At 41.5% G+C, this 144,179-nt stretch overlaps 5 protein-coding genes across 8 annotated transcripts; all 5 read right to left on the bottom strand.

Moving 5' to 3' along the window:
- Window positions 1-3,297: 3,297 nt before the first annotated feature.
- LOC124111909 lies at window positions 3,298-11,909 on the bottom strand. Its single transcript, XM_046471815.2, has 2 exons — window positions 11,861-11,909; window positions 3,298-4,862 (listed from the first exon to the last, which is right to left on the bottom strand). The coding sequence occupies exon 2, from the start codon at window positions 4,839-4,841 to the stop codon at window positions 4,098-4,100; it is 744 nt and encodes a 247-aa protein (XP_046327771.1). The 5' UTR covers window positions 4,842-4,862; window positions 11,861-11,909; the 3' UTR covers window positions 3,298-4,097.
- Window positions 11,910-24,958: 13,049 nt separating this feature from the next.
- On the bottom strand, window positions 24,959-85,419 carry LOC124117604. 4 transcript variants are annotated; one of them, XM_046479578.2, is made up of 2 exons: window positions 85,301-85,419; window positions 24,959-25,917 (listed from the first exon to the last, which is right to left on the bottom strand). In XM_046479578.2, the coding sequence occupies exon 2, from the start codon at window positions 25,894-25,896 to the stop codon at window positions 25,258-25,260; it is 639 nt and encodes a 212-aa protein (XP_046335534.1). In that variant the 5' UTR covers window positions 25,897-25,917; window positions 85,301-85,419; the 3' UTR covers window positions 24,959-25,257. The 4 variants fall into 4 exon arrangements, with proteins under 4 accessions (XP_046335534.1, XP_048249514.1, XP_046335527.1 ...); XM_048393557.1 differs by lacking the exon at window positions 85,301-85,419 and adding an exon at window positions 61,568-61,625; XM_046479571.1 differs by lacking the exon at window positions 85,301-85,419 and adding an exon at window positions 30,025-30,087.
- LOC125378284 lies at window positions 42,377-54,636 on the bottom strand. Its single transcript, XM_048393742.1, has 2 exons — window positions 54,110-54,636; window positions 42,377-42,713 (listed from the first exon to the last, which is right to left on the bottom strand). The coding sequence occupies exons 1-2, from the start codon at window positions 54,634-54,636 to the stop codon at window positions 42,377-42,379; spliced, it is 864 nt and encodes a 287-aa protein (XP_048249699.1).
- An 18,672-nt stretch (window positions 85,420-104,091) lies between the features above and the next one.
- On the bottom strand, window positions 104,092-109,879 carry LOC124117597. Its single transcript, XM_046479559.2, has 2 exons — window positions 109,832-109,879; window positions 104,092-105,762 (listed from the first exon to the last, which is right to left on the bottom strand). The coding sequence occupies exon 2, from the start codon at window positions 105,733-105,735 to the stop codon at window positions 104,932-104,934; it is 804 nt and encodes a 267-aa protein (XP_046335515.1). The 5' UTR covers window positions 105,736-105,762; window positions 109,832-109,879; the 3' UTR covers window positions 104,092-104,931.
- A 28,682-nt stretch (window positions 109,880-138,561) lies between these two features.
- Window positions 138,562-143,689, bottom strand: LOC125378246. The gene is made up of 2 exons (XM_048393555.1): window positions 143,627-143,689; window positions 138,562-139,520 (listed from the first exon to the last, which is right to left on the bottom strand). Exon 2 carries the CDS (start codon window positions 139,497-139,499, stop codon window positions 138,861-138,863), a length of 639 nt encoding a protein of 212 aa, XP_048249512.1. The 5' UTR covers window positions 139,500-139,520; window positions 143,627-143,689; the 3' UTR covers window positions 138,562-138,860.
- Between the last annotated feature and the right edge of the window lie 490 nt (window positions 143,690-144,179).

The raw sequence follows: 144,179 nt of genomic DNA, 5'->3' as shown, positions 1-144,179 counted from the left end.
AAACAGCTATTCCATAAGATGAATGAATGAATGAAATCTATATTTCCTCCAGAATAAAAATCCGATGATTTGCAATATCTCTGAGATTCTCAGAGCCAATGAGTGAGTGAGTGAGTGAGTTGGGTTCAACGCCGCTTTTAACAGCATTCCAGTTATATCACAGCGTGTCAGCTGAATGTGGGAGGAAAGCCCAAAGTGATGCAGGTCTCAGACGTTTACCACTTCGGTAAAACCCACGAGCACAGGTATGGTGCTGACAAACCTAGAAACATAATCGGGGCGAACCGGGATTAGAACCCACAACCATAGGTTTCTGGCGTGCCCAAGGGACGCAACCCGGGACAGCAAATCGAGATACCATGTTAACATGAATACCCCTCCCAGACACGACTCCGAGCCGAACAGTCCTTGTTTTAGCCCCTTAATGCCGAGAGTCAGGCAGGGTAACAACAAGTATTATCTTTTAACGTCTTTTGATATGACGCGGCCGGGGATTGAACCACCTACATGTTCCGCTCTCCGGGCGGACTCTCTACCACTAGAATGCGGTGGCGGTCGGTATGGATGTCGATGTTTCGTTGAGTAACAGTAAACGGTATCAACCTAACGGTAGTTTACATAGTGTAGTACTGCAGGCGTGTCTCCCTGTAGAAGAAAGTGGCAAAATATGTCCCCAGTACTGCATGCTTGTATCACTGTGGGAAGCCGTGGCAAAATATGTCCCCAGTACTGCATGCTTCCCCTGTAGAAGAAAGTGGCAAAATATGTCACCAGTAGTGCATGCTTGTATCACTTTTGGAAGCCGTGGCAAAATATGTCCCGAGGACTGCAGGCGTGTCTCCCTGTAGAAATGAGTGGCAAAATATGTCCCCAGTACTGCATGCTTGTATCACTGTGGGAACCCGTGGCAAAATATGTCCCCAGTACTGCATGCTTGTCTCCCTGTAGAAGTAAATGGCAAAATATGTTACCAGTACTGTATGCTTGTCTCACTGTGGGAGGCCGTGGCAAAATGTGTCACCAGTAGTGCATGCTTGTATCACTTTTGGAAGCCGTGGCAAAATATGTCCCGAGGACTGCAGGCGTGTCTCCCTGTAGAAGTGAGTGGCAAAATATGTCCTCAGTACTGCATGCTTATCTCACTGTGGGAACCCGTGGCAAAATATGTCCCCAGTACTGCATGCTTGTCTCCCTGTAGAAGTAAGTGGCAAAATATGTTACCAGTACTGCATGCTTGTCTCACTGTGGGAGACCGTGGCAAAATATGTCACCAGTAGTGCATGCTTGTATCACTGTGGGAAGCCGTGGCAAAATATGTTACCAGTACTGCATGCTTGTATCACTGTGGGAACCCGTGGCAAAATATGTCCCCAGTAATGCAGGCGTGTCTCCCTGTAGAAGTAAGTGGCAAAATATGTCCCCAGTACTGCATGCTTGTCTCAATGTGGGAAGCCGTGGCAAAATATGTCCCCAGTACTGCATGCTTGTCTCCCTGTAGAGGAAAGTGGCAAAATATGTCACCAGTGCTGCATGCTTGTCTCCCTGTGGGAAGCCGTGGCAAAATATGTCCCCAGTACTGCATGCTTGTCTCCAGGTAGAAGTAAGTGGCAAAATATGTCACCAGTACTTCATGCTTGTCTCCCTGTAGAAGAAAGTAGCAAAATATGTTACCAGTACTGCATGCTTGTCTCCCTGAAGAAGTAAGTGGCAAAATGTTTCTCAAGTAGTGCATGCTTGTCTCCCTGTAGAAGTAAGTGGCAAAATGTTTCCCAAGTAGTGCATGCTTGTCTCCCTGTCGGAGTCATTTGTGGTTATGCGGACGTCATAAAAACTCAACCTGCGAAGATCCGGGGTAGAATAAGTCTTCAGCAAACCATGCTTGCCGTAAAAGGCGACTATGCTTGTCGTAAGAGGCGACTAACGGGGTCGGGTGGTCAGGCTCGCTGACTTGGTTGATGCATGTCATTGTATCCCAATTGCGTGGATGGATGCTCATGATGTCAATCACTGGACTTTCTGGTCCAGACTCGATTATTTACAGACCGCCGTCATATAGCTGGAATATTGCTGAGTGCGGCGTTAAACAACAAACAAACAAACAAGCAAGCAAACCACAGAACCTCATGTGCCATAAGCATCTTTGACATAATTTTAAGATACAATACCATACAATCTCACTCCAAAATGGCGAAAAATTTCTTTCCAATTCTATGATATGAGACCGAGTTCTTTCACATAAAAGATTAGGCAATTCCGAAAACTTACACGGTGTGTATTCAACTCAGAAAAAAAGATGGATTATCTTTGAAATAAATGAAATAGTATCTACATTTGGGAAACAAGACGATGGAATATTGCTATTTAATTGATTTTATTTCCAAGCATATTAAATAACCACAAGTATATTATAAAGCAAATAAATATTAAGATAAGCACTACGCACAAAATATATTCAATAATGCAGGACGTTGTGTAGACAAATTGCAAAACTTATGTTCGATCCATTTCCATCTTATAAATTGTAAACATTCAGAATCAGAAAGCGACAGTCAGCTTTTTCAGGACATACATCAATAATAAATAACCCACACCATGTTTGCATACTTAATGAAAATACATAATCTATATGATCTATCTAAATGATCTAAATGACATTGTTGGTGGAATCAGCGCTCACTTTAACAATAGTTCAATTATATTACATGTTTAAAAAGTAACATTAAACGTTAAAAAGCATTTGTGATCGATACAACAATGAAAATGTCAGGTTTATAATAAAAGATAACTACATACATAAAAGCGACAAAACCATTTCCATATTCATAAGAAATCTTTGCTAGTAGCATAGTCCAGTGTGTGATTCTGACTATATCATGAGTATGTTTTCACTGTTTTTACTTTTTTTATGCAAACTGTGTGAGTGGCGGATGCTACCACTACGGCAGGATATGTTAACCCTTTTGAGCGAACACTTGGTGATTGAGTGTTGTTTTATGCCACTGTTAGCAATTTTCCAGCAAAACTAAAACGGGTGACACCAGAATTGGGCTTCACACGTTGTACTTAAGTTGATAATCCAACCTTTGCTTTTAGCTTTAACCACCCGACTACTAGGCTCTCTATGTGACCCCAACGTCATCCAATAGAACGGTAAATTGTTTCACTTACTTGTTTAATTTAAATTATGTGAGTGTCGGGTGATATCGGTAGAGCAGGACATGCCTACTTTTTTTCGCGAACACATGGTGTCATTTATTTTCAGTGATCTATTCACATAATTTAATCGCCCCTATTATGCCTTTTGTGCTCAAAGAAATCTGCGGGTAATTGAGACTGATTATTCCCTGGCTTTGACTTTTATAGTTTATTAATCACTATCAAATAGTGCTGATACTAGGTGAACATGTTCTACCCAACCGACTGCACTCGTCACAAATACATGCAAATGCAAGTTAATTGTTTACTGATAAACAAACAATACATGGAACATATGGTACAAGTCAATATAGTGAATTGCATGGAACATCCTTGTGGTCACTGATGCGTCAAGTTTTGAAATGTCTTCCGTCGTTGAAAGCTTCGTAGAAAGAGCATGTTCTATTATACCTTAAAAAGGTGTGAAATGTAGACACCAAAGGCTGTAACTGATTGAATATTGCTCGACATAAAGGGAATGTTAAATATTGGAAAGTTGAAGCTACCCACCCCCACCCCTGGCATACAATCTTGTGGAGAATGGTACTCACAGTTCTATTTTAGTTTGTTATTAGCCTTTGACTCAAATTCATAATATTCCGGGTTAGCATTAGACCACATCACACTGCTGCTTGCCGTAAGAGGCGAGAAATTTGGATAGAGTGGCTTGGTATTACCCAGCTTTAATATCTATCATTCTTATGTCTGGAACATATTACATTAAGGACACACAACATGCCGTCACAGATAATATGCGAATAAAAAAGAAACAAAAAGATTAAGATTTACTCTTGTCTTACTGACGTGTTGGTACATCAGTTGCCTTCAAAGCATAAAGTAGTTTTAAAAAACAGTGGGGAAAGCATTTGCTGCAAAAATGTGGCAGGTTAAATAGAGTAACATCAGTTATCTCCAGGTTCTTCGGAGGAGGAATCCGACTCTTCAAGTTCAGCTCGAATATGTGCGACGACATCTCTCTTGTTATTATATCGCTTCACTACGATACTGGGAAAACCTTCATTGAACTTTTTGTAGATGCCCCTCTCTGGTTTTGACAGACGGCATATATCTCCCCGTTGTTTTATACACTCCTTTGTGAATTGTTCGTACTTATCTCTGTTGTCTGTGTCCTCAGTAGTAGCAAGGAAGTGACGGATGTTTAACTCTAGTTCCTGCCATCCGGCGCCTGTCTTGTTGAAGAGCTCCTGCTTCTCCTCAAACTTTTTATAAAGAAACATGCTGCCAGCTTTGAAGGTGCCGCTTGTGGTAGTGATAAATCCTATGGTCATCTTAGATATAAAAGGGATCCTTCCCTTCCCTATAGGGATGTACTGGGATAAACCTCCTGCAGCCAGGCCCATTAGTACACTAGTTGCTATAAGCAACCAGAACGCCCAGTTACCGTATTTGTCTGCCTGGTCGTACATCATATAAGACCCTATCATGCTGCGAATTCTAAGCTCCGTTAACAACTCTCTATATGCTGTAATGACCGTCCCTGAACATTGAGCTTCAGCTTGAACTTCAGCTTGAGTCTCAGCTACCATTTCGTTGGAGATAGGAACTTGAGGTTGATCAGGGTCTGACTCTTGAAGCAGAGCCCGAGTCTCATCTTCCCCCTGAGCTTCACCTTCGGTTGTTGACATTTCGTTGGAGATAGGAAGTCTCTGGAAAGGATATTTAAAATATCAAATTTAATTAAAACTAACGACACCCACTTCCAACGTCAGTGAGAAAGTAAATCTTCAATTTTGCGTTCAAGTACTGTATCATGTATTTCACTCTAATTATTTCGCTGAAAATAAAACTTTTCTACACTGTCTCAAGTTTTAAGATGTACTTTGTGCCTTGTGTCTACCTCTGTAAAATGAAGGTAATAGTTAACTGCTTGATTGGTATACAGTGAAACACCGTTAATCAAGAACCCTTTTATTCGGAAACTGCGGTTTTTTTATGATTACTCCTGGGAGGGTATATCATTACTTCATACCCCAGATTTATTAACCCGGAAATGTGTAAGTCCGGACGATTTCACCGGGAAGGTAATCCTGATTAACAAGGTTTCACTTTACATCATAAAGTTTGATTGCGCACAAACGCTAATTGGGTTATATATGACATCACATCAATCACTGGATTGTCTGGTCCATACTCGGTACAGGTCGTCGTCATTTAGATGGAATATGTGCTCCGAGCAGGGTTGAACATGTTGAACAAGAAGCAAACATTGATGTAATAAGTTAATATGCATACATTATAACATTATGGATAGTATAATCAACGCCGAATGCTTTGGGATAATAAGGGGGCACGGGTGGCAGAGTTGCGTCCCTTGGGCTCGCCAGAAACCTATGATTGTGGCTTCGAATCCCGGGTCGCCCAGATTATGTTGTCAGCACCATACCATGCCAGTTCTCTTGGTTTTCACCAAAGTGGTAAACGTCTGAAGCCTGCATTCACTTCGGGCTTTCAGACATATTAATTAATTACGCCGTGTTGTAATTGGAATACTCTTCAAAGCGGCGTGTAACCCAACTCACTCAGTTTACTTGTTCATAACACTAGAGGTTTCATATCACAGAAAAAAAGGGCAAACACAGATTGAAATAGCAAGAGGACAATATATTGATGTCCATGAAACATGAAGTCATCATGACAGTGTCCACACATGTCCTCTCCCAACGTCATCTCAGGGGCGGTCGGGTAGCCTAGTGGTTAAAGCGTTTGCTCGCCACGCCGAAGACCCGGGTTCGATTCCCGACATGGGTACAATGTATGAAGCCCATTTCTGGTGTCCCCCGCCCTGATATTGCTGGGATATTGCTAAAAGCGGCGTAAAACCATACTCACTCAACGTCATCTCAGACTGAAAGGGGCATGGGGCAATTGTCAGTTCACAAGTCAGCATCAGGTATGACCACCATCAGCATTGACAGCGGCGGTACTATTCCTGTTTGGCACGGTTGCCGGACACAAATGCAGTGTAATGTTTGGATATTTAATCGTAGGCACCATGAACATTTCAGCGATCAACTTTTAAGGTCTTCCCGAGAATACAAACGACAAATCCTACCAAGACGCTCAGCTTAATCGAAGCATTTGCAACGTTTGTTGACTTCGCATCCCGGCGGTATTCTGTGTTAGAATTGGTCCCCAGTAACCTATACTTGTCAAAACAGGCGACATCGGTGACATGGTTGAAAACACAACGTGTCGTTGTACTCCGACTGCGTGAATGTTTGCTCATGATAAAAATACTAATCACTGGTTTGTCTGGTCCACACACGAGTATATTTCTCAACAGACAGCCGTTACGTAGTAAAGGTTAAGGTGAGAGAACGAGGTCTTGATGCGTGTAGAAAGACCTCGGGTGTGTTGGGTGGGACAGATACACCTCGGGTGTGTTGGTTAGGACAGAAAGACCTCGTGTGTGTTGGGTAGGACAGATACACCTCGGGTGTGTTGGGTAGGACAGATAGACCTCGTGTGTGTTGGGTAGGACAGTTACACCTCGTATGTGTTGGGTAGGACAGATACACCTCGTATGTGTTGGGTAGGACAGATACACCTCGGGTGTGTTGGGGAGGACAGAGACACCTCGGTTGTGTTGGGTAGGACAGATACACCTCGGGTGTTTTGGGTAGGACAGATAGACCTCGGGTGTGTTGGGTAGGACAGAGACACCTCGGATGTGTTGGGTAGGACAGATACATCTCGGGTGTGTTGGGTAGGACAGATACACCTCGGGTGTTTTGGGTAGGACAGATACACCTCGGGTGTTTTGGGTAGGACAGATACACCTCGGGTGTGTTGGGTAGGACAGATACACCTCGGGTGTGTTTGGTAGGACAGATACACCTCGTATGTGTTGGGTAGGACAGATAGACCTCGGGTGTGTTGAGTAGGACAGATAAACCTCGGGTGTGTTGGGTAGGACAGAAGTCTTATCCAATTCCATGATATGTTCTTTGACATAAAGGATTCGGCAATTGGCAAAACTTACATGATGTGTATTCAACTGAGAAAAAAGATGGATTTTGTTTGAAATAAATGAAATAGTATCTACATAAAAAATAATCCTGTCAGGGTATTCACACGAAGAATCACGTCAGACAACAGATCCCACCACCCCCGCTCTTAGTTCAATAGCTCATATTTACCAATTATAATGGACATGGTTTAATTAATGTGTAGGCTTTTCGTGATAGAATTGTATTGTGCACTTCTGTACACGTTTATTTGTCTGATGATTCTCATGTAAAGCATGTCAAGACTCATTGTGAAAACAAGGCATTCCACAGTTTTCTTAAACGAGCCAAGGATGTGGGACATAATATCAATGCCAATGTTAATTATGTTGATGTTTCTGTACTGCTGGACAGTACAGAAATGAGTGTCAACCAAGCGAAGTGCCATATCAAATCGGCCAAGACTTTTTTCAGGGACAGGCTATTTGAACGACCACTGCATCGCGTTTATGTGTTGTCTGTTGAGAAAATCAGCAACCCTGCAGAGTCCTTCGCTTGGATAAAGTCGCCTGGCCTGAAAAATGAAACAGAAGGCTTTCTGTTTGCTGCTCAAGACCCGTCACTTCACACACGAATCTTTCAATGTGGGATTTTGCATCAAAATGTAAATATGAAATGTAGATTATGTACGGTGGCCCATAAAGGACATGGAATCTGTTTTTCAATATTTTGATATTTCACTAACACACATCGGAACCTTTTGCAAATTAACACAATTTGTCATACAAATATGTGATAGATCATGTAAAAAAACAACCGAAAACATGGAAAAAGTACTTTTAAGTAGCTATTGAATGTTGAAATGTGAAGCGAAAATGTCAAAAACTAAAATGAAAGTACAGAAAACTATTTCCACTGCGGCATAAATATTATCACCGCGGTGTTAATAGTTTTCTGTATTTTAATTTTAGTTTTTGGCATTTTCATTTTAGTTTTTGACATTTTCGTTTTTGTTATTGACATTTTCATTTTTTAGTTTTCACATTTTCGCTTCACTTTTCAGCGATTCAATATCTTCATTATACATGATTTATCACATATGTGTATGACAAATCGTGTTAATTTGCAAAAGGTTACGATAACAGTAAGTGAAATATCAAAATATTGAAAAACAGACTCCATGTCCCTTATGGGCCACCGTAGATTATGCAATGAATTTAATGAAGCTGTCCAACACATTGTCAATGGATGCTCAGCCTTAGCACAAACACAGTATCATAAACGACATGATGAAGTGGCGCGATCACTTTATTGCCGTCTTCTCCATGCTTGTGTTTTTTGACACAAAGGTCCATCTGTGGTACGACCAAGAATATGTAGAGGGCGTCATGGTAAATGATAAATACAAAATTCTTTGAAATAGGCCCACATACAGCCTAAGGCGTATCCAGACTAACAAACCTGTTCTTGTCCTTTTTAATAAATCAAATTAAATCATTTCTATTACTGAATTTATTGTTCCTTTTGACACTAATGTGATTGGCAAGATTCAGGAAAAACATGGCAAATATTGCAGACCTCGATTTTGAAATGTCACGCGTTCATTCCAAGTACCAAGTTGTCCTCATTGTTCTTGGTGCCTTAAGTTTGGTACCGCTTTCTTGGGAGAAGTCCTATTCGATGTCTGGGCTGCGTGTGGAAGGGGCAAGGGCCCTGAGCTGACGATGAGCCTAACCAACCTGACTGTGCCAGGATCACCCAAACCCTCTTTGCTGCCCTTTTTTAAACCGGTAAATATCAAGTAGAGATTGCTGCAGTGCATCAATTGTTCCCCGCCATATAATGTCATACGCAGAGGAAAAAGTGTGTGAGTATGGTTTTACGCCGCTTTTAGCAATATTCAAACAATATCACGGTGGAAAAAATTCAGTCCAAATGTAAAAATATGTTCACGCATTCATTAAGGGATTCCTATTTACCCAAAAGCAAGTTAAGAACATACATGTAGGTCAAGACATCTATAGATATTAAGAATTATCTAACATATTTTAAAACAAAGTACATAGGTCACTTTTATCAACTAAAAATTGAAACTGGTGGACATAAAAAAACACCAACCCCATTGGAACAACATGTGAAACATGTGATGTCTTAGAAAATGAGCAACACTATGCACTGTCTTGTATAAAATATAACCAAGAAGAGAATCACAAATAATCCTCAATCATTATAAGGAATTTGGTACACTCTGTTAAAAAGAACCATTCTTAATATTTTTTAAAAACAGTTATCCAGAAACAATTTTCAAGATCTGTTATCATATCTATAATTATAAACAAATTCCTTGTATGTACAACATAACAATAGTGTTGTTCAATTCTCACATTGTTTCCATATCACTACAATACACTTGTTTTAAAATAAAATTGTTATAATGTACCTCCTTTGTATGTTGAATGTACCTGTATGTTTTGCACTTATTCTACCTATATTTTGTAGGATGTGATAGTGGAATAGTGCCACTGTTTCTTCATGGAATGTTAAGCAATACAAATCTCATCTAAAACATCTTTGTTGTATGATAGTTTGTTACAGTTTTGTACGGGAGCACGGTTGACCCAATCGCCTAAGTGGCCGCAACCCGCTATGCAAAGCTGTGTTAAACCCAACTTACTCACTCACTCATTACTCTTGTGTACGGTTCCGTTTTGTTTAACTGGGTTTGTGTTTAGATTTGAAATATGTTTAGAAGAATGTGACTACATCATGCAACCGTATTATCCTTTTGGAAAATAATTGCAAACTACAGACAAACCTATTGATTGCCTATGTGTCCAAAAACAAAGAACATATACGAGTTTATAATCTCTGCCGGAAGTTAAGAAAAACTGTTAAAACAATAATCCATGCAGTGCCGTAAGCCGATTGAACCGGAATGAATCATCACACATTACACACAGTGAACTACTTGAAACAATACTGTGCTCAACCATGCACAGCAAGCGCCATACATGTGATTATGAAGACAACTAATTACAGATTTCTAGTATCAAACACGTTGTTTTACATGTGATGTCTATTGAACAAAGTCATAAGTTATAGAAACCTGGTATATAATCGTGTTGAACAATAAGTTGCAATAACAGTGTGAAAGGAGAACGACTGAGTGCACGATACATATGCACTCACTCTCAGTGATGCAGCTTGAAAAAGAAACGATGTACAGCATTGCAAGGTCAGTGCGTGATAAAGCTCGATACTACGCCTATAGCTGAAAGAGGTAATCGCTCAACAACACATAGGCCGGTTTACTTTAACGAAAGGCGATATATTTCCCCTGAACAATTTTAACTCTTTTACATTACGAAACACAGATTGTGACAGGCGACTGGTTAAAACATGTCCAGATTAACTAGATCTCATTTCATTTAAAAACTTTCGTCAAAACCAAACTAACCCTTCTGATAATCATCATCATCATCATGCAGCAATGGCGGGCTCCAAGTAACACTGCGCACAAATGTCCATGTTCGAATCCTCATCGGGCTTGCTTGTGCTAACGCTATGAAATGTAAGCACCGTTTGCGGACATCGCCGTTACGACATTTGCATATGCCGGGGTGTCCAAGGGTGTTCTAAACCAATCCTCGACCTCGAATCCTCATGTTTGAATCATCAAAGGGTTTGCTTGTACCAACGCCGTCAAACTTCGTTTGCAGGACGTCACAGCTACGAAATTTGCTACCTTTCAATAGTTCTGTGGAGAACCTTACAAGATATGATCTTTAAAGTAAAATTCGGGTAAAAAATAAACAAAATAAAAAATCCAATAACTCAAAAAGATATCCAAAATCGGCTAACAAGGTTTGATGTGTTATGTATAGAGACAATTCTCAGAAAGTTTGAAAGCATTTCATTCCGTGGACTCGGAGTTGTTTGAAGACACTGTGAAAAATGTGAATCTAATACGGCTGCAAATCACGTGACCAATGACCAAAGTCAAAGAACAAAACATGTCAAGCAACTCAAGCAGAAGATACATGCAAGGTTTGAAAGTAATCGAACAAGCGGTTGGGGAGCAATAGGGCGAAAGATATCCTCAAAAGTACTTGTTTTTCCGTTATCTACCCTTGGTCATTGGGCCTACGACCTTGGGATTTTGGCGGGCACTAGTATTCATCGTCTACATACACATGCGAAATTTGAAAAAATCGAACCAGTGGTTATTTTTGCTAGGTCTGGTACAAAAACTCGGCGGAATAATAGATAATACTTTATAAGGATAATAATAATAATAAATCGAACGATTACAATATGGCTATACAGCCTTTCAGCTTGGAGCCCTGATGATATAAACTAATATAAAGAACATTTCCATAATAGAAGTATGAATTCAAGCACTATATAACAATAGATTGTTGTAATATAAATCAACGTACCACCATAGCAATAGAATAGAGAATGAATAGAGAACCACAACATCATGTTTACATTCGAATTCCTAAATGAAATGTTGACGGTGGTAAGTATAATCAAGTCTTTTTAAGGATTGACGGTGTATTTTTTTCGGTTCATCGAGGTATGAATCGGAAAACCGATGTGCAAACTGTATTAATCCGAGACCAAGACTGACTGATCTTCAGACAACTGTGATATAGCAGTAACATTGCCGATAGAGGAGTAACAATGTTACTCACGTATAACTTCTGGATGTCAGCTCCACTCCTGGCTGTCCTGTCGTGTGTATATACTGACTACTACAACATATTTATTACCAATATAAATTATACCAAATATGGTTATCAAACATATGATCAACCAATGACGTTTGACTTGTTTTTTCACCTTCTGTAGGACGTGTGTTTTCCTCGTATTCTGTTATCAGTTTTCCACGTTATACGTTTTCCTTATTTTATATTACATTTCCCCATGTGACCTATAAATCCTTGTTATCAAGTGATATTATCTTTTCTATGCAACATTTTTACGTGTTACCCGTTTATCATGTTCATTCAGAGATATTGAGGTATTTATTAAAGCCCTATGAACATTCCGTGGCGGATTATGTCCCCAGCACCCGAGTTCGTCTCCTCGAAGCGATTTCGTGGAAAATTAGGACCCAACCTCATGCTTGTCTCCTCGTAGGGATTTCCTGACAAACTTGGTTCCCAGCACAGCATGCATGTCAGCTCGTAGAGATTCCGTGACAAAATAGATCACCAGCACTGCATGCATGTCTCCTTATAGAGTTTGAATGACGAAACAGGACCCCACCTCAAGCTTGTCTCCGTGTACGGATTCCGTGGCAAAATAGGTTCCAAGCACAGCATGCATAACTCCTCGTAGAGATTCCCGGACAAAATAGTACCCCACCTCATGCTTGTCTCCCTGTACGGATTCTGTGGCAAAATAGGTTCCCAGCACTGCATGCATGTCTCCTCGTAGAGTTTGAATGACAAAATAGGATCCCACCGCATGCTTGTCTTCTCGAAGAGATTCCCGGACAAAATAGTACCGAACCTCATGCTTGTCTCCTAGTAGAGATTCCATGACAAAATAGGACCCCACCTCATGCTTGTCTCCTTGTACGGATTCCATTACAAAATAGGTTCCCAGCACTGCATGCATGTCTCCTCGAAGGGATTCCGTTACAAAATATGACCTCACATCATTCTTATATCCCCATGGGGATTCCCTTTCAATAATAGTTCGTAGGGATTGCGTGAGAAAATAGGACCCCACCTAATGCTCGTTTCCGCATAGGAATTCCATGGCAAAATAGGTCCCTAGCGCCGCATTCGTGTCTCTAGGATGGATACCGTGGCCAAATATGTCCCCAGTACCGCATTCTTGTATCCAGTGTGATTCCGTGGCAGAATAGGTCAACAGCACCACGTTCTTGTCTCCAGGATGGAAACCGTGGCCAAAATTGTCCTCAGCATGCTTGTATCGTGTGGGATTCCGTGACCTCCGTCTCTGAGGTTTGGTGGATTGAGTGTCTGCGGAGAGCGCAAGGTTGGATTCGATTACCTGACGCCAAATAAATCCCACTTTACCTCACGTCACCTACTATTTACTTGCCTAAATTGACGAGAACAAAAGACAGCCGTCCAATCAAATAAATCTGTGCTTAGTTAGATATAGGAGCAGTCGTGGCGGTGACGTCACTTCCGAAACGAAATGGAACTGAGATTTCATACTCTAGACTATTGAGGATGCTGGAAATGGTATTTGTCGTTTCCATTTTGTTTCGTTCCTTTGTTATTGACTCTAATAGTAAACTATTATAGTAGACTATATCCGTGTATGTGCACATAGCTCTATATCGTTAATACGTTATCCGTTAATTATGTATGAACAAAGAACAAAGTGAGCACCGTTGACCCGGTTGTTTAAGTTGTTTTACTAACAGGATCTGCTATTCGCGGGTTCGAACCCCAGATTTGCCTCAGTTGCTCAGAGGAAGAGCAACAGCGGTTGTTTTGTTCGACTGCAGTATGTTGCTAAATGCCGTACGCTGAACAACAGGTACAGTTTTTACCCTGCAAAAGCTGGAGAATTTCATTTTCAGAAAATCAGTGGAACATTTTCTTTCGTTTAACTAAAGGAAGACGCTTCTGCATAATATTTTCTGGAATAGATAATTGTTTGTCCCCACCTCCTTAAACCAGATGGCCGGTTTTTAACTACTATATAAATAAAGAAATAATAGACGACTTGGTAAAAGATCACAGTTTTATTATTTATCAGATGTATATAGTCAACGAGAGACAATCTAAAGTGGATGGACTCCAATTGTCACAAGCAAAGATCACTGACGAATGAACAATGAACGATGTGCAAGCGCGTTAACTACGGACGCGAAAACCAGCTATTCCATAAGATGAATGAATAAATGAATGAACGAACGAACGGACGAACGGACGAACGAACGAACGAACGAATGAATGAATGAATGAAATCTTTATTTCCTCCAGAATTTACATCCGAAGATTTGCAATATCTCTGATATTCTCGGAGCCAATGCATGGGGCTAGTATTTACAGAAGATATATGAATATATATTCATCAACTACCTGCACAAGCGAGAACTAGTCCGATACAGCAGATGTAAATTGGGTATAATCTAATACATTTTTCAACTTTAAGATATATTGACAGAATATTAATGATATGCTTCCCAAGTACGGTGGTTCATTATTCCACGTGGTAATTTTACAAGCCAGAGAATAGTGCGAGCACATCATTCTCTTCCAGAAGTTCAATTTAAACATAACTTTCAACATCCAGTTTGTCAAGTAGGGTGGAGAAGAATTCGTTTCGATCATTTATAAAATAGTAACAGTGTTAAAGCAGAGATCTGTCATAATCAAGGCATGTCTGCAACATTAAGAACATTCTCTTGATGTAATGGGCATAAAAGCTGTATTAAGAGAGTATTGGATGCAATACCAAAGATGAGGATAAGTTAGTGCTAGTTTCCATAACACATGTAGTTTAAGATTTGAGGGATTTGACCTGTATTGGACAAGATCCTCTCTCAATGACAGTCTGAGTTTCTTCCGATCTTCATCATATAAGGACATTGCATCACATACAATTCTTCTCCATTTTATTTTGCAAGGAAATATCAAGTACAATGTGACATTTGTAAGGTTATTTTTACAAGCTGTAAATATCGTTGTGCCACAAATGCTATTGCCAGTTTTGATATTATGAGCATCGTCTAAGGCTAAGTTTACACATGTAATATGTTTCCAAGCAGAGAAGCATGCGTTTGTACACAGTCTTCCAGGGAGAAGTAGCCTGCATTGTCTATGTATCTTGTTAGTGTCCACATTCCTAGATGAGTGAGTGGATTTAACGCCGCTTTTAACAGTATTCCAGTTATATCACGGCGTGTCAGCTTAATGTGGGAGGAAAGCCCGATGTGATGCAGGTCTCAGACGTTTACCACTTCTGTGAAACCCACAAGCACGAGTATGGTGCTGACAAACCTAGAAACATTATCGGGGCGAACCGGGATCCGAACCCACAATGATAGGTCACTGGCGTGCCCAAGGGACGCAACTCTACACAGCGAATTGCGTCGCCTTAGACGACTGGGCCACCCGTGCCCCTTTTTACCTCGGCCTTGAATGACTCTGGCAAAGTATCGTTGAGTATTCTCTATCTGGATAGTATTTGACCACGCATACCGCTTAGCAGCTCACAGGCACAGAAGCTAGTAGAGAGAGCCACTCGGTGCCATATTGTAGCACATACAACAGGGTGGAGATCACAACTATTCAATCCTAAAGACTTGAGTGAGCTTACTGTGCGTCTTGCGTTTCGTCAACATCGCACTTTCATATTTGTACATGTACGTTTAGTGTTAAGAATGACTCCCCCATATGTTACTCTATATGATGTTCCATTAGGAACACTACCAAGATGAAATGGGAAGGTATTATGTTGGGAATTCAATCTACTGAATATAACAATTTGGCTTTTAGTGGCATTGTAAGGAAATCTCCAGTCATATGCAAACTGTGTAACAGTGTTAAGAGCGACTTGCGGGTATTGCGCTGACTAATATAGTCTCATCAGCGAGCATAACAACTGAAATTGTAGTCCATATACAAAAAAACACCACATTCCTTTCCTCTTAGTTCATAAATTAGATCATTAATATAAACAGAAAGAGCCACGAATAAAGTATGCGTCCTTGCCTGACACCCTGCTCAACAGAAAACGTATGTGATGTGTCACCACAGTAGTTGACGTATGCACTACAACTGATGCTGTAACTTTGATAGAGAAGAGCCGTATCTTCCCCTTAATGCCTACGTTATAAAGTTGTTGTTTTTAAGATAGACCAGCATGGCTAATACTATCAAAGTCCTTTTCATTGTCCAGGAAGGCTGAATAGACGGGTGATTTCCTGGATAAATAAAAATTTACACTTTCATGTAATGTAAAGACAAACATTACGGCACCATGCTTTTTTCGAAATCCGATATGTACGTGGTATTTTAATGAAATACTTCAAATAAATGATAAATACATAGAGAATATGACTCTACACACCAAACAGGAAACTTCTATCAAATGATTCAAGGAAAGTTGTGCAATAGTTTTTGGAGGAAGTAAACCCCACATCGGTGTACAGAGCTTACTAAAATTAGTTCCTGCTTAGTGAACTTATTAGCATGTTTATCGGATCGTGATACCACGAATTGGTTTATTGCCTGGACAACACTATCCATTATGTGATGATAGTGCTTATTGATCCCTATCACGATAATAACATTAATTTATTGATTACACATCCCACTAATCAGAAACTTATAATAATGATGATGATGATGATGATGATGATGATAATAATAATAATAATAATAACAACAACAACAACAACAACAACAAGTTTACGATGGAGACTGGTAAACAAGCCGAACAACCCAGTTACATATCTTCTTCCTCCTCACAATCAAGTCTTTGTCCTATGTGCGCAATGAGTAACTGCTTTTTCCGATACTTGTCGATCGTTAGATAATATTTTTCATAAGTATGTCCATCTGGTTTTGACTTCGAGCATATATTGTGCCGTTCCTGTATACATTCACTTATAAACTTTCGTAAACTTTCGTTCGATGTTGTGTTGATTGAGTTTAGAAATAGACGAATGTCCAACTCAAGCTTCTGCAAACCTGCCGCTGTTTCGTTATCTAGTTTCTCTTTCTTTTCAAAGTATTCAAGAAGAAAGATTCTTCCAGTTTGAAATGTAGTTGCAGATCCAGAGACCCCTCCTATGAATATCTTAGATAATGAAACCAATGGGTTGTCAGCATCACCCACGGGGATGAACGCTAATAGAATAGGGGCAGTCGCACCTATAAGAACCCTAGTTCCCATCAGTGCCCAAAATTGGAATCTTCCTTTTTGGGCTGATTGTTCGTACATCATGAAAGAAGCAATTAAACTGCGAATTCTCAATTCTTTTAACATCTCCAGATTCGCATCTCTTTCGTTTTGAGCCATTTAGTTTCGTTTAGAAGAGGTAACTGGTCTGAAGGAGAAAATGCAGTGAATTATCATGCAATGAAACAATCACGTGCACAGCAAAGTACGGTTATAACGAACACGCTTATACCGAAATGAAGGATATAACGAACTTTTTTGTGGTCCTGTCTATTTTCTGTATATATTCCGTACATTTGCTTATAGCGAACTACGGTTACGACGAATAAAAATCAGTGGTCCCTTTGAGTTCGTTATAACCGTAGTTCACTCTGTGTGTGTGTGGTTTTTTGTTGTTGTTTTTTTATTGTTGTTGGTTTTTTTAGGGGGTGGGGGGATGGCTGCTTCTACCAGTCCGGAGTTATGCCGATTTTATAGTGCTAGACCACTGAGTTACCATGTTAACATGAATACCCCTCCCAGACACGACTCCGAACCGAACAGTCCTTGTTTTAGCCACTTAATGCCGAGAGCCAGGCAGGGTAACAACAAGTATTATCTTTTAACGTCTTTTCATATGACGCGGCCGGGGATTGAACCGCCTACCTTCCACTCTCCGGGCGGACGCTCTACCACTAGAATGCGGTGGCGGTCGGTATGGATGTCGATGTTTCGTTGAGTAACAGTAAACGGTATCAACCTAACGGTAGTTTACATAGTGAGTACTGCAGGCGTGTCTCCCTGTAGAAGTAAGTGGCAAAATATGTCCCCAGTACTGCATGCTTCTCTCCCTGTAGAAGAAAGTGGCAAAATATGTCCCCAGTACTGCATGTTTGTATCACTGTGGGAAGCCGTGGCAAAATATGTCCCCAGTACTGCAGGCGTGTCTCCCTGTAGAAGTAACTGGCAAAATATGTCCCGAATACTACATGCTCGCTCCCTGTAGAAGTAGGTGGCAAAATATGTCCCGAATACTGCATGCTTGTATCTCTGTGTGAAGCCGTGGCAAAATATGTCCCCCGTACTGCATGCTTGTCTCCCTTTAGAAGTAAGTGGCAAAATATGTCCCCAGTACTGCATGCTTGTCTCCCTGTAGAAGAAAGTGGCAACATATGTCACCAGTACTGCATCTTTGTATCACTGTGGGAGGCCGTGGCAAAATATGTCCCCAGTACTGCAGGCGTGTCTCCCTGTAGAAGTAAGTGGCAAAATATGTCCCGAATACTGCATGCTTGTCTCCCTGTAGAAGAAAGTGGCAAAATATGTCCCCAGTACCGCATGCTATTATCACTGTGGGAGGCCGTGGCAAAATATGTCCGAAGTACTGCATGCTTGTCTCACTGTGGGAAGGCGTGGCAAAATATGTCCCCAGTACTGCATGCTTGTCTACCTGTAGAAGAAAGTGGCAAAATATGTCACCAGTACTGCATGCTTGTATCACAGTGGGAAGCCGTGGCAAAATATGTCCCGAGTACTGCAGGCGGGTCTCCCTGTAGAACTAATTGGCAAAATATGTCCCGAATACTGCATGCTTGTCTCCCTGTAGAAGAAAGTGGCAAAATATGTCCCCAGTACTGCAGGCGTGTCTCCCTGTAGAAGTAGGTGGCAAAATATGTCCCCAGTGCTGCATGCTTGTCTCCCTGTAGAAGTAAGTGGCAAAATATGTCCCAAGTACTGCATGCTTGTAGCACTGTAGGAAGCCGTGGCAAAATATGTCCCCAGTACTGCAGGCGTGTCTCCCTGTAGAAGTAAGTGGCAAAATATGTCCCGACTACTGCATGCTTGTCTCACTGTAGAAGAAAGTGGCAAAATATGTCCCCAGTACTGCATGCTTGTTTCCCTTTAGAAGATAGTGGCAAAATATGTCACAAGTACTGCATGCTTGTATCACTGTGGGAAGCCGTGGCAAAATATGTCCCCAGTACTGCATGCTTGTCTCCCTGTAGAAGTAAGTGGCAAAATATGTCCCCAGTACTGCATGCTTCTCTCCCTGTAGAAGTAAGTGGCAAAATATGTCCCCAGTACTGCATGCTTGTATCACTGTTGGAAGCCGTGGCAAAATATGTCCCCAGTACTGCAGGCGTGTCTCCCTGTAGAAGTAAGTGGCAAAATATGCCCCGAATACTGCATGCTTGTCTCCCTGTAGAAGAAAGTGGCAAAATATGTCCCCAGTACTGCATGCTTTTATCACTGTTGGAGGCCGTGGCAAAATATGTCCCCAGTACTGTATGCTTGTCTCACTGTGGAAAGCCATGGCAAAATATGTCCCCAGTACTGCAAGCTTGTCTCCCTGTAGAAGAAAGTGGCAAAATTTGTCACAAGTACTGCATGCTTGTATCACTGTGGGAGACCGTAGCAAAATATGTCCCAAGTACTGCAGGCGTGTCTCCCTGTAGAACTAATTGGCAAAATATGTCCCGAATACTGCATGCTTGTCTCCCTGTAGAAGAAAGTGGCAAAATATGTCCCCAGTACTGCAGGCGTGTCTCCCTGTAGAAGTAAGTGGCAAAATATGTCCCCAGTACTGCATGCTTGTCTCCCTGTAGAAGTAAGTGGCAAAATATGTCCCAAGTACTGCATGCTTGTAGCACTGTAGGAAGCCGTGGCAAAATATGTCCCCAGTACTGCAGGCGTGTCTCCCTGTAGAAGTAAGTGGCAAAATATGTCCCGACTACTGCATGCTTGTCTCACTGTAGAAGAAAGTGGCAAAATATGTCCCCAGTACTGCATGCTTGTCTCCCTTTAGAAGATAGTGGCAAAATATGTCACAAGTACTGCATGCTATTATCACTGTGGGAGGCCGTGGCAAAATATGTCCGAAGTACTGCATGCTTGTCTCACTGTGGGAAGGCGTGGCAAAATATGTCCCCAGTACTGCATGCTTGTCTACCTGTAGAAGAAAGTGGCAAAATATGTCACCAGTACTGCATGCTTGTATCACAGTGGGAAGCCGTGGCAAAATATGTCCCGAGTACTGCAGGCGGGTCTCCCTGTAGAACTAATTGGCAAAATATGTCCCGAATACTGCATGCTTGTCTCCCTGTAGAAGAAAGTGGCAAAATATGTCCCCAGTACTGCAGGCGTGTCTCCCTGTAGAAGTAAGTGGCAAAATATGTCCCCAGTGCTGCATGCTTGTCTCCCTGTAGAAGTAAGTGGCAAAATATGTCCCAAGTACTGCATGCTTGTAGCACTGTAGGAAGCCGTGGCAAAATATGTCCCCAGTACTGCAGGCGTGTCTCCCTGTAGAAGTAAGTGGCAAAATATGTCCCGACTACTGCATGCTTGTCTCACTGTAGAAGAAAGTGGCAAAATATGTCCCCAGTACTGCATGCTTGTCTCCCTTTAGAAGATAGTGGCAAAATATGTCACAAGTACTGCATGCTTGTATCACTGTGGGAAGCCGTGGCAAAATATGTCCCCAGTACTGCATGCTTGTCTCCCTGTAGAAGTAAGTGGCAAAATATGTCCCCAGTACTGCATGCTTCTCTCCCTGTAGAAGTAAGTGGCAAAATATGTCCCCAGTACTGCATGCTTGTATCACTGTTGGAAGCCGTGGCAAAATATGTCCCCAGTACTGCAGGCGTGTCTCCCTGTAGAAGTAAGTGGCAAAATATGCCCCGAATACTGCATGCTTGTCTCCCTGTAGAAGAAAGTGGCAAAATATGTCCCCAGTACTGCATGCTTTTATCACTGTTGGAGGCCGTGGCAAAATATGTCCCCAGTACTGTATGCTTGTCTCACTGTGGAAAGCCATGGCAAAATATGTCCCCAGTACTGCAAGCTTGTCTCCCTGTAGAAGAAAGTGGCAAAATTTGTCACAAGTACTGCATGCTTGTATCACTGTGGGAGACCGTAGCAAAATATGTCCCAAGTACTGCAGGCGTGTCTCCCTGTAGAACTAATTGGCAAAATATGTCCCGAATACTGCATGCTTGTCTCCCTGTAGAAGAAAGTGGCAAAATATGTCCCCAGTACTGCAGGCGTGTCTCCCTGTAGAAGTAAGTGGCAAAATATGTCCCCAGTACTGCAGGCGTGTCTCCCTGTAGAAGTAAGTGGCAAAATATGTCCCCAGTACTGCATGCTTGTCTCCCTGTAGAAGAAAGTGGCAACATATGTCACCAGTACTGCATCTTTGTATCACTGTGGGAGGCCGTGGCAAAATATGTCCCCAGTACTGCAGGCGTGTCTCCCTGTAGAAGTAAGTGGCAAAATATGTCCCGAATACTGCATGCTTGTCTCCCTGTAGAAGAAAGTGGCAAAATATGTCCCCAGTACCGCATGCTATTATCACTGTGGGAGGCCGTGGCAAAATATGTCCGAAGTACTGCATGCTTGTCTCACTGTGGGAAGGCGTGGCAAAATATGTCCCCAGTACTGCATGCTTGTCTACCTGTAGAAGAAAGTGGCAAAATATGTCACCAGTACTGCATGCTTGTATCACAGTGGGAAGCCGTGGCAAAATATGTCCCGAGTACTGCAGGCGGGTCTCCCTGTAGAACTAATTGGCAAAATATGTCCCGAATACTGCATGCTTGTCTCCCTGTAGAAGAAAGTGGCAAAATATGTCCCCAGTACTGCAGGCGTGTCTCCCTGTAGAAGTAAGTGGCAAAATATGTCCCCAGTACTGCATGCTTGTCTCCCTGTAGAAGTAAGTGGCAAAATATGTCCCAAGTACTGCATGCTTGTAGCACTGTAGGAAGCCGTGGCAAAATATGTCCCCAGTACTGCAGGCGTGTCTCCCTGTAGAAGTAAGTGGCAAAATATGTCCCGACTACTGCATGCTTGTCTCACTGTAGAAGAAAGTGGCAAAATATGTCCCCAGTCCTGCATGCTTGTCTCCCTTTAGAAGATAGTGGCAAAATATGTCACAAGTACTGCATGCTTGTATCACTGTGGGAAGCCGTGGCAAAATATGTCCCCAGTACTGCATGCTTGTCTCCCTGTAGAAGTAAGTGGCAAAATATGTCCCCAGTACTGCATGCTTCTCTCCCTGTAGAAGTAAGTGGCAAAATATGTCCCCAGTACTGCATGCTTGTATCACTGTTGGAAGCCGTGGCAAAATATGTCCCCAGTACTGCAGGCGTGTCTCCCTGTAGAAGTAAGTGGCAAAATATGCCCCGAATACTGCATGCTTGTCTCCCTGTAGAAGAAAGTGGCAAAATATGTCCCCAGTACTGCATGCTTTTATCACTGTTGGAGGCCGTGGCAAAATATGTCCCCAGTACTGTATGCTTGTCTCACTGTGGAAAGCCATGGCAAAATATGTCCCCAGTACTGCAAGCTTGTCTCCCTGTAGAAGAAAGTGGCAAAATTTGTCACAAGTACTGCATGCTTGTATCACTGTGGGAGACCGTAGCAAAATATGTCCCAAGTACTGCAGGCGTGTCTCCCTGTAGAAGTAATTGGCAAAATATGTCCCCAGTACTGCATGCTTGTCTCCCTGTAGAAGTAATTTGCAAAATATGTCCCCAGTACTGCAGGCGTGTCTCCCTGTAGAAGTAAGTGGCAAAATATGTCCCCAGTACTGCAGGCGTGTCTCCCTGTAGAAGTAAGTGGCAAAATATGTCCCCATTAATGCAGGCGTGTCTCCCTGTAGAAGTAAGTGGCAAAATATGTCCCCAGTACTGCATGCTTGTCTCACTGTCAGAGTCAGGGGCAAAATATGTCTATAGTACTGCATGCTCGTCTCACCGTGGGAGGCCGTGGCAAAATATGTCACCAGTAATTCATGCTTGTCTCCCTGTAGAAGTAAGTGGCAAAAAAAAGTCACCAGTACTGCATGCTTGTCTCCCTGTAGAAGTAAGTGGCAAAATATGTCCCAAGTACTGCATGCTTGTCTCCCTGTCGGAGTCATTTGTGGTTATGCGGACGTCGCGGAGATCCGGGCTAGAATAAGTTTTCATCAACCCATGCCTGCCGTAAAAGGCGACTATGCTTGTCGTAAGAGGCAACTAACGGGATCGGGTGGTCAGGCTCGCTGACTTGGTTGATGCATGTCATTGTATCCCAATTGCGTGGATGGATGCTCATGGTGTCAATCACTGGACTGTCTGGCCCAGACTCGATTATTTACAGACCTATGTCATATAGCTGGAATATTGCTGAGTGCGGCGTTAAACAACAAACAAACCAACAAGCAAGCAATTTAATTGATTTTATTTCCAAGCATATTTAATAACTACAAGTATATTATAAAGCAAATAAATATTAAGATAAGCACTATGCACAAAATATTTTTTAATAATGCAGGACGTTTTGTAGACAAATTGCAAAACTTATGTTCGATCCATTTCCATCTTATAAATTGTAAACATTCAGAATCAGAAAGCGACAGTAAGCTTTTTCAGGACGTACATTAATAATAAAAAACCCACACCATGTTTGCATACAAAAGGAAAATACATAATCTATACTGTCTGTCTAATTGATCTATATAACATTGTTGGTGGAATCAGCACGCACCTTAAAAAGAGTTAAATTATATTACATGTTTAAAAAGAAACATTAAACGTTAAAAAGCATTTGTGATCAATACAACAATGAAAATATCAGATTTATAATAAAAGATAACTACATACATAAAAGCGACAAAACCATTTCCATATTCATAAGAAATCTTTGCTAGTAGCAGAGTCCAGTGTGTGATTCCGACTATATCATGAGCATGTTTTTACTTTTTTTTATGCAAACTGTGTGAGTGGCGGATGCTACCACTACGGCAGGATATGTTAACCCTTTTGAGCGAACATTGGGTGATTGAGTGTTGTTTTATGCCACTGTTAGCAATTTTCCAGCAAAACTAAACCGGGTGACACCAGAATTGGGCTTCACACGTTGTACTTAAGTTGATAATCCAACCTTGGCTTTTAGTTTTAACCACTTGACTACTAGGCTATCTATGTGACCCCGGCGTCTACCATTACGTCATCCAATAGAACGGTAAATTGTTTCACTTACTTTTTTAATACAAATTCTGTGAGTGTCGGGTGATATCGGTAGAGCAGGACAAGCTTACCTTTTTCGCGAACACATGGTGTCATTGATTTTCAGTGATCTATTCACATATTTTAATCGCCCCCATTATGCCTTTTGAAATCTGCGGATAATCGAGACTGATTATTCCCTGGCTTTGACTTTTATAGTTTATTAATCACTATCAAATAGTGCTGATACTAGGTGAACATATTCTGCCCCACCGATTGCACTCGTCACAAATACATGCACACGCAAGTCAATTGTTTATCTGATAAACAAAACAATACATGGAACATATGGTACAAGTCAATATAGTGACCGGACATCCTTGTGGTCATTGATGCGTCAAGTTTTGACATTTCTTCCGTCGAAAGACGCTTTCTGGGAGATTCGTAGAAAGAGCATGTTCTATTATACCTCAAAAAGGTGTGGAATGTAGACACCAAAGGCTGTAACTGATTGAATAGTGCTCGACATAAAGGGAATGTTAAATATTGGAAAGTTGAAGCCACCCCCAAACCCCCAACAACTTGTTTTTATACTCCGAGTGTTATCTATGTGCATGACATGGGAAATAACTTTGTTATAGCATCAGGATGGTTATCCAACTCTTTCGAAAGAACGTTTTAACGGGACTGTAAACAGACATCATCAGGATAATGTCCACAAAGTATTTAAGATAAAACCGGTTCTTATCATGAAGTGTCTTCCAGTTTGTATCCTATGACAATTAAAAGTTACGCGAATTTTCAAAAAGCTAAGATTTTAGAGTTACATTATCGTCATATTTGTTCGGCTTTGACAAGTTTTTGTATTCACAGTTCTATTTTAGTTTGTTACTTGCCTTTGACTCCAATTCATAATATTCCGTGGTAGAATTAGATCACATTACACTTCTGCTTGACGTAAGAGGCGAGTACATTTGGATAGAGTGGTCAGGTATTACTTATAACATCAATCATTCGTATTTCTGGTGTTTATTACATTAAGGAAAAACAACATGCAGTCACAGATAATTCGTATTACCCGAGTAAACAAGAAACAAAAACATTAAGATTTACTCAGGCGTGTAGGTATATGATGCCCTGAAAGCATAAAGTAGTTTCATGAAACAGCGGGAAAGCATTTGTTGCAAAAAGTGGCAGGTTAAATAGTTAAAACATCTCTAGGTTCTTCTTCACAGGATGCCTTCTCTTTTAAGTTCAGCTCGAATACCTGCGACGGCTTGTCTCTTTTTCTTATACCGATCCACAACGTGACCTTTGAAGTTTTCATTGTACTCTTTGTAGATGGGCTTCTCTGGTTTTGCCATACGACATATCTCTCTCCGTTGTTTTATACAATTCTCAGTGAATTGTTGGTACTTATCTCTGCTGTCTGTGTCCTCAGTAGTATCAAGGAAGTGACGGATGTTCAACTCTAGTTCCTGCCATCCGGCGCCTGTCTCGTTGAAGAGCTTCTGCTTCTCCTCAAACTTTTCATGAAGAAGCTTGCTGCCAACTTTGAAGGTGCCGCCTGTGCCAGTGATCATCCCTATGGTTATCTTAGATATAAAAGGGATCCATCCCTTCCCTCCAGGGATGTACTGGGATAAACCTCCTGCAGCCACGCCAAGTATTCCACTAGCTGCTATGAGCATCCAGAACGCCCAATTACCGTATTGGTCTGACTGGTCGTACATCATATAAGACCCTATCATGCTGCGAATTCTTAGCTCCATTAACAACTCTCTATATGCTTTAATGGCCCTCGTTGAACATTGAGCTTCAGTTTGAGTCTCAGCTGCCCTTTGAGCTTGACCTCTGGTTGTTGACATTTCGTTGGAGATAGGAAGTCTCTGTAAAGGATATTTAAAATATCAAATTTAATTAAAACTAACGACACCAACTTTCAACGTCAGTGAGAAAGTAAATCTTCAATGTATTATGTATTTCACTCTAAATATTTCGGTTAAAATAAAACTTTTCTACACTGTCTCAAGTTGTAAGATGTAATTTGTGCCTTGTGTCTACCTCTGTAAAATGAAGGTAATAGTTAACTGCTTGATTGGTATACAGTGAAACCCCGTTTATCCAGAACCCGTTTATTCGGAAACTGCGGTTTTGGGATGATAACTGCTGAGAGCGTATATCATTACTACATACCCCAGATGTATTAACCCGGAAACGTGTTAGTCCGGACGATTTCACCGGGAAGGTAACATCCTGATTAACAAGGTTTCACTTTACATCATAAAGTTTGATTGCGCACAAATGGTAATTGGGTTATATATGACATCATATCAATCACTGGATTGTCTGGTACATACTCGGTACAGGTCATCGTCATTAGATGGAATATTTGCTCAGAGCAGTGTTGAACATGTTGAACAAGCAGCAAACATGGATGTAAAAAGTAATTAGGTATACATTATAACATTATGGATAGTATAATCAACGCCGAATGCTTTGGGATAATAAGGGGGCACGGGTGGCAGAGTTGCGTCCCTTGGGCTCGCCAGAAACCTATGATTGTGGCTTCGAATCCCGGGTCGCCCAGATTATGTTGTCAGCACCTTACCAGTTCTCTTGGGTTTCACCAAAGTGGTAAACGTCTGAAGCCTGCATTCACTTCGGGCTTTCTGCCACATTAATTGGATACGCTGTGTTGTAATTGGAATACTCTTCAAAGCGGCGTGTAACCAAACTCATTCAGTTGTTTATTTGTTCATAACACTAGAGGTTTCATGTCACACAAGATAAGCGCAAACACAGATCGAATTAACAAGAGGACAACATATTGATGTCCATGAAACATGAAGTCATCATGACAGTGTCCACACATGTCCTCTCTCAACGTCATCTCAGACTGAAAGGGGCATGGGGCAATTGTCAGTTCACAAGTCAGTATCGGGTGTGACTACCATCAGCATTGACAGCGGCGGTACTATTCGTGTTTGGCACGGTTGCCGGACACAAATACAGTGACATTTAATCGTAGGCACAATGATAATTTCAGCGATCAACTTTTAGGTCCTACTTGGCACAACGGTTACCAAAGAGTTCTACATACAAGTGAGTGGGTGAGTATGGTTTTACGCCGCTTTTAGCAATATTCCAGAATATCACGACGGGGGACACCAGAAATGGGTTTCACACATTGTACCCATGTTGAGAATCGCACCCGGGTCTTCGTCGTGACGAGCGAACACTTTAACCACTAGGCTACCCGACCGCCCTCTACATACAAATGCAGTTAAGTTTTGGATATCTAATCACAGGTACAATGACCATCTTATCCTTCAGCGCTCAATTCTTTCAGGATATACAAACCTATCATACTTAGACGCGGCGACACGGTAGCTTTATCGTCGCATTTGAAACGTTTACTGGCTTCGAAACCCGTGGGGATTCCGGGCTAGAATTGATCCCCAGCAACCTTTGCTTGTCGAAACAGGCGACTTATAAAAACGCGTGGCCAGGGCTTGGTGACTTGGTAGATAACACATCGTGTCATCGTACCCCGTGCATGGGACAACCCGTTTCAACATGCATTGAATTCTTGCATAATCCGATGTAACTTGATAATAATAATAGCATTTATTGTTAAATCATGTGAAAATACTATTTAACTCTGTCAATGCCGAACTAAATATATGCCACTGAATAACTTCATTACTGAATAATATCATTACTACTATATATATTATTTAATTGTCAACCAATCTAAACCTGATTATTCTTTCGGGGTATATTGGTGTGGGTTGGCGATGTAGATGAGAGGAGACGTAAGTAAACGATTGACTCAAGGAAATGTATACCTCCATCCCCTACCAAATACCATGATCAACTGCGATATTGGGAATAAACTCGACATTCACAAATGAATTTGTCATTTTGCAATGAAGTTGTTAGACGTCCTTAGTATTTATATGCGCATGTCATTGATAACTTGTTCACAGTCACTGCAAGTATCTTGTTTGATCAAGGTTCGACATTTAAGGCCTTAGTAAAGCCTTCAAAAGGTTTTTATGATAGACATGTGGAGGACATTTCCAAATTTTACGCATCAGTGACAAAAATGATGTCCGATGCTATTCTCTATTTTGACTTGAACCATATGTCCCGTGGTTTTTTTTAGGTGAACAATTGACTTGCCTTTGCGTGTGTTTGTGACTGGTGCCACTGATTGGGCAGGTTACGCCCACCTTGTATCATCACTATTTGATAGTATTATGATAGTGTTTCATAACACATGCTCATGACATAGCCAGAATCGTACTATCCATCTCTATTGTATATGGAAAGGGTTTTGTCGCCGATAATGACCTTACATGATCATGGAGACTCATTAATTCTTATTTGAGTTCACTCTCCAATTATATCCACTGTGTGAGCTATTGACATGCCCCTGTGCTTAATAATAACCTTTAATACCTTACCTTATAAGATACGATAATACGGTCTTCATTTGGACGGTAATGTACTTATTAACAGGGTCCTGAGATCTAGATTAGTTCTTATCTAATCACGTTATCATCATGATAAATCAGTGTCACCGTTGTCGTTTTCCTGGAGATATTTGTGAATTTCCTTTCATAAATTCAGGATTTGATTTGTAATAGTGTCTCGGATGAAATGAATTTAGGTCCTAGTTTGAGCTCCAATGCTTGTTTTTAGACTAAAAGTTGATCGGGTGGTCACAATGGCTATTCACTGGGAGAATATTAACTGAATGGATGAAGAACGTCAGACTGATTAGACTCTGACGTGTGACCAACCTGTGGATCGGATGGCCGTAGGTTGAAATCACAGTTTCGCCCCGATTATGTATCTAGGTTTGCCCCTACTAGTAAAATGTTTTCTTATGAAGGTTCTCTATTCCGGTTGTCTGCCATGAGCTATTCCTGTTTGTCACCAAAGCAACGACCCACGATTACCAGATAGTTTTACATACAGTGCACGTTGCTGAATGCGGAGTTAAACAAAACACAGAAACACACAGTCACACACACAAGGATACACATACCCTACACTGACAGAAATATACACAGACATACATGGACACACACCGACAGACAGACAGACACACACACATACCCTACACTGACAGAAATACACACAGACACACATGGACACACACCGACAGACACACACATGCACACACACACCCTGACAGCCACACACAAACACATTCACACACATACCCTACACTGACAGAATCACACGAATACACACACACAAACACTGACACACAGACACACTCATACACACACACACTGACAGACACACTCACATAAACATTGACAGACACACTCACACACATACACACCGACAGACACACACAGACACTCTGACAGACACACACAGACACTGACAGTCAAACACAGACTCTCTGACAGACACACACAGACACTCTGACAGACGCACTCACACACACACACAGACGGACACTGACAGACGCACTCACACACAGACACCCACAGACACTCTGACAGGCACACTCACACACTGACGGACACACACAGACACTCTGACAGACACACTCACATAAACATTGACAGACACACACAGACACTCTGACAGACACACTCACACACTGACAGACACACACAGACACTCTGACAGACACACTCACACACTGACAGATACACACAGACACTCTGACAGACACACTCACACACTGACAGACACACACAGACACTCTGACAGACACACTCACAAACTGACGGACACACACAGACGCTCTGACAGACACACTCACACACTGACAGACACACACAGACACTCTGACAGACACACTCACACACTGACAGACACATACAGACACTCTAACAGACACACTCACACACTGACAGACACACACACAGACACTCTGACAGACACACTCAAATCGTAGTTTAGTTACCTCAAATATAATATAATATTATGAACTTTGATATATACACTTTTTGTATCTGACTTACCTACAGGTTTGGGATACAATGCTTCTGCTTCGGAAAATTTGTCTGGACTGTACTGGTGTGCAGATTACATCATTATAGCATGTTACGACATGACATGATCTGTTTATAATATACGTTCAGTCTTGTCTTAATGTCACCATATGTTGGGGGTTGGGGGAGTGGGGTGGGGGTGCGGGGGGGGGGGGGGGGGTGACAATGCGTTAACTGACAATTTGGACACGTTATTTACAGCCTGGTTACACGGATATACACAGTTCATGAGTTCATGAGTGCATGTTACTTTCTGGTTCTGGGTCTGACATGTAAGTTTGTAATCAACAGGGGTATACTCTACATTTTATCGTACCTATTTACAATGCTAGCATTTTACTGCACCTGGCTCTACCAGTGCAACTAAATCTACCTAACACTAACTCCCACGACAGCCTTCATTGATTTTGTTTCAACGGTTTGACGTGTACTCATTGTATTGTAAGTTTTGACCCCGATAAAACGGATACCGGGCTATTACGGAGAATAGTGTGTACATTAGGAGTGAAGCCCTATTATTTAAAACCAAGTGATATTCAACGAATCATTGCTGTTGAGAACTGTTCTTTTGCACATGTAAATGCATACATATGTTGACGCCTCAAACAGTAGTCGCTCCGAAGACGCAGCTTCTGGGTTAAAGAGGTTTCACAGAATAAAAAGACACATTTTCCATAAAATGAGGTGAAATGGGGTGTAACGTCGCGTCCAAGATTATTGCACTTATATAGCGGCGAGCATACATGTGTCGGTGCCTGCTTGTAATAGTCCGGACGATTTTATAGTGCTATCCTACTGAGAAGTCATGTTGCAGTTTATCATGAATAAACTCTGACGTGTTACTTACCTGTGTATCGGTTGGTCACAATGACTGTTGATGATAGGATATTATAATTAGCAAAATAGATGAACAACGGAGAGGATCAACACTGACGTGTTACTTACCTGTGTAGCAGTTGGTCACAATGACTGTTGATGATAGTATATCAGCAAAATGGATGAACAACGGAGAGGATCAACTCTGACGTGTTACTTACCTGTGTATCGGTTGGTCACAATGACAGTTGATGATGGAATATCAACAAAATGGATGAACAACGGAGAGGATCAACTCTGACGTGTTACATACCTGTGTATCAGTTGGTCACACTGACAGTTGATGATAGGATATCAGCAAAATGGATGAACAACGGAGAGGATCAACTCTGGCGTATTACTTACCTGTGTATCGGTTGGTCACAACGACAGTTGATGACAGGATATCAGCAAAACGGATGAACAACGGAGAGGATAAACTCTGACGTGTTACTTACCTGTGTATCAGTTGGTCACAATGACTGTTGATGATAGGATATTAGCAAAATGGATGAAAAACGTAGAGGATCAACTCTGATGTGTTACTTACCTGTGTATCGGTTGGTCACAATGACTGTTGATGATAGGATATTAGCAAAATAGATGAACAACGGAGAGGATCAACTCTGACGTGTTACTTACCTGTGTATCAGTTGGTAACAATGACTGTTGATGATAGGATATCAGCAAAATAGATGAACAACGGAGAGGATCAACTCTGACGTGTTACTTACCTGTGTATCGGTTGGTCACAATGACTGTTGATGATAGGATATTAACAAAATGGATGAACAACGGAGAGGATCAACTCTGACGTGTTACATACCTGTGTATCGGTTGGTAACAATGACTGTTGATGATAGAATATGAGCAAAATGGTTGAACAACGGAGAGGATCAACTCTGACGTGTTACTTACCCGTGTATAAGTTGGTTACAATGACTGTTGATGATAGGATATCAGCAACATGGATGAACAACGGAGAAGATCAACTCTGACGTGTTACTTACCCGTGTATAAGTTGGTTACAATGACTGTTGATGATAGGATTAAAATATAAGAAAAAGGAGCAAAGAGACTCTCTTCATTTTCAGACTTGCAAAATATCATAGGCTTGCATAGGCTGTATTGGATATATTTTTTCAGGAGCAAACAAATACTAGCTGCAGAAAAAGAAACGCATTGACTATTCCTATATCACAACAAGGTCTATCCTCTGGCTGTGTCATACCCAAAGACGTTGAAAGATGGTACTTGTTGTTACCCTGTCTGGCGCTCGGCATTAAGGGGCTAAAAAAAGGACTGGTCGGCTCGGAGTCAGTATACTGTGTCTGAGTGGGGTATACATGTTTAACTGCGGCATGGTATCTCAGTGTGCTAGCACTATAAACGGCATCAATCCGGACTAGTAGATGCATGTGAGTGGAGTTGCAAAGATCGACTCAAGGAATGTGTACCGACATGCGATATGCGTTAATCAGGAGGGACGGGGATTGATCATACATACATGTATGCTTCCTTGTAGCACACAGATCATACGGATTATACATTCGGAAAACTTGTTAAGTACTAAATGTAACAACAATAAGACGAACTCAATTATTTATTTATTATTTAACGATTATTGAACACGTATTGATAAACAAGCTGACGGTCGTCAATTATTTAGTCTGTGTTTGAGTTAACTCGGTCCCACGTGTACTGCGTATGTGTGACGAATTTCGTATTTATGTAAATTTATGCAAGCAATGACCGAGATTCCCTTAACAATAAAATGGCAAGCTAATGTTTTGTGGGTGCCTGCCTGGGGCTATTCCTGTTTGTCACGAAAGCAACACGGTTGCCAGAGAGTTCTACACACAAATGCAGTGGAATGTTTGGATATTCAATTGAAAGTACAATGACCATTTCAGCTTTTAAGACTTTCAGAACATTCAAACCAACACACTCAGCTTTCAATTGTCAAAGCATCTTCAACGTTTCTTGACTTTGAAGCCTACCTGGATTATGTGTTAGAAGTGGTCCCCAGCAATCTATACAGGCGACCTCGGTGACATGGTTCATAACACCGAACGGCATGAAACGTTGATTATGATAAAATAACTAATCATTGGATTGTCGGTTAAATAGTAAAGGTTAAGGTACGAGGACGAGATCGGATGCGTGTAGAAAGACCGCGGATGTGTTGGGTAGGACAGATAAACCTCGGGGTTCGTCTGTCGCAAAGATAATCTAAACAGCAAGATTTAAAAAAATCTAACCCATTACCAGAAATAAACTCGGCTTACAATGATGATGCGTTTAGTTACATGTCACTTTATATTTGTAATGAATTAATCTCTAAAATACCGGGGTAGTGTTTTATCTGGCTTATAAGCCGCCTAAATGCAAGAAATAACAGAAAAATCATAAAACATCGAGAAAAACTTATAGTGAAACAATACAGTGTGTCGCGATGAAAAGGGAATGAGATCAAAGCGCGCGAGAGAAAAAAACCAAGTGCAGCAATAACTAAGTCTCATCACATGCCTTGGTTGCTGAGTGGGAAAACAGTGGGTTTCAAAACTTAACACTATATGTGAGGTTGCAGGTTCGATTCCATGATGAAAAGGTTTCATTTCCTATCTCCGATTTTAGAACATTGTACGTTTGAAACACGAGTCCAAATTTCATCTGTTTCCCAACTCATCAGGTCTCTCTTCTAAAACGTAAAATCTTATACCCGGGCGTAGAAAAGCAAGTATGTTTGATTGGTTTAAATGCAGTTGGCATAGGTCTATCAGTAACTCCAAAATGACATCATATGAGGTCTCTAAATTCCAGATAGACCTAATGATCTCAAACTTGATATCGCGGAGGTATTACTTACAGGTTATGGTATTGTGCTTAACAATAGGATGACGTCATTAGAGGTTTATAAGCTTGAATATTGCTGAGTACGGCGTTAAACGTACACACGTGCACATACACACACATCTTCCCGAGGCAAGGGAGTTAACTGACTATACAAGCCCAGTTTCCATCCTTGCCGAACTAGGCTAGTATTATGGAGTTACATTTTGGCTGGACTAACGAGTCTATGCATAGTCTAATTAAAATTGCGCACCGAAATCGAAATCCGGTTTGTACACTGTCGTACAGATTTCGATTGCAGGATTTGCAAAGCATGTTCACTGCCAACTCGTTGTCAGCAGATATTTTCCAAATGTTTTCATGTTTTTAATCAAGGTGATCACGTGATTTGATGCATTTCGCGATGTCAGACCCGATTTATCAGAAAATAGATCTTGATTGTCGATCAGATCTAACTGACCGGGCGCCACCATTTTGTGTGAAGCAAACGCAAGTGATACGAGAGGTGAAATCTGATTGGTCCATAGAAGAGGCTTAGAAGGGACATGACTGGTAATAGCCACTGGTGGCGCTACGATCGAGCCCAGTAATTCCAGCCTAGTTCGGCAAGGGTGGAAACTGGACTTTTAATGTCAGTTAACTCTCTTGCCTCGGGAAGATGATACACAAACTGATTGTGGGGTGGTCAAATCTTACGTGGATCCCAAGTGGCTACATACTTGAATATGTACAAACTTTGACTTACCTGTATGTAATAGCTTTTTCGGGTGTGCCTTCAGTAACCCGTTTCTACTGTAACTGCACAGTTCAGATCTATAAAATTGAATCGACTGCACACGAGCAACACGCACCACATGGTATGACATGTATTGAATGTTTGTATTTGTGTTGATACTGTTTTTTGGAATCGCTCCTTTCAACAGACATTGGTGTACGTAGCTGGGCATGTTAACCTCTTTGGGCATGTGCACAAAGCGTCTGACTTTGGATCAGAAGGTCCGTGGTTCGAATCACATCACGGGACTAGGAAATTTTATGGCCGCTACATTGGGTGGATGTGGGGGTTGGTTAACCTACTGATCACACCAAAGTCCCAACGGAGTCCGCGGTAACGTGGTTTCACTGTTTGGTGGGATTTGTCAATACCAGATTTAATATACGCTATCGAATTTACCATGTTATTTTATCAAGTTATCTAATTCGGACCACTGTCTTCAGCAACCCATACTTGCCGTAAAAGGCGACTTTGCTTGTCGTCAGAGTCGACTGAAGGTATCGGGTGGTCAGGCTCGCTGACTTGGTTGATGCATGTCATCGTATCCCTATTGCGTGGATCGATGTTCATGATGGCAATCACTGGATTGTCTGGTCCAGACCTCGATTATGAACAGACCGCCTTGATATAGCTGGAATATTGCTGAGTGCGGCGTTAAACAACACACAAACAAAAAGTCTATATCGGGTAAATCCTTCGGAGCCACACAAGTCCGATTTAGACAGAGTGCACTGCGTATATATATTATGTGAACAGAATCGTATAGATCAACGTCAGGACATGAACACCTACGTGCAATCATACGCGGATCCAGAGAGGCGGTGATTGAGGATGTGCAGTGGTGTTGCTATTAACTTGTGCAGCCCAGTCTTTAAGTTTATACATGTTTGTGGGGTTTTTTTATTTTTGGAATCAAAATTTATTAGTCATGCGTTGTATTTTGTATTCATATCAATTTGTTGTACTTAATGGACCATGGTCCAGTGCCCATTTCTAGTCTCGATGTTGTAATGTCTGCCTTGTGTGTACCACAGACGTTCTCTCTGTGTAATTATTGTGAAAGTTCACTGCAAGACTAATATTGGTAAACATAATATAATTCGTCATAATCTAAACTTGATTTTGAGTTTAGTCAAGGCCACCGGTCCACATTCAGAAATTACCTACCTGCCCATATCACTTTTGATATCCTGTTTCAGGGTATGCACGTCGATGTTCCGTTGAGTAACAGTACATGGCATAAACCTAACTATAGTTTGCATAGTGTAGTGTCCTCATTCAGCGAGGATGTCCAAGTACGTCTGAGGCGCCGTATGTCATGTCTGCGCCGTAACGACAATCGCTGAATCCCCAAGTGACAAAGGAACAGATATTTAATATACAATTTACCTTTCTATGAGATGAGGGTAATGGTAGACGTTGAAGGTACATAGATAGCATGGTAGTGTAGTGGTTAAAGCCCCGGGTCCGAGTTCCACAGAGTGAGTGATTGAGTGAGTGAGTGTGTTTGTGAGTGAGTGAGTGAGTGAGTGAGTGAGTGAGTGAGTGAGTGAGTGAGTGAGTGAGTGAGTGAGTGAGTGAGTGAGTGAGTGTGTGAGTGTTGACTTACATCACAATGAACAGTTTTGTTTTGTCACGACCTGTTCTTCCATGACAGATGTCATCAAGGTTAAGGTGTCGATGAATACAACGTTCACAACAACAGGTGGTGAATAAACTATATGGGCAACTTGTCGCCTTTGGCCTTTCAAAGCGACAGGTTGATATTTTCCTTCACTTAGCAGTTGTTCACATCAAGAGTTTGCATGAAATTTTGTAAGTTTTAATTTGAGGTTAACTTTCTAAAAGGAGGGAAGATCCGAAAGAGACATCACAGAGCTACCACCACAATGATAGTCACAACCACCAACACCACCAACACCAACACCATCACACAACTACCACCACAATGATAGTCACGACCACCAACACCACCAACACCAACACCATCACACAACTACCACCACAATGATAGTCACGACCACCAACACCACCAACACCAACACCATCACACAACTACCACCACAATGATAGTCACGACCACCAACACCAGCAACACCAACACCATCACACAACTACCACCACAATCATAGTCGCCACCACCAACAACACCAACAATCCTCCCCATCACACCACCATCACCAACCACTCTTGGTCACCATCACCAACAACACCAACACAAACTCCATCACACAACTACCACCACAATCATAGTCACCATCACCAACAACATCAACCCCAACACCATCACTCCACTACCACTACAACCATAGTCACCACCACCAACACCGACAAAACCATCACACTACTACCACCACACTCTTGGTCGCCATCACCAACAACACCAACACCAACACCAACACCAACACCAACACCATCACACCACTACCACCACAACCACAGTCACCACCAACAACACCAACAATACCAACACCAACACCAACACACTCAAAAACACCATCACAAACAACACCAACACCATCACACCAATGTCACCACAATCATAGTCACCTTCACCAACAACACCACAACCAACAGTCAACTACCACCACAATCATAGTCACCATCACCAACAACACCAACACCAACAGTCAACTACCACCACAATCATAGTCACCATCACCAACAACACCAACACCAACAGTCAACTACCACCACAAATATAGTCACCATCACCAACAACACCAACACCAACAGTCAACTACTACTACAATCATAGTCACCATCACCAACAACACCACAACCAACAGTCAACTACCACCACAATCATAGTCTCCATCACCAACAACACCAACACCAACAGTCAACTACCACAACAATCATAGTCTCCATCACCAACAACACCACAACCAACAGTCAACTACCACCACAGTCATAGTCACCATCACCAACAACACCAACACCATTACACAACAACCACCACAACCACCAACACCAACACCATCACTCAACTAACACCACAATCATAGTCACCATCACCAACAACACCAACACCAACAGTCAACTACCACCATAATCATAGTCACCATCACCAACAACACCAACACCAACAGTCAACTACCACCACAAATATAGTCACCATCACCAACAACACCAACACCAACAGTCAACTACTACTACAATCATAGTCACCATCACCAACAACACCACAACCAACAGTCAACTACCACCACAATCATAGTCTCCATCACCAACAACACCAACACCAACAGTCAACTACCACAACAATCATAGTCTCCATCACCAACAACACCACAACCAACAGTCAACTACCACCACAGTCATAGTCACCATCACCAACAACACCAACACCATTACACAACAACCACCACAACCACCAACACCAACACCATCACTCAACTAACACCACAATCATAGTCACCATCACCAACAACACCACAACCAACAGTCAACTACCACCACAATCATAGTCACCATCACCAACAACACCAACACCAACAGTCAACTACCACCACAAATATAGTCACCATCACCAACAACACCAACACCAACAGTCAACTACTACTACAATCATAGTCACCATCACCAACAACACCACAACCAACAGTCAACTACCACCACAATCATAGTCTCCATCACCAACAACACCAACACCAACAGTCAACTACCACAACAATCATAGTCTCCATCACCAACAACACCACAACCAACAGTCAACTACCACCACAGTCATAGTCACCATCACCAACAACACCAACACCATTACACAACAACCACCACAACCACCAACACCAACACCATCACTCAACTAACACCACAATCATAGTCACCATCACCAACAACACCACAACCAACAGTCAACTACCACCACAATCATAGTCACCATCACCAACAACACCAACACCATCACACAGCAACCACCACAACCACCACACCAACACCATCACGCAAGTACCACCACACTCATAGTCACCATCACCAACAACACCAACACCATCACACAACTACCACCACAATCATAGTCACCATCACCAACAACACCAACACCAACAGTCAACTACCACCACAATCATAGTCACCATCACCAACAACACCAACACCATTACACAACAACCACCACAACCACCAACACCATCACTCAACTACCACCACTCTAGGTCACCATCACCAACAACACCACAACCAACAGTCAACTACCACGACAATCATAGTCACCATCACCAACAACATCAACACCATTACACAACAACCACCACAACCACCACAACCACCAACACCAACACCATCACTCAACTACCACCACAATCACAGTCACCATCACCAACAACACCACAACCAACAGTCAACTACCACCACAATCATAGTCACCATCACCAACAACACCAACAGTCAACTACCACCACAATCATAGTCACCATCACCAACAACACCAACACCAACAGTCAACTACCACCACTCTTGGTCACCATCACCAACAACACCAACACCATCACTCAACTACCACCACTCTTGGTCACCATCACCAACAACACCAACACCAACAGTTTACTACCACCACAATCATAGTCACCATCACCAACAACACCAACACCATTACACAACAACCACCAACACCAACACCATCACTCAACTACCACCACTCTTGGTCACCATCACCAACAACACCACAACCAACAGTCAACTACCACCACAATCATAGTCACCATCACCAACAACACCAACACCAACAGTCAACTACCCCCACAATCATAGTCACCATCACCAACAACACCAACACCATTACACAACAACCACCACAACCACCAACACCAACACCATCACTCAACTACCACCACTCTTGGTCACCATCACCAACAACACCACAACCAACAGTCAACTACCACCACACTCATAGTCACCATCACCAACAACACCAACACCATCACACAACAACCACCACAACCACCACACCAACACCATCACGCGAGTACCACCACACTCATAATCACCATCACCAACAACACCAACACAATCACACAACTACCGCCACAACCACCAACACCAACACCAACACCATCGCACAGCTACCACCACACTCAAAGTCACCATCACCAACAACACCAACACCATCACACAACAACCACCACAACCATAGCCACAAACACCAACACCATCACACAACTACCACCACAACCACCAACACCAACACCATCACTCAACTACCACCACTCTTGGTCACCATCACCAACAACACCACAACCAACAGTCAACTACCACCACACTCATAGTCACCATCACCAACAACACCAACACCATCACACAACAACCACCACAACCACCACACCAACACCATCACGCAAGTACCACCACACTCATAATCACCATCACCAACAACACCAACACAATCACACAACTACCGCCACAACCACCAACACCAACACCAACACCAACACCATCGCACAGCTACCACCACACTCAAAGTCACCATCACCAACAACACCTAAAAAATCACACAACAACCCCCACAACCATAGCCACAAACACCAACACCATCACACAACTACCACCACAATCATAGTCACAATCACCACCAACACCATTCTGTCCCTTCCATCACATACCTTCCACCATAATTTTCCGCCGCAACTCGTCTAAACTCTCCCATAATTTGCTGGACAGGAGACACGATTCAGTTATTAGATAAAACATTTTGTCGAACATTGCATGCTTTATGTCATTTCCTGATGTGATGAATTACATGGAACCAACTACTTCCCTTCCAGAAACCTTCACTTCACGATCGACATCAACATCAACACCATCACCATCACACAACTACCACCACAATCATAGTCACCATCATCATCACCATCACCAACAATACCAACACCAACACTCAACTACCACCACACTCATAGTCACCATCACCAACAACACCAACACCATCACACAACTACCATCACAACCATGGCCACCATCACCATCACCAACAATTACAACACCAACACTCAACTGCCACCACACTCATAGTCACCATCACCAACAACATTTAGAATATATTATTGTTGAAATTGTCTAGGAGATATCTCTTCATGTGTATATGCAGCGAATAGGTATTATTCCGAGTTTTGTATAAACCAAAATTGAGCAATGAATCATGCAGATGGCTGTTTTGTAATACTTTCCACAGCTGAGATGACAGGTCCTGTTTGTAAAGAGCACTGAGTTGATATCCATGTACCGGTAATAATCAAGTCCTTTTAATACAGCATTAACGGTACACATATGTATCTCAATAAAACTCACACATAAATATTAATATGATTATTTATTTGAAAACAACATTGGCACTTTTGTGGACAGCTATTTGTATCTGCTTGTGAATATGTTAACATCAGGAACAACAGGCAGCAAAAACATAAATAAAGCAAATGGTTTGATTTGTGAAATAGCTTTGATGAAGACCTAATTCGTTATATAGTAACCTTCGTGTACCAATATGACATGTGGAAAAAGTTATTAACTATCCAAGTACGTGGATTTACCGATCACCTGTCTCGAGAGAGTAAATGGTGAGACTCCGAGCCTTTGTTGAAGGCCATACACCATTCATTCTAGAGGGACAGAAAATCCATAAAAAGAAAACAAACAAAATTGACTTTTGTCCTCGATATGCGTGTAGGTGAATCTGCATGGTTATCCGACTCTTTCGTAAAAACGTTATAACGGGACTGTAAACAGACACTATCAGGAGAACGTCAACAAAGTATTTAAGATAAAACCGGTACTTATCATGAAGTGTATTTCTTTCTTTATCCTATGACAATAATTGCGATTTCTCAACTGTGTATAGTTACACGAACTTTCAAATAGCTAAGAATTTATAGTTAAATTATCTTCATATTAGTTCCGCTTTAACCATTTTCTGGGTTCATAGGTCTTTTTTATTTTGACTCCAATTCATAATATTCCGGGTTAGAATTAGACCACATCAAGATGCTGCTTGACGTAGGAGGCGAGAAGTTTGCTATTGGATAGGGTCTTCAGGAAGTACTCATTATATCAATCATTCGTATGTCTGGTACACATTACATTAAGGAAATACAATATGCCGTCACAGATAATTCGTAATTATTAAGATTTACTCTTGTATTACAGGCGTGTAGGTTCATCAGTTGCCTTTAAAGCATAAATTAGTTTCGTAAAGCAGTGGGAAAGCATTTAAAGCAAATACGTGTCAGGTTAGAAAGATAAATCAGTCATCTCCAGGTGCTTCTCGGGAGGATTTCTCCTTGACAAGTTCTTCTCGAATTTGTGCCACTACGGATTTCTTTTTCATATATGGCCTCAAAATGTGACCGGATTCTTCGTTGTACTTTCTGTATATGGCCTTCTCTGGTTTTGCCAGACAGCATATCTCCCTCCGTTGTCGTATACAATCCCTTGTGAATTGTTTGTACATCTCGTTGGTGACTGTGTCGTCAGCAGAGTCAAGAAACAGACGGATGTCCAACTCTAGTTCCTGCCATCCGGCGCCTGTCTTGTTGGCGAGCTCTTGCTTCTTCTCAAACTTTTCTAGAAGAAACATGCTTCCAACTTTGAAGGTGCAGGTCGCTACAGTGATTACTCCGATGATGATCTTAGATATTGCAGGGAGCAGTCCGTCTCCCACGGGGATGTACTGGGATAGATTCGCTGTAGCTACGCCCATAAGTAGGCTAGCTACAATGAGCGCCCAGAACGACAAGTTAGCGTACTTGTCTGACTGTTCGTACATCATATAAGACCCTATCATGCTGCGAATTCTTAGTTCGGATAACAAGACTTCACATGCTTCAATGACCTTGCTTTTTGCTTCAGTTAGAGACTGAGGCTGGGGTTGAGGTTGGGGCTGAGGCTGAGATTTATGCTTCTCTTGACCCTGAAGTTCAGGTTGAGTTTGAGGCTCGTGTTGAGGATGGGTTTGAGAATGAAGTTGAGGTTCGTGTTGAGCCTGGGGTTGAGGCTGGGTTTCCGGTTGGGGTTGAGGCTGCGGTTGCGGTTGAGGTTCAGGTTCAAACTCGAGTTGAGGCTGGGTTTGAGGCTGAGGTTGAGCCTGAGCTTGAGGCTGGGGTTCAGATTGAGGTTGAGGGTGTGTCTCATCTGCCCCTTGAGGTTGACTTCTGGTTGTTGACATTTTGTTGGTGATAGCAAGTCACTGAAAAAATGGAAGATATTAAGAATATGAAAATTACGTCTCATTCCACTACGTCGCCAAACTTTATTACTTTATACATTGGATTTATGTGTTGTATTCGTATCTTTTCCTCCACTTAAAGAGGGCCACAATTCTATTATCGATTTTGTAATGTGTAATGGGTGCCATGTGTATACCTAAGACACCGTCTCTATGTTAACACAGCAATAGTTAACTGCTATATTGATATACACAATGCACTTTAAGTTCACAATAACCTAAGGGGCGGTCTGGTAGCCTAGTGGTTAAAACGTCCGCTCGTCACGCCGAAGACCCAGGTTCGATTCCCGACATGGGTACCATGTGTGAAGCCCCTTTCGGTTCTCCCCCGCCGTGGTATTGCTGGAATATTGCTAAAAGCGACGTAAAACCATTCATTCACTTACATTATTCTTAAGTGGGTTCTCAGTCGTGTCCCTTTAAGGAAGTTACCTATCTGTAAAAACACTTTTGATTTCCTGGGTATGCATTTTCAGGGTATGCATGTCAATTCGATAAGGTGAGGTGAAATGGGTTTAACGTCGCTTCAAGGTTATTTCACTTACTAGTATATAGTGACGAGCATGCACGTGCGTGCGTGCGTGCGTGCGTGCGTGCGTGCGTGCGTGCGTGCGTGCGTGCGTGCGTGCGTGTGGCTGCTTGTACCAGTCCGGACTAATGCCGATTTTATATAGTGCTAGACCACTGAGATACCCCGCCCAGACACGACTCCGAGCCGACAAGTCATTGTTTTAGCCCCTTAATGCCGAGCGCCAGGCAAGGTAACAACAAGTATTATCTTTTAACGTCTTTTGGTATGACGCGTCCGGGGATTGAAGCACCCACCTTCCGCTCTCCGGGCAGACGCTCTACCACTAGACCGCGTCGGCGATCGGTATGGATGTCGATGTTCCGTTGAGTAACAGTAAACGGTATCAACCTAACGGTAGTTTACAAAGTGTAGTTTCCTCATTCGGCGAGGAGGTAGTTGAGGCCAAGTCGTCTGAGGTTACGTAATGTCCTGTGCAGAGTAACGTCCCTTTGGTGTGCCATTACATCTAATTACAAATTAGCCCCGATTATGTTTCTAGGTTTGTTTGCACCATACCCGAGGCTTCACATAAGTTTTAAACTTAGACGATTTGCATCACTTCGGACTTTCCTCCCTCTGTAATTCGACACGCCGTGATATGACTGAAATACCGTCCAAACCGGCTTTAAACCCAGCTCACTCACTCACTCACTCACTCAACCTATCAAACACTGGCTTCCCTGTCTTAGGTTTCGCTCACAACGATCTCAGACGACAGCCGTAAGTCTAATTAGAAGCATAGGAGCACTAAGATCGCTTCGTTGGGGGCATACCTAGACTAGCCCATCTGCAGACAACTAGTGATATAGCATTGCCGACTGAGGAGTCACATTGCACAACGTTACTCACGTATAACTCCTGGCTGTCGGCTTCACTCCTGGATGTCCTGTCGCGTGCATATACTGTACAGTTCTTCAGCTTGTCATATCAGTCACGTGGTAGACTACTACAAATATGAAGTACAGATATGACACCAAATAAGTTTATCAGTCGTATCAACCATTGACATTTGACTAATCTGTTTGTTTTCCTTCTGTAGGGCGTGTGTGTTTCCCTGTGTTATCCATTTTCCTTATGAAGGTTTCATATTTGCTTAATGACCCATAAGTCCTTGTTTAGTCTGTCTTACAGACCCTGATACGAATATATGAATTACAGCCCATGCAAGTCTATAATGTTTGGCAAGTCTAGATTACTGCAGTATCAGAATCTGTATCAGTATCTGAAAATGAAGACAGTCTCTGGGCTCCTTTTTATTATATTTTATTAAGATAATTGTTTGTTTTTTCTGTACCATATGTTTATTTCAGAGACTAGATGTTAGTTTAGTCCTTGTTATCAGGAGAAAGTATTTTTCCTTAGTCAATTATTTTTAAATGTTCTATATCATGCTTTCACGCTTATATATTAATTTGTGTTGTCCTAATAACTGCGTGGAGATACTGAGGGTAGGATATGTACCCAGTACCAGTTTCCTGTTGCAAGGACATAAATGGGGATCCATTGGTCACAATGGCTAGTGAGAATTACAACTGATCACCAAAAATGACCAACACAACGTTGATCTTAAAAATGACGTGCCGTTTACCCGATACTCATTTATCCAGAGATGTGTGTATTAATGAGCTATGGGTATTCCGAAGCAGAACGAAAAGGTCCCCAGCTCTCCATGCTTGTCACCGCGTAGGATTTCCGTGGCAAATGTGAACCAAGTACTGATGGATTGTCCCTTCGAAGGGATTCCGTGGCAAAACAGGCCACAGTACCGCGTGCTTGTCTCCTCGTGGGATTCCGTGCCAAAATAGGTTCCCAGTACCGCGTGCTTGTCTCCTCGTGGGATTCCGTGCCAAAATAGGTTCCCAGTACCGCATGCTTGTCTCCTCATGGGATTCCGTGGCAAAATAGGTTCCCAGTACCGCATGCTTGTCTCCTCGTGGGATTCCGTGCCAAAATAGGTTCCCAGTACAGCATACTTGTCTCCTCGTGGGATCCGTGCCTAAATAGGTTCCAAGTACCGCATGCTTGTCTCCTCGTGGGATTCCGTGACAAAATAGGTTCCCAGTACCGCATGCTTGTCTTCTCGTGGGATTCCGTGCCTAAATAAGTTCCCAGTACCGCATTCTTGTCTTCTCGTGGGATTCCGTGCCTAAATAGGTTCCCAGTACCGCATTCTTGTCTCCTCGTGGGATTCCGTGCCTAAATAGGTTTCCAGTACCGCATGCTTGTCTCCTCGTGGGATTCCGTGCCTTAATAGGTTTCCAGTACCGCATTCTTGTCTCCTCGTGGGATTCCGTGCCTTAATAGGTTTCCAGTACCGCATTCTTGTCTCCTCGTAGGATTTCCGTGGCAAAACAGGCCACAGTACCGCATTCTTGTCTCCTCGTGGGATTACGTGCCTAAATAGATTCCCAGTACCGCATTCTTGTCTCCTCGTGGGATTCCGTGCCTAAATAGGTTCCCAGTACCGCATGCTTGTCTCCTCATGGGATTCCGTGCCTAAATAGGTTCCCAGTACCGCGTGCTTGCATAAAGCACAACTCCTCTTGCTTCTCCCTATAAAACATTTGTAATTGGGAGTTATAATAACCAGACGTTTCCTAATATGAAGGCATATATGTTGTCATATAACTAAATTTCAATCTCAAACAAATAACTAAACCTTCGTAAAACCCAGGAGGTCTAAGCCTAATTGAACACCACTACACCTAAAAGTTTCAAGGAAAATAAAAAAGACTTCTGAGGTGAGGTGGTGAGGTGAAATGAAGCTTAACGCCGCGTTCTAGATAATTGCACGTATGTGACGTGCATCCACGTGTATTTGTGACCTGGGGTAAAATAGGTCTTTAGCTACTCATGCTTGCTGTAGATATGCAACTATGCTTTTCGTACGAGGCGACTAACGTGATCTGGTAGTCATGCTCGCTGACTTAGTTGATGTATGTCATCGTATCCCAATTGCGTGGATTGATGCTCATGATGGATTATCCGGTCCAGACTCGATTATTTTTACGACCGCCGTCATATAGCTGGAATATTGCTGAGTGCGGCGTTAAACAACAATCAAACGAAACGTTGTTGTTTTGTTTATTGTTGTTGTTTTTGTTTGTTTTGTTTTTGTACGTGTGTGCGTGCGTGCGTGCATGCGCGTGTGTGTGTGTGTGTGTGTGTAAATTTCATAGTGGTAGCCCACTGAGACGCAGTACACTCCGAGCCGTCCAGTCGTAGCTTTAACCCCTTAATGCCGAGCGCCTGGCAGGGTAACAAAAAGTACCATCTTTTGACGTCTTTTGGTATGACGAGGCCGGGGATCGAACACCGGACCTTCCGCTCTCCGGGCATTAACTCGACAATGCTCTTATTGAAGCGAGGCACAATCTTCCCTTGGCAACGTTGGCAACCATTATTAAGAGCATTAGTCCGATGTGCCAAATACGCGATACTGAGAGCTTTTTTGGACAATATAAAATATATTATGTGTAAAATTCATTATCTGCATCAAGTGTAGTATATCTTCAAAACAACGGAAATGAAACATACCCTGGAAAGTATATTTTATGCTGTTGTCTACATAAGGTATTCGAGCTGATTTGTTTTTCTGTCAAGTCGTGTCCCACGCCCAACGATGACCCCGGCTTTATTGGTGTTGACAAAGGAGAACATATCGAAATACTTGTGAATTTCACTCTTTGAAATGTAACATGTTTACAACTTTACACATGCTAATACCATTCAACAGATACATAATAGCGGATAAAAGTGAAACTTTTTAATTTCATTCTTTTGATCATTGGTTTCAAAGAATCACTGTTTACATGTTGTGTTGTGGCAACACCAACCAATTCAAACACCGTAGTTGTAGGTTTATGTTTGAACATGACCAGGAACATTCGTTCAATAAAAACAAATCCTTTATCGTCTTGTACATGACGAGAATAGTGAAAGTGGGTTCACAGTAATGCATGCTTGTCTCTCTCTGGGAGGCCGAGTCAGGGGCAAAATATGTCACAAGTACTACATGCTTGTCTCACTGTGGGAGGCCGTGGCAAAATATGTCACATGTAGTACATGCTTGTCTCCCTGTCAGAGTCGGGGGCAAAATATGTCACATGTAGTGCATGCTTGTCTCACTGTGGGAGGCCGTGGCAAAATATGTTACCAGTATTACATGCTTGTCTCCCTGTCCGAGTCAGGGGCAAAATATGTCACAAGTACTACATGCTTGTCTCCCTGTGGGAGGCCGTTGCAAAATATGTCACCACTAGTGCATGCTTGTCTCCCTGTAGAAGTAAGTGGCAAAATAAGTCACATGTAGTGCATGCTTGTCTCCCTGTCAGAGTCAGGGGCAAAATATGTCCATAGTACTGCTTGCTTGTCTCCCCGGGGGAGGCCGTGGCAAAATATGTCCCCAGTACTTCATGCTTGATGTGTATTCAACTGAGAAAAAAGATGGATTATCTTTGAAATAAATGAAATAGTATCTACATTTGGGAAACAAGACGATGGAATATTGTTATTTATATGATTTTATTTTCAAGCTTATTAAATAACTACAAATTTATTATAAAGCAAATAAATATTAAGATGAGCACTACGCTCAAAATATATTCAATAATGCAGGACGTTGTGTAGACAAATTGCAAAACGTATGTTCGATCCATTTCCATCTTATAAATGGTTAACATTCAGAATCAGAAAGCGACAGTAAACATTTTCAGGACGTACATTAACAATAAAGAATTCAAACCATGTTTGCATACTAAATGAAAAAACACAAAGTGATCTTTATAACATTGTTGGTGGAATCAGCGCTCACCTTAAAAAGAGTTAAATTATATTACATGTTTAAAAAGTAACATTAAACGTTAAAAAGCATTTGTGATCGATATGTGAAAATGTCAGGTTTATAATAAAAGATAACTACATACATAAAAGCGACAAAACCATTTCCATATTCATAAGAAATCTTTGCTAGAAGCAGAGTCAAGTGTGTGATTCTGACTATATCATGAATATTGTTTTTACTGTTTTTACTTTTTTATGCAAACTGTGTGAGTGGCGGATGCTACCACTACAGCAGGATATGTTAACCCTTTTGAGCGAACACTGGATGATTGAGTGTTGTTTTATGCCACTGTTGGCATTTTCCTGTATAAGAAAAAAGGATGACACCAGATTTGGGCTTCACACGTTGTACCTAAGTTGTTAATCGAACCTGGGTTTTCTATGTGACCCCGCCGTCTACAATTAGAGACGGTATAGCAGGACATGCTTACCTTTTTTTGCGAATCCATGACGTCATTGATTTTCAGTGATCTATTTACATAATGTTTCCGCCACTATTTTGCCTTTTGCCTGACGTCAGCTCAGGTTTAAAGTGGCGTGGGACAATTGTCAGTTCAAAAGTCAGTATCGGTGCTCAAAAGAATCTGTTCGGCGGATAATTGAGACTGATTATTCCCTGGCTTTGACTTTTATAGTTTATTAATCGCTATCAAATAGTGCTGATGCTAGGTGAACATATTCTGCCCCACCGATTGCGCTCGTCACAAATACATGCAGATGCAAGTCAACTGTTTATCTGATAAACAAAACAATACATGGAACAGATTGTACAAGTCACAATAGTGAATTGCATCGGACATCCTTGTGGTCAGTGGTGCGTCAGGTTTTGAAATGTCTTCCGTCGAAAGACGCTTTTTGAAAGCTTCGTACCTCAAAAAGGTGTGGAAAGTAGACGCCAAAGGCTGTAACTGATTGAAAATTGCTCGACATAAAGGGAATGTTAGATATTGGAAAGTTGAATACGTGTCAGGTTGGAAAGATAAATCAGTCATCTCAAAGTGCTTCTCGAGAGGATTTCTCCCTGTCAAGTTCTTCTCGAATTTGTGCGACTACGGATTTCTTTTTTATATATGACCTCAAAATGTGACCGGATTCATCGTTATACTTTCTGTATATGTCCTTCTCTGTTTTTGCCAGACAGCATATCTCTCTCCGTTGTTGGGTAGAACAGTTAGAACTAAGGTGTGTTGGGTAGGACAGATAGACCTCAGGTGTGTTGGGTAGGACAGAAAAATCTCGGGTGTGTTGGGTAGGAGAGATAGATCTTGTGTGTGTTGGGTAGGACAGATAGACCTCTGGTTTGTTGGGCAGGACAGATAGATCTCGAGTGTGTTGGGTAGGGCAAATAGATCTCTGGTGTGTTGGGTAGGGCAGATAGACCTCTGGTGTGTTCGGTAGGACAGAAAGACCTCGGGTGTGTTGGGTAGGACAGAAAGACCTCGTATGTGTTGGGTAGGACAGATAGACCTCGTATGTGTTGGGTAGGACAGATATACCTCGTATGTGTTGGGAAGGACAGATAGACCTCTGGTGTGTTGGGTAGGACAGATAGATCTCGTATGTGTTGGGTGGGACAGATAGACCTCTGGTGTGTTGGGTAGGACAGATATACCTCGTATGTGTTGGGTAGGGCAGATAGACCTCGTATGTGTTGGGTAGGACAGGTAGACCTCTGGTGTGTTCGGTAGGACAGAAAGACCTCGTATGTGTTGGGTGGGACAGATAGACCTCGTATGTGTTGGGTAGGACAGATAGACCTCCGGTGTGTTGGGTAGGACAGATAGACCCCTGGTTTGATGGGTAGGACAGAAAGACCTCGGGTGTGTTGGGTAGGGCAGATAGACCTCGTATGTGTTGGGTAGGGCAGATAGACCTCGTATGTGTTGGGTAGGGCAGATAGACCTCGTATGTGTTGGGTAGGACAGATAGACCTCGTATGTGTTGGGTAGGACAGATAGACCTCGTATGTGTTGGGTAGGACAGATAGACCTCGTATGTGTTGGGTAGGGCAGATAGACCTCGTATGTGTTGGGTAGGGCAGATAGACCTCGTATGTGTTGGGTAGGGCAGATAGACCTCGTATGTGTTGGGTAGGACAGATAGACCTCGTATGTGTTGGGTAGGGCAGATAGACCTCGTATGTGTTGGGTAGGGCAGATAGACCTCGTATGTGTTGGGTAGGGCAGATAGACCTCGTATGTGTTGGGTAGGACAGATAGACCTCGGGTGTGTTGGTAGGACACATAGACCTCGTATGTCTGACTGACTGACTGAGTATGGTTTTACGCCGCTTTTAGCAATATTCCAGCAATATCACGGCGGGGGACACCAGAAATGGGCTTCACAGACCTCGTATGTGTTGGGTAGGACAGATAGACCTCTGGTGTGTTGGGTAGGACAGATAGACCCCTGGTGTGTTGGGTAGGACAGATAGACCTCGGGTGTGTTGGGTAGGGGAGATAGACCTCGGATGTGTTGGGTAGAATAGATAGACCTCGTATGTGTTGGGTAGGACAGATACATCTCGTATGTGTTGGGTAGGACAATAGACCTCGTATGTGTTGGGTGGGACAGATAGACCTCGGATGTGTTGGGTAGGACAGATAGACCTCGTATGTTTTGGGTAGGACAGAAAGACCTCGTATGTGTTTGGTAGGACAGATAGACCTCTGGTGTGTTGGGTAGGACAGAAAGACCTCAGGTGTGTTGGGTAGGACAGAAAGACCTCGTATGTGTTGGGTTGGACAGATAGACCTCGTATGTGTTGGGTAGGACAGATAGACATCTGGTGTGTTGGGTAGGACAGATAGACCCCTGGTGTGATGGGTAGGGCAGAAAGACCTCTGGTGTGTTGGGTAGGGCAGATAGACCTCGGATGTGTTGGGTAGGACAGAAAGACCTCGTATGTGTTGGGTGTGACCGATAGACCTCTGGTGTGTTGGGTAGGACATATAGACCTCTGGTGTGTTGGGTAGGGCAGATAGACCTCGGTGTGTTGGGTAGGGCAGATAGACCTCGGATGTGTTGGGTAGGACAGAAAGACCTCGTATGTGTTGGGTAGAACAGATAGACCTCGGGTGTGTTGGGTAGGAGAGATAGACCTCGGGTGTTTTGGGTAGTACAGATAGACCTCGGGTGTGTTTGGTAGGACAGATAGATTTCGGGTGTGTTGGGTAGGACAGATAGATCTCGTGTGTGGTGGGTAGGACAGATAGATATCGGGTGTGTTGGGTAGGACAGATAGATCTCGGGTGTGTTGGGTAAGACAGATAGATCTCGGGTGTGTTGGGTAGGACAGATAGATTTTGTGTTTGTTTGGTAGGACAGATTGACCTCGGGTGTGTTTTGGTAGGACAGATAGATTTCGGGTGTGTTGGGTAGGACAGATAGATCTCGTGTGTGTTGGTTAGGACAGAAAGACCTCGTATGTGTTGGGTAGGACAGATATACCTCGTATGTGTTGGGTAGGACAGATGGACCTCGGGTGTGCTGGGTAGGACAGATAGACCTCGTATGTGTTGGGAAGGACAGATAGACCTCGCATGTGTTGGGTAGGACAGATAGATCTCGTGTGTGTTGGGTAGGACAGATAGACCTCGTATGTGTTGGGTAGGACAGATAGACCTTTGGTGTGTTGGGTAGGACAGATAGACCTCGTATGTGTTGGGTAGGACAGATAGACCTCGTATGTGTTTGGTAGGACAGAGAGACCTCTGGTGTGTTGGGTAGGACGGATAGTGTTCGGGTGTGTTGGGTAGGACAGATAGATCTCGGGTGTGTTGGGTAGGACAGATAGATCTCGGGTGTGTTGGGTAGGACAGATAGATCTCGGGTGTGTTGGGTAGGACAGATAGATCTTGTGTGTTGGGTAGGACAGATAGACCTCGGGTGTGTTGGGTAGGAAAGATAGATCTCGGGTGTATTGGGTAGGATAGATAGATCTTGTGTGTCTTGTGTAGGACAGATAGACCTCGGGTGTGTTGGGTAGGACAGATAGATCACGGGTGTGTTGGGTAGGACAGATAGATCTCGTATGTGTTGGGTAGAACAGATAGATCTCGGGTGTGTTGGGTAGGACAGATATACCTCGTATGTGTTGGGTAGGACAGATAGACCTCGTATGTGTTGGGTAGGACAGATAGATCTCGTATGTGTTGGGTAGGACAGATAGACCTCGTATGTGTTGGGTAGGACAGATAGACCTCGTTTGTGTTGGGTAGGACAGATAGACCTCGTGTGTGTTGGGTAGGACAGATAGATCTCGTGTGTGTTGGGTAGGACAGATAGATCTCGGGTGTGTTGGGTAGAACAGAGCAATAGGGCGAATGATATCCTCAGAAAGTATTTGATTTTCCGTTATCTACCCTTGGTCATTGGGCCTACGACCTTGGGATTTTGGATGGCACTAGTACTCATCGTCTACATACACATACAAAAGGTGAAAAAATAGAGCCAGTGGTTGTTTTCCTAGGTCTGGTACAACAATTGGCGGAATAATAAATAATAATAAAAACAAATAATAATAAAAATAATAATAATAATAATAATAAATCGAACGATTAAAATAGAACTCTACAGCCTTTCGGCTTGGAGCTCTAATAATATATGAAGAACATTTCCATAATAAAAGTATGAATTCAAGCACTATATATAACAATAGATTGTTATAATCTAAATCAATGTACCATAGCAATGAACATCCTGTTTACATTCGAATTCTTAAATGAAATGTTGACGGTGGTAAGTATAATCAAGTCTTTTAAAGGATTGACGTATATTTTTTTTCGGTTCATCGGAATCCAAAAACCGATGTGCAAACTGTAAGAATCTTACGAAAGTTTGCACATCGGTTTTTCAATTCATACTGCAATGAACCAAAAAAAACCACAGGTAATATAATGCTTAGAATTAAATTCGACAACGAAATCAACTTTTATCTACAATAGTTTAACAAAAAACAGTTTTTATATATAAAAGCAGACAAAATGATGAGATTGATAAGCATTACAGATGTAGGAATACATACTGAGGCTTTACATGAATCAGGTGATTGTTTACTTTATGCACATAACTTGACACGCCTACAAAGTCAGTAGCCAATCAACGGACAGGAAGATCAAAACAAACTTCATAGGACCTGAGGCAAGAGGCGATAAAGACTGCAAAGTCAGACTTAACGAACTTGACATGGTCAGTTCACGCCAGATTCAAACATTAGTTGCCTGAGAACTGGCAGACACATTTTGAAATGTGCTCAAGCTCAATGGAACTCAAGCTAGCGGACAAAAAACAGGCGAGCGAGCTTGCACGTTACTGTTTCATTCCTCCTCGGCCTTCAGTCTCAAAGGGTAGTTTGGACAATGAAAAAGCATTAAATGTCCTGAACATGACGATACACGTGAGTAGAAATAAAGGAATTCACTCGTCTGTAAATTTGGATTCCCGAACATTCTGTAGTAATAAAAGTAGTCCGCTTCGATGGTCATTTGGAAATGAATGCAATATCACGTGACCACTTCAGCTAATCAGAATGTAGGAATTATAATGAACACAAAGAAAATTTTATTATTGTCCAATGAACGCAATGACAGACTTTTTCCGGCACTGCTTCATCGTTCGATCGGGGTGATCATGGTATTTTTCATGAGTTTGCTTCTCTTGTTTTGACTTAGAGCACATGTTATTCCGCTCCTGTGTACAATAGCCAGGACTTGAAACCACAACATCTTGTTTACAATCTTAAACCACATGTACACGGTGATACGTACATCGATTGTTTTCGAAAGACGACATAAAGTATCTGATCACTGTAAACAGATTGTGCCAATACACACCATACGGAAAACAAGCCCAACAATCCATGACCAGTACATCATCCTGAATATCTTTTGGTTGTTCGTTATGAACTTCCTTAAGTCTTTTTCCAATGCGCTTAATGACTAACTGCTTCTTCCGATACTGCTCGATCGTTACAAGGGGGTGATCATGATAATGTTGATACATATCTCCCTCTGGTTTTGACTTAGAGCATACATTATCCCGCTCCTGTATACATTTACTTGTAAACTCTCTAATATCTTCGTCCGTGGCTGTGTCGATATAGTTCAGAAATAGACGAATGTCCAACTCCAGTTTTTGCCAACCTGCTGCTGTCTCGTTATAGAGTTTCTCTTTCTTTTCAAAGTATTCAAGAAGAAATATCTTGCCAGTTTGAATGGTAGCTGAAAATCCAGAGACCAATCCTATGACCATCTTAGAGACGGAAACCCAATCTTCATCATCACCCACGGGGATGTAGTCAAATATATTAGCAGCAGCCACACCCATCAGCATGGCAACTAAAATCAGTGTCCGAAATGCATAGTTTCCGTATTTGGTTGACCTATCGAACATCATGTAAGAGGCCATTAAACTGCGAATTTTCAAGTCTTCTAACATCTCCACATTCCTTGTTCTTGCGTTTTGAGCCATTCAGATATGTAAGAAGATATGTTAACACGCCTGAAGGAGAAAATGCAGTGAATTACTGACATATAGTGTTTGATCATAGTGAAAAATCACTACAAAATTGGTTATATTATTTAATCATGTATATATCTAATTAGATGCCGCGGTTTAAGACGTAAAGATCGACTCAATGCAAGGAAATGTATATATACATCCAATATGCATGATAGACAAGGCTGCGACCACCACGATTGTTGGGAACAGACTCGGCATTTACAAATGAATTTGCCATTTTGGAATGGAATTGATAGACGTCCCCATGCTTTATATGCGCATCTCATTGATTACTTGTTAACAGGTCTCAGCAAGTGTCTTAATTATTGCATACTTACATTTCATGGCTTACCTGTCCTGGGTTACGCCCACAAAGCGAGCTTAGACCTACAACTGCCATAAGTTTGTTTGTGTGTTTGTTTGTTGTTTAACGCCACACTCAGCAATATTCCAGCGATATGACGGCGGTCTGTAAATAATCGAGTCTGGACTAGACAATCCAGTTATTGACATCATGAGCATCGATCCACGCAATTGGCATGCGATGACTACCACAAGTATCATTCAAAGCGTGGGAACTACAATCGTCAGTCACTAAAATCGATTTGTGGAGCGAGACCAAGACTGACTGATCTACAGACAACTGTGATATAGCAGTAACATTGCCGACCGAGGAGTAACAATGATAATCACGTATGACTTCTGGATGTCAGCTCCACTCCTGGCTGTCCTGTCGTGTGTATTTACTGACTACTACAAACTATTTATTGCCAATATAAATTATACCAAATAAGGTTATCCGACATATAATCAACCAATGACATTTGACTTGTATTATTCCCCTTCTGTAGGACCTGTGTTTTCCGCGTCTTATCAAGTTTGATTATTTTATTATCAATTTTCCTTATTTTATTATCAATTTTCCGTATTTTGTAATACGTTTTCCTTATTTTATATTACATTTCCCTATGTGACCCATAAATCCTTGTTATCAAGTGATATAATCTTTTTTCTATGCAACATTTTTACATGTTACCCGTTTATCATGTTTATTCAGAGATATTGAGGTATGTATTAAAACCCTAATATGAACATTCCGTGGCGGATTATGTCCCCAGATTCGTCTCCTCGAAGCGATAGCATGGAAAATTAGGACCCAACCTCATGCTTGTCTCCTCGTAGAGATTCCGTGACAAACTTGTTCCCAGCACAGCATGCATGTCTGCTCGTAGAGATTCCGTGACAAAATAGATCACCAGCACTGCATGCATGTCTCCTTATAGAGTTTGAATGACGAAACAGGACCCCGCCTCAAGCTTGTCTTCGTGTACGGATTCTGTGGCAAAATAGGTTCCCAATACAGCATGCATGTCTCCTTGTAGAGTTTCAATGACAAAATAGGACCTCACATCATTCTTATATCCTCGTGGGGATTCCCTTTCAATAAAAGGTCCTAGCACCGCATGCATGATTGTCACCTCGTAGTGATTGCGTGAGAAAAAATGTTCCCAGCACTGAATGCATGTCTCCTCGAAGGGATTCCGTTACAAAATAGGACCTCACATCATTCTTATATCCCCATGGGGATTCCCTTTCAATAATAGGTCCTAGCACCGCGTGCTTGTCACCTCGTAGGGATTGCGTGAGAAAATAGGACCCCACCTAATGCTCGTTTCCGCGTAGGGATTCCGGGGCAAAATAGGTCCCAAGCACCGCATGCTTGTCTCCGCATAGAGATTGCATGACAAAATAGGTCCCCACCTCATGCTCGTCTCCTCGCAGGGATTCCGTGGCAAAATAGGATCCCAGCGCCGCATTCATGTCTCTCGTATGGAAACTGGCCAAATATGTCCACAGCACCATGCCCACATTCTTGTCTCCAGTGTGATTCCGTGGCAGAATAGGTCCACAGCACCACATTCTTGTATCCAGTGTGATTCCGTGGAAGAATAGGTCCACAGCACCACATTCTTGTCTCCAGTGTGATTCCGTGGCAGAATAGGTCCACAGCACCACATTCTTGTCTCCAGTGTGATTCCATGTCAGAATAGGTCCACAGTACCACATACTTGTCTCCAGGATGGAAACCGTGGCCTAATATGTCCTTAGCATGTTTGTATCGAGTGGAATTCCGTGACCTCCGCCTCTGTGGTTTGGTGGATTGAGCGTCTGCGGAGAGCGCAAGGTTGGATTCGTTTACCTGACGCCAAATAAACCCCACTTTACCTCACCTCACCTACTATTTACTTGCCTAAATTGACGAGAACAAAAGACAGCCGTCCAATCAAATAAATATGTGCTTAGTCAGATGTAGGATCAGCAATGGCGGTGACCTCACTTCAGAAACGACATGGAACGGAGATTTCATACCCTTGACTATTGAGGATGCTGGAAATGGTATTTCCTTAAATGATTGACCAAACCACATCATATACTTCTTTTTATGTTTATATGTGGCTCTAATTGGCGAATATATCGGTTGTGCAATGTGAAGAGGATAGTTACGTATCTTATGTATTTGTCATTGACTGTAATGGTATAATATTATTGTAGACTATATCCGTGTATGTGCACATTATTTCCGTTAATAATGTATGGAGAACAAAGTGAACACCGTTGGCCCATTTGTTAAAAGTACATTGAAGGAGTCACGTAACTAACATGATCTGCTACTCGCGGGTTCGAAACCGAGATTTGCCTCAGTCATAACCGTTAATTAGTCAGCGTAATATCCATGCTTTACTTAGGGAGGGGATGGGGGGGGGGGGGGGGGGGCAGGGGGGTTTAAATGCTTGATTGGTATACAGTTTAACCCCGTCAATCAGGAACCCGTATATTCGGAAACTGTGGTTTTTGGATGATAATTGCTTGGAGTGTTATTCATTACTACATACCCCAGATTTATTAACCCGGAAATGTGTTAGTCCGGACGATTTCACCGGGAAGGTAACATCCTGATTAACAAGGATTCACTTTACATCATAAAGTTTGATTGCGCACAAACGCTAATTGGGTTATATATGACATCACATCAATCACTGGATTGTCTAGTCCATACTCGGGACAGGTCATCGAGCAGGGTTGAACATGTTGAACAAGAAGCAAACATGGATGTAACAAGGTAATAGGTTTCCATTATAACATTATGGATACTATAATGAACGCCGAATACTTTGGGATAATACGGGGGCACGGGTGGCAGAGTTGCGTCCCTTGGGCTCGCCAGAAACCTATGATTGTGGCTTCGAATCCCGGGTCGCCCAGATTATGTTGTCAGCACCTTACCAATTCTCTTGGGTTTGGCACAAGTGGTAAACGTCTGAAGCCTACATTCACTTCGGGCTTTCTGCCACATTAATTGGATACGCCGTGTTGTAATTGGAATACTCTTCAAAGCGGCGTGTAACCCAACTCACTCAGTTGTTTATTTGTTCATTGTTTCATGTCACACAAGATAAGCGCAAACACAGATCGAAATAGCAAGAGGACAACATATTGATGTCCATGAAACATGAAGTCATCATGACAGTGTCCACACATGTCCTCTCTCAACGTCATCTCAGACTGAATGGGGCATGGGGCATTTGTCAGTTCACAAGTCAGTATCAGGTATGACCACCATCAGCATTGACAGCGGCGGTACTATTCCTGTTTGGCACGGTTGCCGGACACAAATGCAGTGACATTTAATCGTAAGCACAATGATAATTTCAGCGATCAACTTTTAGGTCCTACTTGGCACAACGGTTACCGGGAGTTCTACATACAAGTGAGAGGGTGAGTATGGTTTTACGCCGCATTTAGCAATATTCCAGCAATATCACGGCGGGTGACACCAGAAATGGGTTTCACACATTGTACCTATGTTGGGAATCGAACCCGGGTCTTCGGCGTGACAGAAATGGGCGTCACACATTGTACCCATGTTGGGAATCGCACCCGGGTCTTCGGCGTGACGAGCGAACACTTTAACCACTAGGCTACCCGACCGCCCTCTACATACAAATGCAGTTAAGTTTTGGATATCTAATCACAGGTACAATGACCATCTTATCCTTCAGCGCTCAATTCTCTCAGGATATACAAACCTATCATACTAAGACGCTGCGACACGGTAGCTTTATCGACGCATTTGAAACGTTTACTGGCTTCGAAACCCGTGGGGATTCCGGGCTAGAATTGATCCCCAGCAACCTATGTTTGTCGAAACAGGCGACATAAAAGAACGCGTCGTCAGGGCTTGGTGACTTGGTAGATAACACATCGTGTCATCGTACCCCGTGCTTGGGACAGCCCGTTTCAATATGCATTGAACTCTTGCATAACCTCGATGTAACTTGATATAGCATTTAGTGTTAAATCATGTGAAAATACTATTTAACTCTGTCAATGCCGAACTAAATATATGCTACTGAATAACTTCTTTACTGAATATATCATTACTACTATATATATTATTTAAATGTCAACCAATCTAAACCTGATTATTCTTTCGGGGTATATTGGTGTGGGTTGGCGATGTAGATGAGAGGAGACGTAAGTAAACGATTGACTCAAGGAAATGTATACCTCCATCCCCTACCGAATACCATGATAAACTGCGATATTGGGAATAAACTCGACATTCACAAATGCATTTGTCATTTTGCAATGAAGTTGTTAGACGTCCTCAGTATTTATATGCGCATGTCATTGATAACTTGTGCACAGGTCACTGCAAGTGTCTTGTTTGATCAAGGTTACACCATTTAAGGCCTTAATAAAGTCTTCAAAAGGTTTTTTTTATGATAGACATGTGGAGGACATTTCCAAATTTTACGTATCAGTGACAAAAATGATGTCCGATGTCCGTGTTTTGTCGCCGATTATGAAGAAGTAAACAAACCTTACATGATCATGGAGACTCATTAATCCTTATTTGAGTTTACTCACTAATTATATCCACTGTGTGAGCTATCAACATGCCCCTGTGCTTAAACACAATAACCTTTAATACCTTGCAGTGTGGTTGCAAAGTGAGGTTACTATATATATGTAACATATTTTCATAACAAGATACGATAATACGGTCTTCATTTGGACGGTAATGTCCTTATTAACAGGGTCCTGAGATCTAGATTTTAGTGCTTATCTCATCAAGTGATCATCATGATAAATCATTGTCACCGTTGCCGTTTTCCTGGAGATATTTGTGAATTTCCTTTCATAAATTCAGGATTTGATTAATTTTGTAATAGTGTCTTGGATGAAATGAATTTAGGTCCTAGTTTGAGGTCCAATGCTTGTTGTTGGACTAAAATTTGATCGGGTGGTCACAATGACTATTCATTGGGAGAATATTAACTGAATGGACGCAGAACGTCTGACTGATTCAACTCTGACGTGTGACCAGCCTGTGGATCGGGTGGCCGTAGGATGAAATCACAGTTTCGCCCCGATTATGTATCTAGGTTTGCCCCTACTAGTAAAATGTTTTGTTCTGAAGGTTCTCTATTCAGGTTGACTGCCATGAGCTATTCCTGTTTGTCACCAAAGCAACGACTCACGATTACCAGATAGTTTTACATACAGTGCACGTTGCTGAATGCGGAGTTAAACAAAACACAGAAACACACAGTCACACACACAAGGATACACACACATACCCTACACTGACAGAAATACACACAGACATACATAGACACACACCGACAGACAGACACACACACATACCCTACACTGACAGAAATACACACAGACATACATGGACACACACCGACAGGCAGACACACACACACACACACATACCCTACACTGACAGAAATACACACAGACACACATGGACACACACCGACAGGCAGACACACACACATACCCTACACTGACAGAAATACACACAGACATACATGGACACACACCGACAGACAGACACACACACACACATACCCTACACTGACAGAAATACACACAGACACACATTGACACACACCGACAGACACACACATGCACACAGACACACACACATACACAGAGACACTGACAGCCACACACAGCCACACACACATACACACTGACAGAATCACACATATACACACACAAGGATACACACACACACCCTACACTGACAGAAATACACACAGACACACATGGACACACACCGACAGACACACACATGCACACAGACACACACACATACACAGAGACACTGACAGCCACACACAGCCACACACACATACACACTGACAGAATCACACATATACACACACAAACACCGACACACACACATACACACTGACAGACACACTCACATTAACATTGACAGACACACTCACACACATACACACTGACAGAAACACACAGACACTGACAGACACACTCACACACACACACAGACGGACAGTGACAGACACACTCTGACAGACGCACTCACACACACACAGACGGACACTGACAGACGCACTCGAAGACTGACAGACACACACAGACACTCTGACAGACTCACTCACATTAACATTGACAGACACACTCACACACATACACACTGACAGAAACACGCAGACACTCTGACAGACACACTCGCACACACAGACGGACACTGACAGACAGACTCACACACACACACAGACGGACAGTGACAGACACACACAGACACTCTGACAGACGCACTCACACACACACAGACGGACACTGACAGACGCCACTCGAAGACTGACAGACACACACAGACACTCTGACAGACAAACTCACACACTGACAGACACACACAAACACTCTGACAGACACACTCGCACACACAGACGGACACTGACAGACAGACTCACACACATAAACAGACACTGAATTTGTGTGGTCAAATCGTAGTTTAGTTACCTCAAATATAATAATATCACTTTGATATACACACGTTTTGTATCTGACTTACCTACAGGTTTGGGCTACAAAGCTTCTGCTTCGGTAAATTTGTCTGGAGTGCACTGGTGTGCAGATTACATCATTATACCATGTTGCGACATGACATGATCTGTTTATGATAATATGTTCAGTCTTGTCTTAAAGTCACCATATGTTGGGGGTTGGGGGGGTGAGGGTGCGGCGGGGGGAGTTGGTGACAATGCGTTAATTGACAATTGGGACACGTTATTTACAGCCTGCTTGCACTCGTGAGTGCATGTTAGTTTCTGGTTCTAGGTCTGACATGTAGGTTTGTAATCAATAGGGGTATACTACATTTTATCGTAGCTATTTACAATGCTAACATTTTACTGCACCTGGCTCTACCAGTGCAACTAAATCTACCTAACACTAACTCCCGCGACAGCCTTGATTGATTTTGTTTCAACGGTTTGACGTGTACTCATTGTATTGTAAGTTTTGACCCCGATAAAACGGATACCAGGCTATTACGGAGAAGAGTATGTACATTAGGAGTGAAGCCCTATTATTTAAAACCAAGTGATATTCAACGAATCATTGCTGTTGAGAACTGTTCTTTTGCACATGTAAATGCATTTCTATTACATATGTTGACGCCTCAAACAGTAGTCGCTCCGAAGACGGTGCTTCTGGGTTCAAGAGGTTTCACAGAATAAAAAGACACATTTTCCATAAAATGAGGTGAAATGGGGTTTAACGACGCGTCCAAGATTATTGCACTTATATAGCGAGGAGGTTGCACTTGTCGGTGCCTGCTTGTAATAGTCCGGACGATTTTATAGTGCTGAATAAACTCTGACGTGTAACTTACCTGTGTATCAGTTGGTCACAATGACTGTTGATGATAGGATATTAGCAAAATGGATGAACAACGGAGAGGATCAACTCTGACGTGTTACTTACCTGTGTATCGGTTGGTCACAATGACTGTTGATGATAGGATATTAGCAAAATGGACGAACAACGGAGAAGATCAACTCTGACGTGTTACTTACCTGTGTATCGGTTGGTCACAATGACTGTTGATGATAGGATATTAGCAAAATGGATGAACAACGGAGAGGATCAACTCTGACGTGTTACTTACCTGTGTATCGGTTGGTCACAATGACTGTTGATGATAGAATATTAGCAAAATGGATGAACAACGGAGAGGATCAACTCTGACGTGTTACTTCCCTGTGTATCGGTTGGTCACAATGACTGTTGATGATAGGATATCAGCAAAATAGATGAACAACGGAGAGGATCAACTCTTACGTGTTACTTACCTGTGTATCAGTTGGTAACAATGACTTTTGATGATAGGATATCAGCAAAATAGATGAACAACGGAGAGGATCAACTCTGACGTGTTACTTACCTGTGTATCGGTTGGTCACAATGACTGTTGATGATACTTAGGATATTAGCAAAATGGATGAACAACGGAGAGGATCAACTCTGACGTGTTACTTACCTGTGTATCGGTTGGTAACAATGACTGTTGATGATAGAATATGAGCAAAATGGTTGAACAACGGAGAGGATCAACTCTGACGTGTTACTTACCTGTGTATCGGTTGGTCACAATGACTGTTGATGATAGGATATCAGCAACATGGATGAACAACGGAGAAGATCAACTCTGACGTGTTACTTACCCGTGTATCAGTTGGTTACAATGACTGTTGATGATAGGATAAAAATATAAGAAAAAGGAGCAAAGAGACTCTCTTCATTTTCAGACTTGCAAAATATCATAGGCTTGCATTGGCTGTATTGGATATTTTTTTTCAGGAGCAAACAAATACTAGCTGCAGAAAAAGAAACGCATTGACTATTCCTATATCACAACAAGGTCTATCATCTGGCTGTGTCATACCCAAAGACGTTGAAAGATGGTACTTGTTGTTACCCTGTCTGGCGCTCGGCATTAAGGGGCTAAAACAAGAACTGGTCGGCTCGGAGTCAGTATACTGTGTCTGAGTGGGGTATACATGTTAAACTGCGGCATGGTATCTCAGTGTGCTAGCACTATAAACGGCATCAATCCGGACTAGTAGATGCATGTGAGTGGAGTTGCAAAGATCGACTCAAGGAATGTGTACCGACATGCGATATGCGTTAATCAGGAGGGACGGGGATTGATCATACATACATGTATGCTTCCTTGTAGCACACAGATCATACGGATTATAAATTCGGAAAACATGTTAAGTAGTTAATACTAAATGTAACAACAATAAGACGAACTCAATTATTTATTTATCATTTAACGATTATTGAACACGTATTGATAAACAAGCTGACGGTCGTCAATTATTTACTCTGTGTTTGAGTTAACTCGGTCCCACGTGTACTGTGTATGTGTGACGAATTTCGTATTTATGTAAATTTATGCAAGCAATGACCGAGATTCCCCTTAACAATAAAATGGCAAGCTAATGTTTTGTCGGTGTCTGCCTGGGGCTATTCCTGTTTGTCACGAAAGCAACACGGTTGCCAGAGAGTTCTACACACAAATGCAGTGGAATGTTTGGATATTCAATTGAAAGTACAATGACCATTTCAGCTTTTAAGACTTTCAGAACATTCAAACCAACACACTCAGCTTTCAATTGTCAAAGCATCTTCAACGTTTCTTGACTTTGAAGCCTACCTGGATTATGTGTTAGAATTGGTCCCCAGCAATCTATACAGGCGACCTCGGTGACATGGTTCATAACACCGAACGGCATGAAACGTTGATTATGATAAAATAACTAATCATTGGATTGTCGGTTAAATAGTAAAGGTTAAGGTACGAGGACGAGATCGGATGCGTGTAGAAAGACCGCGGATGTGTTGGGTAGGACAGATAAACCTCGGGGTTCGTCTGTCGCAAAGATAATCTAAACAGCAAGATTTAAAAAAATCTAACCCATTACTAGAAATAAACTCGGCTTACAATGATGATGCGTTTAGTTACATGTCACTTTATATTTGTAATGAATTAATCTCTAAAATACCGGGGTTAGTGTTTTATCTGGCTTATAAGCCGCCTAAATGCAAGAAATAACAGAAAAATAAGAAAACATCGAGAAAAACTTATAGTGAAACAATACAGTGTGTCGCGATGAAAAGGGAATGAGATCAAAGCGCGCGAGAGAAAAAAACCAAGTGCAGCAATAACTAAGTCTCATCACATGCCTTGGTTGCTGGGTGGGAAAACAGTGGGTTTCAAAACTTAACACTATATGTGAGGTTGCAGGTTCGATTCCATGATGAAAAGGTTTCATTTCCTATCTCCGATTTTAGAACATTGTACGTTTGAAACACGAGTCCAAATTTCATCTGTTTCCCAACTCATCAGATCTTTCTTCTTAAACGTAATATCTTATACCCGGGCGTAGAAAAGCAAGTATGTTTGATTGGTTTAAATGCAGTTGGCATAGGTCTATCAGTAACTCCAAATGACATCATATGAGGTCTCTAAATTCTAGATAGACCTAATGATCTCAAACTTGATATCGCGGAGGTATTACTTACAGGTTATGGTATTGTGCTTAACAATAGGATGACGTCATTAGAGGTTTATAAGCTTGAATATTGCTGAGTACGGCGTTAAACGTACACACGTGCACATACACACACATCTTCCCGAGGCAAGGGAGTTAACTGACTATAAAAGTCCAGTTTCCATCCTTGCCGAACTAGGCTAGTATTATGGAGTTACATTTTGGCTGGACTAACGAGTCTATGCATAGTCCAATTAAAATCGAGCACCGAAATCGAAATCCGGTTTGTACACTGTCGTACAGATTTCGATTGCAGGATTTGCAAAGCATGTTCACTGCCAACTCGTTGTCAGCAGATATTTTCCAAATGTTTTCATGTTTTTAATCAAGGTGATCACGTGATTTGATGCATTTCGCGATGTCAGACCCGATTTATCAGAAAATAGATCTTGATTGTCGATCAGATCTAACTGACCGGGCGCCACCATTTTGTGTGAAGCAAACGCAAGTGATACGAGAGGTGAAATCTGATTGGTCCATAGAAGAGGCTTAGAAGGGACATGACTGGTAATAGCCACTGGTGGCGCTACGATCGAGCCCAGTAATTCCAGCCTAGTTCGGCAAGGGTGGAAACTGGACTTTTAATGTCAGTTAACTCTCTTGCCTCGGGAAGATGATACACAAACTGATTGTGGGGTGGTCAAATCTTACGTGGATCCCAAGTGGCTACATACTTGAATATGTACAAACTTTGACTTACCTGTATGTAATAGCTTTTTCGGGTGTGCCTTCAGTAACCCGTTTCTACTGTAACTGCACAGTTCAGATCTATAAAATTGAATCGACTGCACACGAGCAACACGCACCACATGGTATGACATGTATTGAATGTTTGTATTTGTGTTGATACTGTTTTTTGGAATCGCTCCTTTCAACAGACATTGGTGTACGTAGCTGGGCATGTTAACCTCTTTGGGCATGTGCACAAAGCGTCTGACTTTGGATCAGAAGATCCGTGGTTCGAATCACATCACGGGACTAGGAAATTTTATGGCCGCTACATTGGGTGGATGTGGGGGTTGGTTAACCTACTGATCACACCAAAGTCCCAACGGAGTCCGCGGTAACGTGGTTTCACTGTTTGGTGGGATTTGTCAATACCAGATTTAATATACGCTATCGAATTTACCATGTTATTTTATCAAGTTATCTAATTCGGACCACTGTCTTCAGCAACCCATACTTGCCGTAAAAGGCGACTTTGCTTGTCGTCAGAGTCGACTGAAGGTATCGGGTGGTCAGGCTCGCTGACTTGGTTGATGCATGTCATCGTATCCCTATTGCGTGGATCGATGTTCATGATGGCAATCACTGGATTGTCTGGTCCAGACCTCGATTATGAACAGACCGCCGTGATATAGCTGGAATATTGCTGAGTGCGGCGTTAAACAACACACAAACAAAAAGTCTATATCGGGTAAATCCTTCGGAGCCACACAAGTCCGATTTAGACAGAGTGCACTGCGTATATATATTATGTGAACAGAATCGTATAGATCAACGTCAGGACATGAACACCTACGTGCAATCATACGCGGATCCAGAGAGGCGGTGATTGAGGATGTGCAGTGGTGTTACTATTAACTTGTGCAGCCCTGTCTTTAAGTTTATACATGTTTGTGGGGGTTTTTTATTTTCGGAATCAAAATTTATTAGTCATGCGTTGTATTTTGTATTCATATCAATTTGTTGTACTTAATGGACCATGGTCCAGTGCCCATTTCTAGTCTCGATGTTGTAATGTCTGCCTTGTGTGTACCACAGACGTTCTCTCTGTGTAATTATTGTGAAAGTTCACTGCAAGACTAATATTGGTGACCATAATATAATTCGTCATAATCTAAACTTGATTTTGAGTTTAGTCAAGGCCACCGGTCCACATTCAGAAATTACCTATCTTCCCATATCACTTTTGATATCCTGTTTCAGGGTATGCACGTCGATGTTTCGTTGAGTAACAGTACATGGCATAAACCTAACGGTAATTTACATAGTGTAGTGTCCTCATTCAGCGAGGATGTCCAAGTACGTCTGAGGCGCCGTATGTCATGTCTGTGCCGTAACGACAATCGCTGAATCCCCAAGTGACAAAAGAACAGATATTTAATATACAATTTACCTTTCTATGAGATGAGGGTAATGGTAGACGTTGAGGGTACATAGATATCATGGTAGTGTAGTGGTTAAAGCCGTGGGTCCGAGTTCCACAGAGTGAGTGAGTGAGTGAGTGAGTGAGTGAGTGAGTGAGTGAGTGAGTGTTGACTTACATCACAATGAACAGTTTTGTTTTGTCACGACCTGTTCTTCCATGACAGATGTCATCAAGGTTAAGGTGTCGATGAATACAACGTTCACAACAACAGGTGGTGAATAAACTATATGGGCAACTTGTCGCCTTTGGCCTTTCAAAGCGACAGGTTGATATTTTCCTTCACTTAGCAGTTGTTCACATCAAGAGTTTGCATGAAATTTTGCAAGTTTTAATTTGAGGTTAACTTTCTAAAAGGAGGGAAGATCCGAAAAAGACATCACAGAGCTACCACCACAATGATAGTCACAACCACCAACACCACCAACACCAACACCATCACACAACTACCACCACAATGATAGTCACGACCACCAACACCACCAACACCAACACCATCACACAACTACCACCACAATGATAGTCACGACCACCAACACCACCAACACCAACACCATCACACAACTACCACCACAATGATAGTCACGACCACCAACACCACCAACACCAACACCATCACACAACTACCACCACAATGATAGTCACGACCACCAACACCAGCAACACCAACACCATCACACAACTACCACCACAATCATAGTCGCCACCACCAACAACACCAACAATCCTCCCCATCACACCACCATCACCAACCACTCTTGGTCACCATCACCAACAACACCAACACAAACTCCATCACACAACTACCACCACAATCATAGTCACCATCACCAACAACATCAACCCCAACACCATCACTCCACTACCACTACAACCATAGTCACCACCACCAACACCGACAAAACCATCACACTACTACCACCACACTCTTGGTCACCATCACCAACAACACCAACACCAACACCAACACCATCACACCACTACCACCACAACCACAGTCACCACCAACAACACCAACAACACCAACACCAACACCAACACACTCAAAAACACCATCACAAACAACACCAACACCATCACACCAATGTCACCACAATCATAGTCACCTTCACCAACAACACCACAACCAACAGTCAACTACCACCACAATCATAGTCACCATCACCAACAACACCAACACCAACAGTCAACTACCACCACAATCATAGTCACCATCACCAACAACACCAACACCAACAGTCAACTACCACCACAAATATAGCTACCATCACCAACAACACCAACACCAACAGTCAACTACTACTACAATCATAGTCACCATCACCAACAACACCACAACCAACAGTCAACTACCACCACAATCGTAGTCTCCATCACCAACAACACCAACACCAACAGTCAACTACCACCACAATCATAGTCTCCATCACCAACAACACCACAACCAACAGTCAACTACCACCACAGTCATAGTCACCATCACCAACAACACCAACACCATTACACAACAACCACCACAACCACCAACACCAACACCATCACTCAACTAACACCACAATCATAGTCACCATCACCAATAACACCACAACCAACAGTCAACTACCACCACAATCATAGTCACCATCACCAACAACACCAACACCATCACACAACAACCACCACAACCACCACACCAACACCATCACGCAAGTACCACCACACTCATAGTCACCATCACCAACAACACCAACACCATCACACAACTACCACCACAATCATAGTCACCATCACCAACAACACCAACACCAACAGTCAACTACCACCACAATCATAGTCACCATCACCAACAACACCAACACCATTACACAACAACCACCACAACCACCAACACCATCACTCAACTACCACCACTCTTGGTCACCATCACCAACAACACCACAACCAACAGTCAACTACCACCACAATCATAGTCACCATCACCAACAACACCAACACCATTACACAACAACCACCACAACCACCAACACCAACACGATCACTCAACTACCACCACAATCATAGTCACCATCACCAACAACACCAACAGTCAACTACCACCACAATCATAGTCACCATCACCAACAACACCAACACCAACAGTCAACTACCACCACTCTTGGTCACCATCACCAACAACACCAACACCAACACCATCACTCAACTACCACCACTCTTGGTCACCATCACCAACAACACCAACACCAACAGTTTACTACAACCACAATTATAGTCACCATCACCAACAACACCAACACCATTACACAACAACCACCAACACCAACACCATCACTCAACTACCACCACTCTTGGTCACCATCACCAACAACACCACAACCAACAGTCAACTACCACCACAATCATAGTCACCATCACCAACAACACCAACACCATTACACAACAACCACCAAAACCACCAACACCAACACCATCACTCAACTACCACCACTCTTGGTCACCATCACCAACAACACCACAACCAACAGTCAACTACCACCACACTCATAGTCACCATCACCAACAACACCAACACCATCACACAACAACCACCACAACCACCACACCAACACCATCACGCAAGTACCACCACACTCATAATCACCATCACCAACAACACCAACACAATCACACAACTACCGCCACAACCACCAACACCAACACCAACACCATCGCAAAGCTACCACCACACTCAAAGTCACCATCACCAACAACACCAACACCATCACACAACAACCACCACAACCATAGCCACAAACACCAACACCATCACACAACTACCACCACAACCACCAACACCAACACCATTCAACTACCACCACTCTTGGTCACCATCACCAACAACACCACAACCAACAGTCAACTACCACCACACTCATAGTCACCATCACCAACAACACCAACACCATCACACAACAACCACCACAACCACCACACCAACACCATCACGCAAGTACCACCACACTCATAGTCACCATCACCAACAACACCAACACAATCACACAACTACCGCCACAACCACCAACACCAACACCATCGCACACACTCAAAGTCACCATCACCAAGAACACCAACACCATCACACAACAACCACCACAACCATAGCCACAAACACCAACACCATCACACAACTACCACCACAATCATAGTCACCACCACCACCAACACAATTCTGTCCCTTCCATCACATACCTTCCACCATAATTTTCCACCGCAACTCGTCTAAACTCTCCCATAATTTGCTGGACAGGAGACACGATTCAGTTATTAGATAAAACATTTTGTCGAACATTGCATCCTTTATGTCATTTCCTGAGGTGATGAATTACATGGAACCATCTACTTCCCTTCCAGAAACCTTCACTTCACGATCGACATCAACATCAACACCATCACCATCACACAACTACCACCACAATCATAGTCACCATCATCATCACCATCACCAACAATACATACACCAACACTCAACTACCACCACACTCATAGTCACCATCACCAACAACACCAACACCATCACACAACTACCATCACAACCATGGCCACCATCACCATCACCAACAATTACAACACCAACACTCAACTGCCACCACACTCATAGTCACCATCACCAACAACATTTAGAATATATTATTGTTGAAATTGTCTAGGAGATATCTCTACATGTGTATATGCAGCGAATAGGTATTATTCCGAGTTTTGTATAAACCAAAATTGAGCAATGAATCATGCAGATGGCTGTTTTGTAATACTTTCCGAAGCTGAGATGACAGGTCCTGTTTGTAAAGAGCACTGAGTTGATATCCATGTACCGGTAATAATCAAGTCCTTTTAATACAGCATTAACGGTACACATATGTATCTCAATAAAACTCACACATAAATATTAATATGATTATTTATTTGAAAACAACATTGACACTTTTGTGGACAGCTATTTGTATCTGATTGTGAATATGTTAACATCAGGAACAACAGGCAGCAAAAACATAAATATAGAAAATGGTTTGATTTGTGAAATAGCTTTGATGAAGACCTAATTCGTTATAAAGTAACCTTCGTGTACCAATATGACATGTGGAAAAAGTAATTAACCATCCAAGTACGTGGATTTACCGATCACCTGTCTCGAGAGAATAAATGGTGAGACTCCGAGCCTTTGTTGAAGGACATACACCATTCATTCTAGAGGGACAGAAAATCCATAAAAAAGAAAACAAACAAAATTGGCTATTGTCCTCAATATGCGTGTAGGTGAATCTGCATGGTAATCCGACTCTTTCGTAAAAAACGTTATAACGGGACTGTAAACAGACACTATCAGGAGAACGTCAACAAAGTATTAAGATAAAACCGGTACTTATCATGAAGTGTCTTTCTTTCTTTATCCTATGACAAGAATAACTATTTCTCGGCTGTGTATAGTTACACGAACTTTCAAATAGCTAAGAATTTAAAGTTACATTATTTTCATATTAGTTCCGCTTTTACCATTTCCTGTGTTCACTTTATTTTGACTCCAATTCATGATATTCCGGGTTAGAATTAGACCACATCAAACTGCTGCTTGACGTAGGAGGCGAGAAATTTGCAATTGGATAGAGTCTCCAGGAATTACTCATTATATCAATCATTCGTATGTCTAGTACACATTACATTAAGGAAATACACCATGCCGTCACAGATAAGTCGTAATTATTTACATTTACTCTTGTATGTCAGGCGTGTAGGTTCATCAGTTGCCTTGAAGGCATAAAGTATTTTCGTAAAACAGCGGGAAAGCATTTAAAAGAAAAAATGTTTCAGATTAGAAAGATGAATCAGTCATCTCCAGGTTCTTCTCGAGAGGATGTCTCCTTGACAAGTTCTTCTCGAATTTGTGCCACTACGGATTTCTTTTTCATATATGGCCTCAAAATGTGACCGGATTGTTCGTTGTATTTTCTGTATATGGCCTTCTCTGGTTTTGCCAGACAGCATATCTCCCTCCGTTGTCGTATACAAACCCTTGTGAATTGTTTGTACATCTCGTTGGTGACTGTGTCGTCAGCAGAGTCAAGAAACAGACGGATGTCCAACTCGAGTTCCTGCCATCCGGCGCCTGTCTTGTTGGCGAGCTCTTGCTTCTTCTCAAACTTTTCTAGAAGGAACATGCTACCAACTTTGAAGGTGCAGGTCGCTACAGTGATTACACCGATGATGATCTTAGATATTGCAGGGAGCAGTCCGTCTCCCACGGGGATGGACTGGGAAAGATTCGCTGTAGCTACGCCCATAAGTAGGCTAGCTACAATGAGCGCCCAGAACGACAAGTTAGCGTACTTGTCTGACTGTTCGTACATCATATAAGACCCTATCATGCTGCGAATTCTTAGTTCGGATAACAAGACTTCACATGCTTCAATGACCTTGCTTTTTGCTTCAGTTAGAGACTGAGGCTGGGGTTGAGGTTGGGGCTGAGGCTGAGATTTATGCTTCTCTTGACGCTGAAGTTCAGGTTGAGTTTGAGGCTCGTGTTGAGGCTGGGTTTGAGAATGAAGTTGAGGTTCGTGTTGAGCCTGGGGTTGAGGCTGGGTTTCCGGTTGGGGTTGAGGCTGCGGTTGCGGTTCAGGTTCAGGTTGAAATTCGAGTTGAGGCTGGGTTTGAGGCTGAGGTTGAGCCTGAGCTTGAGGCTGGGGTTCAGATTGAGGTTGAGGGTGTGTCTCATCTGCCTCTTGAGGTTGACTTCTGAAAAAATGGAAGATATTAAGAATATCAAAATTACGTGTCATTCCACTACGTCGCCAAACTTTATTACTTTATACATTGGATTTATGTGTTGTATTCGTATCTTTTCCTCCACTTAAAGAGGGCCACAATTCTAGTATCGATTTTGTAATGTGGAATGGGTGCCATGTGTATACCTAAGACACCGTCTCTGTGTAATCACAGCAATAGTTAACTGCTATATTGATATACACAATGCAATTTAAGTTCACAATAACCTAAGGGGCGGTCTGGTAGCCTAGTGGTTAAAGCGTCCGCTCGTCACGCCGAAGACACAGGTTCGATTCCAGACATGGGTACCATGTGTGAAGCCCATTTCGGTTCTCCCCCGCCGTGGTATTGCTGGAATATTACTAAAAGCGACGTAAAGCCATTCATTCACTTACAATATTCTTAAGTGGGTTCTCAGTCGTGTCCCTTTAAGGAAGTTACCTATCTGTAAATAACATTTTTGATTTCCTGTGTATGCATTTTCAGGGTATGCATGTCAATTCGATAAGGTGAGGTGAAATGGGTTTAACGTCGCGTTCAAGGTTATTTCACTTACTAGTATATAGTGACGAGCATGCACGTGTGTGTGCGTGCGTGCGTGCGTGCGTGCGTGCGTGCATGCGTGCGTGCGTGTGTGTGTGTGTCTGTGTGTTTTAACATGAATACCCCGCCCAGACACGACTCCGAGCCGACAAGTCCTGTTTTAGCCCCTTAATGCCGAGCGCCAGGCAAGGTAACAACAAGTATTATCTTTTAACGTCTTTTGGTATGACGCGTCCGGGGATTGAACCACCCACCTTCCGCTCTCCGGGCAGACGCTCTACCACTAGACCGCGTCGGCGGTCGGTATGGATGTCGATGTTTCGTTGAGTAACAGTAAACGGTATCAACCTAACGGTAGTTTACATAGTGTAGTTTCCTCATTCGGCGAGGAGGTACTTGAGGCCAAGTCGTCTGAGGTTACGTTATGTCTTGTGCAGAGTAACGTCCCTTTGGTGTGCCATTACATCTAATTACAAATGAGCCCCGATTATGTTTCTAGGTTTGTTTGCACCATACCCGAGGCTTCACATAAGTTTTAAACTTAGACGATTTTCATCACTTCGGACTTTCCTCCCTCTGTAATTCGACACGCCGTGATATAACTGAAATACCGTCCAAACCGGCTTTAAACCCAGCTCACTCACTCACTCACTCACTCACTCACTCACTCACTCAACCTTTCAAACACTGGCTTCCCTGTCTTAGGTTTCGCTCACAACGATCTCAGACGACAGCCGTAAGTCTAATTAGAAGCATAGGAGCACTAAGATCGCTTCGTTGGGGGCATACTTAGACTAGCCCATCTGCAGACAACTAGTGATATAGCATTGCCGACTGAGGAGTCACATTGCACAACGTTACTCACGTATAACTCCTGGCTGTCGGCTTCACTCCTGGATGTCCTGTCGCGTGCATATACTGTACAGTTCTTCAGCTTGTCATATCAGTCACGTGGTAGACTACTACAAATATGAAGTACAGATATGACACCAAATAAGTTTATCAGTCGTATCAACCATTGACATTTGACTAATCTGTTTGTTTTCCTTCTGTAGGGCGTGTGTGTTTCCCTGTGTTATCCATTTTCCTTATAAAGGTTTCATATTTACTTTAATGACCCGTAAGTCCTTGTTTAGTCTGTCTTACAGACCCTGATACGAATATATGAATTACAGCCCATGCAAGTCTATAATGGTTGGCAAGTCTAGATTACTGCAGTATCAGAATCTCTTGGCTCCTTTTTATTATAATTTTTTAAGATAATTGAACAACTGTTTTTTTCTGTACGATATGTTTATTTCAGAGACTAGATGTTCGTTTAGTCCTTGTTATCAGGAGATAGTATTTTTCCTCAGTTAATTATTTTCAAATCTCTATAGCATTGCTTTCCACTCGTATATATTAATTTGTGTTGTCCTAATAACTGTGTAGAGATACTGAGGGTAGAATATGTACCCAGTACCCGTTCCTGTTGCAAGGATATAAATGGGGATGGATTGGTCTCAATGGCTAGTGAGAATTACAACTGATCACTAAGAATGACCAACACAGCTTTGATCTTAAAAATGACGTGCCGTTTACCTGATACTCATTTATCCAGAGATGTGTGTATTAATGTGCTATGGGTATTCCGAAGCAGAACGAAAAGGTCCCCAGCGCCCCATGCTCGTCACCTCGTAGGATTTCCGTGGCAAATGTGAACCAAGTACTGCTTGTAGCACACTGAGACGCAGTACACTCCGAGCCGTCCTGTCCTAGTTTTAACCCCTTAATGCCGAGCGCCAGGCAGGGTAACAAAAAGTACCACCTTTTGACGTCTTTTGGTATGACGAGGCCGGGGATCGAACACCGGACCTTCCGCTCTCCGGGCATTAACTCGACAATGCTCTTACTGAAGCGAGGCACAATCTTCCCTTGGCAGCGTTGGCAACCATTATTGAGAGCATTAGTCCACTGTGCCAAATACGCGATACTGAGAGCTTTTTTGGAAAATATAAAATATATTATGTGTAAAATCCATTATCTGCATCAAGTGTACTATATCTTCATTGTACCATACAATGGAAGGACGACATAAAAATAACGGAAATGAAATATACCCTGGAAAATATATTTTTTGCTGTTGTCTACATAAGGTATTCGAGCTTATTTGTTTTTCTGTGAAGTCGTGTCCCACGCCCGGCTTTATCGGTGTTGACAAAGGAGAACATAAAAAACTATCGAAATACAACTTTACACATGCTAATACCATTCAACAGATTCATAATAGCGGATATTACGAAACTTTTTTATGTTGTGTTGTGGCAACACCAACCAATTCAAACATCGTAGTTGTATAACTCACATGATGGCATACCTTTCCGCTCGACTGTGTTTGTGCGTGCTTAGATAATGTACCTGTTTTTATGGGAGATCAAATGTCCGCAAATAGTTTCCTTTAGGTGTTTGAGGTGAGGTGAAATTGGGTTTAACGTCGCGTCCAAGATTATTGCACTTATATAGCGACGTTTTAGGTGTTTGAACATGACCAGGAACATTCAATGGCTTTTGGTTCACAGTAGTGCATGCTTGTCTCTCTCTGGGAGGCCGTGGCTAAATATGTCCCCAGTACTGCATGCATGTCTCCCTGTAGAAGCAAGTTGCAAAATATGTCACCATTAGTGCATGCTTGTCCGGGGTAGAATAAGGCTTCAGCAACGCATGCTTGCCGTAAAAGGCGACGATGCTTGTCGTAAAAGGCGACTAACGGGATCGGGTGGTCTGGCTCGCTGACTTGGTTGATGCATGTCATTGTATCCCAATTGCGTGGATGGATGCTCATGATGTCAATCACTGGACTGTCTGGCCCAGACTCGATTATTTACAGACCGCCGTCATATAGCTGGAATATTGCTGAGTGCGGCGTTAAACAACAAACAAACAAACAAACAAACAAACAAGCAAACCACAGAACCTCAAGTGCCATATGCATCTTTGACACAATTTAAAGATACAATACCATACAATCTCACTCCAAAATGGCGAAAAATGTCTTTCCAATTCTATGATATGAGACCGAGTTCTTTCACATAAAAGATTAGGCAACTCCCAAAACTTACACGGTGTGTATTCAACTCAGAAAAAAAATGGATTATCTTTGAAATAAATGAAATAGTATCTACATTTGGGAAACAAGACGATGGAATATTGCTATTTAATTGATTTTATTTCCAAGCATATGAAATAACTACAAGTATATTATAAAGCAAATAAATACGAACAAAATATATTCAATAATGCAGGACGTTATGTAGACAAATTGCAAAACTTATGTTCGATCCATTTCCATCTTATAAATGGTTAACCTTCAGAATCAGAAAGCGACAGTAAGCTTTTTCAGAACGTAAATCAATAATAAAAAATCCACACCATGTTTGCACACTAAATGACAATACATAATTTTTATGATGTATCTAAATGATCTAAATAACATTGTTGGTGGAATCAGCGCTCACTTTAACAATAGTTCAATTATATTACATGTTTAAAAAGTAACATTAAACGTTAAAAAGCATTTGTGATCGATACAACAATGAAAATGTCAGGTTTATAATAAAAGATAACTACATACATAAAAGCGACAAAACCATTTCCATATTCATAAGAAATCTTTGCTAGTAGCATAGTCCAGTGTGTGATTCTGACTATATCATGAGTATGTTTTCACTGTTTTTACTTTTTTTATGCAAACTGTGTGAATGGCGGATGCTACCACTACAGCAGGATATGTTAACCAATTTGAGCGAACACTGGGTGACTGAGTGTTGTTTTATGCCAATGTTAGCATTTTCCTGCATAAGAAAAAAGGATGACACCAGAATTGGGCTTTACACATTGTACCTAAGTGGTTAATCGAACCTGGGCTTTTAGTTTTAACCACTCGACTACTAGGCTCTCTGTGTGACCCAAAAGACAACCATTTCATCATCCTATAACAAGCTTAATTGTTTCACATACTTTTTTAATGCAAATTATGAGAGTGGCGGGTGATATCGGTAGAGCAGGACATGCTTACTTGTTTCGCGAACACATGGTGTCATTGATTTTCAGTGATCTATTCACATAATTTAATCGCCCCTATTTTGCCTTTTGTGCTCAAAGAAATATGCGGATAATCGTGACTGATTATTCCCTGGCTTTGACTTTTATAGTTTATTAATCACTATCAAATAGTGCTGATACTAGGTGAACATATTCTGCCCCACCGATTGCACTCGTCACAAATACATGCAAATGCAAGTCAATTGTTTATCTGATAAACAAACAATACATTGAACACATGGTACAAGTCAATATAGTGAATTGCATCGGACATCCTTGTGGTCACTGATGTGTCAAGTTTTGAAATATCTTCCGTCGTTTGACGCTTTTTGAAAGCTTCGTAGAAAGAGCATGTTCTATGAGGCCTCAAAAAGGTGTGAAATGTAGACACCAAAGGCTGTAACTGATTGAATATTGCTCGACATAAAGGGAATGTTAAATATTGGAAAGTTGAAGCCGCCCACCCCCACCCCCCTGGCATACAATCTTGTGGAGAATGGTACTCACAGTTCTATTTTAGTTTGTTATTAGCCTTTGACTCAAATTCATAATATTCCGGGTTAGCATTAGACCACATCACACTGCTGCTCGCCGTAAGAGGCGAGAAATTTGGATAGAGTGGCTAGGTATTACCCTTAATATCTATCATTCTTATGTCTGGAACATATTACATTACATTACAAGGACACACAACATGCCGTCACAGATAATATGCGAATAAAAAAGAAACAAAAAGATTGAGATTTACTCTTGTCTTACTGACGTGTAGGTACATCAGTTGCCTTCAAAGCATAAAGTAGTAAAAAACAGCGGGGAAAGCATTTGTTGCAAAAATGTGGCAGGTTAAATAGATAAGTCAGTCATCTCCAGGTTCTTCGGAGGAGGATTCCGACTTTTCAAGTTCAACACGAATACCTGCGACGACATCTCTCTTTTTCTTATATCGCTCCATTACGACACTAGGCGAACCTGCATTGAACTTTTTGTAGATGCCCCTCTCTGGTTTTGACAGACGGCATATATCTCCCCGTTGTTTTATACACTCCTTTGTGAATTGTTCGTACTTATCTATGTTTTCTGTGTCCTCAGTAGTATCAAGGAAGTGACGGATCTTCAACTCTAGTTCCTGCCATCCGGCGCCTGTCTTGTTGAAGAGCTCCTGCTTCTCCTCAAACTTTTCATGAAGAAGCATGCTGCCAGCTTTGAAGGTGCCGCTTGAGCCAGTGATCATCCCTATGGCTATCTTAGATATCAAAGGGATCCTTCCCTTACCTACAGGGATGTACATGGATAAAGTTCCTGCAGCCACGCCCATTATTCCACTAGCTGCTATGAGCATCCAGGACGCCAAGGTACTGTATTTGTCTGACTGGTCGTACATCATATAAGACCCTATCATGCTGCGAATTCTTAGACCCATTAACAACTCTCTATATGCTTTAATGGTCTTCGTTGAACATTGAGCTTCAGCTTGAGTCTCAGCTACACTATGAACTTGACCCATGGTTGTTGGAGATAGGAAGTCTCTGTAATGGATATTTAAAATATCAAATTTAATTAAAACTAACGACACCAAATTTCGACGTCAGTGAGAAAGTAAATCTTCAATTTTGCGTTCAAGTACTGTATTATGTATTTCACTCTAATTATTTCGCTTAAAATAAAACTTTTCTACACTGTCTCAAGTTGTAAGATGTAATTTGTGCCTTGTGTCTACCTCTGTAAAATGAAGGTAATAGTTAACTGCTTGATTGGTATACAGTGAAACCCCGCTAATCCAGAACCCCGTTTATTCGGAAACTGCGGTTTTTGGATGATTTCTCCTGAGAGTGTATATCATTACTTCATACCCAAGATTTATCAACCCGGAAATGTGTTAGTACGGACGATTTCACCGGGAAGGTAATCCTGATTAACAAGGTTTCACTTTACATCATAAAGTTTGATTGCGCACAAACGCTAATTGGGTTATATATGACATCACATCAATCACTGTATTGTCTGGTCCATACTCGGTACAGGTCATCGTCATTTAGATGGAATATTTGCTCGGAGCAGAGTTGAACATGTTGAACAAGAAGCAAACATGGATGTAACAAGTTAATATGCATACATTATAACACTATGGATAGTATAATCAACGCCGATTGCTTTGGGATAATAAGGGGGCACGGGTGGCAGAGTTGCTGGCCAGAAACCTATGATTGTGGCTTCGAATCCCGGGTCGCCCAGATTATGTTGTCAGCACCATACCAGTTCTCTTGGGTTTCACCAAAGTGGTAAACGTCTGAAACCTGCATTCACTTCGGGCTTTCTGCCACATTAATTGGATACGCCGTGTTGTAATTGGAATTCTCTTCAAAGCGGCGTGTAACCCAACTCACTCAGTTGTTTATTTGTTCATAACACTAGAGGTTTCATGTCACACACCATAAGGGCAAACACAGATCGAAATAGCAAGAGGACAACATATTGATGTCCATGAAACATGAAGTCATCATGACAGTGTCCACACATGTCCTCTCTCAACGTCATATCAGGGGCGATCGGGTAGCCTAGTGGTTAAAGCGGTTGCTCGTAACGCCGAAGACCCGGGTTCGATTCCCAACATGGGTACAATGTGTGAAGCCCATTTCTGGTGTCCGCCGCCGTGATATTGCTGGAATATTGCTAAAAGCGGCGTAAAACCATACTCCCTCAACGTCATTTCAGACGGAAAGGGGCATGGGGCAATTGTCAGTTCACAAGTCAGTATCAGGTATGACCACCATCAGCATTGACAGCGGCGGTACTATTCCTGTTTGGCACGGTTGTCGAACACAGATGCAGTGTAATGTTTAGATATTTAATCGTAGGCACCATGAACATTTCAGCGATCAACTTTTAAAGTCTTCCAGAAAATACAAACAACAAATCCTACGAAGAAGATCAGCTTTATCGAAGCATTTGCAACGTTTGTTGACTTCGCATCCCGGCGTTATTCTGTTTTAGAATTGGTCCCCAGTAACCTATACTTGTCAAAACAGGCGACATCGGTGACATTGTTGAAAACACAACGTGTCATTGTACTCCGACTGCGTGAGTGGTTGCTCTTCGTAAAAATACTAATCAGTGGTTTGTCTGGTCCACACACGAGTATATTTCTCAACAGACAGCCGTTACGTAGTAATGGTTAAGGTGAGAGCACGAGGTATTGATGCGTGTAGAAAGACCTCGGGTGTGTTGGGTGGGACAGAAAGACCTCGGGTGTGTTGGATAGGACAGATAGACCTCGGGTGTGTTGGGTAGGACAGATAGACCTCGGGTGTGTTGGGTAGGACAGATAGACCTCGGGTGTGTTGGGTAGGACAGATAGACCTCGGGTGTGTTGGGTAGGACAAAGTTGCTGGCCAGAAACCTATGATTGTGGCTTCGAATCCCGGGTCGCCCAGATTATGTTGTCAGCACCATACCAGTTCTCTTGGGTTTCACTAAAGTGGTAAACGTCTGAAGCCTGCATTCACTTCGGGCTTTCCGCCACATTAATTGGATACGCCGTGTTGTAATTGGAATACTCTTCAAAGCGGCGTGTAACCCAACTCACTCAGTTGTTTATTTGTTCATAACACTACAGCTTTCATGTCACACAAGATAAGGGCAAACACAGATCGAATTAACAAGAGGACAATATATTGATGTCCATAAAAATCATGACAGTGTCCACACATGTCCTCTCTCAACGTCATCTCAGACTGAATGGGGCATGGGGCATTTGTCAGTTCACAAGTCAGTATCGGATATGACCACCATCAGCATTGACAGCGGCGGTACTATTCCTGTTTGGCACCGTTTCCGGACACAAATGCACTGACATGTAATCGTAGGCACAAAGATAATTTCAGCGATCAACATTTAGGTCTTACTAGCACTACGGTTACCAAAGAGTTCTACATACAAGTAAGTGAGTGAGTATGGTTTTACGCCGCTTTTAGCAATATTCCAGCAATATCACGGCGGCGGACACCAGAAATGGGCTTCACACATTGTACCCATGTTGGGAATCGAACCCGGGTCTTCGGCGCGACAGAAATGGGCGTCACACATTGTACCCATGTTGAGAATCGAACCCGGGTCTTCGGCGTGACGAGCGAACACTTTATCCACTAGGCTACCCGACCGCCCTCTACATACAAATGCAGTTAAGTTTTGGATATCTAATCACAGGTACAATGACCATTTTATCGTTCAGCGTTTAATTCTGTCAGAATATACAAACCTATCACACTAAGACGCTGCGACACGGTAGCTTTATCGTCGCATTTGAAACGTTTACTGGCTTCGAAACCCGTGGGGATTCCGGGCTAGAATTGGTCCCCAGCAACCTATGTTTGTAGAAACAGGCGACTTAAAAACACGCGTCGTCAGGGCTTGATGACTTGGTAGATAACACATCGTGTCATCGTATCCCGTGCATGGGACAACCCGTTTCAACATGCATTGAATTCTTGTATAATCCGATGTAACTTGATATAGCATTTAGTGTTAAATCATGTGAAAATACTATTTAACTCTGTCAATGCCGAACTAAATATATCCTACTGAATAACTTCATTACTGAATAATATCATTACTACTATATATATTGTTTGATTGTCAACCAATCTAAACCTGATTATTCTTTCGGGGTATATTGGTGTGGGTTGGCGATGTAGATGAGGGGACGTAAGTAAACGATTGACTCAAGGAAATGTATACCTCCATCCCTACCAAATACCATGATAAACTGCGATATTGGGAATAAACTCGACATTCACAAATGAATTTGTCATTTTGCAATGAAGTTGTTAGACGTCCTTAGTATTTTTATGCGCATGTCATTGATAACTTGTTCACAGGTCACTGCAAGTATCTTGTTTGATCAAGGTTCGACATTTAAGGCCTTAGTAAAGCCTTCAAAAGGTTTTTATGATAGACATGCGGAGGACATTTCCAAATTTTACGCATCAGTGACAAAAATGATGTCCGATGCTATTCTCTATTTTGACTTGAACCATATGTCCCGTGGTTTTTTTTAGGTGAACAATTGACTTGCCTTTGCGTGTGTTTGTGACTGGTGCCACTGATGGGGCAGGTTACGCCCACCTTGTATCATCACTATTTGATAGTGTTTCATAACACATGCTCATGACATAGTCAGAATCGTACTATCCATCTCTATTGTATATGGAAAGGGTTTTGTCGCCGATAATGACCTAACCACCTTACATGATCATGGAGACTCATTAATTCTTATTTGAGTTCACTCTCCAATTATATCCACTGTGTGAGCTATTGACATGCCCCTGTGCTTAATAATAACCTTTAATACCTTACCTTATAAGATACGATAATACGGTCTTCATTTGGACGGTAATGTACTTATTAACAGGGTCCTGAGATCAAGACTTTAGTTCTTATCTAATCACGTTATCATCATGATAAATCAGTGTCACCGTTGTCGTTTTCCTGGATATATTTGTGAATTTCCTTTCATAAATTCAGGATTTGATTTGTAAAAGTGTCTCGGATGAAATGAATTTAGGTCCTAGTTTGAGCTCCAATGCTTGTTTTTAGACTAAAAGTTGATCGGGTGGTCACAATGGCTATTCACTGGGAGAATATTAACTGAATGGACGAAGAACGTCTGACTGATTCAACTCTGACGTGTGACCAACCTGTGGATCGGATGGCCGTAGGTTGAAATCACAGTTTCGCCCCGATTATGTATCTAGGTTTGCCCCTACTAGTAAAATGTTTTGTTATGAAGGTTCTCTATTCAGGTTGACTGCCATGAGCTATTCCTGTTTGTCACCAAAGCAACGACCCACGATTACCAGAAAGTTTTACATACAGTGCACGTTGCTGAATGCGGAGTTAAACAAAACACAGAAACACACAGTCACACACACAAGGATACACACACATACCCTACACTGACAGAAATACACACAGACATACATGGACACACACCGACAGACAGACACACACACACACATACCCTACACTGACAGAAATACACACAGACATACATAGACACACACCGACAGACAGACACACACATACACACACACAGACACTGACAGAAATACACACAGACATACATGGACACACACCGACAGACAGACACACACACACACACACATACCCTACACTGACAGAAATACACACAGACACACATGGACACACACCGACAGGCAGACACACACACAAGGATACACACACATACCCTACACTGACAGAAATACACACAGACATACATGGACACACACCGACAGACAGACACACACATGCACACATACCCTACACTGACAGAAATACACACAGACATACATGGACACACACCGACAGGCAGACACACACACACACACACATACCCTACACTGACAGAAATACACACAGACATACATGGACACACACCGACAGGCAGACACACACACATACCCTACACTGACAGAAATACACACAGACATACATTGACACACACCGACAGACACACACACACACACATACCCTACACTGACAGAAATACACACAGACATACATGGACACACACCGACAGGCAGACACACACACATACCCTACACTGACAGAAATACACACAGACACACATTGACACACACCGACAGACAGACACATGCACACACACACCCTGACAGCCACACACAAACACACTCACACACATACACACTGACAGAATCACACGGATACACACACACAAACACTGACACACAGACACACTCATACACACACACACTGACAGACATACTCACATAAACATTGACAGACACACTCACACACATACACACCGACAGACACACACAGACACTCTGACAGACACACACAGACGCTCTGACAGACACACTCCATCACAGAGAGACACACACAGACTCTCTGACAGACACACTCACACACTGACAGACACACAGACACTCTGACAGACGCACTCACACACACACACACACACACACACAGACGGACACTGACAGACGCACTCACACCCTTACGGACACACACAGACACTCTGACAGACACACTCACAAACTGACAGACACACAGACACTCTGACAGACACACTCACACACTGACAGACACACACAGACACTCTGACAGACACACTCGCACACTGACAGTCACACACAGACTCTCTGACAGACGCACTCACACACACACACACAGACGGACACTGACAGACGCACTCACACACTGACAGACACACAGACACTCTGACAGACACACTCACACACTGACAGACACACACAGACACTCTGACAGACACACTCACACACTGACAGTCACACACAGACTCTCTGACAGACACACACAGACACTCTAACAGACGCACTCACACACACACACAGACGGACACTGACAGACGCACTCACACACTGACAGACACACACAGACACTCTGACAGACACACTCATACACTGACGGACACACACAGACACTCTGACAGACACACTCACACACTGACAGACACACACAGACACTCTGACAGACACACTCACACACTGACAGACACACACAGACACTCTGACAGACACACTCAAATCGTAGTTTAGTTACCTCAAATATAATATAATATCATGTACTTTGATATATACACTTTTTGTATCTGACTTACCTACAGGTTTGGGCTACAAAGCTTCTGCTTCGGAAAATTTGTCTGGAGTGCACTGGTGTGCAGATTACATCATTATAGCATGTTACGACATGACATGATCTTTTTATAATATACGTTCAGTCTTGTCTTAAAGTCACCATATGTTGGGGGTTGGGGGAGTAGGGATGTGGGTGCGGGGGGGGGGGGGGGGGGGTGTGTGGTGTGACAATGCGTTAACTGACAATTGGGACACGTTACAGCCTGCTTAGACAGGTACACGCACTTCATGAGTGCATGTTAGTTTCTGGTTCTAGGTCTGACATGTAAGTTTGTAATCAATAGGGGTATACTACATTTTATCGTAGCTTTTTACAATGCTATCATTTTACTGCACCTGGCTCTACCAGTGCAACTAAATCTACCTAACACTAACTCCCGCGACAGCCTTTTCGATTTTGTTTCAACGGTTTGACGTGTACTCATTGTATTGTAAGTTTTGACCCCGATAAAACGGATACCGGGCTATTACTGAGAAGAGTATGTACATTAGGAGTGAAGCCCTGTTATTTAAAACCAAGTGATATTCAACGAATCATTGCTGTTGAGAACTGTTCTTTTGCAAATGTAAATGCACACATATGTTGACGCCTCAAACAGTAGTCGCTCCGAAGACGGTGCTTCTGGGTTAAAGAGGCTTCACAGAATAAAAAGACACATTTTCCATAAAATGAGGTGAAATGGGGTTTAACGTCGCGTCCAAGATTATTGCATTTATATAGCGGCGAGCGTGCACGTGTCGGTGCCTGCCTGTACTAGTCCGGACGATTTTATAGTGCTATCCTACTGAGAAGTCATGTTGCAGTTTATCATGAATAAACTCTGACGTGTTACTTACCTGTGTATCAGTTGGTCACAATGAATGTTGATGATAGGATATTAGCAAAATGGATGAACAACGGAGAGGATCAACTCTGACGTGTTACTTACCTGTGTATCGGTTGGTCACAATGACTGTTGATGATAGGATATTATAATTAGCAAAATGGATGAACACCGTAGAGGATCAACTCTGACGTGTTACTTACCTGTTTCGGTTGGTCAAAATGACTGTTGGCTGGAGGAATATTAACTGAATGGACGAACAAGTGGAGGATCAACTCTGAAGTGTGACATATGTGTATCGGTTGGTCACAATGACAACTGATAATAGGATATCAGCAAAATGGATGAACAACGTGATGATCTCCCACGTGTAGACTTACATCTAGTCTCTGAAATGGTCATATTTTACGGATAAAACAGTTGTTAAATTATAGTAATAAAATATAAGAAAAAGGAGCCCAGAGACTCTCTTCATTTTCAGACTTGCAAAATGTCATAGGCTTGCATTGGCTGTATTGGATATATTATTTCAGGAGCAAACAAATACTAGCTGGAGAAAAAGAAACGCATTGACTATTCCTATATCACAACAAGGTCTAGCCTCTGGCTGTGCCTTGTGGGCAATTACACCAACTCCCTTAAGGCTATTGCACTCACAGACCTATGATTTATGAACTCTCTAACAACGTCTATTATCTTCTATAGACAATAAAGCATGATTAGCCCTGTACTTGGTTGCCAGTGCACTTCATTCAGTGGACAACGTTCAGTTATGTAAAAGAAATAACAGTGTTTATATAGAAATAAATTACAGTAAAGTATAGTTTGTCAAGAATAAATAAGAATTGATCATCAATGGAAGTGCGACGGTCTGTGGCGATCGGATCAGGAGATCTGGTTAGTTTCATAATTGTTAGGTTCTTGTCGAAGAGAGCGATGACTTACTCTGTTACTAACAAGAAATGGCTTTCGTGGCAATGAAAACTAGGAATAACTATACCGTCGGGTATTTTAGCACACGTAAATTCAGTGTTTGTTGATGATAAGGTCTGGTGTATAACATAATTGAAAAGTCCACATTTTGAAGGCGATTTATTCCAAACGACCATAAATCGATCGTTTTGTATCGATTCCGGGGCTTCGAGCAAGGATCTGTTATAATGGTGAAAGTTTGTGCTTATTATGTTGTCGTAGTTTTTTGTAAGCTGACAATTTGTTCCGTTAGCTGACGTGTGCTTTGTCAGGTGTCTGAGATTCGATCTTCGTGTATTTTGAAGTGTAGGTAGGATTTAATTACCCGCAATCAATTTAATTTAAATGAAAGAATATGTTGATTTGATTATATGTCTGTCAAGTTTTTTTCTTTCTTTTGAACATGATGTAAAATGTGTATTCCTCTCCACTGTTGTAGCGCTGATTGAAAGACATAGTTTGTAAAAACAAAACTCCTAGTCCACCTCCCACCTTGATTATAAGCATATTAAACCGTCGGTCGACGATAACACACAAATTTAAACTTAACATTTACGTGGTCTTATTGGGATTGTGCCAACCATGTGTGTGTGTGTGTGTGTGTGTATGCGTGCGTGCGTGCGTGCGTGCGTGCGTGTGTGTGTGTGTGTGTTCCCACGTTACACAAATAACACTGACCGTGACCGCTGTTGCTGTTGACTGGTGATGACTACTTATAACAAGTAATGATCCTAAATACTTTGTAAGTCCGTCACTGGAATCCTTTGTTCGCCTGATGTCTTCTAATCATAAACCTACAATTGTACAGCTATCAAAATTCATTTTTAATGCAATGAAATTGTATGAGTCCCTTCATCAGTAATTGTAATCCTGGATGGTATGTCCTATGGGCCTTGGGCCTCTAACTTGAAATGAAGGTGTTACTAAATATTGCGATCCTGTTGAAGTTTACACATATGAAAAACTCAAAGGTCGCCTCAAACAGCAAGGGGCTTGCGTTTGTACATCTGTAATATGTTTCAGTTAAATTGGTGAATTGGTTGAACATATAATTATATGTAATTTTATATACACATAAGCAAACTTCATGTATATCGAGACCGCCTTCGTGGTCTAGTGGTAGAGCGTCCGCCCGCAGAGCGGAAGGTCCGGAGTTCAATCCCCGGCCTCGTCATACCAAAAGAAATTAAAAGATTGTACTTGTTGTTACCCTGTCTGGCGCTCGGCATTAAGGGGCTAAAACAAGGACTGGTCGGCTCGGAGTCAGTAAACTGTGTCTGAGTGGGGTATTCATGTTAAACTGCGGCATGGTATCTCAGTGGGCTTGCACTATAAACGGCATCAATCCGGACTAGTAAAAGCAGCCACACACACACACACATATATACACGTACATGCACGTCGCTATATAAGTGCAATAATCTTGGACGCGACATTAAACCCCATTTCACCTCACCTCATGTATATCGATATTTGAAATTGTTGTTAAAGTGTTGTTTGATAAGTAAATATAGCTCCATGGTTGTTTCGTGCTGTTATAGGAGTCACTGCAAACACGTTGGCAATATATATGAGTCACTCAGTGTGGCTTTTCGTCGCTTGCAGCAATATTTCAGCCATGTCATGGCGAAGGATACCAGAAATGGGTTGGCATAATATGTAAAAGTATTGTTCTTTGAATTAAACCAAAGGGCAACGTGTCGAAAGCATCTACCTCATGGTTATCTTAGGCATTGTTAGCTCACCAGGTACGACAAGGGGCATCGGTGATAATTGTATTATTTCAATCAAGCACCGCAACACAACTAGTTTCGTTAAAGAAAACAGAAGATTAGATTATTGTTTAACAGCACCGATATTACAGCATGTCAGATTTAAATTATCAGATATTAACTGTCAGTTTAAATAAAGAGTTGGGGCACGGGTGGCCCAGTCGTCTGAGGCGCCGCGATTCGCTGTGCAGAGTTGCGTCCCTTGGACACGCCAGAAACCTATGATTGTGGGTTCGAATCCCGGTTCGCCCCGATTTTGTTTCTAGGTTTGTCAGCACCATGCCCGTACTCGTGGGTTTCACCGAAGTGGTAAACGTCTGACACCTGCATCACTTCTACACTTCTAGTGTATCCCCTAGTCTTTCCGTGTTGGCATCAGACTGATTGTCTTCACCCGGTAGATCTTCCTCGCTTTCCTCGCAGTTGTTTAAGACTATTTTGACTAACCACTGGCTCATATCAATATGGACGAATATGTGTAAGGTCACTGATCGAAAATTCAACGTTTTCGTCGATGGCATTTTCAGGTGATGCAATAGCAAACGCTAGTAATATACCAAACGCTACACAGAAACAGTGATCGGCTACAAGTCGCCAATATGACGTCACGTCACGTGATGACAACTCTGCTCATTAACCCTCGGTAGTTTCCGGAATACGAGCAGGTTTTAACGTTTTAACGTCTCAAATATTGGCTTTAGACATTTTTCCTTCAAGATATTTGTTCTAATATGCTTTATAAATTATTTAATCCCAAATTTAGTTTTCTCTCTATTTACTATAACTATTGCCGATCTCGGTGAGGTGAGGTGAAATGGGGTTTAGCTACTTCTTCAAGATTATTGCACTTATACAGAGACGTATATGTTCCTTGTTTTAACCCCTTAATGCAGAGGACCAGGCAGGGTAACAACAAGTTCCATCTTTTAACGTATCTGGTATGATGTGGTCGGGGATCGAACCCCGGACCTTCCAGCCTCCAGCCTCCAGCCTCCAGGCGCACCACCACAAGACCACGGAGGCGGTCTCCGATCTCGGATGCCATATGGACGGCAGTGGTGAGGCCCTGAACAGGTTTCGCTTCATCCGCCGCTCGTTAAAAAGATCACTTCAAACTTAACCCCTCGATTAAACAAACCACCAATGTCAACCACCAATGGATTCTCTCTATATAAAGGGCAATGTTATCACGTAGTCTGACCAATTGACGTCTCCCGATACAATCCCTTATAATTCCGACTTTCATCAAGAATTGTGCATCAATGGATGTTGACGGAAGCCAACGAAATACATTCTGGTTCAAGGCCACGCATTAGACCTGTGGAACTGATATACGTGGGTGCGAACGACATTGATTAGAGCCATGTTCCACGATCACAGACACGTGATCGACTAGAATTTGCAGCTGTGTCAAACATGGGTCCAGATCAAAGACGGGCAGCGCGGTGCGGACATGATGGACTGTAATCGTGCCTTCAGGGAAGGCTGCGTTTGAGGAACTAAGCTGCTTACGAGCGTACTCACGTTTTACCGCTTATACAATAAGCGTGAGCAGTATACGTTTTCTGGGGAGAATTGGAATTGGTTGTATGTGTAAAGTGAAACCCCGCCTTTATATATATATATATAATACTAGTAAGTAAACTACGGTTATAACGAACTCGTTCGTATTAACCGTAGTTCGTTATAAGCATATATGCATCATTTTTACAACAAATGGTCGGGTCTAAAAATAAAATCGTTATATCGGTCAGTTCGTTATAAGCGTGTTCGTTATAAACGTAGTTTATTGACTGTGTGACTGTGAGATGGAGTTTCTGTGTGTATGTATGTGTGTGTGTGTGTGTGTGTGTGTGTGTGTGTGTGTGTGTGTGTGTGTGTGTGTGTGTGTGTGTGTGTGTGTGTGTGTGTGTGTGTGTGTGTGTGTGTGTGTGTGTGTGTATGTATGTATGTATAATTATACTTACATCCATACGTCGTCGAAACATCAGGGACACTGTTGCAGCTAGGCAATGTTGTATCTCCTCGTTTTGCATAAGGTAAACAAACTGATTATTTTTGGCTAAACTGAGAAAATTATTGTCGGTGGTGTGAGCATCCATCAGTAAGTTACAACGGATATCTGAGTATAGTCTGCAGTTCATTAGGAAATGAAATTCGTCTTCTACGATATTTTGATTGCAATATCACTGCAAACACGAAAACGTCGTTTTTTTCCGTATATGGTCATTGGACGGAAAAACGACTAAAAATTCATTAAAATTGATTAATTGGTCAGCGTCTAGAAAGTGTCCAGAAAAGGGTCGAGTTTTTCAAGCGTAAAATGGACGGAAAAACGATGCTTTTTGCTCCGCCTTGTACAACTGTTAACGGCCAATCAGATGGCGCTGGTCCCCCGAAGCACGTGATGTGTAAGGCTTCCTTTCGGAAGCTTTCTGGCATGCCTTGCTCTTGTATCTGTCGCGCGCAGTGCAGCGAGATTTGCTGATAAGCTAGTTTTAGGATATGTTACATGTTAATGGAATTCAGACACGCGCCAAGAAGTCAAACCAAACAATGTTACTAAGTTTATTGTGGTAACGGCTATGTACAGTTACCCCTATCGGATAATGGGTTGTGTTTCATTTGGTTATAACAATAACTAATTTTTTAATGTGAAGTTTACAAGATTTACGACTTGGACGCGAGGTCGGTCACGTGACGTTCTTCACGTGACTGTATTCTTGAAAAGGCGTAAACACTGACTACTTCCACATTCCTGGGGAAAACCCTTGGAATTCCCTGGTACGAATTCATACAGAAGCGTGGCTGCAAGCCCATTTAAGGATACCCTCGCTACAACCCATCCCAGAGAGAAAAAAACACGAAAAAAAATCCGAACTGTCGCAGTGACAATTTACAGAAATCTATGAATTTACCTTAGTATCTATTTGACACATCTTCACAATCACCTTTCAATGATCGGCCAATTGATCAGTGATGCCAAAGGCTTGAAACAGCCACAGGTTAATTAACAACTTCGAAAATATCTCCCGTCACGTTTATCGTGTCGGCCATTTTGACGTATTGTACTTGATGTAAATGTATTACGACGCTCTGTCATTGTAATTGACTTACTGAGGTAATTCTGTAAAAGATCTTCTCATCTAATGAGGATATTGTTTGGAATATATTTCTTGTAAACATACTAAAACATATGTTCCTCGCTTTGGGGGGTACTATTTTATTCCGGGGTGGCCCATTAAATCTAGTAGTAAGTCAAGGCACCTTGCGTGATCTGTTATTTTATGTGTTTAAATTACGATTTGGGGCGTTAATAAAATACACTGACGCAAGTATATTCTATTCAAATCAATTGGATAATTGAATATGCTTTCTTTTACATATTACATAACATCACTGCACAAAATATGAACAGTTGCAGTAACACACTACGGTAATCGCATTAAACATCATTTTCAACTGTACAGTATTTCAGTTTTTCAGTTATATCATGGTGTATCAGACTGATGTGGGATAAAAATCCGAAGTGGTTCAGGTCATCCAATGGGTGTTCGGGAAAAGGTGAGCGTATCCTGCCACACAAGTGGCACCCGTCACAAACACATGCAAGGACAAGTCAATTGTTCACCTGAACAAAGCACGGAAACACACAATGATGGCCCGTCCTCAGTTTTACCGAGCATGTAAATTATTTTGTCCGTCAAAAACACGGACGAGTATAAACAATATGTTCATTCACGTAATACATGTCATACATTTGATAAAATGTATTGACTCGGAGCATTATTGTTAATCACAGCGTATGCAGTTGAACTCATCACCCATCCCATTATTGATAACCCTTCTTGAAGATCTATGAAATCAGAAGCTGCAACACTCTATCTTTTAACTGGTATGTCAGACTTCTATTTCATTACTCAGTTTTATTTGCACGGATTACTATTGAAGGGACATTGTCTCGTTGTCGCCATGTCGCATTGACGCCTTTACAAAAACAAGCAAAACGTGTCAAAATTAACAAAAGCGCGACAATTGGCCATTTGTCGCATTGTCGCGTGTTCGCATTGTCGCTCTTTGATAATCCTTTTCTTTATTTTACAAAAGGGCGACGATACCGTAACGTGACATTTCAAGGTCAAAATATGTCTCGTTGTCGCATTGTTACATCACATGCTTACATCACAAATGTGTATAAAAGGCGTAAAGTTCAGTTATTGTTACAGTTAGGAAGTTCAACCTGATAAATGTACTTCTTGAAATGAAAACACAAGTCCGTCCGCGAGTCCATAACGTTTTATTGTGAGCTCTTTTCTAAAAGTGCTTAGTGTTCAACTCCCAGTTTCAAACACGTAGTACCTCCTCAATAATCCACATACCTCCAGTGCAGTGATCTTCCGGAAGATCTTACTCTTGACCGTATTAGACAACTGACGAGTGCACGCCTGACCTGTGACCTCGTTGCAACCCTCGTGATGTGTTTGCCGAAGGGAGAGGTGTAGGAAATGTGTGCTCCAGCCCAGCGCAGAGATCGCGACACACTGTATACTGATGTATACTGATGTATACAGTATATTGCTGTTGATATACTGTATACTGCATGTGATACTTATTTGCGGAAATGTTACAACTTTCAAGATTCAAGATTCAATTTGCATATATTTCATATACAACAGACCGCCGTCATATATCACTGGAATACTGCTGAGAGCGGCGTTAAAACACATTGTTTTCATAATGGAGCGCTGCAGTCATTTAAAATAGAACCGTATACACATGTACATGTAGTACCAACTCACTCTATTTGTTTCGAATATTCAGCAGAATATATATTATTAACCAGGTCTTTGGGAAAAGATATCTGATTTTTATAAGCAGCCACATAGGGATGATAAAGGACCCCTCGCTGATTAGGTTCTTGTTTACTTAAGAGCAGAGTTGGCCATGTTAGATGATATAACCAAAACCCGGGAGCTCCGGCGGGGGGCAAGCTGGTCTTGTTAGTGTATGGTATGAGCTTTGACGTTGACCCAAGAGAATAATGTAAAACATGAGACCAACTCAAGTCTATAATGATTGGGAAAGTCTAGATTTCCACAGCTCTAGCCTGAAATTAAGAATTGTTCTATGCTCCATTTTAATTGTATTATTTTCATTTTGTAGACATGTGGATGGACCAACCAGGAAAGAAATTGATGGAATAATAATATCACATGTTACCACTGATCCAGTTAAATTCATCACACAATAATAAATTAGTATTTGACATTACGGCATTTGATTATTAGGGCATGATCATGTACATGTTCACTGTAGTAATGTACACACCAGTCAACTTGATTATAATTTTTATCAAAGTGTAGCGCGGCATCAACGATTACTTTATGATATCCTCACTTGTCATCGATGTATTGACATCGAACAATGGACGGCAATTCGAAATTCTTATGGATAGCTTCAATTGGGACAGCGCCGGTGTCAGTACAATTTTCCTAGTTAAAATAAGTATCTACAAAATATAATCTGAAGCAGACAATAACAATATTTTTTTTATTAATGCTTACTTTCATGGATAGAATTAAGGCAATCTAGGCTTGCCAAATCGTTCTAGACTTGAGCTGGATTCCTTTTAAATTTATTCTGTATGGTCTGGGAGACGAACGGGCGTCAGTATCGCATTGAGAACTGGGACAGCCTTAATCAGTGTAATCGGATATGTTGTGGAGTTTCGGTTTTGGGCTGTTTGCTGAATATATAGAATTGCGAGTTATGTATACTCTGTATTCTTTCGTCATGGTAGCATATATATTTTCTATGTTGCTTTTTGAATTATCCACAAATAATGAGAACTACAATGTAAACCTCTCTCTGGAGATATGCAATAATACTACTGAAGGGCATATCTGAAAAATGGGACTTCTCGACAAATATTTCTTTCTTAAATACTACCCGTTACAGGCATTCTGATCATTATATCATACTTTGTACAGTTTAAAAGTCAAATAATGGCAAATTGTGCATCTTTCTACATTTTGAATTAATTATATTTTCTGAAATAAAACCTTAGCATCAGATAGTAATATACAGGAATATGATCTATACTGTTATAAATGAATTATCAATTTCGTATTATGAATTAGATAAACAGAAATATGATAGTAAAACAAATTATTTTAATCTATTCTTGTGAATAGGTAACGAGAGATCTAGGCAACGCACTAACGTAGCCATTTATGAAAAATGAAATATTAAAAGTTTAGGGGTTTGAACATGTACATTGAATGACAGGGAAGAAGCAACGCAATAATTAAATTATGAATCAAATTATGTTATAAATATAACAGAATATTTAGAAAATATAAGTTTAATTTCTCATTGTTGGAAGGTGTTCAATAATTATATAGATTTTGTTTGATTGTTTGTTGTTTAACGCCGCACTCAGCAATATACCAGCTATATGACGGTGGTTCGTAAATAATCCAGTCTGGACCAAACAATTTAGTCATTATCATCAAGAGCACCGATCTACGCATTTGGGATACGATGACATGCATCAACCAAGTCAGCGAGCCAAGTCGCCTTCGTACAAGCATGTGTTGTTGAATGCCTATTCTAACCCGGATCTTCACGGGTATTTTTTTAAATAATAAGGTACAATGAAATTCTGTATATGTCCATAATAAGTGTGTATAAGTAGATGAATAATATGTCCATACACGCCAAGTAAATGGTATATGCATTAATTTAAATGCAAATGATTCAATGATGAGTTCTTTCACAAGTCCATATTTCAAGGCATGTATTTGATATTCATAATAACTCCACAAAAGCTACTCAATGGCAACAAAACGGTACCAGCATCACGGATACCAATAATACATGAGATACATATAATTACTTTAAAGTTAAAACATGTATCTAAATAGAAAATTAGAAGGATACACTTCCGACATTTTTCGTATTTTGTTTTCGTTTGGAGAGAGAAGTTGTGATTGGTATCTGATGGGTGCAAACAGGTGTTCCCTTCCGCCCAGGCCTTGCGGCAATGCTATAGCCCAAAATGAAACAAGCCTTGTTCAACAGGTTCAGACTCAAATTTCTATCCCACTTGGGCTCTTTTTAAATTTAAATATAATTTCTCGTGTCGATATGTGTCAGAAGAAATGAAATATTACAGCACTGGTGAATAGGTTATATGCGCATGTCAGCGTCGATCCTATAATATCCTTTTATGCAAAATACATATATACTGATGAATTAAGGTAGTAATACTACGCAAATATATGTCCAGATGCATACATCAGTATCATCTCGTGATCTTAATTCCCTCGTGCTTTGAGCCCTTTTTCTACCGGAGATTCTGGGGTGTTACATCACACCAGAAAGCCAGGTCCAAATTCAAGTCATAATTTCATGGTCCGTCTTGTTTGTTGGAAACCAATATCGCAATATGGCTAAATATTGCTGAACGTGGTATTAACCCGATTACTCACATAATTATTCCATTTTCTACAGTCATCTACGAACACTATCTTTAAGGAGGTATATCTGTATCATCCAAATGTCCATACATATATGTCCACATTTATATGTATAAAGCAGGTCGTCCTGCACTCTTCCTTAAAAGATAAATGTTAAGCATTTCCTCTGTATGTATTCATATAATGTAATATCGTTTTAATGTAATGCTGATGCAGTAAACGTACCACAGACCTAATGCTAGAATAACATCTAATTTCTGAAATGAACATATTTTACAGAAAAAAACAGTTGTTTAAACAATACTTATAAAATATAAGAACAAGGAGCCAAGAGCCAAATATTGGGATGTGTTGGACAGATTTGTTTCGGGGTCTTATGACAGACAAACCTGATGCCTTCAAGTATAAAGATAAGTAAGTATAGATGTTGTACATATTCAAATATGTTCGTGATTAACCCAACCTTGAAAAATATTGAAAGATGAGTGGTAACTATTTATGCCATTACTTCAGATTAGAATCAGAGCACATCAGGAAAGCATGGTACTTTAATATACGTATCTTGTAAACCCAATATTCTTTTTTTAAGTAAGAGCAGCATGTATATCGAGAGTATAGGTTTGGTGCGAGACTTATCACACAGTACTTTCAGAAAGTGTGTATATTCTGTTTATCGGCAATAAATAACATAAGACGATTCTTACGGGTAAATACGATTTACTTCAGAACTAGTATAGATTATTTAAGGTTAGGGGGAAATGTATGTAATTAACAGAACTTTGGCCGGGTTTGAAGGATTTGGGTCCTGGCTTGGGCTTTGTGTTGGACGTGTGGACGGCATTTCCAGGTTTGACGTATCAATGACAAAAATGATGTCAGATGCAATTCTCTGCCTTTTCGGGTGAACAATTGGCTTGCCTTTGGATGTGTTTGTGGCGGGTGCCACTAGTGGATCGGAATGAGCTCGCGTTTTTGCGAGCATCCAATGTCATCATTTATTATGATGAATCATGTAACATGCTCCTGATGTTGTCGCAGTGGTGCAGTTGGCGCTACTTTTGGCAAGGGTTTCTCATGATAATGGAAATGCTTATGTCGCTTTTGTTGACCGATAAACATGAAAAGATATAATGTTAGTGTATATGGTCATGTAATTAAGAGAACAAACGACGAGTGGGAGTTGTTTATTGTACGATAAACAACGACCGAGACTCGTTTATTTCCATGAGATATCAACATTACGTACAGCCTCTTTTAGGGTGTTAAATTAGGAAAAATACACGCTTTACAATATTTACCCGTACCTAAATAATGATGATTCCTTGAATAGAATCCGACAGCGGCCATGCTAGATAAATCCATTTTAGGATTTAAATTTGGTCCCGCATATTCTCACAATTTTCTCGTCAATCATCTGTACCTTTTCTCCAAATACCGATTGTCATATCACTCTCACTTTCGGATTCTCCAGCAACATGTATTGGGAACAACTCACTAGACACATACCTCTCAAAAATAAGGTCAAATTTACAAATTTTACTTTTCAAGTTGCGAGTGCATGTTTGAATCTCAATAAATGACGTCATGATAGAACAATGTTTTATCGTGAAATAAATATCGCTTCCTTCTTTGTTCTTTGTGATTTATCGCGTAGCTATCTTATATCATCAAATGCCAATTTCTAATTGCTTTATCATGACGTATCCGTGTCATGTAGCAATAACATACACAAATATCGTTGACTTCGACGTTGAATAGTGTCATGAAATATGATTATCCTCTTGTGTGCAATATTTCTGGTTGATAAATCTAACATATTCTTACTTTAAGAATAGCGACTATACATTATTATATATCCCTTATCAGGTCTCTGTAACATTTGCAAAATGATACAAATATAAAAATACAACTGAACCTAAATGTAATGTTTTAATATCCTTACGTTGCTGAGTGCAGCATTTAACAACAAACAAACAAAACATAATATCTTTAAGAATTATGTTAACAATTCCGATGCTAAAAATAATCTCACAATCTCCATACCTCCTTTCTCTCTATGAAAACATAATAACTTTTTTTTAATAATCTGAAGGAATAATAATGGCAATACTATCATAATTATCATCAGTATTTATGTTACTTATCCTCAAGTGAAGTAGTCCTCCACACTATACATTCAGTGAAGAAGCCCATGAACATATGAACTATGTAACATACATTCATGAAAATTAGATGAACAGTTAAAGTTAGCAAATGATATTTTTCGGTCGAACGTCTATCAGCCATCTATTCTATTCATGAAGAACATTTCACGTGGGACCAACAGAGGGAATTATGACTATCGACTTGCTAATCATTTTTTATATTCATGCCAGCTCAAACGATCTATTGGCTTGATTTTTTGTTATGGTATCCACAAAATAAGTAGGATCCGATTTTTTCCTTTTTTGTTGAAATAAAACTGAATAATATTTGCTGTTTACATATCAAAGTTTGCCAAATTGTTACAAAATGTTTGCCCACAGCAAGGCTACGTATCCCATACATATTGTGCTAGGCACAGTATAACTGGACTGAGGGAGGGCGGTATTCCTCCTTGTGGGTCACCTGCTTGGCAATATGGGACGGGAAAACTGCAGGGGGTGAGGGCAGTTAAGTTGATGGTACAGACAGATAAGAGAGATCATTTTACAAATATGAAACCTCATTCCACAAAGGAAGAGGCAAAAGCTGAAACTTGGTGAGGTTTACAGAACAAAGGCAGTTATTTCTAGTTTCTCACTGACTCTCGAAGATACATTTAATAAAACAATTAATGCGTGTGTGTGTGTGTGTGTGTGTGTGTGTGTGTGTGTGTGTGTGTGTGTGTGTGTGTGTGTGTGAGGTAGAAGAAGAATTGTACACCATAAAAATAGCTACGTATGTAGTTGGGGTAGCTATGTTGAATGAATCACATTCTTCTTTCCCCACCATTATGTCTACGTCAGCCATCATGGATCCATGCGCATGCTTTCATACATAATCCATCCTCCCACCATTCCCCAACATCCATCGAACTATAACTATATCCGCACTCATGTATCGGCATTCGTGCTTTCATACATACATACACCCCCCTACCATTCCCCTACATCCATCGCAGTATAACTATGACTATAACCGCCTTCGTGCATCCGCACTTATGTTCACATTGCATTGCATATGCATCGAATTACACGTTTAAAATATCGTAAATATTTTACAACATGTACATATTATATATCAGCAAACAGAGATTATTATAACGCAATAGATTTCATCCGTCAAACATCACAGAAAGAGGGGCAGCCTGGAATTTTACAATGGCATCTGAATGCACTAAGACGTCCAACTGGTCAGGAGGTGAGAGTTGCGGAAGATTACGGTAAACTTCAGTTACAGATCTCCATTACGAATATCTAAAGTATGAATAAAGATCACAGCTTGCTATGACGTGTACTTCATGCCAGCAGAATTAGCAATGTCCTTAGCTCTAAATTGTATGTCTAAATGCTTATGTAGACAAAGACCCAAATGTATATAGGCATGACCATATTATATTCTACGCAAATATCACCACATTTAAAAACAAAGCTAGATTGAGTCTTTGAAGGGCATTAAGAACTGATACACACAAGGAAAAATATTTATGGATGTCAACGGAGGAACACTGCGTTTCGGAATATATACTTTCTCCTTCATCAGGTGCATATTATTAAATGCTATGAGGCAGAGAACATATATTTGTACCTGTAAGAACAACAAAAGTAAAAAGATAGCAAAGAAGGGATCGCAACAAGGGAAGCCAACAGATAACTGGCATGGCGCTGATTACCCCGCCTCCCGTTTGCCCATTGTCCATTTCCCATTACCAATCATTCATAAGTTAAGTTTTGGCTTTAATTTGTCCATTGATAATCAACCATCAACGTCTGTTATCTCCACCCTAAAAATATGTAGTTTACTGAGAAAGTGGTATCCAAATATAATGTGTGTTACTGTTGACCACTTTCTTAAAGGCATTGTTGGTTCAAAGCTTTCGGTCATAGAAGCCGTGCCATTTTTCTCTTGTCAGAGGAGTACACAAAGTATACGTCATCTGGACTAACATTTTTGGTTTGGTGGCTGGGTTAGATCGCCAAATTTGTGTTCTGGCGATTGGGTGCCTCACTCACAGTGTGGGTTCAAATCCCGGACGGCACTCAACCCAAGAAAGTACGAGAATCTGTACTTCACTCAGAAAGTGTTATCCCAATTATAACATTTGTTGTCAAGAAAACACAATAAATGTATATTCGGCTTTGGATGGGTAATGATATCACAGACATATACGGATATTGATGATGACTTGGAGGAGCTTCGTAACGCACGCCTTCTCAATTCAGGGATTGGTAAATCCAAATATGTGTGTGCGCGTGCGTGCGTGCGTGCGTGCGTGCGTGCGTGCGTGCGTGCGTGCGTGCGTGCGTAATTGTGGGCCTGTTGGATGTTACATAAAACATTCATCTTGAGCGGGATGGTAGTTCGAGTTGGATTAGCATGTTAACTATATGATCTTCTTTAGGCAGAGAATGCGAGTAGCTTTTTTGGAATGAGATGAATAAGTCTTATAAAGTTGTAAGCTTCTTCACAACCGTGTAACTATGAATTGACTTTATTGGGTAATCAAAAAAGAGATAGGACCTAAAAAAGCCAAATTTCATACGATTTCACTTGGATGCAAGGCGAAAACATTTCAGCGCGTTTGAAGCCACTGAGAATGCCCCCTGCAGAGTTGGACGAACATTCTGCGGTGGCGCGGCTGAGTTGACCAGAGGCTATCAGCAGTATTTCCTGTCCATGTTATTTAGGTCAGTTGTTTGTGTGTGTGTGTGTGTGTGTGTGTGTGCGTGCGTGCGTGCGTGCGTGCGTGCGTGTGTGCGTGCGTGTGCGTGCGTGTGCGTGTTTGCGTGCGTGCGTGCGTGCGTGTGGGGGCGGGGGCGGTGGGGGAGGCGGGGGGTGAGCTTGGGGGGATAGATGATAGATTTAGCAACAAGTAAGGTCATCTTGAGTGGGAGGGTATTCGCAGATGGATTAGCATATGAACTATGATTCTCTTTAGGCAGAAAATGAGGATCCACGATGTTCGACCTGGTAGAAGTGTGTTATCAAACCTCACAGCATTGGTTTTTTGACTGACTGTAGCGTCAAAACAAACTCATTCATTTACTTGAACTGAATGTTCATCTTAATTGTTATGGATAGTCACGGAGCCATGATCCAGAGTACAGGGTGTCATTAGATAGAAATCAACTAAGTAATAATAGGATTACCAGAAAAACGGGGTTTTACACACAAGTCAATAAACTTCGCTCATTAACACCAGAGTAAGTCAGTACAAGATTGAAAACTGCCCCATAATTATGTATGACATGCTTGTCGGGTATTGCTATGTATATATGTAAAAACAAAGTTATTTAAATGAAGAGCAAAACTGATGAAAGTTAACAATAAACGTGTATACGTGTTATATCGTCTCTGCAAAAATAATGATTGTTTGTCTTTAGTATTAACATTCAAATACGTTATATCTGTATTAGCGATATTGTCTTTGTTCCACCGGTGAGTCAGCGTTAGCCGTACTATCTCGTAGTATAATTGTATTTCTGAAGACATCACGATACAGTTTTTACGATGCATCACGTCTGCACTAGCGCTTGATAACAGCCTTGTGTTTGGGTGATTCAGTGGTTTAAATCGCTGCTCTTGATATTGTTGATTAAACTTTGATACTATGAACAATATAATGTTATGTGAGAGGTTGCCTTTAGAACGGTAACATACTAATAGTATATAGGATGACATAAACAGAACAATGAGAAGTTCGTCCAGATTAGTGTATAGGCAACATTTAATAATTAAAATAATTACATTCAACAACTCCCCTTTTAAGTCCATTTTCCTGACTTATAAGTAAATGCAAGAACAATCGGCCGGAATACAATGTATAGTTCTTGTCCACTTCCGTATGACTATATAGCATACAATAAGCTATCGGGTCCCGTTTAGATCGGTTTGGGTGGCAGCCTAGATAGCCATAGAATAGTTTCATTTTGGAATCTCCCATTTCACTGGGGATCCTCTTCAATTTAAATGGAGTTACTCGTTACAATTCCGAACCTTCACGTGACTGTGTTTATGAACCATTGTCAAATAGTGGTGACATTAAATCTAGGAAACAATACGCGAAATCGCGCATGCAAAGAACGGAAAATTTGGTCAAGGCATTAAGTAATCCGCATGCGCAGAACGATTGATTTCAGTACTTCCGCTAAGCGCTTCGAGTGCAGCGTCAAACGCGGACCTGTAATCTAACACGCGGGGACTGACCAATGAAATCTGAGAAGTAGAAATACCGGTAGACGCTGTTGCTTGATTGACAATGTCAATCAAGAAAGGGAGGAGCTTAACGCTATCGTTCTCTCCCAGTAAATTCCGATGTCAAATAACGACGTTATTTGGACGGAAAAACGATGGTTTGAAAACGTCCAAATAACGTCGTTTTTCCGTCCAATGACCATATACGGAAAAAAACGACGTTTTCGTGTTTGCAGTGAATATAGTTACATGTTTTTTCCTCTAGAGGAATTGGTGGTCGACTGAATCTTCCTAATTCAATTTGAAGAGGTAGAGTGCCACATCTCAATTTAGCAAGATTACTTCTATGTTGTCTGCTTCTGATTAATTTAACGTATGGTTCTGTGCAGGGATTAACTTTAAATTTCCTATAGGCACGAAGCTTATTACCGTTGGCTAGTCCCCGGTCATTCCACAGGTCGTTAAACCACGTAAAGAGTTCATATGGATTTAATGTTCCTTAATGGTCTTAAAATCTTGATTTTGACACCTGCAGTATATTTGTGATATCGATCTAGGATTTACATCTTATTTGGACCACATAGCGATTTTTATGAACTATTCTGTCTTGTTCAACGATCGACAACTTCTTACATAACCTAATGACTTCAATTCTCTGCAGGGTAAGCGAAGACAGCCAACCCATCTCTCCCCTCACAGCCAAGTTAGGGGTTTTACATCTGACGCCCAAGAAAAAACGGCATGCAGGCATGCACGGTGCTGGACGTTATTTAAACATCTAAACTCTCTTAGACCCCAGATTCCGGACCCGTAAGACAAAATTGGTTGTACGAATTTACTATATAAAGTATTATAAACTTCAAATGCCATTCCGCCCATAGTTTTAAATTTACTGATAATAACACCACGAGCTCTGTTAGCCGACTTAGCTAACTCCTTGGCAGCAAAATTAAAGTCAAGATTGACAGAGAGATGAATAATCGCAGGTCGGGTCAGTATAATTTCATTGGTTAATTATAGTTTGCCATTTTGTAAACAGTTTTTGAAAAGATGAAAGAAATGATGGTGCAGAAAAAAGACCAGCAATTAACACTATAACCGTGATGTAATCGCGTTACTCAATACAATCCATAAAGAACAATATATAGGGCGCCCTTTACTATTTATTCCATATTTTATATCAATAATTCATTTATGGGTACCAAAGAATGAATTTATATCACAAAAAAGATTTTGTTATACAATGAAATGTTTATTGATACCGCAAATCGATTTTTAGATATCAATAACATAATTGATCAAATAATGTACTTTATCATCTAAAAAATCGAATAAGGTATGATATCTAGAGCCTTCGTCTCCGTGACGTTATGCCCATTTTTTACAGTTCGTGTTGATAGGTACAATGTTAGTATAACATTTACAATTATAGTCATATTCAGTCGACAAATTGATAAATACTCAAAAACAAATGACTAGTAAACTAATAATGTACGTTGAAAATAATATATTGTTAATGCCAAAATGATTTATCAAGGATCAAGTGGAAGATATATCAACAGTAGCGCTGGGAAACTATTCAACAAGCCCGTGAAAACAAAAGTGCTTTTGCTCAATGTTTTTCTCTCCTGTCGGCCATTATGCAACGGCCATTTTATACACAACCCCGCGCTCACGTCAACAGGTCTCTTCCTGTGGTACGGTAATTAGTATAACCCTCTCGCTCAAGCTGTATCTTCCATGATATAACCTACTCTCATTAATTAAATGCTGCTCTTTTCCAGCGTCATAGCTGAGACAAAGAGACCCAACCATCATAAAGTAATTAGGGTCCAATAAAAACAATGCCCGCCAAGCCTCCTAAACATAATCACTGAAAGTCGGACTACAGACATTTAATGTCAAATCAGAAAAAAAACACATTTGAATGGCAATTACATTTGCTAGTATCGTGTATTCTCTTGACACCATCGCAAAACATGTAGAAGCCACACCAGTACTCATATTTTCCTACATCTAAATATGAGACATCAGCAAGTACAAACAAAAACATGTGTATTAGCATTTTTCGTCAGGATATCAAAAATGTCTCTCCTTGTTACCACCACCAAGTTCAGCTTAAACTGGGTCCTCCTCTGGTCAAAAGTTTGTTCCCCCTCTAATGAGTGTGTCACGCGTTCCACACGGTGACCAATCGGGTGCACACGTGTTGCGTAACGTTGTGCCCACTCGTGTGAGGGGAATGAACTTCTAGCCAGTAGTGATGTACGTCGTTCATCGATAGTCGAATACATGACCATAAACAGAACATGACAATAGAGACTAATAGGACAACAAGCACAATACAAACGGCCCACTTCTTCTTTTGGTTTGGTTTGTTCTTGTTCTGCTTACACTTCACGTTTTCGTCCTCCTTGAGTCTTTGTCCAATGTGGGCAATGACAGATTGCTTTTTGAGATACTTCTCTATCAGTATTTCGGGGTCATCATGATAGTTGTCATAAGTATCTCCCTCTGGTTTGGACTTAGAGCATACATCATCCCGCTGCTGTATACATTCCTTTGTAAACTTTCTAATATCTTTGACCTTGGCTTTGTCGATATAGTTCAGAAATAAACGAATGTCTAACTCCAGTTTTTGCCAACCTGCTGCTGTCTCGTTATAGAGTTTCTCTTTCTTGTCCAAGTATTCAAGAAGAAAGATTCTGCCAGTTTCAAAGGTAGTTGCAAATCCAGAGACTAATCCTATGACCGTCTTAGAGAAGAGAACCCAATTTTTATTATCACCCACGGGGAGATACTGACATAGATTAGCAGCAGCCACACCCATGACAATGCTAGCTCCAATCAGTGTCCAAAATGCATAGTTTCCGTATTTTGTTGCCCGTTCGAACATCATGTAAGAGGCCATTAAACTGCGAATTCTCAATTCTTCTAACATCTCCACATTCCCTTTTCTTTCTTCTTGAGACATTCAGTTATGTGAAAAGGGTCAACACGCCTGAAGGAGAAAATGCAGTGAATTATCATTCAATTAAACAATGTCTTGAACGTACAAACCAAATGGGATTTGAAACCGAGAACAGTATGAATATTTGAAAGAGTGAGATTTTTCCGCTGCTTTGAACACATATTCATTTATGACATGGCGCGCTAACGTATGGTGCGAGCAAGGGTATGGTGCAAATAAACTCTCTCTGTCTTTGTGTTACAGGCTGGTCACAGTGAATACGGTAAATGAGGTAGAAGGAAACACACCTAAAAGTCTCTGTGGGGGTGGCGTTGTAGATCCATGTGAGTGGAGTTGCAAAGATCGACTCAAGGAATGTGTACCGTCATGCGATATGCGTTAATCAGGAGGGACGGGGATTGATCATACAGACATGTATGCTTCCTTGTAGCACACAGATCATACGCGTTATACATTCGGAAAACTTGTTAAGTAGTTAATACTAAATGTAACAACAATAAGACGAACTCAATTATTTATTTATCATTTATCGATTATTGAACACGTATTGATAAACAAGCTGACGGTCGTCACTGCTGTCAAAATAAAACCTGGACTCAACCGCGAAGAGGCTCAGCCTCTTGTCCAGTAGCATGCCAGACGTGCAGCTGGATGATGTGTGATGTTTCCAAAGTTCCAGAGGGGCGGGGATTGAGGATGTGCAGTGGTGAGTAACGCCTCTCCCCCACTTCCTTCTAACACACAAATCACTTACACATACGGAAAACTTAAACACGAAGATTCTATTACATTTACACGCGTAACAACACTATAATGAGCTCATTTGTTGGTTCATGTGTAAATGGGGGATATTTGGACCCAGTTCCTTGCGCAAATAATCAAATACCCTGCCCAGTTACTAATTGTAGACTACTGTTTGGGGGCTTTTGCGATCACTGAACATGAAGTGCCAATTTAGAAATGCACCCTCGTTAAAAAAAGCTGTGTCGGCCCTTGCTATTAACCTGTGCAGCCCAGACTTTCAGTTTTTACATATTTGTGTTTTTTTAGTTTGGAAATTTTTTTTGTCATATAGAGCCACAGTTCCTTTTTAATTGAGTGAGTGAGTGAGTGAGTGAGTGAGTGTTGACTTACATCACAATGAACAGTTTTGCTTTGTCACGATCCCACCACCCCTGCTCTTAGTTCAATAGCTCATATTTACCAATTATAATGGACATGGTTTAATTAATGTGAAGGCTCTTCGTGAATTGTATTGTGCACTTCTTTACACATTTATTTGTCTGATGATTCTCATGTGAAGCTCGTCAAGACTTATGATTAAAACAAGGCATTCCGCAGTTTTCTTAAACGTGCCAAGGATGTGGGACGTAATATCAATGTCAGTGTTAATTATGTTGATGGTTTTGTACTGCTGGACGGTACAGAAATGAGTGTCAACCAAGCGAAGTGCCATATCAAATCGGCCAAGACTCAATTTTTTCAGGGACAGGCTATTTGAACGACCACTGCATCGCGTTTATGTGTTGTGTTTTGAGAAGATCAGCAACCCTGCAGAGTCCTTCGCTTGGATAAAGTCGCCTGGCCTGTAAAGTGAAACAGAAGGCTTTCTGTTTGCAGCTCAAGACCCGTCACTACACACATTAATCTTTCAATGTGGGATTTTGCATCAAAATGTAAATATGAAATGTAGATCATGTACGGTGGCCCATAAAGGACATGATTCTGTTTTTCAATATTTTGATATTTCACTTACTTTCATCGGAACCTTTTGCAAATTAACACAATTTGTCATACAAATATGTGATAAAACATGTGTAAAAACAACCGAAAACATGGAAAATGTACTTTCAAGTAGCTATTGAATGTTGAAATGTGAAGCGAAAATGTCAAAAAACTAAAATGAAAGTACAGAAAACTATTTCCAGTGCGGTGATAATATGTCCACCGCGGTTTAAATATTATCACCGTGGTGGAAATAGTAGCCGCAACCCGCTATGCAAAGCGGCGTTAAACCCAAGTTGCTCACTCACTCATTACTCTTGTGTACGGTTCCGGTTTTTTTAACTCGGTTTGTGTTTAGATTTGAAGTATGTTTAGAAGAATGTGACTACATCATGCAACCGTATTATCCTTTTGGAAAATAATTGCAAACTACAGACAAACCTATTGATTGCCTATGTATCCAAAAACAAAGAACATATACGAGTTTATAATCTCTGCCGGAAGTTAAGAAAAACTGTTAAAACAATAAACCATGCAGTGCCGTAAGCCGTTTGAAACGGAATGAATCATCACACATTACACACAGTGAACTACTTGAAACAATACTGTGATCAACCATGCACAGCAAGCGCCATACATGTGATTATGAAGAAAACTAATAACAGATTTCTAGTATCAAACCCGTTGTTTTACATGTGTTGTCTATTGAACAAAGTCATAATTTATAGAAACTTGGTATATACTCGTGTTGAACAATAAGTTGCAATTACAGTGTGAAGGGAGAACGATTGAGTGCACGATACATATGCACTCACTCTCAATGATGCAGCTTGAAAAAGAAACGATGTATAACATTGCAAGGTCAGTGCGTGATAAAGCTCGATACTACGCCTATAGCTGAAGGAAGTAATCGCTCAATGCGCAAGTTTATTCTTACAACACATAGACCGGTTAACTTTAACGAAAGGAGATATATTTCCCCTAAAGAAATACAGAATGTGACAGGCGATTGGTTAAAACATGTCCAGATTAAGTAGATCTCATTTCATTTAAAAACTTTCGTCAAAACCAAACTAACCCTTCTGATAATAGTAATAATAATAAAATTATTGTTAATAATAATAATAATAATAGCTGCATGCAGCAATGGCAGGCTCCAAGTAACACTGCGCACAAACGTCCATGTTCGAATCCTCATCGGGCTTGCTTGTGCTAACGCTATGAAATGTAAGCACCGCTTGCGGACATCGCCGCTACGACATTTGCATGTGCCGGGGTGTCCAAGGGTGTTCTACACCCTTCTCCGACCTCGAATCCTCATGTTGAATCATTAAAGGGTTTGCTTGTACCAACGCCGTCAAACTCCGATTGCAGGACGTCACAGCTACGTAATTTGCTACCTTTCAATAGTTCTGTAGAGAACCTTACAAGATATGATCTTTAAAGTAAAATTTCAGTGAAAAAAATGATCAAAATAAAAAATCCAATATGGCCCCAACTTAAAAAGATATCCAAAATCGGCTAACAAGTTTTGATGTGTTATGTATGGAGACAATTCTCAGAAAGTTTGAAAGCATTTCATGCCGTGGACTCGGAGTTTGAAGACATGTACCCAAAAGACACTGTGAAAAATGTGAATCCAATATGGCTGCAAATCACGTGACCAATGACCAAAGTCAAAGAACAAAACATGTCAAGCAACTCAAGCAGAAGATACATGCAAGGTTTGAAAGTAATCGAACAAGCGGTTGAGGAGCAATAGGACGAAAGATATCCTCAAAAAGTACTTGTTTTTCCGTTATCTACCCTTAGTCATCTGGCCTACGACCTTGGGATTTTGACGGGCACTAGTATTCATCCTCTACACACACATGAGAAATTTGAAAAAATCGAACCAGTGGTTATTTTGCTAGGTCTGGTACAAAAAATCGGCGGAATAATAGATAATACTTTATAAGGATAATAATAATGATAAATCGATCGATTACAATAGGGCTATACAGCCTTTCAGCTTGGAGCCCTAATATAATATAATAATATGAAGAACATTTCTATAATAGAAGTATGAATTCAAGCACTATATAACAATAGATTGTTGTAATATAAATCAACGTACCACCATAGCAATATAATAGAGAATGAACAGAGAACCACAACATCCTGTTAACATTCGAATTGCTAAATGAAATGTTGACGGTGGTAAGTTTAATCAAGTCTTTTTAAGGATTGACGGTGTATTTCTTTCGGTTCATCGAGGTATGAATCGGAAAACCGATGTGCAAACTGTATGAATCCGAGACCAAGACTGACTGATCTTCAGACAACTGTGATATAACAGTGACATTGCCGACCGTGGAGAAACAATGATACTCACGTTTAACTCCTGGCTGTCCTGTCGTGTGTATATACTGACTGCTAAAACTATTTATTACCGATATGAATTATAACAAATAAGGTTATCCGACATATAATCAACCAATGACATTTGACTTGTTTTTTCCCCCTTCTGTAGGACGTGTGTTTTCCGCGTATTCTGTTATCAATTTTCCTTATTTTATTATCAATTTTCCGTATTTTGTTAAACGTTTTCCTCATTTTATATTACATCTCCCTATGTGACCTATAAATCCTTGTTATCAAGTGATATTATCTTTGCTATGCAACATTTTTACGTGTTACCTGTTTATCATGTTTATTCAGAGATATTGAGGTATGTATTAATGCCCTATGTGCATTCCGTGGCGGATTATGTCCCCAGCACCCGAGTTCGTCTCCTCGAAGCGATTTCGTGGAAAATTAGGACCCAACCTCATGCTTGTCTCCTCGTAGGGACTTCCTGACAAACTTGGTTCCCAGCACAGCATGCATGTCAGCTCGTCGAGATTCCGTGACAAAATAGATCACCAGCACTGCATGCATGTCTCCTTATAGAGTTTGAATGACGAAACAGGACCCCACTTCAAGCTTGTCTCCCTGAACGGATTCCGTGGCAAAATAGGTTCCCAGCACAGCATGCATGTCTCCTCGAAGGGATTCCGTTACAAAATAGGACCCCCACGTCATGCGTGTCTCCTCGTAGAGATTCCGTGACAAAACAGGACCCCACCTCATGCTTGTCTCCTTGTACGGATTCCGTGGCAAAATAGGTTCACAGCACAGCATGCATGTCTCCTCGTAGAGATTCCCGGACAAAATAGGACCTCACATCGTGCTTGTCTCCTTGTACAGATTCCGTGGCAAAATAGGTTCCCAGCACAGCATGCATGTCTCCTTGTAGAGTTTGAATGACAAAATAGGACCCCACCGCATGCGTGTCTCCTAGTAGAGATTCCGTGATAAAACAGGATCCCACCTCATGCTTGTCTCCTTGTACGGATTCCGTGGTAAAACAGGTTCCCAGCACTGCATGCATGTCTCCTCGAAGGGATACCGTTACAAAATAGGACCTCACATCATTCTTATATCCCCATGGGGATTCCCTTTCAATAATAGTACCTAGCATCGCATGCTTGTCACCTCGTAGGGATTGCGTGAGAAAATAGGACCCCACCTAATGCTCGTTTCCGCATAGGAATTCCATGGCAAAATAGTTCCCCAGCGCCGCATTCGTGTCTCTCGGATGGATACCGTGGCCAAATATGTCCCCAGTACCGCATTCTTGTCTCCAGTGTGATTCCGTGGCAGAATAGGTCAACAGCACCACATTCTTGTCTACAGGATGGAAACCGTGGCCAAAATTGTCCTCAGCATGTTTGTATCGTGTGGGATTCCGTGGCCTCCGCCTCTGTGGTTTGCGGAGAACTCAAGATTTGATTCGATTACCTGACGCCAAATAAACCCCACTTTACCTCACCTCACCTACTATTTACTTGCCTAAATTGACGAGAACAAAAGACAGCCGTCCAATCAAATAAATCTGTGCTTTTTCAGATGTAGGAGCAGCAGTGGCGGTGACGTCACTTCCAAAACGAAATGGAACTGAGATTCCATACTCTAGACTATTGAGGATGCTGGAAATGGTATTTGTCGTTTCCATTTTGTTTCGTTCCTTCGTTATTGACTCTAATAGTATAATATTGTAGACTATATCCGTGTATGTGCACATAGCTCTATATCGTTAATACGTTATCCGTTAATAATGTATGGAGAACAAAGTACATTGAAGGAGTCCTGTAACTAACAGGATCTGCTACTCGCGGGTTCGAACCCCAGATTTGCCTCAGTTGCTCAGAGGAAGAGCAACAGCGGTTGTTTTGTTCGACTGCAGTATGTTGCTAAATGCCGTACGCTGAGCAACAGGTACAGTTTTTACTCTGCAAAAGCTGGAGAATTTCATTTTCAGAAAATCAGTGGAACATTTTCTTTCGGTAAACTAAAGGAAGACGCTTCTGTATAATATTTTCTGGAATAGATAATTGTTTGTCCCCACCTCCTTATACCAGATGGCCGGCTTTTAACTACAAACGATTGAATCAAGTTCATCGTTGTCATTGTGAATGGAAGGCGGTTATGAAAGAATACTGCATTAGTGAAACACATCAATATACGGAAATGGTCACAGCGATCTATAGCTTTGTCAGCATATATTACAGTATACAGGTGAGAGGCTTAGTGCCTGGTGGATTGTCCCGGAGCTGAGCTCCTCCCGACTAGGGTGTTAGTAAAATATAAATAAAGAAATAATAGACGACTTGGTAAAAGATCACAGTTTTATTATTTATCAGATGTATATAGTCAACGAGAGACAATCTAAAGTGGATGGACTCCAATTGTCATAAGCAAAGATCACTGACGAATAAACAATGAACTATGTGCAAGCGCGTTAACTATGGACGCGAAAACCAGTTATTCCATAAGATGAATGAATGAATGAATAAAATCTATATTTCCTCCAGAATAAAAATCCGATGATTTGCAATATCTCTGATATTCTCAGAGCCAATGAGTGAGTGAGTGAGTTGGGTTTATCGCCGCTTTTAACAGCATTCCAGTTATATCATAGCGTGTCAGCTGAATGTGGGAGGAAAGCCCGAAGTGATGCAGGTCTCAGACGTTTACCACTTCGGTGAAACCCACGAGCACGGGTATGGTGCTAACAAACCTAGAAACATAATCGGGGCGAACCGGGATTCGAACCCACGATCATAGGTTTCTGGCGTGCCAAGCGGACGCAATCCGGGACAGCGAATCGAGGCGCCTTAGACGACTGGGCCACCCGTGCCCCTTTTTACCTCGGCCTTGAATGACTCTGGCAAAGTGTCGTTGAGTATTCTCTATCTGAATAGTATTTGACCACGTATACCGCTTTGCAGCTAACAGGCACAGAAGCTAGTAGAGAGAGCCACGCGGTGCCATATTGTAGCTACGGTGGCCCATAAGGGACATGGAGTATGTTTTTCAATATTTTGATATTTTACTTACTTTTATCATAACCTTTTGCAAATTAACACGATTTGTCATACAAATATAAATAGATCGTTAGATGGCGTCAATCATGATATTTCTCATAAGTATCTGCATCTGGTTTTGACTTAGAGCATATATTGTGCCGTTCCTGTATACATTCACTTATAAACTTTCGTAAACATTTGTTCGATGTTGTGTTGATTGAGTTTAGAAAAAGACGAATGTGAGAGAAAAGCGGAGAATGCAATATCGGCATTACAATGCATTTTCATTCTAATTCATGGAAATAAATTCTGTTTATAAATTAATCATCATAAATCTCACATATGCCTTTGTTTTTGGTGTTTGGTCAAGTGAAGTCGGTGAAAACTTTCTTTTGCCCGGTAGTTTATATAGTGATATAGCATTGCCGACTGAGGAGTCACATTGCACAACGTTACTCATGCACAACTCCTGGCTGTCGGCTCCACTCCTGGGTGTCCTGTCGCGTGCATGTACTGTACAGTTCTTGTTATATCAGTCACGTGGTAGACTTCTACAAATATGAAATACAGACATGACACCAAATAAGTTTATCAGTCGTATCAACCATTGACAATTGACTAATCTGTTTGTTTTCCTTCTGTAGGGCGTGTCTGTTTCCCTGTATTATCCATTTTCCTGATAAAAGATTCATATTTACTTTAATGACCCCTAAGTCCTTGTTAAGTCTGTCTTACAGACCCTGATACCAATATATGAATTACAGCCCATGCAAGTCTATAATGTTTGGCAAGTCTAGATTACTGCAGTATCAGAATCTGTATCAGTATCTGAAAATGAAGACAGTCTCTTGGCTCCTTATTATTATATTTTTTTTTCTGTACGATATGTTTATTTCAGAGACTAGATGTTAGTTTAGTCCTTGTTATCAGGAGATAGTATTTTTCCTTAGTCAATTATTTTTAAATGTTCTATATCATGCTTTCACTCGTATATATTAATTTGTGTTGTCCTAATAACTGTGATACTGAGGGTAGAATACGTACCCAGTGCCCGTTTCCTGTTGAAAGGACTTAAATGGGGATCGTATGGTCACAATGGCTAGTGAGAATTACAACTTATCACCAAGAATGACCAACACAACGTTGATCTTAAAAATGACGTGCTGTTTATCTGATACTCAATTTTCCAGAGATGTGTGTTTGAATGTGCTATGGGTATTCCGAAGCAGAACGAAAAGGTCCCCAGCGCCCCATGCTCGTCACCTCGTAGGATTTCCGTGGCAAATGTGAACCAAGTGCTGCTTGATTGTCTCTTCGAAGGGATTCCGTGGCAAAACAGGTTCCCAGTACCGCATTCTTGTTATCTCGTGGGATTCCGTGCCTAAATAGGTTCCCAGTACCGCATTCTTGTCTCCTCGTGGGATTCCGTGCCTAAATAGGTTTCCAGTACCGCATGCTTGTCTCCTCGTGGGATTCAGTGCCTAAATAGGTTTCCAGTACCGCATGCTTGTCTCCTCGTGGGATTCCGTGCCTTAATAGGTTCCCAGTACCGCATGCTTGCATAAAGCACAACTCCTGTTGTTTCTCCCTATAAAAATATTTGTAATTGGGAGTTATAATAACCAGACGTTTCCTAATATGAAGGCATATATTTTGTCATATAACTAAATTTCAATCTCAAACAAATAACTAAACCTTCATAATACCCAGGAGGTCTCAGCCTAATTGAATACCAGTACACCTAAAAGTTTCAAGGAAAATAAAAAGACTTCTGAGGTGAGGTGGTGAGGTGAAATGGAGCTTAACGCCGCGTTAACGTGTATTTGTGACCCGGGGTAGAATAGGTCTTTAGCTACTCATGCTTGCTGTAGATATGCAACTATGCTTTTCGTAAGAGGCGACTAACGTGATCTGGTAGTCAGGCTCGCTGACTTAGTTGATGTATGTCATGGTATCCCAATTGCGTGGATTGATGCTCATGATGGATTACCCTGTCCAGACTCGATTATTTTTCCGCCCGCCGTCATATAGCTGGAATATTGCTAAGTGCGGCGTTAAACAACAATCAAACGAAACGTTGTTGTTGTTGTTTTGTTTGTTGTTGTTGTTTTTGTTTGTTTTGTTTTTGTACGTGTGTGCGTGCGTGCGTGCATGCGTGCGTGCGTGCGTGCGTGCGTGCGTGCGTGCGTGCGTGTGTGTAAATTTCATAGAGGTAGCCCACTGAGACGCAGTACACTCCGGGCCGTCCAGTCGTAGCTTTAACCCCTTAATGCCGAGCGCCTGGCAGGGTAACAAAAAGTACCATCTTTTGACGTCTTTTGGTATGACGAGGCCGGGGATCGAACACCGGACCTTCCGCTCTCCGGGCATTAACTCGACAATGCTCTTATTGAAGCGAGGCACAATCTTCCCTTGGCAACGTTGGCAACCATTATTAAGAGCATCAGTCCGATGTGCCAAATACGCGATACTGAGAGCTTTTTTGGACAATATAAAATATATTATGTGTAAAATTCATTATCTGCATCAAGTGTAGTATATCTTCAAAACAACGGAAATGAAATATACCCTGGAAAGTATATTTTATGCTGTCTTATGTTGTCTACATAAGGTATTCGAGCTGATTTGTTTTTCTGTCAAGTCGTGTCCCACGCCCAACGATGACCCCGGCTTTATTGGTGTTGACAAAGGAGAACATATCGAAATACTTGTGAATTTCACTCTTTGAAATGTAACATGTTTACAACTTTACACATGCTAATACCATTCAACAGATACATAATAGCGGATAAAAGTGAAACTTTTTAATTTCATTCTTTTGATCATTTGTTTCAAAGAATCACTGTTTACATGTTGTGTTGTGGCAACACCAACCAATTCAAACACCGTAGTTGTAGGTTTATGTTTGAACATGACCAGGAACATTCGTTCAATAAAAACAAATCCTGGCTGACCTTTATCGTCTTGTGCATGACGAGAATAGTGAAAGTGGGTTCACAGTAATGCATGCTTGTCTCTCTCTGGGAGGCCGAGTCAGGGGCAAAATATGTCACAAGTACTACATGCTTGTCTCACTGTGGGAAGCCGTTGCAAAATATGTCACCACTAGTGCATGCTTGTCTCCCTGTAGAAGTAAGTGGCAAAATATGTCACATGTAGTGCATGCTTGTCTCCCTGTCAGAGTCAGGGGCAAAATATGTCTATAGTACTGCATGCTTGTCTCCCCGGGGGAGGCCGTGGCAAAATATGTCACCACTAGTGCATGCTTGTCTCCCTGTAGAAGTAAGTGGCAAAATATGTCACATGTAGTGCATGCTTGTCTCCCTGTCAGAGTCAGGGGCAAAATATGTCTATAGTACTGCATGCTTGTCTCCCCGGGGGAGGCCGTGGCAAAATATGTCACCACTAGTGCATGCTTGTCTCCCTGTAGAAGTAAGTGGCAAAATATGTCACCACTAGTGCATGCTTGTCTCCCTGTCAGAGTCAGGGTCAAAATATGTCCATAGTACTGCATGCTTGTCTCAATGTGGGAGGCCGTGGCAAAATATGTCCATAGTACTGCTTGCTTGTCTCCCCGGGGGAGGCCGTGGCAAAATATGTCCCCAGTACTTCATGCTTGATGTGTATTCAACTGAGAAAAAAGATGGATTATCTTTGAAATAAATGAAATAGTATCTACATTTGGGAAACAAGACGATGGAATATTGTTATTTATATGATTTTATTTTCAATCTTATTAAATAACTACAAGTATATTATAAAGCAAATAAATATTAAGATGAGCACTACGCTCAAAATATATTCAATAATGCAGGACGTTGTGTAGACAAATTGCAAAACGTATGTTCGATCCATTTCCATCTTATAAATGGTTAACATTCAGAATCAGAAAGCGACAGTAAACATTTTCAGGACGTACATTAACAATAAAGAATTCAAACCATGTTTGCATACTAAATGAAAAAACACAAAGTGATCTATATAACATTGTTGGTGGAATCAGCGCTCACCTTAAAAAGAGTTAAATTATATTACATGTTTAAAAAGTAACATTAAACGTTAAAAAGCATTTGTGATCGATATGTGAAAATGTCAGGTTTATAATAAAAGATAACTACATACATAAAAGCGACAAAACCATTTCCATATTCATAAGAAATCTTTGCTAGAAGCAGAGTCAAGTGTGTGATTCTGACTATATCATGAATATTGTTTTTACTGTTTTTACTTTTTTATGCAAACTGTGTGAGTGGCGGATGCTACCACTACAGCAGGATATGTTAACCCTTTTGAGCGAACACTGGATGATTGAGTGTTGTTTTATGCCACTGTTGGCATTTTCCTGTATAAGAAAAAAGGATGACACCAGATTTGGGCTTCACACGTTGTACCTAAGTTGTTAATCGAACCTGGGTTTTCTATGTGACCCCGCCGTCTACAATTAGAGACGGTATAGCAGGACATGCTTACCTTTTTTTGCGAATACATGACGTCATTGATTTTCAGTGATCTATTTACATAATGTTTCCGCCACTATTTTGCCTTTTGCCTGACGTCAGCTCAGGTTTAAAGTGGCGTGGGACAATTGTCAGTTCAAAAGTCAGTATCGGTGCTCAAAAGAATCTGTTCGGCGGATAATTGAGACTGATTATTCCCTGGCTTTGACTTTTATAGTTTATTAATCGCTATCAAATAGTGCTGATGCTAGGTGAACATATTCTGCCCCACCGATTGCGCTCGTCACAAATACATGCAGATGCAAGTCAACTGTTTATCTGATAAACAAAACAATACATGGAACATATTGTACAAGTCACAATAGTGAATTGCATCGGACATCCTTGTGGTCAGTGGTGCGTCAGGTTTTGAAATGTCTTCCGTCGAAAGACGCTTTTTGAAAGCTTCGTACCTCAAAAAGGTGTGGAAAGTAGGCGCCAAAGGCTGTAACTGATTGAAAATTGCTCGACATAAAGGGAATGTTAGATATTGGAAAGTTGAATACGTGTCAGGTTGGAAAGATAAATCAGTCATCTCAAAGTGCTTCTCGAGAGGATTTCTCCCTGTCAAGTTCTTCTCTAATTTGTGCGACTACGGATTTCTTTTTTATATATGGCCTCAAAATGTGACCGGATTCTTCGTTGTACTTTCTGTATATGTCCTTCTCTGTTTTTGCCAGACAGCATATCTCTCTCCGTTCTTGGGTAGAACAGTTAGAACTAGGGTGTGTTGGGTAGGACAGATAGACCTCGGGTGTGTTGGGTAGGACAGAAAAATCTCGTGTGTGTTGGGTAGGACAGATAGATCTTGTGTGTGTTTGGTAGGACAGCTAGACCTCTGGTTTGTTGGGTAGGACAGATAGATCTCGGGTGTGTTGGGTAGGACAAATAGATCTCGGGTGTGTTGGGTAGGACAGATAGATCTCGAGTGTGTTGGGTATGACAAATAGATCTCGGGTGTGTTGGGTAGGACAGATAGATCTCGGGTGTGTTGGGTAGGACAGATAGACCTCTGGTGTGTTGGGTATGACAGAAAGATCTCGGGTGTGTTGGGTAGGACAGATAGACCTCGTATGTGTTGGGTAGGACAGATAGACCTCTGGTGTGTTGGGTAGGACAGATAGACTTCGTATGTGTTGGTTGGGACTGATAGACCTCTGGTGTGTTGGGTAGGACAGATAGACCTCGTATGTGTTTGGTAGGACAGATAAACCTCGGGTGTGTTGGGTAGGACAGATAGACCTCGTATGTGTTGGGTAGGACAGATAGAACTCTGGTGTGTTGGGTAGGACAGATAGACCTCGTATGTGTTGGGTAAGACAGATGTGATCTTGTGTGTGTTGGGTAGGACAGATAGACCTCGTATGTGTTGGGTAGGACAGATAGACCTCTGGTGTGTTGGGTAGGACAGATAGACCTCGTATGTGTTTGGTAGGACAGAAAGATCTCGGGTGTGTTGGGTAGGACAGATAGACCTCGTATGTGTTGGGTAGGACAGATAGACCTCTGGTGTGTTGGGTAGGACAGATAGACTTCGTATGTGTTGGTTGGGACTGATAGACCTCTGGTGTGTTGGGTAGGACAGATAGACCTCGTATGTGTTGGGTAGGACAGATAGACCTCGGGTGTGTTGGGTAGGACAGATAGACTTCGTATGTGTTGGTTGGGACTGATAGACCTCGTATGTGTTGGGTAGGACAGATAGACCTCGTATGTGTTGGGTAGGACAGATAGAACTCTGGTGTGTTGGTAGGACAGATAGACCTCGTATGTGTTGGGTAAGACAGATAGATCTTGTGTGTGTTGGGTAGGACAGATAGACCTCGTATGTGTTGGGTAGGACAGATAGAACTCTGGTGTGTTGGGTAGGACAGATAGACCTCGTATGTGTTGGGTAAGACAGATAGATCTTGTGTGTGTTGGGTAGGACAGATAGACCTCGTATGTGTTGGGTAGAACAGATAGACCTCTGGTGTGTTGGGTAGGACAGATAGACCTCGTATGTGTTGGGTAGGACAGATAGACCTCCTATGTGTTGGGTAGGACAGATATACCTCTGGTGTGTTGGGTAGGACAGATAGACCTCGTATGTGTTGGGTAGGACAGATAGACCTCGTATGTGTTGGGTAGGACAGATAGACCTCGTATGTGTTGGGTAGGACAGATAGACCTCTGGTGTGTTGGGTAGGACAGATAGACTTCGTATGTGTTGGGTAGGACAGATTGACCTCGTATGTGTTGGGTGGGACAGATAGACCTCGTATGTGTTGGGTAGGACAGATAGATCTCGGGTGTGTTAGGTAGGACAGATAGATCTCGGGTTTTTTGGGTAGGACAGATAGATCTCGGGTGTGTTGGGTAGAACAGATAGACCTCTGGTGTGTTTGGTCAAAGAACAAAATATTTCAAGCAACTCAAGCAGAAGATACATGCATGATTTGAAAATAGTCGAACAAGCGGTTGCGGAGCAATAGGGCGAATGATATTCTCAGAAAGTATTTGATTTTCCGTTATCTACCCTTGGTCTTTGGGCATACGACCTTGGGATTTTGGCGGGCACTAGTCCTCATCGTCTACATGCACATACAAAATGTGAAAAAAAGAGTCAGTGGTTGTTGTCCTAGGTCTGGTACATAAATTGGCGGAATAATAAATAATAATAAAAACAAATAATAATAATAATAATAACTATATAAACAAATCGAACGATTAAAATAGGACTCTACAGCCTTCGGCTTGGAGCTCTAATAATACATGAAGAACATTTCCATAATAAAAGTATGAATTCAAACACTATATATAACAATAGATTGTTATAATCTAAATCAATGTACCATAGCAATGAATAGAGAACCATAACATCCTGTTTACATTCGAATTCCTAAATGAAATGTTAACGGTGGTAAGTATAATCAAGTCTTTTTAAGGATTGACGTATATTTCTTTTCGGTTCATCGAGGTATAAATCCAAATACCGATTTGCACATCGGTTTTTCAATTCATATTGCAATGAACCGAAAAAAAACCCACAGGCAATGCTTATAATTAAATTCGACAACGAAATCAACTTTTATCTACAATAACTTGACACGCCTACAAAGTAGTAGCTAGCGTACAAAAAAACAGGCGAGCGAGCCTGTACGTTACTGTTTCATTCCTCCTCGGCCTTCAGTCTCAAAGGGTAGTTTGGACAATGAAAAAGCATTAAATGTCCTGTACATGACGATAAACGTGAGTAGAAATAAAGGAATTCACTCGTCTGTAAATTTGGATTCCCGAACATTCTGTAGTAATAAAAGTAGTCCGCTTCGATGGTCATTTGGAAATGAATGCAATATCACGTGACCACTTCAGCTAATCAGAATGTAGGAATTATAATGAACACAAAGAAAATTTTATTATTGTCCAATGAACGCAATGACAGACATTTTCCGGCACTGCTTCATCGTTCGATCGGGGTGATCATGGTATTTTTCATGAGTTTGCTCCTCTTGTTTTGACTTAGAGCACATGTTATTCCGCTCCTGTGTACAATATTTTTCCACAACATCCTGTTTACGTTCTTAAACCACATGTACACGGTGATACATACATCGATTGTTTTCGAAAGACGACATAAAGTATCTGATCATTGTAAAGGGAATGTGCCAATACACACCATACGGAAAACAAGCCCAACATTCCATGACCAGTACATCATCCTGAATATCTTCTCGTTGTTCGTTTTGAACTTCCTCCTCAAGTCTTTGTCAAATGCACTTAATGACAGATTGCTTTTTCCGATACTGCTTGATCGTTACATCGGGGTGATCATGATAGTTGTCATAAGTATCTCCCTCTGGTTTGGACTTAGAGCATACATCATCCCGCTGCTGTATACATTTACTTGTAAACTCTCTAATATCTTTGACCTCGGCTTCGTCGATATAGTTCAGAAATAAACGAATGTCCAACTCAAGTTTTTGCCAACCTGCCGCTGTCTCGTTATAGAGTTTCTCTTTCTTGTCCAAGTATTCAAGAAGAAAGATTCTGCCAGTTTCAAAGGTAGCTGAAAATCCAGAGACTAATCCTATGGCCATCTTAGAGACGAGAACCCAATCTGTATTATCACCCACGGGGAGATACTGACATAGCTTAGCAGCAGCCACACCAATGACAATGCTAGCTGCAATCAGTGTCAGAAATGCATACTTCCCGTATTTTGTTGACCGTTCGAACATCATGTAAGAGGCCATTAAACTGCGAATTCTCAATTCTTCTAACATCTCCACATTCCTTTGTTTTGCGTCTTGAGCCATTCAGTTATGTGAAAAGGGTCAACACGCCTGAAGGAGAAAATGCAGTGAATTATCATTCAATTAAACAATGTCTTGAACGTACAAATCAAATGGGATTTGAAACCGAGAACAGTATGAATATTTGAAAGAGTGAGATTTTTCCGCTGCTTTGAACAGATATTCATTTATGACATGGCGCGCTAACGTATGGTGCGAGCAAGGGTATGGTGCAAATAAACTCTCTGTCTCTGTGTTACAGGCTGGTCACAGTGAATACGGTAAATGAGGTAGAAGGAAACACACCTACAAGTCTCTGTGGGGGTGGCGATGTAGATGCATGTGAGTGGGGATGACCGATTCAAGGAATGTGTACCGACATGCGATATGCGTTAATCAGGAGGGACAGGGATTGATCATACATACATGTATGCTTCCTTGTAGCACACAGATCATACGCATTATACATTCGGAAAACTTGTTAAGTAGTTAATACTAAATGTAACAACAATAAGACGAACTCAATTATTTATTTATCATTTATCGATTATTGAACACGTATTGATAAACAAGCTGACGGTCGTCAGCGCTGTCAAAATAAAACCTGGACTCAACCGCGAAGAGGCTCAGCCTCTAGTCCAGTAGCATGCCAGACGTGCAGTTGGAGGATGTGTGATGTTTCCAAAGTTTGGACGTCAACAAAGTTGCTTTTTACAATTTAAACACTTCAATTATTTACTCTGTGTTTGAGTTAACTCGGTCCCACGTGTACTGTGTATGTGTGACGAATTTCGTATTTATGTAAATTTATGCAAGCAATGACCGAGATTCCCCTTAACAATAAAATAGCAAGCTAATGTTTTGTGGGTGTCTGCCTGGGGCTATTCCTGTTTGTCACGAAAGCAACACGGTTGCCAGAGAGTTCTACACACAAATGCAGTGGAATGTTTGGATATTCAATTGAAAGTACAATGACCATTTCAGCTTTTAAGACTTTCAGAACATTCAAACCAACACACTCAGCTTTCAATTGTCAAAGCATTTTCAACGTTTTTTGACTTTGAAGCCTACCTGGATTATGTGTTAGAATTGGTCCCCAGCAATCAAAACAGGCGACCTCGGTAACTTGATTCATAACACCGAACGGCATGAAACGTTGATTATGACAAAAATACTAATCATTGGATTGTCGGTTAAATAGTAAAGGTTAAGGTACGAGGACGAGATCGGATGCGTGTAGAAAAAACGCGGATGTGTTGGGTAGGACAGATAAACCTAGGGGTTCGTCTGTCGCAAAGATAATCTAAACAGCAAGATTTAAAAAAATCTAACCCATTACTAGAAATAAACTCGGCTAACAATGATGATGCGTTTAGTTACATGTTACTTTATATTTGTAATGAATTAATCTCTAAAATACCGGGGTAGTGTTTTATCTGGCTTATAAGCCGCCTAAATGCAAGAAATAACAGAAAAATATTAAAACATCGAGAAAAACTTATAGTGAAACAATACAGTGTGTCGCGATGAAAAGGGAATGAGATCAAAGCGCGCGAGAGAAAAAAAAACAAGTGCAGCAATAACCACGTCTCATCACATGCCTTGGGTTTTAAAACTTAAGACTATATGTGAGGTTGCAGGTTCGATTCCATGATGAAAAGGTTTCATTTCCTATCTCCGATTTTAGAACATTGTACGTTTGAAACACGAGTCCAAATTTCATCTGTTTCCCAACTCATCAGGTCTCTCTTCTAAAACGTAAAATCACATACCCGGGCGTAGCAAAGCAAGTATGTTTGATTGGTTTAAATGCAGTTGGGATAGGTCTTTCAGTAACTCCAAATGGCCTCATATGAGGTCTCTAAATTCCAGATAGACCTAAAGATCTCAAGCTTGATATCGCGGAGGTATTACTAACAGGTTATTGTATTGTGCTTAACAATAGGATGACGTCATCAGAGGTTTATAAGCTTGAATATTGCTGAGTACGGCGTTAAACGTAAACACGCGCACATACACACACTGATTGTGGGGTGGTCAAATATTACGTGGATCCCAAGTGGCTATATACTTGAATATGCACAAACTTTGACTTACCTGTATGTAATAGCTATTTTGAGTTTTCCTTCAGTAACCGTTTCTACTGCCACTAGACTGTTCAGATCAATATAATTGCATCGACTGTATCACAGCAACACGCATCACATGTTACGGCATGGCATGCATTGATTCTTATTGTATTTGTGTTGATGCCGTTTCTTGGAAATACTCCTTTCAACAGACATAAGTGCAGCAGGGCATGTTAACCTCTGTGTTCATTTGAACAAAGCGTCCGACTTCGGATCAGATGTTCCGTGGTTCGAATTCCATCACGGGACTCAGAAATTGTATGGCCGCTACATTGATTTCTTATATAAACTCGATGTGGCATTTCATATTGAAAATATTTTCTTGTGAGAAGACTTTGTATCTTTGCCAGAAGAGAGATGAGGTGGTAAACCCACTGATCACACCAAAGACCACTGGTTTAATAAACGGAGTCCGGGCTGACGTGGTTTCACTGTTCGAGGGAATCTCTCAATCCCAGATTTAAGATACGCCACCGAATTTACCATGTTACTTATCATCATGTTATCTGATTCGGACCACTGTCTTCGGCAACCCATACTTGCCGTAAAAGGCGACTATGCTTGTCGTAAGAGGCGACTAAAGGGATCGGGTGGTCAGGCTCGCTGACTTGGTTGATGCATGTCATCGATCCCAATTGCGTGGATCGATGTTCATGATGTCAATCACTGGAGTGTCCAGACTCGATTATGTACAGATCGCCGTGATATAGCTGGAATATTGATAAGTGTGGCGTTAAACAACAAACAAACAGTCTAAATCGGATTAATCTTTCGGAGCCACACAAGTCCGATTTAGACAGAGTGGACTGCGTATGAATATTATGTAAACAGAATCGTAAAGATCAACGTCAGGACATGTACACCTACACGCAATCTTACGCGGGTCCAGAGGGGCGGGGATTGAGGATGTGCAGTAGTGAGTAACGCCTCTTCCCTACTTCCTTCTAACACACAAATCACTTACACATACGGAAAACTTAAACACGTAGGTTCTATTACATTTACACGCGTAACAACACTATAAGGAGCTCATTTGTTGGTTCATGTGTAAAGGTAGGATAGTTGGACCCAGTTCCTTGCGCAAATAATCAAATACCGTGCCTCGTTACTAATTGTAGAATACGGTTTGGGGGCTTTTACGATCACTGAACATGAAGTGCCAAATAAGAAATGCATCCTCTTTAAAAAAGCTGTGTCGGCCCTTGCTATTAACCTGTGCAGCCCAGACTTTCAGTTTTTATATGTTTGTGGTTTTTTAATTTGGAATCAAAATTTATTAAGCATGTGTTGTATTTTGTATTCATATTAATTTGTTGTACTTAATGGACCAGGGTCCAGTGCCCATTTCTAGTCTCGATGTTGTAATGTCTGCCTTGTGTGTACCACAGACGTTCTCTCTGTGTAATTATTGTGAAAGTTCACTGCAAGACTGATATTAGTATGCATCATAAAATTTGAGACCGTCATAATCTAAAGTTGGATTAGAATTTAGAAGGCCACCGGTCCACATTCAGAAATTACCTAGCTGCCCAAATCACTTTTGATATCCTGTTTCAGGGAATGCACGTCGATGTTTCGTTGAGTAACAGTACATGGTATAAACCTAACGGTAGTTTGCATAATGTAGTGTCCTCATTCAGCGAGGATGTCCCAGTCGTCTGAGGTGCCGTTTGTCATGTCTGCGCCATAACAATAATCGCTGTATCCCCAAATGACAAAAGAACAGATTTTTAATATACAATTTACCTTTCTATGACATGAGGGTAATGGTAGACGTTGAGGGTACATAGCATGGTAGTGTAGTGGTTAAAGCCGTGGGTCCAGGGTACAATGTTAGAAGCCATTTCTGGTGTCACCCGTTTTGCTGATGCTGGAAATTTGCTAGAGGTGGCGTGTCATTTTGAGAGTGAAGAGTCAAATACCAGAGTCAGGTTACTATTATGCCAACATCTCAGTGAGTGAGTGAGTGCGTGAGTGAGTGAGTGTTGACTTACATCACAATGAACAGTTTTGCTTTGTCACGACCTGTTCTTCCGTGACAGATGTCATCAAGGTTAAGGTGTCGATAAATACAACCTTCACAACAACGTGGTGAATAAACTATATGGGCAACTTGACGCCTTTGGCCGAGCTGTGGTGTATGGAATTTTGTAAAAGTAGGTTCTATACACACCAGCACGATGAGTAGAGTTTAAATGACAAAATAGGACCCCACCGCATGCTTGTCTCCTCGTAGAGATTCCATGACAAAATAGGATCCCACCTCATGCTTGTCTCCCTGTACGGATTCCGTGGTAAAATAGGTTCCCAGCACAGCATGCATGTCTCCTTGTAGAGTTTGAATGACAAAATAGGACCCCACCGCATTGTTGTCTCCTCGTAGAGATTCCATGACAAAATAGGATCCCACCTCATGCTTGTCTCCTTGTACGGATTCCGTGGTAAAATAGGTTCCCAGCACTGCATGACTCCTCGAAGGGATTCCGTTACAAAATAGGACCTCATATCATTCTTATATCCCAATGGGGATTCCCTTTCAATAATAGTACCCAGCATGGCATGCTTGTCACCTCGTAGGGATTGCGTGAGAAAACAGGACCCCACCTAATGCTCGTTTCCGCATAGGAATTCCATGGCAAAATAGTTCCCCAGCGCCGCATTCGTGTCTCTCGGATGAATACCGTGGCCAAATATGTCCCCAGTACCGCATTCTTGTATCCAGTGTGATTCCGTGGCAGAATAGGTCCACAGCACCACATTCTTGTCTACAGGATGGAAACCGTGGCCAAAATTGTCCTCAGCATGTTTGTATCGTGTGGGATTCCGTGACCTCCGTCTCTGTGGTTTGGTGGATTGAGCGTCTGCGGAGAGCGCAAGGTTGGATAATTTTATCTGACGCCACTTTACCTCACCTCACCTACTATTTACTTGCCTAAATTGACGAGAACAAAAAGACAGCCGTCCAATCAAATAAATCTATGCTTAGTTAGATATAGGAGCAGCAGTGGCGGTGACGTCACTTCCAAAACGAAATGGAACGGAGATTTCATACTCTAGACTATTGAGGATGCTGGAAATGGTATTTGTCGTTTCCATTTTGTTTCGTTCCTCCGTTATTGACTCTAATAGTATAATATTATTGTAGACTATATCCGTGTATGTGCACATAGGTCTATATCGTTAATTCGTTATCCGTAAATAGTGTATGGAGAACAAAGTGAGCACCGTTGACCCAGTTGTTTAAGTACATTGAAGGAGTCACGTAACTAACAGGATCTGCTACTCGCGGGTTCGAACCCCAGATTTGCCTCGGTTGCTCAGAGGAAGAGCAACAGCGGTTGTTTTGTTCGACTGCAGTATGTTGCTAAATGTCGTACGCTGAGCAACAGCTACAGCATCTTCCCGATGCAAGAGAGTTAACTGACTTTAAAAGTCCAGTTTCCACCCTTGCCGAACTAGGCTGAATTCCTTGGCTCGATCGTAGCGCAACCAGTGGCTATTACAAGTTTTTTCCTTTCTATGCCTCTCCTATGGACCAATTAGATTCCACCTCTCGTATCACTTGCATTTGTTTCAAACAAAACAGTGGCGCCCAGTCAAGATGATCTGATCGATAATCAATATCTATATTGTGATAAAACGAATCTTATATCGCCAAATGCATCAAATCACGAGAGCACCTTGATTAAAAACATGAAAAGATTGAGAAAATATCTGTTGACAACGAGCTAGCGGTGCACATGCTTTGCAAATCCTGAAGTCGACCGAAATCTGCATGACATTTTACGAACCGGATTTCGATTTCGGTGCGCGATTTTGATTGGACTCGGCATAGACTTGTTAGTCCAGCCAAAATGTAACTCCATAATACCAGCCTAGTTCGGCAAGGGTGGAAACTGGACTTTTATAGTCAGTTAACTCTCTTGCCTCGGGAAGATGCAGGTACAGTTTTTACTCTGCAAAAGCTGGAGAATGTCATTTTCAGAAAATCAATGGAACATTTTCTTTCGGTAAACTAAAGGAAGACGCTTCTGCACAATATTTTCTGGAATAGATTATCGTTTGTCCCCCACCTCCTTATGTCAGATGGCCGGTTTTTAACTACAAACGACTGAATCAAGTTCATCGTTGTCATTGTGAATTGATGGCGGTTGTGAAAGAATACTGCATTAGTGAAACAGACATCAATATACGGAAATGGTCAAAGCGATCTATAGCTTTGTCAGCATAGATATTACAGTATACAGGTGAGAGGCTTAGTGCCTGGTGGATTGTCCCGGAGCTGAGCTCCTCCCCACTAGGGTGTTAGTAAAATATAAATAAAGAAATAATAGACGACTTGGTAAAAGATCACAGTTTTATTATTTATCAGATGTATATAGTCAACGAGAGACAATCTTAAGTGGATGGACTCCAATCGTCACAAGCAAAGATTACTGACGAATAAACAATGAACGATGTGCAAGTGCGTTAACTATGGACGCGAAAACCAGCTATTCCATAAGATAATGAATGAATGAATGAATGAATGAATGAATGAATGAATGAATGAAATCTTTATTTCCTCCAGAATTTAAATCCGAAGATTTGCAACATCTCTGATATTCTCAGAGCCAATGCATGGGGCTAGTATTTACAGAAGATATATGAATATATATTCATCAACTATCTGCACAAGCGAGAACTAGTCCGATACAGCAGATGTAAATTGGGTATAATCTAATACATTTTTCAACTTTAAGATATATTGACAGAATATTAATGATATGCTTCCCAAGTACGGTGGTTCATTATTCCACGTGGTAATTTTACAAGCCAGAGAATAGTACGAGCACATCATTCTCTTCCAGAAGTTCAATTTAAACATAACTTTCAACATCCAGTTTGTCAAGTAGGGTGGAGAAGAATTCTTTTCGATCATTTATAAAATAGTAACAGTGTAAAAGCAGAGATCTGTCATAATCAAGGCATGTCTGCAACATTTAGAACATTCTCTTGATGTAATGGGCATAGAAGCTGTATTAAGAGAGTATTGGATGCAATACCAAAGATGAGGATAAGTTAGTGCTAGTTTCCATTATACATGTAGTTTAAGATTTGAGGGATTTGACCTGTATTGGACAAGATCCTCTCTCAATGACAGTCTGAGTTTCTTCCGATCTTCATCATATAAGGACATTGCATCACATACAATTCTTCTCCATTTTATTTTGCAAGGAAATATCAAGTACAATGTGACATTTGTAAGGTTATTTTTACAAGCTGAAATATCGTTGTGCCACAAATGCTATTGCCAGTTTTGATATTATGAGCATCGTCTAAGGCTAAGTTTATACATGTAATATGTTTCCAAGCAGAGAAGCATGCGTTTGTACACAGTCTTCCAGGGAGAGGTAGCCTGCATTGTCTATGTATCTTGTTAGTGTCCACATTCCTAGATGAGTGAGTGGATTTAACGCCGCTTTTAACAGTATTCCAGTTATATCACAGCGTGTCAGCTTAATGTGGGAGGAAAGCCCGATGTGATGCAGGTCTCAGACGTTTACCACTTCGGTAAAACCCACAAGCACGAGTATGGTGCTGACAAACCTAGAAACATTATCGGGGCGAACCGGGATCCGAACTCACAATGATAGGTCACTGGCGTGCCCAAGGGACGCAACTCTACACAGCGAATTGCGTCGCCTTAGACGACTGGGCCACCCGTGCCCCTTTTTACCTCGGCCTTGAATAACTCTGGCAAAGTGTCGTTGAGTATTCTCTATCTGGATAGTATTTTACCACGCATACCGCTTAGCAGCTCACAGGCACAGAAGCTAGTAGAGAGAGCCACTCGGTGCCATATTGTAGCACATACAACAGGGTGGAGATCACAACTATTCAATCCTAAAGACTTGAGTGAGCTTACTGTGCGTCTTGCGTTTCGGCAACATCGCACTATCATATTTGTACATGTACGTTTAGTGTTAAGAATGACTCCCCCATATGTTACTCTATATGATGTTCCATTAGGAACACTACCAAGATGAAATGGGAAGGTATTATGTTGGGAATTCAATCTACTGAATATAACAATTTGGCTTTTAGTGGCATTGTAAGTAAATCTCCAGTCATATGCAAACTGTGTAACAGTGTTAAGAGCGACTTGCGGGTATTGCGCTGACTAATATAGTCTCATCAGCGAGCATAACAACTGAAAGTTTAGTCCATATACCAAAAAAACACATCCCTTTCCTCTTAGTTCATAAATCAGATCCTTAATATAAACAGAAAGAGCCACGAATAAAGTATTGGTCCTTGCCTGACACCCTGCTCAACAGGAAACGTATGTGATGTGTCACCACAGTGTTGACGTATGCACTACAACTGTTGCTGTAACTTTGATAGAGAAGAGCCGTATCTTCCCCTTAATGCCTACGTTATACAGTTGTTGTTTTTAAAATAGAACAGCATGGCTAATACTATCAAAGTCCTTTTCATTGTCCAGGAAGGCTGAATAGACGGGTGATTTCCTGGATAAATAATAATTAACACTTTCATGTAATGTAAAGACAAACATTACAGCACCATGCTTTTTTCGAAATCCGATATGTACGTGGTATTTTAATGAAATACTTCAAATAAATGATAAATACATAGAGAATATGACTCTACACACCAAACAGGAAACTTCTATCAAATGATTCAAGGAAAGTTGCGCAGTAGTTTTTGAGGAAGTAAACCCCACATCGGTGTACAGAGCTTACTAAAATTAGTTCCTGCTTAGTGAACTCATTTGCATGTTTATCGGATCGTGATACCACGAATTGGTTTATTGCCTGGACAACACTATCCATTATGTGATGATAGTGCTTATTGATCCCTGTCACGATAATAACATTAATTTATTGATTACACATCCCACTAATCAGAAACTTAGAAGAAGAAGAATCATCATAATAATAATAATAATAATAACAACAACAACAACAACAAGAAGTTTACGATGGAGACTGGTAAACAAGCCGAACAGCCAAGTTACGTATCTTCTTCCTCCTCACAATCAAGTCTTTGTCCTATGTGCGCAATGAGTAACTGCTTTTTCCGATACTTGTCGATCGTTAGATGATATTTTTCATAAGTATGTCCATCTGGTTTTGACTTCGAGCATATATTGTGCCGTTCCTGTATACATTCACTTATAAACTTTCGTAAACTTTTGTTCGATGTTGTGTTGATTGAGTTTAGAAATAGACGAATGTCCAACTCAAGCTTCTGCAAACCTGCCGCTGTTTCGTTATCTAGTTTCTCTTTCTTTTCAAAGTATTCAAGAAGAAAGATTCTTCCAGTTTGAAATGTAGTTGCAGATCCAGAGACCCCTCCTATGAATATCTTAGATAATGAAACCAATGGGTTGTCAGCATCACCCACGGGGATGAACGCTAATAGAATAGGGGCAGTCGCACCTATAAGAACCCTAGTTCCCATCAGTGCCCAAAATTGGAATCTTCCTTTTTGGGCTGATTGTTCGTACATCATGAAAGAAGCAATTAAACTGCGAATTCTCAATTCTTTTAACATCTCCAGATTCGCATCTCTTTCGTTTTGAGCCATTTAGTTTCGTTTAGAAGAGGTAACTGGTCTGAAGGAGAAAATGCAGTGAATTATCATGCAATAAAACAATCACGTGCACAGCAAAGTACGGTTATAACGAACACGCTTATACCGAAATGAAGGATATAACGAACTTTTTTGTGGTCCTGTCTATTTTCTGTATATATTCCGTACATTTGCTTATAGCGAACTACGGTTACGACGAATAAAAATCAGTGGTCCCTTTGAGTTCGTTATAACCGTAGTTCACTCTGTGTGTGTGTGGTTTTTTGTTGTTGTTTTTTTATTGTTGTTGGGTTTTTTAGGGGGTGGGGGGATGGCTGCTTCTACCAGTCCGGAGTTATGCCGATTTTATAGTGCTAGACCACTGAGTTACCATGTTAACATGAATACCCCTCCCAGACACGACTCCGAACCGAACAGTCCTTGTTTTAGCCACTTAATGCCGAGAGCCAGGCAGGGTAACAACAAGTATTATCTTTTAACGTCTTTTCATATGACGCGGCCGGGGATTGAACCGCCTACCTTCCACTCTCCGGGCGGACGCTCTACCACTAGAATGCGGTGGCGGTCGGTATGGATGTCGATGTTTCGTTGAGTAACAGTAAACGGTATCAACCTAACGGTAGTTTACATAGTGAGTACTGCAGGCGTGTCTCCCTGTAGAAGTAAGTGGCAAAATATGTCCCCAGTACTGCATGCTTCTCTCCCTGTAGAAGAAAGTGGCAAAATATGTCCCCAGTACTGCATGTTTGTATCACTGTGGGAAGCCGTGGCAAAATATGTCCCCAGTACTGCAGGCGTGTCTCCCTGTAGAAGTAAGTTGCAAAATATGTCCCGAATACTGCATGCTCGCTCCCTGTAGAAGTAAGTGGCAAAATATGTCCCGAATACTGCATGCTTGTATCTCTGTGTGAAGCCGTGGCAAAATATGTCCCCCGTACTGCATGCTTGTCTCCCTTTAGAAGTAAGTGGCAAAATATGTCCCCAGTACTGCATGCTTGTCTCCCTGTAGAAGAAAGTGGCAACATATGTCACCAGTACTGCATGTTTGTATCACTGTGGGAGGCCGTGGCAAAATATGTCCCCAGTACTGCAGGCGTGTCTCCCTGTAGAAGTAAGTGGCAAAATATGTCCCGAATACTGCATGCTTGTCTCCCTGTAGAAGAAAGTGGCAAAATATGTCCCCAGTACTGCATGCTATTATCACTGTGGGAGGCCGTGGCAAAATATGTCCGAAGTACTGCATGCTTGTAGCACTGTAGGAAGCCGTGGCAAAATATGTCCCCAGTACTGCAGGCGTGTCTCCCTGTAGAAGTAAGTGGCAAAATATGTCCCGACTACTGCATGCTTGTCTCACTGTAGAAGAAAGTGGCAAAATATGTCCCCAGTACTGCATGCTTGTCTCCCTTTAGAAGATAGTGGCAAAATATGTCACAAGTACTGCATGCTATTATCACTGTGGGAGGCCGTGGCAAAATATGTCCGAAGTACTGCATGCTTGTCTCACTGTGGGAAGGCGTGGCAAAATATGTCCCCAGTACTGCATGCTTGTCTACCTGTAGAAGAAAGTGGCAAAATATGTCACCAGTACTGCATGCTTGTATCACAGTGGGAAGCCGTGGCAAAATATGTCCCGAGTACTGCAGGCGGGTCTCCCTGTAGAACTAATTGGCAAAATATGTCCCGAATACTGCATGCTTGTCTCCCTGTAGAAGAAAGTGGCAAAATATGTCCCCAGTACTGCAGGCGTGTCTCCCTGTAGAAGTAAGTGGCAAAATATGTCCCCAGTACTGCATGCTTGTCTCCCTGTAGAAGTAAGTGGCAAAATATGTCCCAAGTACTGCATGCTTGTAGCACTGTAGGAAGCCGTGGCAAAATATGTCCCCAGTACTGCAGGCGTGTCTCCCTGTAGAAGTAAGTGGCAAAATATGTCCCGACTACTGCATGCTTGTCTCACTGTAGAAGAAAGTGGCAAAATATGTCCCCAGTACTGCATGCTTGTCTCCCTTTAGAAGATAGTGGCAAAATATGTCACAAGTACTGCATGCTATTATCACTGTGGGAGGCCGTGGCAAAATATGTCCGAAGTACTGCATGCTTGTCTCACTGTGGGAAGGCGTGGCAAAATATGTCCCCAGTACTGCATGCTTGTCTACCTGTAGAAGAAAGTGGCAAAATATGTCACCAGTACTGCATGCTTGTATCACAGTGGGAAGCCGTGGCAAAATATGTCCCGAGTACTGCAGGCGGGTCTCCCTGTAGAACTAATTGGCAAAATATGTCCCGAATACTGCATGCTTGTCTCCCTGTAGAAGAAAGTGGCAAAATATGTCCCCAGTACTGCAGGCGTGTCTCCCTGTAGAAGTAAGTGGCAAAATATGTCCCCAGTACTGCATGCTTGTCTCCCTGTAGAAGTAAGTGGCAAAATATGTCCCAAGTACTGCATGCTTGTAGCACTGTAGGAAGCCGTGGCAAAATATGTCCCCAGTACTGCAGGCGTGTCTCCCTGTAGAAGTAAGTGGCAAAATATGTCCCGACTACTGCATGCTTGTCTCACTGTAGAAGAAAGTGGCAAAATATGTCCCCAGTACTGCATGCTTGTCTCCCTTTAGAAGATAGTGGCAAAATATGTCACAAGTACTGCATGCTTGTATCACTGTGGGAAGCCGTGGCAAAATATGTCCCCAGTACTGCATGCTTGTCTCCCTGTAGAATTTAGTGGCAAAATATGTCCCCAGTACTGCATGCTTCTCTCCCTGTAGAAGTAAGTGGCAAAATATGTCCCCAGTACTGCATGCTTGTATCACTGTTGGAAGCCGTGGCAAAATATGTCCCCAGTACTGCAGGCGTGTCTCCCTGTAGAAGTAAGTGGCAAAATATGCCCCGAATACTGCATGCTTGTCTCCCTGTAGAAGAAAGTGGCAAAATATGTCCCCAGTACTGCATGCTTTTATCACTGTTGGAGGCCGTGGCAAAATATGTCCCCAGTACTGTATGCTTGTCTCACTGTGGAAAGCCATGGCAAAATATGTCCCCAGTACTGCAAGCTTGTCTCCCTGTAGAAGAAAGTGGCAAAATTTGTCACAAGTACTGCATGCTTGTATCACTGTGGGAGACCGTAGCAAAATATGTCCCAAGTACTGCAGGCGTGTCTCCCTGTAGAACTAATTGGCAAAATATGTCCCGAATACTGCATGCTTGTCTCCCTGTAGAAGAAAGTGGCAAAATATGTCCCCAGTACTGCAGGCGTGTCTCCCTGTAGAAGTAAGTGGCAAAATATGTCCCCAGTACTGCATGCTTGTCTCCCTGTAGAAGTAAGTGGCAAAATATGTCCCAAGTACTGCATGCTTGTAGCACTGTAGGAAGCCGTGGCAAAATATGTCCCCAGTACTGCAGGCGTGTCTCCCTGTAGAAGTAAGTGGCAAAATATGTCCCGACTACTGCATGCTTGTCTCACTGTAGAAGAAAGTGGCAAAATATGTCCCCAGTACTGCATGCTTGTCTCCCTTTAGAAGATAGTGGCAAAATATGTCACAAGTACTGCATGCTATTATCACTGTGGGAGGCCGTGGCAAAATATGTCCGAAGTACTGCATGCTTGTCTCACTGTGGGAAGGCGTGGCAAAATATGTCCCCAGTACTGCATGCTTGTCTACCTGTAGAAGAAAGTGGCAAAATATGTCACCAGTACTGCATGCTTGTATCACAGTGGGAAGCCGTGGCAAAATATGTCCCGAGTACTGCAGGCGGGTCTCCCTGTAGAACTAATTGGCAAAATATGTCCCGAATACTGCATGCTTGTCTCCCTGTAGAAGAAAGTGGCAAAATATGTCCCCAGTACTGCAGGCGTGTCTCCCTGTAGAAGTAAGTGGCAAAATATGTCCCCAGTACTGCATGCTTGTCTCCCTGTAGAAGTAAGTGGCAAAATATGTCCCAAGTACTGCATGCTTGTAGCACTGTAGGAAGCCGTGGCAAAATATGTCCCCAGTACTGCAGGCGTGTCTCCCTGTAGAAGTAAGTGGCAAAATATGTCCCGACTACTGCATGCTTGTCTCACTGTAGAAGAAAGTGGCAAAATATGTCCCCAGTACTGCATGCTTGTCTCCCTTTAGAAGATAGTGGCAAAATATGTCACAAGTACTGCATGCTTGTATCACTGTGGGAGGCCGTGGCAAAATATGTCCCCAGTACTGCATGCTTGTCTCCCTGTAGAAGTAAGTGGCAAAATATGTCCCCAGTACTGCATGCTTCTCTCCCTGTAGAAGTAAGTGGCAAAATATGTCCCCAGTACTGCATGCTTGTATCACTGTTGGAAGCCGTGGCAAAATATGTCCCCAGTACTGCAGGCGTGTCTCCCTGTAGAAGTAAGTGGCAAAATATGCCCCGAATACTGCATGCTTGTCTCCCTGTAGAAGAAAGTGGCAAAATATGTCCCCAGTACTGCATGCTTTTATCACTGTTGGAGGCCGTGGCAAAATATGTCCCCAGTACTGTATGCTTGTCTCACTGTGGAAAGCCATGGCAAAATATGTCCCCAGTACTGCAAGCTTGTCTCCCTGTAGAAGAAAGTGGCAAAATTTGTCACAAGTACTGCATGCTTGTATCACTGTGGGAGACCGTAGCAAAATATGTCCCAAGTACTGCAGGCGTGTCTCCCTGTAGAAGTAATTGGCAAAATATGTCCCCAGTACTGCATGCTTGTCTCCCTGTAGAAGTAATTTGCAAAATATGTCCCCAGTACTGCAGGCGTGTCTCCCTGTAGAAGTAATTGGCAAAATATGTCCCCAGTACTGCAGGCGTGTCTCCCTGTAGAAGTAAGTGGCAAAATATGTCCCGACTACTGCATGCTTGTCTCACTGTAGAAGAAAGTGGCAAAATATGTCCCCAGTACTGCAGGCGTGTCTCCCTGTAGAAGTAAGTGGCAAAATATGTCCCCATTAATGCAGGCGTGTCTCCCTGTAGAAGTAAGTGGCAAAATATGTCCCCAGTACTGCATGCTTGTCTCACTGTCAGAGTCAGGGGCAAAATATGTCTATAGTACAGCATGCTTGTCTCACCGTGGGAGGCCGTGGCAAAATATGTCACCAGTAATTCATGCTTGTCTCCCTGTAGAAGTAAGTGGCAAAAAAAAGTCACCAGTACTGCATGCTTGTCTCCCTGTAGAAGTAAGTGGCAAAATATGTCCCAAGTACTGCATGCTTGTCTCCCTGTCGGAGTCATTTGTGGTTATGCGGACGTCGCGGAGATCCGGGCTAGAATAAGTTTTCATCAACCCATGCCTGCCGTAAAAGGCGACTATGCTTGTCGTAAGAGGCAACTAACGGGATCGGGTGGTCAGGCTCGCTGACTTGGTTGATGCATGTCATTGTATCCCAATTGCGTGGATGGATGCTCATGGTGTCAATCACTGGACTGTCTGGCCCAGACTCGATTATTTACAGACCTATGTCATATAGCTGGAATATTGCTGAGTGCGGCGTTAAACAACAAACAAACCAACAAGCAAGCAATTTAATTGATTTTATTTCCAAGCATATTTAATAACTACAAGTATATTATAAAGCAAATAAATATTAAGATAAGCACTATGCACAAAATATTTTTTAATAATGCAGGACGTTTTGTAGACAAATTGCAAAACTTATGTTCGATCCATTTCCATCTTATAAATTGTAAACATTCAGAATCAGAAAGCGACAGTAAGCTTTTTCAGGACGTACATTAATAATAAAAAACCCACACCATGTTTGCATACAAAAGGAAAATACATAATCTATACTGTCTGTCTAATTGATCTATATAACATTGTTGGTGGAATCAGCACGCACCTTAAAAAGAGTTAAATTATATTACATGTTTAAAAAGAAACATTAAACGTTAAAAAGCATTTGTGATCAATACAACAATGAAAATATCAGATTTATAATAAAAGATAACTACATACATAAAAGCGACAAAACCATTTCCATATTCATAAGAAATCTTTGCTAGTAGCAGAGTCCAGTGTGTGATTCCGACTATATCATGAGCATGTTTTTACTTTTTTTTATGCAAACTGTGTGAGTGGCGGATGCTACCACTACGGCAGGATATGTTAACCCTTTTGAGCGAACATTGGGTGATTGAGTGTTGTTTTATGCCACTGTTAGCAATTTTCCAGCAAAACTAAACCGGGTGACACCAGAATTGGGCTTCACACGTTGTACTTAAGTTGATAATCCAACCTTGGCTTTTAGTTTTAACCACTTGACTACTAGGCTATCTATGTGACCCCGGCGTCTACCATTACGTCATCCAATAGAACGGTAAATTGTTTCACTTACTTTTTTAATACAAATTCTGTGAGTGTCGGGTGATATCGGTAGAGCAGGACAAGCTTACCTTTTTCGCGAACACATGGTGTCATTGATTTTCAGTGATCTATTCACATATTTTAATCGCCCCCATTATGCCTTTTGAAATCTGCGGATAATCGTGACTGATTATTCCCTGGCTTTGACTTTTATAGTTTATTAATCACTATCAAATAGTGCTGATACTAGGTGAACATATTCTGCCCCACCGATTGCACTCGTCACAAATACATGCACACGCAAGTCAATTGTTTATCTGATAAACAAAACAATACATGGAACATATGGTACAAGTCAATATAGTGACCGGACATCCTTGTGGTCATTGATGCGTCAAGTTTTGACATTTCTTCCGTCGAAAGACGCTTTCTGGGAGATTCGTAGAAAGAGCATGTTCTATTATACCTCAAAAAGGTGTGGAATGTAGACACCAAAGGCTGTAACTGATTGAATAGTGCTCGACATAAAGGGAATGTTAAATATTGGAAAGTTGAAGCCACCCCCAAACCCCCAACAACTTGTTTTTATACTCCGAGTGTTATCTATGTGCATGACATGGGAAATAACTTTGTTATAGCATCAGGATGGTTATCCAACTCTTTCGAAAGAACGTTTTAACGGGACTGTAAACAGACATCATCAGGATAATGTCCACAAAGTATTTAAGATAAAACCGGTTCTTATCATGAAGTGTCTTCCAGTTTGTATCCTATGACAATTAAAAGTTACGCGAATTTTCAAAAAGCTAAGATTTTAGAGTTACATTATCGTCATATTTGTTCGGCTTTGACAAGTTTTTGTATTCACAGTTCTATTTTAGTTTGTTACTTGCCTTTGACTCCAATTCATAATATTCCGTGGTAGAATTAGATCACATTACACTTCTGCTTGACGTAAGAGGCGAGTACATTTGGATAGAGTGGTCAGGTATTACTTATAACATCAATCATTCGTATTTCTGGTGTTTATTACATTAAGGAAAAACAACATGCAGTCACAGATAATTCGTATTACCCGAGTAAACAAGAAACAAAAACATTAAGATTTACTCAGGCGTGTAGGTATATGATGCCCTGAAAGCATAAAGTAGTTTCATGAAACAGCGGGAAAGCATTTGTTGCAAAAAGTGGCAGGTTAAATAGTTAAAACATCTCTAGGTTCTTCTTCACAGGATGCCTTCTCTTTTAAGTTCAGCTCGAATACCTGCGACGGCTTGTCTCTTTTTCTTATACCGATCCACAACGTGACCTTTGAAGTTTTTATTGTACTCTTTGTAGATGGGCTTCTCTGGTTTTGCCATACGACATATCTCTCTCCGTTGTTTTATACAATTCTCAGTGAATTGTTGGTACTTATCTCTGCTGTCTGTGTCCTCAGTAGTATCAAGGAAGTGACGGATGTTCAACTCTAGTTCCTGCCATCCGGCGCCTGTCTCGTTGAAGAGCTTCTGCTTCTCCTCAAACTTTTCATGAAGAAGCTTGCTGCCAACTTTGAAGGTGCCGCCTGTGCCAGTGATCATCCCTATGGTTATCTTAGATATAAAAGGGATCCATCCCTTCCCTCCAGGGATGTACTGGGATAAACCTCCTGCAGCCACGCCAAGTATTCCACTAGCTGCTATGAGCATCCAGAACGCCCAATTACCGTATTGGTCTGACTGGTCGTACATCATATAAGACCCTATCATGCTGCGAATTCTTAGCTCCATTAACAACTCTCTATATGCTTTAATGGCCCTCGTTGAACATTGAGCTTCAGTTTGAGTCTCAGCTGCCCTTTGAGCTTGACCTCTGGTTGTTGACATTTCGTTGGAGATAGGAAGTCTCTGTAAAGGATATTTAAAATATCAAATTTAATTAAAACTAACGACACCAACTTTCAACGTCAGTGAGAAAGTAAATCTTCAATGTATTATGTATTTCACTCTAAATATTTCGGTTAAAATAAAACTTTTCTACACTGTCTCAAGTTGTAAGATGTAATTTGTGCCTTGTGTCTACCTCTGTAAAATGAAGGTAATAGTTAACTGCTTGATTGGTATACAGTGAAACCCCGTTTATCCAGAACCCGTTTATTCGGAAACTGCGGTTTTGGGATGATAACTGCTGAGAGCGTATATCATTACTACATACCCCAGATGTATTAACCCGGAAACGTGTTAGTCCGGACGATTTCACCGGGAAGGTAACATCCTGATTAACAAGGTTTCACTTTACATCATAAAGTTTGATTGCGCACAAATGGTAATTGGGTTATATATGACATCATATCAATCACTGGATTGTCTGGTCCATACTCGGTACAGGTCATCGTCATTAGATGGAATATTTGCTCAGAGCAGTGTTGAACATGTTGAACAAGCAGCAAACATGGATGTAAAAAGTAATTAGGTATACATTATAACATTATGGATAGTATAATCAACGCCGAATGCTTTGGGATAATAAGGGGGCACGGGTGGCAGAGTTGCGTCCCTTGGGCTCGCCAGAAACCTATGATTGTGGCTTCGAATCCCGGGTCGCCCAGATTATGTTGTCAGCACCTTACCAGTTCTCTTGGGTTTCACCAAAGTGGTAAACGTCTGAAGCCTGCATTCACTTCGGGCTTTCTGCCACATTAATTGGATACGCTGTGTTGTAATTGGAATACTCTTCAAAGCGGCGTGTAACCAAACTCATTCAGTTGTTTATTTGTTCATAACACTAGAGGTTTCATGTCACACAAGATAAGCGCAAACACAGATCGAATTAACAAGAGGACAACATATTGATGTCCATGAAACATGAAGTCATCATGACAGTGTCCACACATGTCCTCTCTCAACGTCATCTCAGACTGAAAGGGGCATGGGGCAATTGTCAGTTCACAAGTCAGTATCGGGTGTGACTACCATCAGCATTGACAGCGGCGGTACTATTCGTGTTTGGCACGGTTGCCGGACACAAATACAGTGACATTTAATCGTAGGCACAATGATAATTTCAGCGATCAACTTTTAGGTCCTACTTGGCACAACGGTTACCAAAGAGTTCTACATACAAGTGAGTGGGTGAGTATGGTTTTACGCCGCTTTTAGCAATATTCCAGAATATCACGACGGGGGACACCAGAAATGGGTTTCACACATTGTACCCATGTTGAGAATCGCACCCGGGTCTTCGTCGTGACGAGCGAACACTTTAACCACTAGGCTACCCGACCGCCCTCTACATACAAATGCAGTTAAGTTTTGGATATCTAATCACAGGTACAATGACCATCTTATCCTTCAGCGCTCAATTCTTTCAGGATATACAAACCTATCATACTTAGACGCGGCGACACGGTAGCTTTATCGTCGCATTTGAAACGTTTACTGGCTTCGAAACCCGTGGGGATTCCGGGCTAGAATTGATCCCCAGCAACCTTTGCTTGTCGAAACAGGCGACTTATAAAAACGCGTGGCCAGGGCTTGGTGACTTGGTAGATAACACATCGTGTCATCGTACCCCGTGCATGTGACAACCCGTTTCAACATGCATTGAATTCTTGCATAATCCGATGTAACTTGATAATAATAATAGCATTTATTGTTAAATCATGTGAAAATACTATTTAACTCTGTCAATGCCGAACTAAATATATGCCACTGAATAACTTCATTACTGAATAATATCATTACTACTATATATATTATTTAAATGTCAACCAATCTAAACCTGATTATTCTTTCGGGGTATATTGGTGTGGGTTGGTGATGTAGATGAGGAGACGTAAGTAAACGATTGACTCAAGGAAATGTATACCTCCATCCCCTACCAAATACCATGATAAACTGCGATATTGGGAATAAACTCGACATTCACAAATGAATTTGTCATTTTGCAATGAAGTTGTTAGACGTCCTTAGTATTTATATGCGCATGTCATTGATAACTTGTTCACAGTCACTGCAAGTATCTTGTTTGATCAAGGTTCGACATTTAAGGCCTTAGTAAAGCCTTCAAAAGGTTTTTATGATAGACATGTGGAGGACATTTCCAAATTTTACGCATCAGTGACAAAAATGATGTCCGATGCTATTCTCTATTTTGACTTGAACCATATGTCCCGTGGTTTTTTTTTAGGTGAACAATTGACTTGCCTTTGCGTGTGTTTGTGACTGGTGCCACTGATGGGGCAGGTTACGCCCACCTTGTATCATCACTATTTGATAGTATTATGATAGTGTTTCATAACACATGCTCATGACATAGCCAGAATCGTACTATCCATCTCTATTGTATATGGAAAGGGTTTTGTCGCCGATAATGACCTTACATGATCATGGAGACTCATTAATTCTTATTTGAGTTCACTCTCCAATTATATCCACTGTGTGAGCTATTGACATGCCCCTGTGCTTAATAATAACCTTTAATACCTTACCTTATAAGATACGATAATACGGTCTTCATTTGGACGGTAATGTACTTATTAACAGGGTCCTGAGATCTAGATTAGTTCTTATCTAATCACGTTATCATCATGATAAATCAGTGTCACCGTTGTCGTTTTCCTGGAGATATTTGTGAATTTCCTTTCATAAATTCAGGATTTGATTTGTAATAGTGTCTCGGATGAAATGAATTTAGGTCCTAGTTTGAGCTCCAATGCTTGTTTTTAGACTAAAAGTTGATCGGGTGGTCACAATGGCTATTCACTGGGAGAATATTAACTGAATGGACGAAGAACGTCAGACTGATTAGACTCTGACGTGTGACCAACCTGTGGATCGGATGGCCGTAGGTTGAAATCACAGTTTCGCCCCGATTATGTATCTAGGTTTGCCCCTACTATTAAAACGTTTTGTTATGAAGGTTCTCTATTCAGGTTGTCTGCCATTAGCTATTCCTGTTTGTCACCAAAGCAACGACCCACGATTACCAGATAGTTTTACATACAGTGCACGTTGCTGAATGCGGAGTTAAACAAAACACAGAAACACACAGTCACACACACAAGGATACACATACCCTACACTGACAGAAATATACACAGACATACATGGACACACACCGACAGACAGACAGACACACACACATACCCTACACTGACAGAAATACACACAGACACACATGGACACACACCGACAGACACACACATGCACACACACACCCTGACAGCCACACACAAACACATTCACACACATACCCTACACTGACAGAATCACACGAATACACACACACAAACACTGACACACAGACACACTCATACACACACACACTGACAGACACACTCACATAAACATTGACAGACACACTCACACACATACACACCGACAGACACACACAGACACTCTGACAGACACACACAGACACTGACAGTCAAACACAGACTCTCTGACAGACACACACAGACACTCTGACAGACGCACTCACACACACACACAGACGGACACTGACAGACGCACTCACACACAGACACCCACAGACACTCTGACAGGCACACTCACACACTGACGGACACACACAGACACTCTGACAGACACACTCACATAAACATTGACAGACACACACAGACACTCTGACAGACACACTCACACACTGACAGACACACACAGACACTCTGACAGACACACTCACACACTGATAGATACACACAGACGCTCTGACAGACACACTCACACACTGACAGACACACACAGACACTCTGACAGACACACTCACAAACTGACGGACACACACAGACGCTCTGACAGACACACTCACACACTGACAGACACACACAGGCACTCTGACAGACACACTCAAACACTGACAGACACATACAGACACTCTAACAGACACACTCACACACTGACAGACACACACACAGACACTCTGACAGACACACTCAAATCGTAGTTTAGTTACCTCAAATATAATATAATATTATGAACTTTGATATATACACTTTTTGTATCTGACTTACCTACAGGTTTGGGATACAATGCTTCTGCTTCGGAAAATTTGTCTGGACTGTACTGGTGTGCAGATTACATCATTATAGCATGTTACGACATGACATGATCTGTTTATAATATACGTTCAGTCTTGTCTTAATGTCACCATATGTTGGGGGTTGGGGGAGTGGGGTGGGGGTGCGGGGGGGGGGGGGGTGACAATGCGTTAACTGTCAATTTGGACACGTTATTTACAGCCTGGTTACACGGATATACACAGTTCATGAATGCATGTTACTTTCTGGTTCTGGGTCTGACATGTAAGTTTGTAATCAACAGGGGTATACTCTACATTTTATCGTACCTATTTACAATGCTAGCATTTTACTGCACCTGGCTCTACCAGTGCAACTAAATCTACCTAACACTAACTCCCGCGACAGCCTTCATTGATTTTGTTTCAACGGTTTGACGTGTACTCATTGTATTGTAAGTTTTGACCCCGATAAAACGGATACCGGGCTATTACGGAGAATAGTGTGTACATTAGGAGTGAAGCCCTATTATTTAAAACCAAGTGAT

This window comes from Haliotis rufescens, unplaced genomic scaffold, assembly GCF_023055435.1.
Source record: "Haliotis rufescens isolate VD_foot unplaced genomic scaffold, xgHalRufe1.0.p SCAF_12, whole genome shotgun sequence".
Taxonomy (NCBI): Eukaryota; Metazoa; Mollusca; class Gastropoda; order Lepetellida; family Haliotidae; genus Haliotis; species Haliotis rufescens.
The sequence above is the reverse complement of the archived record's forward strand: the minus strand, read 5'-3'. Positions and strand labels throughout refer to the sequence as shown.

Bases quoted from the DNA above. Each gene is read 5' to 3' on its own strand.
- LOC124111909 (XM_046471815.2), bottom strand. From the start codon at position 4,841: ATGTCAACAACCGAAGGTGAAGCTCAGGGGGAAGATGAGACTCGGGCT.
- LOC125378284 (XM_048393742.1), bottom strand. From the start codon at position 54,636: ATGGCTCAAAACGCAAGAACAAGGAATGTGGAGATGTTAGAAGACTTG. The intron at 42,714-54,109 runs GTTAGTCATTAA...CCATTTTTTCAG, and splicing joins GAGCAGTATCGGAAGAAGCA to TGACTTGCTATCACCAACAA.
- LOC125378246 (XM_048393555.1), bottom strand. From the start codon at position 139,499: ATGTCAACAACCAGAGGTCAAGCTCAAAGGGCAGCTGAGACTCAAACT.
- LOC124117597 (XM_046479559.2), bottom strand. From the start codon at position 105,735: ATGTCTCAAGAAGAAAGAAAAGGGAATGTGGAGATGTTAGAAGAATTG.
- LOC124117604 (XM_048393556.1), bottom strand. From the start codon at position 79,162: ATGGGTCAAGTTCATAGTGTAGCTGAGACTCAAGCTGAAGCTCAATGT.